The sequence below is a fragment of the Myotis yumanensis genome, unplaced genomic scaffold, assembly GCF_028538775.1.
Source record: "Myotis yumanensis isolate MYYU_CA2020_CCGP unplaced genomic scaffold, mMyoYum1.0.hap1 SCAF_5, whole genome shotgun sequence".
Classification (NCBI taxonomy): Eukaryota; Metazoa; Chordata; class Mammalia; order Chiroptera; family Vespertilionidae; genus Myotis; species Myotis yumanensis.
Genome location: NW_027223756.1, coordinates 17,725,983 through 17,847,878, shown reverse-complemented (window position 1 = coordinate 17,847,878; position 121,896 = coordinate 17,725,983). Strand labels below are relative to the sequence as shown.

General features: G+C 42.9%; 3 protein-coding genes across 11 annotated transcripts; 2 read left to right on the top strand and 1 right to left on the bottom strand.

Annotated features, from left to right (window-relative positions):
• Positions 1-1,790: 1,790 nt before the first annotated feature.
• On the top strand, positions 1,791-26,834 carry CNOT8 (CCR4-NOT transcription complex subunit 8). 3 transcript variants are annotated; one of them, XM_070414535.1, is made up of 7 exons: positions 1,791-1,898; positions 13,766-13,949; positions 14,804-14,997; positions 21,177-21,338; positions 22,134-22,278; positions 23,523-23,633; positions 25,396-26,834. In XM_070414535.1, the coding sequence occupies exons 2-7, from the start codon at positions 13,833-13,835 to the stop codon at positions 25,543-25,545; spliced, it is 879 nt and encodes a 292-aa protein (XP_070270636.1). In that variant the 5' UTR covers positions 1,791-1,898; positions 13,766-13,832; the 3' UTR covers positions 25,546-26,834. The 3 variants fall into 3 exon arrangements, with proteins under 3 accessions (XP_070270636.1, XP_070270638.1, XP_070270637.1); XM_070414537.1 differs by lacking the exon at positions 13,766-13,949 and having other exon boundaries at positions 1,805-1,898; XM_070414536.1 differs by lacking the exons at positions 1,791-1,898; positions 13,766-13,949; positions 14,804-14,997; positions 21,177-21,338 and adding an exon at positions 21,345-21,435.
• A 965-nt stretch (positions 26,835-27,799) lies between these two features.
• GEMIN5 (gem nuclear organelle associated protein 5) lies at positions 27,800-66,756 on the bottom strand. 5 transcript variants are annotated; one of them, XM_070414529.1, is made up of 28 exons: positions 66,529-66,756; positions 65,322-65,482; positions 64,463-64,644; positions 61,509-61,660; positions 61,186-61,305; positions 59,109-59,238; positions 57,773-57,938; positions 56,723-56,935; positions 55,730-55,815; positions 53,415-53,497; positions 52,050-52,186; positions 50,027-50,100; positions 49,194-49,375; positions 48,387-48,526; positions 47,028-47,199; positions 45,931-46,161; positions 44,418-44,531; positions 43,741-43,866; positions 41,989-42,087; positions 41,454-41,591; positions 40,108-40,255; positions 36,122-36,241; positions 35,430-35,640; positions 33,403-33,657; positions 31,613-31,775; positions 30,289-30,793; positions 28,921-29,017; positions 27,800-28,322 (listed from the first exon to the last, which is right to left on the bottom strand). In XM_070414529.1, exons 1-28 carry the CDS (start codon positions 66,692-66,694, stop codon positions 28,155-28,157), a joined length of 4,539 nt encoding a protein of 1,512 aa, XP_070270630.1. In that variant the 5' UTR covers positions 66,695-66,756; the 3' UTR covers positions 27,800-28,154. The 5 variants fall into 5 exon arrangements, with proteins under 5 accessions (XP_070270630.1, XP_070270631.1, XP_070270632.1 ...); XM_070414530.1 differs by having other exon boundaries at positions 41,989-42,084; XM_070414531.1 differs by having other exon boundaries at positions 61,186-61,302.
• Positions 66,757-68,396: 1,640 nt separating this feature from the next.
• MRPL22 (mitochondrial ribosomal protein L22) lies at positions 68,397-93,017 on the top strand. Of its 3 annotated transcripts, XM_070414526.1 has the most exons (7): positions 68,397-68,447; positions 68,527-68,569; positions 78,843-78,978; positions 82,853-82,918; positions 86,420-86,497; positions 87,811-87,880; positions 92,723-93,017. In XM_070414526.1, exons 1-7 carry the CDS (start codon positions 68,420-68,422, stop codon positions 92,932-92,934), a joined length of 633 nt encoding a protein of 210 aa, XP_070270627.1. In that variant the 5' UTR covers positions 68,397-68,419; the 3' UTR covers positions 92,935-93,017. The 3 variants fall into 3 exon arrangements, with proteins under 3 accessions (XP_070270627.1, XP_070270628.1, XP_070270629.1); XM_070414527.1 differs by lacking the exon at positions 86,420-86,497; XM_070414528.1 differs by lacking the exons at positions 68,397-68,447; positions 68,527-68,569 and adding an exon at positions 78,464-78,517.
• Positions 93,018-121,896: the final 28,879 nt, after the last annotated feature.

The window sequence follows — 121,896 nt, the reverse complement described above, 5'->3', positions numbered from 1 at the left end:
AAAAAAAAAATCCATTGTTCACAACAAACACTCCGGCACCTCCTGCAATACAAGCCATCTGTGTTTTTTGTTTTACATTTATCTTCAATAAATAACCTGAGAAATAAACACTATGTTCTAGAATCTAGGTGAAGGTGTGCGGGGGGTGGAGATGTTTCCTGTCTGATTGTTTCAGTGCACAACAGGTCTGAGCTGCAGGAAAAAACAAAATTCCAGGGAAGGACTGAGAAGCCTGCTCCTCTGCTCTCCTCTCCTGAGCCTCGTAAGCGGGCCAAAGGGCACCGGGAACCCCGGGGACCAGGGGAGGGAGCGTCCCCCGGCTGCTCCATCACGGCTGCAGCACCGCTAACCACCCCGGCCCGTCCCGGGGTGAACAGAGACCACCAGGAACGGTCATTGAACACACACATTTCCCATTTATTAATACAATCACCTTGTGAGATAGCTACTCATCTCTGTTACAGACCAGGAGGCGACACTCACTCGCGGTGAAGGGTTCCGGAAGTGCCTGTGATACTCTACCCTGGGGGCTGGGGGGCCGGGGGCTCACCCCGGAGCTCAGAGGGGAAACCCAGCTGGAAACGGCGGCTGAAGGCCCGCTCTGCGCCCGGCCTTGGAAATGGACGGAGGGTTCGGAGACTTCCCTTCGAGGGAAATGTTTACACGTGGGGAGGCCCAGTGACTCGGTGGGTGTGAAGGCCTCCGGGACCAGCACGGGGCTTTGGCGTCCTCGTCTCCTCTCAGGAACCGGGAATGGTGGCCGCGGGCGGGATGTCAGCGCTTGGTCGTCCTGCCCCCGCTGGAGGCCACCGGCAGCGAGGCTTCACCCCGGCCCCGCTAACCGCTCCCGGGGCCGGGCGTTAGCAAAGAGCTGTTCCCAACGGGATTTATAGGGAATTCAGGGACCTTCTAGGCCAGGCCTCGGCCCCTGGCTCTCGCCATGGAAACCTGCGGAGTCTCCCTCGCGTCCGCTGGCGACGCCGGGCCCTCCCCGGCTTCCCCCAGGGGAGTCCGCGTGGTCTTTGTAACTCGAGTAGGTCCTGGCGGGCCCGTTGCTATGGTAACGTTGCTCGCCCGGCTCCCATAGGCTGGGAGGAGGGAGGCGGGCCTCGGCGGACGTCGCCCACGCTCGGTTTGGGGGTGCTGCCCCACCCCTAATAACTGTTTGCCCGAAAGGAGACCGTAAGGTAGATCCTTTGTGAGGGGTTCAGGGAAGCCCATCAGTACAGAGTGAAACGTCAGGATCACGCCCCACCAACCTTCCCCCCCAAATCCGCTCCTACCAAAGATGTGAAGATCCTTCAAACTAGGGAGAAGTAAACGTTGTAATTTGGGATGTGGTCTTGCGGGCCACCTCCTTTGGTCCATCCAAGCCCCGCCCACCAACGAGGGGCTAATTCGAGACCACGCCCCTTCCCTGCTGCAGGGAAGGAGAACCAAAATGGAGGAGTTGGGATCAAGATAAAATTGAGTCAGCGCGACTAATCTCGCGAAGACCCAGGGCGGCTGTGTTCCGCACGCGTCCTCCCAGGCCCCACCGCTCCGCCATTTTCTTAGCTTTGCGCCTGCGCGCTTGCTCCCGCGAGCTCAGCGGTTGGGCTGTAGCTGGAGCGCGCCGGAGGGGAGGAGAAGGCATTGCCAGGCGCGCGCGCGTCGGGAGTGACGCGAAGGGAGCAGGCGAGTTGGGAGGACCGGGTGGGTAGAGTGGCACAGCCAGGGTGTTTGGTGGGCGGTACGTAAGGCCGCTCTGCGTACGAGGGCGCCCATCTCGCTGGTCAGCTGGATCCTAGGAACAGATCCGGGGCAGAGGGAAGAGAGCGCCGGGTCAGGGGCCGCAACCGCCGCTCCCGCGGAGTCCGCCCGCCAGCCCGCCAGCTCTCGCGGGCCTGCCTGTCAGGGTAAGCGGGCCCGCGCCGACCGGAGAGGAACGGGCGGCCAGAGGGTGTGGGGGGGCCCTCTGGGCCTGTGGGAGGAAGGAGAAGGGGCGTGATGAGAGGCAGGGTGAGCGAGACCTGAAGAGGCCCACGGGACAGTAGTAATGTAAACAGCCTCTTCCGCAGGGCAATAATACTCCAGGGACGTGTGCCAGGACTTTACAAAGCACCTGAAATAGGCTCCTCCGCTGCAGTCTGCCGAGCTGTATGCTGTTGTTAAAGCCATTTTACGGGGTAGGCAGACTGAGGCGTGCCGGAGGCTAAGTGATTCATGCAGAGCCCCGTGGCTAGTCGGTGGTGTGGCTTCGAACTTAGGTCTGTCTGCTCCTATGCTACGGCCTGCAATTTGAATTCCTTTGCACGAAAAGCGGGGAGGACTGAGGAGGAGGAGGGGAGGGAGGAGTGTGAAGTGGGTGGGTCGTCCAGAACCGGAGGCGAATAGTGACGGCCGTTGTGTAGAAGAAAGGACCGAGTTTGGAACCTTGCAGGCTGCCCCCCGCCCCCCCCCCCCCCCCCCCTTGGTTCCTGTGGCCCTGCCACCTTCCCGGCCGTGCTATGGCTTTATGAGCCGGAGCTGTGGCTCCGGAGGAGCCGACGCTCAGGCCTGGCCCCCGCGGGTGGTGTTACCGAGGTTCAGTTCAGGGTAGTGTCTTCCGACACTTCGGGGGGAAGGCCGAGGAGGGCGGCGGCGGCGGCGGCGGCGGCGACCACCGACCGTGGGCGTTTATGGAGAGGACCCTCTTCCAAGTGGCTGCCATCTCTCCTAACGTGCCTCTGCTTCCTTTTCCATCGCGGGCAAAGGCCGCCAAGCCTTTGTTCAGCCTCTAGCAGGGGGGATATGATGTTTATTGGTGGTTTTGTTTTTTGCACACTTCGTCTTAAAACCAGAAAAACCAAACGTTCTTTTCCCAAGCTGGCGCTGGATTGCTTGCGGAGAAAGCTTTCAGGTGGCTGTATCATTAGTTGCTCTTCAGAGCTTTCCTGGGTAAACAAGCTTTGTTTTGGAGTTGTCTTACTCTATAGGTCGTCAGGAACGACCTGAACAGATTGTACTACAGATCAGCACAGGGCAGGGACCTCAGTAATGCTGTGTGTGTGTGTGTGTGTGTGTGTGTGTAAGAGAGAAAGAGAGGGACCTTTTGTTCTTGTACAGTCTAGTGCTGGGAAACAACAGGTATCAATTGGTGCTTGTCCTTGCTTTCTTAGGGAGTGGAGTAGCTCATGTGGAGTCATTTTAAAGTCAGCCTATTGCATGCGATCAAATTCATCCTTAAAAATTGCTTAGGAAGTTGCATTTATGGAGATGGCAGGCCCATTTCTCAGTAAATCCAGCAGACTCAGTTTTTCCTTCAGCTTTGAAACTCGTTACTCTTTCTTCGGTCCTAAACCAGATAAAGTACTTAGGTTACCTTTAGGGACTGTGTTGCACAAATAGATACTTGAAGAACCTAGTCATTGTGCACTAGGAAGCGTACTCTGTGAGAGGCACGTACTGAGAGGCTTAAAAGGAGGAAGACTAACCGAGGGGAATATTGTGTCTGTGGTTCCCATCTTAGGCTCATTCAGGAGCAAGTCCTCACTGAATGGAAAGTGGCAAGCAGAATTGCTGGCACTATTTATTATTATTATTATTATTATTTCTCTTTTTGGCTAGCATACCCAGTTATTTATACTAAGGTGAATGTGCGTAATATGAATCCTCTTCATTTTTTTAAAAAATATATTTTTATTGATGTCAGAGAGGAAGGGAGAGGGAGAGAGAGATAGAAACATCAATGATGAGAATCATTGATCAGCTGCCTCCTGCATGCCCCACATTGGGGATCGATCCCACAACCCGGGCATGTGCCCTTGGCTGAATTCGAACCTGGGACCCTTCAGTCCACAGGCTGATGCTCTAACCACTGAGCAAAATCGGCTAGGGCTGATTCCTCTTCAATTTTTGAGTGGCACTACATTTAGGGGCTTACAAGCTATTTCCCAGGTTTTTCTAGATGAAGGTTTGGTGCAAGAATGTCTTAACATATTTTTTTGTCAATAGTCTGCTTTTGTGTTCCCCGTTTGTCAGGTATGTATAACAATGTGGTTAGCTTATTTTATTTATTTAAAAATATATTTTATTGATTTTTTTACAGAGAGGAAGGGAGAGGGATAGAGAGTTAGAAACATCGATAAGAGAGAAACATCGATCAGCTGCCTCCTGTGCACCTCCTACTGGAGATGTACCTGCAACGAAGGTACATGCCCTTGACTGGAATCGAGCCTGGGACCTTTCAGTCCTTAGGCCGACACTCTATCCGCTGAGCCAAACCGATTAGGGCTGGTTAGCTTTTTAAAAAAAATTCTCTTGCAAATGAAGTCATGCTGCTGCCTTTTTTTTTTTTAAATCCTCACCCGAGGATGTGCTTTCATTAATTTTTAGAGAGAGTGGAAGGGAGAGAGAAAGAAAGAAACATCGATGTGAGAGAAACATTGAATGGTTGCCTTCAACTGGGGAACCAGCCCACAACCTAGTTATGTGCCCTAACTGGGAATCGAACCTGCAACCTTTAGGTGTATGGAACAACTCTCCAATCAACTGAGCCACTCAACCAGGGCATGATACTGCCTTTTTAAATTAATGTCTCTGAATTTCAGTTTCTTATTTATAAAATGCATAGGAAGACAGCATTATATAAAGTTGTGAGGAGTTTTCTCCATTGTTATTTTGAGACAGAACCCCACATTTAGTATCAATCATCTATACTTTGCATTATCTTCAAAAGATAAAGACTCATTTAAAAATCATAACCACAATTTAATGTAACCAAAAAAGGGGGGGTTGGGGGAACCCTCACAAGAACCTAAAACAGAAAAGTAAAACCAGCCAGTCATTGTTAAAACTTCTTAAGGTCTCAAAAATGTGAGACCCCCCCCGCAAAACGACAGTCATGTGCAGCATGATATTTTGGTCAACGATAGATTGATGTACTATGGTGGCCCTATCTATAATAATAAAAGCATAATATGCTAATTAGACCGCACATCCTTCCGGGCGACCTTCTGGACGAAGCCAGGGCTATGAGGGAAGCCCGGGTCCCGGTGCCTGCTGGCGGCTGGAGGGAAGCCTGGGTGCCGGGTGCCAGAGGAAAGCTGGTGCCAGCAGCTGGTGGAAGGAAGGCCTACTCTTCCATGAATTTTGTGCATTGGGCCTCTAGTAAGATTATAAGTGAGCTGAAAAATTTCTACTGCCTAGTGATATCATGGCTATCCTTACATTTAAGTGAAACACATTATTAATGTCTTTGAAGTGATACTGGTGTAAATCTACTGCACTGTCAATCATATAAAAGTGTAGCATATAGCCCTGCCCATGGGGGCTCAGTTGGTTGGTGCATTGTCCTGCACACCAACTGGTTGCAGGTTTGATTCCTGGTCAGGGCACATACCTAGGTTTTGGGTTCTAGGGGCGCATATGGGAGGCAACTAATTGATGTTTCTCTCTCACATTGATGTGTCTGTCTGTCTGTCTCATATAATAAAAACATATCTTTGGGTGAAGATTAAAAACGTATGGCATACAATTATATACAGTACATAATACTTTACAATTATAATAAGTGACCATGTTACTGGTTTATGTACTTACTTTTTGTGTTATTTTAGAGCAGTGATGGCGAACCTTTTGAGCTCAGCGTATCAGCATTTTGAAAAACCCTAACTTAACTCTGGTGCCGTGTTACATATAGAAATTTGTTGATATTGCAACCATAGTAAAACAATGATTTATATTTTTGTTATTTATTTTATATATTTAAATGCCATTTAACAAAGAAAAATCAACCAAAAAAATGGGTTCGTCATCACTGTTTTAGAGGGTATTCTTTCTACTTACAAAAAAAGTTTGCTGTACAGTAATATATCATGTTACACCTGCAACAGTCTCATAATCTGGTGCTTACTGAATCTCTTAATTGCATTCTTTTCTCTTGTGCTTGATTTATCTTGTGTTGTTTTGTACAATAACATTGCACAGGTTTGTAGCCTGGGAGCAATAGGCTATATATTATGTAGCGAAGTGTGAAGTGGGCCATGTGCCATCTAGGTTTGTGTTCGTGCACTCTACGATGTTTTTTTTTTTTCTTTTCTTGATTTTTTAAAGAGAGGAAGGAAGAGGGACAGAGAGCCAGAAACATCGATGAGAGAGAAACATTGATCAGCTGCCTCCTGCACACTCCCTACTGGGTATGTGCCTGCAACCAAGGTACATGCCCTTGACTGGAATCGAACCCGGGACCCTTGAGTCCGCAGGCTGACACTCTATCCACCGAGCCAAACTGGTCAGGGCTACAATGTTTTTTTTTAAGTGTGTGTGTGTGTTTTACTCCTCACCTGAGGATATTTTTCCATTGATTTTTAGGGAGAGTGGAAGAGAGAGGGAAAAACAGAGAGAAACATTGATGTGAAAGAAGTACATTGTTGGTTGCTCCTATATGTGCCCCAACCAGGACCAGGACCGGGGAGGAGCCTGCAACCAAAGTACGTGCCCCTTACCAGAATCGAACCCTGGACCCTTGGTCCGCAGGCCGTCGCTCTATCCACTGAGCCAAACCAGCTAGGGCTGAATATATATTTTTACTGACTTCAGAGAGGAAGGGAGAGGGAGAGAGAGATAGAAACATCAATAATGAGAGAGAATCATTGATTGGCTGCCTCCTGCACGCCCCCCACTGGGGATCGAGCCCGCAACCCAGGCATGTGCCCTGACCAGGAATGGAACCGTGATCTCCTGGTTCATAAGTCAACACTCAGCCAACTGAGCAATACAGCTGGGCTGTGATGTTTGCACAAGAATGAAATTATGTAATGATGCATTTATTAGACGTAGTCTCTCCTTAAATGGTGTGTGACTATTTCATAGCAGTGATGTGTTTTGTCAAGAGGCACATGATACCTTGTTGTTGCTTTTTGTGATAACAGCCATTGTGATTATTTTAACAAGTTTCAAAGCTGAAGTATAATTTACATGTTATAAAATTTGCCCATTGTAATGTATAGTTTAATAATTTTTGGAAAATTTACTGAGTTCTGCAATCATTGTAATTGAGTTGGGAGCATTTCCATCACCTCAGGAAGATACCTCACGCCCATTTTTTGTTAAACTCCTATCCCCATCCCACTACTGTAGCCTACTTTTCTGCCTTTATTGATTTGCCTTTTGTGCTTATTCCATGTAAATGCCATTATGATTATTCATTAGGAGTCACACAATAATGATGTTCTTTCATTTCATATTCCCTTGTTAGCTGGATAACTTTTCTTTTCTTTTTTTTAAATATATATTTTATTGATTTTTTACAGAGAGGAAGGGAGAGGGATAGAGAGTTAGAAACATCGATGAGAGAGAAACATCGATCAGCTGCCTCCTGCACACTCCCTATTGGGGATGTGCCCGCAACCCAGGGACATGCCCTTTACCGGAATCGAACCTGGGACCCTTGGGTCCACAGGCTGACGCTCTATCCACTGAGCCAAACTGGTCAGGGCTGGATAACTTTTCTGAATAGAAACCCTCAGCTATGTGATTGCTTCGAGGTACAGTTTATATCAGAAAGACAAGGTACAATTTTAAAAATAAGTTGATTCATTACCATTCTCCACTGATGACCAATTAAGTTTATTTTCTTAGTTCATTATAAACTAATGGATATAAACCTCTCTGAGAAGTTTTAATGCACTGTAGTAATTATTCATAATGATGTTCATACTGTCCTTGACTAGAGGGAGCCTCTTCAGATTGTTTCTTGAGTTATTTTGATATAATTATAAGAGTTTCTTAGCTGGGGAGCCTGGTTCTAAGGTTTTAGTGTAAATACCTAATTGTCCTCTTTTTAAGCTTGCTTTTTACTGCTTGGAGGCCAAAGGCATTTTTTCCCTTGGGTCTCTTGGTTGCTTTTGCTTTTATGGAAGTGATACTTCCTCTACAGTGATTTACGGTTGTGTTTCAAATGGCACCAAAAAGGAAGTGAATTGTTTCAGTTAGGAAAATGAGGAAGCTAAGTGGTATTGGTTTTACATTAATGGGCGTAGAAATGGTTTAAAGCCCTTTTGCTGGGGAAAACCATAAGCATAGTTTAGAACAGTGATGGCGAACCTATGACACGCATGTCAGAGGTGACACGCGAACTCATTTTTTTGGTTGATTTTTCTTTGTTAAATGGCATTTAAATATATAAAATAAATATCAAAAATATAAATCTTTGTTTTACTATGGTTGCAAATATCAACAAATTTCTATATGTTACACGGCACCAGAGTTAAGTTAGGTTTTTTCAAAATGCTGACACGCCAAGCTCAAAAGGTTCGCCATCACTGGTTTAGAACCTAAAATTCTGAGTCCTGACATTTTCTTAATTATGTTTAGACTAGTGGCCCAGTGCACGAATTCGTGCACATTGAAAGGAAATTAATTAGAAGAAATATTTTAATATCGCTATTTTCCCTTTCTCATAATAGAAGTGTCAACCAAATTCACGATCAACAATGACAGATTGAGACACGTGTGCAACTGGCATCAGCGAGTGCTTTATGTGTATTGCATATGTGCAAGTCAACTTAGCCTTTTATATATATAGAATAAACTTGCTTAATTAGACCTGCTTTCTGATGCAACTAAACTTTTTCCAGCCCATTGAGGCACCCCAACTTCTCTTTCAGGTAATTGTCAACAACACAGCAGTAAATATCAACACAAAGCAGATTATTATTGTAGGTCACGCAGGGAGAAAAAAGGGTAAAATATTTAACTGCAGCAGTGTTTAACTATATTCTGCACAGTGAGAAAACTTGAAGTCATTTTCATGGTCTACCATTTCTTACTTCTTTCAGTTGGGTTATGTTTCTAAACATTCTAAATCTCTGTTTTCTGGCTAATGAAAATAGGATTCCACTGAGTGTCCTGTCTACCTACTTCAGGACTTCTGTGAGGATCAAATGAGATGAGGCATGGGAAAATGCTTCACAGACATTTGGTTAAAGTGTGAAATGTTTCCACCTGGCTAGAAAGCAATTTGTGTTCCTGGGCTGAAGAAACTCCAAGGAGGCTAGTCGCTAGGGCAGTGATGGTGAACCTATGACACGCGTGTCAGAGGTGACATGCGAACTCATTTTTTTGGTTGATTTTTCTTTGTTAAATGGCATTTAAATATATAAAATAAATATCAAAAATATAAGTGTTTTACTATAGTTGCAAATATCAACAAATTTCTATATGTGACACGGTACCAGAGATAAGTTAGGGTTTTCCAAAATGCTGACAAGCCGAGCTCAAAAGGTTCGCCATCACTGTGCTAGGGAGAGGAAGCCAGGTGCTCACAGCAACCGTTTCCAGACTGGGCTGGGCTGTGGGCTGCGATTTGGTGGGGTGTCGCTCCGGGATGGTGGCAGGGCCTGTGTCCCACTTGGGGGAAGCCAAGTGTTGCTTTGTCAGCACGGTGTCGCTCCGGGATGGTGGCAGGGCCTGTGTCCCACTTGGGGGAAGCCAAGTGTTGCTTTGTCAGCACAAGGTCTGCAGTGCCATTTCTTTTTTTTTTTTTTTTAATTGTTTTATTGCTTAAAGTATTACAAAGAGTATTATACGTCTCCTTTTTTTTCTCCCCTTGACCCTCCCCTAGCCTCCCATGCCCCCCAGTGTCTTGTGTCCATTGGTTATGCTCATATGCATGCATGCAAGTCCTTTGGTTGATCTCTTACCCCCGCTCCCACCCCCCAGCCCTCTCCAGCTTCCCGCTGTAGTTTGACAGTCTGTTCGATGTTGCTCTGCCTCTGTATCTATTTTTGCTCATCAGTTTATAATGGTCTTAATTATCCATTATTGAGTGAGATCATGTGGTATTTTTTTAAATTGTTTTATTGCTTAAAGTATTACAAAGAATATTACATATGTCTCCTTTTTTCCCCGCCCTTGACAATCCCCTGGCCTCCCCTACCCCCCAGTGTCTTATGTCCATTGGTTATGCTTATATGCATGCATACAAGTCCTTCGGTTGATCTCTTACCCTCCCCTCCTGCCCCCCAACCCTACCCGGCCTTCCTGCTGTAGTTTGACAGTCTGTTCGAGGCTGCTCTGCCTCTGTATCTATTTTTGCTCATCAGTTTATAATGGTCTTTATTATCCATAAGTGAATGAGATCATGTGGTATTTTTCTTTCATTGACTGGCTTATTTCACTTAGCATAATGTTCTCTAGTGCCATTTCTTTGTAAATGGCCAGTGTGCATCATGGCAGCTCCTGCATTGAGCATCTGCCCCCGGTGGTCAGTGCGCATCATAGTGACCAGTCGGACGGTTGGAGGGACACTTAGCATATTAATCTTTTATATATATGTATATCTCCTATCTAATAAAAGAGAAACATGGTAATTAGCCGTACCTCCGCTACCCTTCCCATTGGCTAATCAGGGTGATATGCAAATTAACTGCCAGCCAAGATGGCGGCCGGCAGCCAGGCAGCTTGAAGCTAACAGGAGGCTTGCTTGCTTCAGTGACAGAGGAAGCCAAGGTTCCCCGCCTGCCTTGCTGGCCTCTGAGCTTGCAGTTTGAAACATTGTTACAAATATAGAAGCTAAACAAAACCCCAGAAACCTGCTTTCAGCCAGCCAGGATCTCAGAGCTGGAGCTGAAACAGTGTATCGATTATAGAACCCAAACAAACCAGATACCTGCTTTCAGCAGCCGAGGCCTAAGAGTTGGAGCCAAGCCTCAGAGCTAAAGCTGGCCCAGAATAAAAAAATAAAAAAGAAAAAAAGGAGCGGTTGGGAGCTTCAGTCACCCGCCAGCCTGAAAACGGCCCTCAGCCCCTCACCCAGACTGGCCAGGCACCCCAGTGGGAATCTCCACCCTGAAGGGGGTGTGACCAGCTGCAAACAGCCGTCATCCCCTCATCCAGGCTGGCCAGGCACCCCAGTGGGGAACCCCACCCTGATCCAGGACACCCTTCAGGGCAAACCAGCCAGCCCCCACCCATGCACCAGGCCTCTATTCTATATAGTAAAAGGGTAATATGCCTCCCGGCACCGGGATCAGCGTGACAGGGGTCAGCGCCCAAACCCCGTGATCGCCCTGTGGCTCTGTGTGTGACAGGGTGCGGTGTCCCAACTGCCCCCCACGGGCCCTGCTCTGTGTGTGACGGGGTAGAGCCATAACCTCCCCATCTGCCCTGCCCTGAGTGTGACAGTGGCGGCGCCCCAACCCCCTGATTGGCCCTGCTCTGTGGGTGATAGAGGGCGGCGCCCCAACCGCCCCCCACGGGCCCTGCTCTGTGTGTGACGGGGTAGAGCCATAACCTCCCCATCGGCCCTGCCCTGAGTGTGACAGGGTGCGGCGCCCCAACCCCCTGATCCGCCCTGCTCTGTGCGTGACAGGGGGGAGTTCCCCAACCCCCTGATCGACCCTGCTCTATGTGTGACAGGGTACGGAACCCCAACCCTCCTGATTGGCCCTGCTCTGTGCGTGACGGGGTGGCGCCGCAACCTCCCCATCGACCCTGCCTTGAGTGTGACGGGGCGGTGCCCCAACCCCCCAATCGGCCCTACCCTGAGCATGACTGAGGGTGGCATCGCAACCTCCCAATCCGCCCTGCTCTGTGCGTGACAGGGGGCGGCGCCCCAACTCCCCAATCAGCTCTGCTCTGAGCCCGACCAGAGGCTGCACCTAGGGATTGGGCCTGCCCTCTGCCACCTGGGAGCGGGCCTAAGCCAGCAGCTTGTTATCTCCTGAGGGGTCCCAGACTGCGAGAGGGCACAGGCCGGGCTGAGGGACCCCGCCTCCCCCCCCCCCCCCCCCCCCCCCCCCGCCCAGTGCACAAATTTTTGTGCACCGGGCCTCTAGTGTATATATATATATATATATATATATATATAGAGAGAGAGAGAGAGAGAGAGAGAGAGAGAGATTTTCAGTCTGAACTTCTGCCCTTTTCTGATGTTCTTTATTTGTTCATTTGCAAACCTTTCATTCATGCCCATTGTGTACAGAATGAAAATGAGAAGAATGGATTCTGCCTTTAAGGAGTGTCCACCTATATTTGTTATGTAGATACCACAGTCTACTTAAATTTCAGAATATTTATGGAAAATCTGCTATGATTTTAGAGAAACACCTCAAAGTGTAGTGTGCCTTAAAAATATGGAATCTTTGAGGGTTACTGACAAACCAACAGATTAATTTCTTAAAAGTTTCTTGTAGAAATGATGACACTTGAGAATGTCAGTTTTGTTTTCCAGATTCTTACTGTAATTTGAAAGTAGAAAGCAGAGATTTTCCTTGCTCTGTCCTTTGGAAGACAGTCATGTGCATTTTACTGTTTCTAGGAATTTCATTGTATATTCAGGGAGAAATTCCTAGAAACTAAAATGCACGTGACCGTCTTATATTGAGGATCCATGTGGTGGGGTTGCCTTTTAAGTAAATGCTTATATGATAACTTCCTTAGTCTTTTTATAACTAAGCATCTTATGTTGCATCGTTTGCTAAAATTAACAGCATACTCTGAGGCTGAACCATATGGAGTTTTATCTTGCAGAATACTGTCCCCTCCCCAGTTTCCTCCCAGAATATACTCCATTCTGGTTTTGGTAGAATTCATACCTGCTATCTTCTCTATCTTGATTGTTGAATTGCTGCTTGGCTTCTTTTTTTAAATATATATTTTATTGTTTTTTTTACAGAGAGGAAGGGAGAGGGATAGAGAGAAACATTGATGAGAGAGAAACATTGATCAGCTGCCTCCTGCACACTCCCTACTGAGGATGTGCCCGCAACCAAGGTACATGCTCTTGACCAGAATTGAACCTGGGACCCTTCAGTCTGCAGGCCGACTCTTTATCCACTGAGCCAAACCGGTCAGGGCACTGCTTCGCTTCTTTAAAATATTATGTGTTTAAAAGTAGACATTAATAACTCAAATTCACATTTTTCTTGTGATTGTTAAGGTTGAAATTAGCAAGTATTTTACAACTTAAATCACCATTTGCACAAATCTGAAGAGGCACTATAGCCTAGGTGTGGCTCAGTGGTTGAGCATCCGCTATGAACCAAGAGGTCACTGTTGGATTCCTGGTGAGGGCACATGCCCAGGTTGTGGGCTCAATTCCCAGTAGGGGGTGTGCAGGAGACAGCCGATCAACGATTCTCTCTCATCGATGTTTCCCTTTCCCTTCTCTGAAATCAATAAAAAAAAATAAAGAGGCACTATATTAAGTTAGTTAATTGCTTCTACTTCTATTTGACTTTCAAATTGTAGGGGAAAAGAATTTCCCTGTTTTTGGGGGAAGGGAGAGAGCCCCAGACCCATATTCATCATATAAGTGTAAAGACTTTAAATGTGAGAATTTAGGTCCACATTCTTTCAGGCTTTCAAAGCATCCAGGTACATTTAAACTGGCTAAAGTGATTTCTTTAGAAAAGTTCCCATTATGTGATCTCTGAGCAAAGTGCTGTGAAAGTTACAGATAAGGGCATTTTTATGGTCACGGGACTATTTCAGTCTGTAGGTGTTGTAGAGAGAGCTGAAAGCTGGTGTAGGGTAGTGATTTTTATTCCCCTTTTATTTAAAGGAAGCGTGGGCAAAAGTTTCTTCAGGTTTCTTAATTTTAGTTTCTTTAGGTTAAAGAAATACGTGTGTGTGTGTGTGTGTGTGTGTGTGTGTGTGTAGTAAAAATAATATGACAGTCTCAATGTTTTAGCTTAAACTGGTAAGTGATGATAAATTTTTGTTTTGATGCCTTTGTTTTTTTGACATCTTAAGCCATTGTGTAAATTTATGTGATTGCGCAATGTGTTTTTGAATTTAGGTCAGATCAACCATTGGCTTGCCCTCTGTCATAGTCAGCTGAAAGTGACTTCTCAAGTTTCTTCAGGATGCCCGCAGCACTTGTGGAGAATAGCCAGGTTATCTGTGAAGTCTGGGCCAGCAATCTAGAAGAAGAGATGAGGAAGATTCGAGAAATTGTGCTCAGTTACAGTTATATTGCCATGGTAAAGAGCTCTACTCTACTTTTTTTGACTCAACTCTGGTATGGATTTAGGGAGTATTTAATTAGAGATTTTGAAATAATTGATCACACTGAAGTGGTGGCATATTAAACATGATAGAAGTTTATATTGCTTTTATGAAACAGCAAGGGTAGCCAATGTGTCTGAGAAGGATGTAACCGCTAATGTCTTGATGTTTTATAATGTTACTTTGTGTTTGAAAGTCTTTAAAGCCATAGGGCATATCTGTCTCACAGATAGGGTACATTTGAATAGTATTTAAAACAATTTTAAAAAATTGTCAGCATTTAAAAATCAAGAGACCTACTTAAATTCCAGATTTTTTCCATCTCTAGAAAAATTGGAAAGATCTGGCAGTATAGGGGCCACATTCCTGCCTGACGTTGAGTGGCTGACTAGGGACATGTGTGTATCATGGTGATATCCAGGGCATCTTTTAGAGGAGGCATGGAAGCTCCCGCAACTCCTAACCATTTTCATACCCAGTTTTGCTTTACTCCTTTTTTTCTGATTGGCATTTTCACTTCTCTATTTCTATATTTTTATTTCTATATTGTTCTGAACTTAGAATGTTCTTAATTGCCTATATATCTACCTATAGTTTATCACCTACTTCTATTAATGTCCTGCTAGGATCTCCAAGTTGTTGTGTAAAGCTTTGTGATTTTTGTGCTTCTGTAGATGTCAACAAGATCAGTATTTTAAGATAGATTTTTTTTTTGCTCAATCTTGGGGCTTGTCACATAACTTTTATAAATTGAGGTAAAAATATTGTTTATGAATGATCAATTCAGCATCCACTATTTTGTGAAACCTAATGTGTGTTTTTTTTCCAGGACACAGAATTTCCAGGTGTTGTGGTGCGACCAATTGGTGAATTTCGTAGTTCCATAGATTACCAGTATCAGCTTTTGCGGTGCAATGTTGACCTTTTAAAAATTATCCAGCTGGGCCTTACATTCACAAATGAGAAGGGAGAATACCCTTCTGGAATCAACACTTGGCAGTTCAACTTCAAATTCAACCTTACGTAAGTGTCTGAGATACTTCTTAGGTCTGCAGCATTTGTGCAGATTGTAATTTCTAATTGAATTTATTTTTTATTAAAAAATATATTTTTTTATTGATTACAGAGAGGAAGGGAGAGGGAGAGAACAATAGAAACATCAGTGATGAGAGAGAATCATTGATCGGCTGCCTCCTGCAAGCCCCCTACTGGGGATCAAGCCCACAACCTAGGCATGTGCCCTTGACTGGGAATCAAACCAGGGACCTTTCAGTCTGCAGGCCGATGCTCTATCCACTGAGCCAAACCAGCTAGGGCTCTAATTGAATTTATTAATTTTAAGTTTTATTTCCACCAAACCCAGGTAAGGGTTGGACAGAGCAGTCAAGCAGAGGATGAAATAAATAATCTCAAAGTAAAGTCCCCCTTAAAACTCTCACAAGTCAACAATAAAAAGACAAATAGTCCAATTAGAAATGGGCAAAATATCTGAATAGACATTTCTCCAATGAAGATATACAAACCTATCTATCTTCTATATATATAAAAGGCTAATATGTAAAGTGTCCCTTTGGGAGTTTGACCGGGAGTTCGATCGCTTGCTGTGACATGTGCTGACCACCAAGGGGCGGCGGGGAATGAAGAAAGGCCCTGGCCAACAGCTGGAAGGCTCTGATTGGCCCTGATCGCTGGCCAGGCCTAGAGACCCTACCCATGCACAAATTTTGTGCACCGGGCCTCTGGTGGTTAATAAGCCCATGACAAGTTGCTCATAATCGTGTCATTAGAGAAATGCAAATCAAAACCACAGTGAGATACCACTTTATACCCCTAGATGGCTATAATAAAAAGACATAAATGTTGGGGAGGATGTGGAGAAATTAGAATATTCATACATTGTTAGGGGAAATGTAAAATGGCATAGCCTCTTTGGAAAACAGTCCAAAAGGTTAAACAGAGTGTTACTATATGACCCAGCAATTCTACTCATAGGCATATGTCCAGGAGATTAGAAAACATATCCATGCAAAACCTTGTAGTGAATGTTTATAGCAGCATTATTCATGAGGGCCCAAAAGTTGAAGCAATCCAAATATCTGTGAACTGACAAATGGATAAATTAAACAGTATATCCATGGAATTGAATGTTATGGAGCAGTAAAAAGGAATAAAGTACAGATATATACTATACATGGATGAACTTTGAAAGCATGCTTAGAGGAAGGAGCCAGGCACAAAAGCCCACATATATGATTCTCTTTGTTTGAGATGTCCAAGATAGGCACATCTAGAATAAATTAGTGGTTCTAGAGCAGGGAATGGGGAGATTATGGGATAATGGGGAGTGATTGCTTAATGAGACAGGGTTTCTTTTTGAGGTGATGAAATGGTTTATAATTGGTGGTGATGATTGCAAATCTGTGCTTTGCGAAAAACTATTGAATTGTGTCCTTTAAATGAGTGAATTGTGTAGTATGGGAATTATCCTATATAATAAAAGGTTAATATGCAAATTGACTGAACAGTGGAATACTAGGCGCTATGACACTCACTGACCACCAGGGGGCAGATGCTCAATGCAGGAGCTGCCCCCTGGTAGTCAGTGCGCTCCCACAGGGGGAGCTCCAATCAGCCAGAAGCCTGGCTCATGGCTGGCGAGCATAGCAGCAGAGGCAGGAGCCTCTCACGCCTCTGCAGCAGTCGGACATCCCCCGAGGGCTCTGGGACTGCGAGAGGGTCTAGGCCAGTGATGGCAAACCTATGACACGCGTGTCAGAGGTGACACGCGAACTCATTTTTTTGGTTGATTTTTCTTTGTTAAATGGCATTTAAATATATAAAATAAATATCAAAAATATAAATCTTTGTTTTACTATGGTTGCAAATATCAACAAATTTCTATATGTGACACGGCACCAGAGTTAAGTTAGGGTTTTTCAAAATGCTGACACGCCGAGCTCAAAAGGTTCGCCATCACTGGTCTAGGCCAATGGTCCGCAAACCGCAGCTCGCGAGCCACATGCGGCTCTTTGGCCCCTTGAGTGTGGCTCTTCCACAAAATACCACATGAGGGCGCGCACGTACAGTGCGATTGAAACTTCGTGGCCCATGCGCAGAAGTCAGTTTTCGGCCTGGGCCAGTCATTGTCATGATTTAATTTTATGGATATTGTAAGGAATTTAATTTTATCAATAAATAATATCGTTATTAAGTATGATATCAAGTTTTATTCAATGTACCTATAGTTTAACTAAGACTTAAAACTTTAAGTAAAGTTTATTAAGTTAATTTTAGGGAACGTTGTGGAGTGAAAGAAGATGTAGTGTCAAGGATTGAGAAAGGTATGTTGAGATGGTTTGGACATATAGAGAGGATGAACGAAAGGAGATAGACGAAACAATTATACAAGACGAGTGTGGATGGGAGAGTTGGAAGGGGTTGACCTCAGCGAATGTACCTCAATCAGATTGAGGATGTTTTTAGCAAAGGCCAGCTTAGGAGTACCCTAATTAAGTTAATAACAATGTACCTACCTATATAGTTTAAGTTTAAAAAATTTGGCTCTCAAAAGAAATTTCAGTCATTGCACTGTTGATATTTGGCTCTGTTGACTAATGAGTTTGCCGACCACTGGTCTAGGCTGAGCTGAGGGATGCCTGAGCTGAATTTCATGCACCGGGCCTCTAGTATCTCAATAAAGCTATTTAAAGTCAAGTCAGTTTCCCAGTTAAGAGATCAGTATTTGAATTTCTGCCATTTCTTTACTGGTTGACGTTGGGTCAGTTATTTTCCCTTTTGTAATTCAGTTTCCTTATCTGTAAAAGAGGGTTATTAGTATTTTTCATAATAAAAATAAGACATAGAGTGGGTTCTAATCAAAGGTAGTTGAAACAAGGCTATTTGGTAATGGGAAAATTTTGATGTAACTTAAAAAATGTGGTAAAAAATAAAATTTACTGTCTTTGCACTGTTGTGAAACAGACCTCCAGAACTTTCATTTTGCAAGCCTGAAACTGTATACCTATTAAATAACCATTCCTTTTTTCCGTTCCCCTAGCTCTTGTTAACCACTATTCTACTTTCTGTTTAAGTGGGATCCTATAGTATCTATCCTATCTTATAAAGAGGTAATAATGCAAATTGACCATCACGCCAACACACAAGATAGCCACCCCCATGTGGACACCAGATGGCCAGCAGGGGAGGGCAGTTGGAAGGGACTAGGCCTGCAAGGGAGGGCAGTTGGCGACCAGGCCTGCAGGAGAGGGCAGTTGGGGGTGACCAGGCCAGCAGGGGAGGACAGTTAGGGGCAATTGGGTTGGCAGGGGAGCAGTTAAGTGTCAATCAGACTGGCAGGGGAGTGGTTAGGAGGTGGTCAGGCTGCCAGGCAGAAGCGGTTATGGGCAATCAGGCATGCATGCATGCATGCGAGCGGTTGGGAGCCAGCAGTCCTGGATTGTGAGAGGGATGTCCACCTGGATTGTGAGAGGGATGTCCACCGGGATCAGGCCTAAACGGGCTGTCGGACATTTCTCAAGGGGTCCCAGATCGGAGAGGGTGCAGGCTGGGCTGAGGGACACGCCCCCCCCCCCCCCTCACGTGTACGAATTTCGTGCACCGGGCCTCTAGTTGTTTTATGAGTGGCTTATTTCACTTAGTATAGAGTCATCAAGGTTCATCCATGTTGTAGCATGTGGCAGGATTTCTTTCCTAAAACTGAATAATATTGCATTGTATGTACTAGTATACGCCACATTTTGTTTAGCCATTCATCTGTTGATGGACATTTGGGTTGTTTTCACCTCTTGACAATTGTAAATAGTACTTGCTGTAAAGATAGATGTGCAAATGTCTCCTCAAGACCCTGTTTGCAATTCTTTTTGATATATGCCCAGAAATGGGATTGCTGGATTATATGGTAATTGTCTTTTTCAGTTTTTGAGGGTGATGTAAATTTTAAGGGGCATATTGAGGGGACACTATCGTTTTGCTGATTGTTTGAGGTAGTGTTTCTGTATTTCTTATTAGGTCCCAGTAATTTTAATTTTTAAAATGTTTTTATTGATTTTTAGAGAGAGAGGAAGGGAGAGAGGGGTAGAGAGATGGAAACATCAATGAGAAGGGAACAACATCAGTTGGCTGCCTCCTACACCCGCCTCCTGGGGATTGAGCCTGCAACCTGGGCATGTGCCCTGAACTGGGAATTGAACAGGCCACCTCTTGGTTCCTAGGTCAATGCTCAATTACTGAGCAACATGGGCTGGGCAGCCCAGCTCTTTTTTTTAATCCTCACCCGAGGATATATTTTCCATTGATTTTAGAGAGAGGAAGGGGGAAGAAGAGAAAGAGAAACATCTATGTGAGAGAAACATCGATTGGCTGCCTCCCATACACAATCCCTGGGATTGCACCTGCACCAGTAATTGATTCCATCACCTTTCAGTGTATGGGATGATGCTCCAACCAGCTGAGCCACACTGGCCACAGCTAGGCTCCAACACTGCTTTGTTTAACTAGGCACCAAGAACATTTGATGGCTCAGGAATCATTTTTTGATTGTTATCCATGTGTTTTGACTTTCAAAGAATTATTTTAGGAGATAATCTGGATTGTTCCTTTAACTGCATTTTTCTAGTCCATTGCCAAAGCCTGTTATTTGTAACATAATGATAATATAATATGCAAAATAATATAATAACTTTATTGCAGGATTTGTATTTAAAATGTTTACATAAGGTAGAGCAAAAGATTGTAATTCAACACCAGTTTTAATTTAGTGAAAAAAATTAAAATTATGGTTTTCTTGCCAGTTATATCACCTAAATTTATGTGAAAAACAAAAGAAAGGAAAACAGTGAACTCTGATGGAAAATGAGTTATTTCCCTCCTTTTGTGTTATTCTAAATATTTTTGTGTTTAAGGGATATATCTTTTTTTTTTTTTTTTTTTTTTTTTTTTTTTTTTTTTTTTTTTTTATTTTTTTATTTTTTATTTTATTTTATTTTTTTTTTATTTTCCTCTTAAAGTATTACAAAGGGTATTACATAAGTATCCTTTTTCCCCCCCCCGCCCTTGTAAGGGATATATCTTTACAGTGAAATATTATGCCAGCATTACAAAGACTGTGATATGTCTGAGTATTGATCTAGAAAGATGAACTGTGTTATAAAGGTGAAGGGATGGAGGCGTGTATTGTAGGCAGAGAAAATAGTCTGCAAGGTTATATAAACCGAGTTGTTAATAGTTATTATTTCCATGGGGGAACATTATAAGAGTACTAGGGGCCCAGTGCACGAATTTGTGCACCTTGAAAGGAATTGTGGGCCACGAGGCTGAGTTGGGCACAGGGGCAGGTCTCGGCCCATCCTCTGTGCCCCCGCCTGGCCCCTCCCACCATGGCCCCTGGTCCCCTGTCTGCCGGCAGCCCTGCTCCCGCCACCGTTCCCATGTGCTGACAGCACTGGCCCCGCTCGCACCTCCTGGCAGCGTGGAGCGATTGGGGCCGGCGCCAGCAGCAGGTGCAAGCAGGGCCAGCACCGTGAGTGTGTGAGAGCATCATCTGCTGCCCCGATCGTCCCTCAGGAGCAGGGGGAGGTAGAGAAGCCCTCAGGCGCGATCAGGGCCGGCGCTGGGTGCTGGCAGCGGGTGTGAGCGCCTAGCGGGACTGCGGCACACAGGAGCAAAGTATTTTTGGTAACCACCAGAGGCTCATCCGGTGGCAGTGACTGGCACCCTGGTCTAGTGTCCCTGCTCACCTGCTCCACCATCCTGCCGCAGCCAATGCCCGCCGTGTTCTGCACTCTGTTGCCTGCTGCTGACGCCCGCCATGTTCCACGCGCACCCCCTGATGATCAGCGCACGTCGTAGCGACCAGTTCCGTTGTTCCGCCGTTCAGTCTGTTTGCATCTTAGGGTCTATATGTATATATATAAATTTTTTCCATTTTCTTCTATTTGAGATTTTTCTTTTAAAAATTGGAAAATGTGGATATTTTATAATTAGGACATTTTATGGGAAAAATCACATTTTGTATCTGTTAGAGATAAGATCATCTTTTTATGCTTGCTGGAATACTGGAAAGAAGGAATTGTATTCTTAAATAATGAAAGATTTAAAGAAAACTTGTTGTATGATATGCTGTTACCCACTAGTACTTTTGTTACATTATCCATCAACTAAGACGTGAACACCTTCTTTTTTAGAGAGGACATGTACTCTCAGGATTCCATAGATCTCCTTGCAAACTCAGGACTACAGTTTCAGAAGCACGAAGAGGAAGGGATTGACACACTGCACTTTGCGGAGCTGCTTATGACATCAGGGGTGGTTCTCTGTGACAATGTCAAATGGCTTTCATTTCACAGGTCAGCCCCAGAGAATGTGTAGCTCTCAGTTTGGGAGCAGGGAATTGAATTCTTACGCTCTCTTCTGTTGGTCACTAGCAGTTATGAAGTTGAAATGGTAACTATTACTCATGTTTGTTTTTCAAAAAACAATTTGGAGCTCATATTGGTTTGTGTTACACAGTAATGGGCTCTATCATATAGCTGCCAGTGGGTGTATTCCAGGTGGAAAGTAGTGGGTGGAGAGGATCAAAGCACTTGGTTGTTTATTCTTACTATTTTTAAAATACATTTTTATTGATTTCAGAGAGGAAGGGAGAGGGGAGACCGAAACATCAATGGTGAGAGAGAATTATTGATTGGTTGTCTCCAGCATGCCCCCTACTGGGTTGATCCTCCAGCCCAAGCATGTGCCCTAACCAGGAATTGAACCAGCAACCTTTTGGTGCACGGGATGATGCCTAGGCAACTGAACCATACTGGCCAGGTCTATCGGTTGATTCTTGTATGTGCCCTGAATTGGGGATGGAACTAGCAATCTTGATGAATTGGGATGATGATCTAACCAACTTAGCTACCCAGCCACGGCCAGTACTTCTGAATTTTTAATGAATAAAACACACATTTATAAACCTTTGAGTTTTCTTCCATATTAGTTTGTGTTGTTTTTTAATGGAATGTTCAGATCAGAGTAGGGTAAACTACTTTGGAATACTGAAAGGTGGTAGCATCATGAATTTTGAGAAGTAAAGTTGTTGAATGCAGGGGCCTAATAACTGCTGCTTTTTCACTTAGTGCCTCCTCCTCTCCTTGCAGTGGCTATGACTTTGGCTACATGGTAAAGTTACTTACTGACTCTCGTTTGCCAGAAGAGGAACATGAATTCTTTCATATTCTGAACCTTTTCTTCCCATCCATTTATGATGTGAAATACCTGATGAAGAGTTGCAAAAATCTTAAGGTACAATATTTTTCTTAAAACTAGTAACAACAGCAAAAAAAAGCAGACTTATCACCTTGCTTTGTTATTTGTTCAGCAGGCATTCTTGAGTACCTCCTAGATGCCAACATTGTACTAGACAGGTTGTATATATAGCTAATTGCCACAGGAATTTGTGTGGCATGAAGGGAGTCCTCTACTTCTCTCATAAGGCAGGCTTTCTTCACTTAAGGTCTATACCGGTTGGTAACAGGAGGTGTATGTGTGGTTTGTCAGGAATGGGGTCTATAGCATACCAGACTCCGATCAGAGGAGTTCTTAACCCAACACCAGCAGTTTTCAGCTGGTGTGCCGCAAAACCTGTAATACCTGACTATTTAGTTAAAGGCATTGACATTTTTTCCCTTAGACTATCAAATAAAAAAATGACAACAGCCAACACATAGCTGTCCGATGTGAATGCCCTGTCTTGAACCATAAATATATAGGTCATATAATAAGCGTTGAGTTTTATTGGTCACATCACATAATAAGGTTGTATCTGATTAACTCTTGGTACTTGATATCCTTACATACAATTATAAACACTTGATTTTTGAAAAAGTCACTTTGGAACAAAAAGGGTCAGATCGACAAAAAAATAGTATGCCCATAATTTTGGCGGTTAATTTGTGTGCCATGAAATGGAAAAGGTGGAAAGTTGCTTCCTTAGATAGTTTAAGAACTCACTACCCTAAATATATTACTGATATAAGAGGTTTGCTGTTTTGTATTAGATTGGCATTTACTACTTCTTTTTTTCTTTTAAAATAATTTTTATTTATTGACCTTAGAGAGAAAGAAGGAAGAGAGAGCAAGAGAAAGAGAGAGAGACATCGATTTATTGTTCAACCCACCTAGGCATTTACTGGTTGCTTCCTATATGTGCCCTGACCGAGGATTAAACCTGAAACCCTGGTTTATTGGAACGATGCTCCAACCAACTGAGCTACCCAGCCAGGGCTGGCATTTACTATTTCTTAAACCTTGTTTTATAGCAGTTAATATTTTATGGAGCAAAGATCTGACAAAATTAATGATAAAGAGAAAAAAGGAGTGAAAAATGGAACATAACACAATGTATCATTTGGAGGGCTAGGGTAAGGCCTGTTAAGTAAATGGCCTGTTCCATCACCAAAAGAAGTAAACTCAAGAATGGGCTTCATTGACTTTAGTAGGGGAGTGTTGGGTCTGTAATATTATCTTTGTTTTCCTTACATCTCCAGGGAGGTCTTCAGGAAGTTGCTGATCAGTTAGATTTGCAGAGAATTGGAAGGCAGCATCAGGCAGGCTCAGACTCACTGCTGACAGGAATGGCATTCTTCAGGATGAAAGAGGTAAGGCAAGGAGATGGATGACCTTTGTGCGCTGAGGTTTGTTGAAATTTATAGTGTCTATTGGAAGTTGATAACTACATTGAAAGCAGTTTTTTGTTTTTTGTTATGATGTTCAATATATTAAATATAGTTTGGAAAGCAAAGAAGCATTCTGAAATGGAGGCCACTCAGCATGCCCAAATCTAAAAGTATATTTGGTGTTCCTAGCAGCTCTAATTGTTGTAATTATTTGTTTTTCTTCTAATTTCTATTATGTGAACACGTTTGGTAGATCACCCACTTATCCTACAGCTGACATCAAAATCAACAGCTCTAAGGTTAGGAACAAGACAAGGATGCCCACTCTTACTACTTTTATTCAACATGGTATTGGTAGTTCTAGCTAGGACAGTTAGGCAAGAAAAATAAAAGGCATGTAGATCAAAAAAGAGGAAGTAAAACTCTATTTACAGACGACATGATATTATCTATTGGAAAACTTAAAGATTTCACCAAAAAACTGTTAGAACTAATAAATTCAGTAAAGTTGCAGGATACTAGCCCTGGCAGGATAGCTCAGTTCATTAGAGCATCGTCCTGATACTTCAAGGTTGCAAGTTCAATCTCCGGATAGGGCACATACAAAAAGCAACCAATAAATGCATAAGCAAGTGGAATAACAAATCAATGTCCCTCCCTCCCTTCCTTCCTCTCTCTTTCAAAATCAATTTTAAAAAAAGTTACAGGATGCAAAAATCAATATACAGAATTCTATTGTGTTTCTTTACACTAATAATGAAATATAAAGAAATTAAAGAAAAAAATCCCATTTATAATTGCATCACAAAGAATAAAATACCTTGTAATAAACTTAACCAAAGACCTGTACACTGAACACTGTAAGACATTGAGAGAGAGCGCCGAATCCTAACCACTAGACCACCAGGGAACCTAAGACATTGATGAAAGAAATTGAAGATGACACAGATGAGTGGAAAAATAATCCGTGCTCATGGATTGGAAGAGTTAATATTGGTAAACTGTCCATACTACCCAAAGCAAAAATTCCAATAGCATTTTCCACAGAAATCGAGCAGACGATTCTAAAATTTACATGGAACCACAAGAAGATTCCAAATAGAGCAATCTTGAGAAAGAACAAAGCTGACAGCATCATTCTTCCTAATTTTGTCCCCTAAAGTACTTTTTGCAGTGTCTGGAGATATTTTGGTTGTCACAACCTGGGGGTTAGGCTTGAGGGGGCAGTGTGCTACTGGCCAGGGATGCTGCTACACATCCTACACTGGACAAGCCCCCCTGTACCCGAACAAAGTCATTCTGCCCAGTTGTGCCAGGGTTGAAATAATGTCCTGTTATAAGTGGTTAATGTCCATTATCTCACTCATGACAACCTGTTACAATATTACTGTTTTATAGATAGGGAACAGGGGCTTACGGAGAATTTAAGTGACTTTCCTAAGGTCACATAGGAAGTCAGTCTGTAGAGACCAAGCTCCTAACCACTGCACTGCCTGCTAAAGAGAAGGGATGAAATGGGACGTTTGTACTTAAACAGCAGCAGCACAGGGATCCTAGTAGTAAAAGAACTCATGGAAAATAGGTCCATTCACAAAGGAGCATGGAAAGGTTTGGAACCTTTCTGTATGGAATTAATTTCTAGTTGGTTACATTTTGAGGGCTCTAAGAGAGCCGGGAAGTGCTGATGTGGTAGTATTGAGACTTGGCATGATTCTTACCACGGGTTCTCTGTCCCATTCTGCAGTTGTTTTTTGAGGACAGTATTGATGATGCCAAGTATTGTGGGCGGCTCTATGGCCTGGGCACGGGAGTGGCCCAGAAGCAGAATGAGGATGTGGACTCTGCCCAGGAGAAGATGAGCATCCTGGCGATCATCAACAACATGCAGCAGTGATGGTGGCGAGGCTCTGCGGAGCGGGCCGGCCCCAGAATGGTGCTCACTGTGCTGACTGTATACTTACCTTCCTCCCCAAGAGAAACCGCTACTTTTGAGCAAGCTGTACTTACCATCTCCACTGCGCAGAAAGACGTTTGTTTTACTAAAGACAAAGAAGTCTTTTAGATCCAGAAGAGGGCAGTTTTCTCTGAATTTGTAAACAAGTCTTATGTATTCCTCATCCCTAGGCCTCTTTTCCAGTTGCCTCCTGCCACCAGCATCCATGGCTCATTTGACACCTTTTTAAATACCCAGGACGAGTGAGAAACAAACTAGTAAAATGTATATAACTCTTACCTGTTGTCATTCTTTTTCTTTTAAATTTGTTGCTAATCTCTGAGGATGAAGACTTCTGATTCTCAGCTGAGCTGAGGGCTTCCAGGAAAAGTAGAACAAAATGGTATTCTTAAGTGTGGGTGATAGGTGTTGAGTCTTTTCCTTTTTTTTGACCCTTCTCCAGGACATTTGCTTTCCTCATGGAAATGAATTACATGCTCAGTGCTGAAATTTGAAGACCAGATAATAACTTACCTTAAAAAAAAAAAATTCTACTGAACCTGTCTACTCTTTATTCATAAGGAACACCAGAGTGGGCATTAAGTTAACCACTTAAGTGTCTTTATATCCTATTGTGCCACTGAGATTTGCTGTCACATGTGCATCATTTGAAATCACTTTATGTTTTCATATAACAAAATCACAGATTTGAGAAATTAGTTAAGATCAGATTTTTGAATCCTAAGTCTGTTGTGATTTCAGATGGGCATTTGTATTCCCCCACCTCTCTTCTCTGTTTTCCACTTTTCCTTTTAGCAAACCTGAGACGTTAGGGAGATGGATTAATGTGAGTACCAGAAATGTGAATCTTCAAAAAGTTTTAGTAGTTCATATAAACAGGGCAGTAAGGAATTTGTTTTATAGAGTTCTCGTGGAGTAATATCCCACAACTGGGGTAGAAAGCTCAGGACTGTGATTTTCCCCCCAAAACTAGTCATTTAAAAAGTACACTGTATTTTTTTTTTTTTAAATGACAGTATGGACAATTTTGAAAACCCATTTGCAATGGTGGAAATGAAACTGGTAACTCACTGAAGTGGATGAATAGTCTTGCATTTTAAAAGCTTATAGAAAACTCAATTTGAAATGATTCAAAAATGTCAAGTATTATAAGCTGGTATTTAAGATGCTTGTAAATATATTTATGTTTTTAATTTTGTATAATAAAGATTTCTTTTTAACTACTGGCATGCAGGTTTGATCTTTTATAGCTATGAATTCCTGGCTCTAGAAATGGACATTTTAACGGTTGGTAACAGAGCATCTGGTCTGTCCCCAAAGTCTTGCCTCCGTTTTCCACAAGTTGGCTCGCATACAGAAAGCTTCGCTTTGAAGGAAGCTTTTAATGAGCAGCCGTGTAAGTGGAACACTTCACACTCGTCGCTGATTATTTGGCCTTATTAGGAAATCAGTTTTAACTCTATTTCCTGGGACCACTCATTATATATGTGGTGAATTAGCTTGTCAGTGAAATTCTTGCAGAAAAGTCATGAATCAGTTCAGTTGTTGGGAAAGAGTGCGCCTCGTCAACCCCACCCAACTGTCTAATTTTTATGTTCTAGCAACTGGGATATTATGGAAACATCTGTTCCTGACATTGTTCAACTATTTAACCAAAGAAAAGAACAGGCCTCAAAAGAATTCTCATTAGTTTAAAAATAAATAAATACAAGAACAAGGGTTTGTAATTAATTAGTTTGTAGGGTCCATTATGCATGATCCAAAAGTCAGAGTCCAATAATCCAAAACTTACATATACAAAATTAGGAAGGAATATGCATTTTTCTTGGAAGATCATCTGTGGCTTCAATCTAATTCTCCTGTAATCCAAAAAAGATTAAGAACAACTGAAACTAATTTCTTTCTGAGCTATTTTGATCACCATCAAAACTGAAGGGATAAGACTCATTTGAGTTATTTGTTCTTCTAACACTTTAGTAAATAATTTTAAACAAGCAATTACATGAAACAAAACCAAGTTTTTGACCTAGAATAGACTCAAGATGATGAGTGAGGTGTGTTTCACATTCAGTAAAAGTATAGTTAGTAGTAGTAGAGTAGAAGGAGAGAAGAGCCCAAGTTAACAAAAAAAATTTTAAAATGATACCAATCGTCACGAACTACAGCAATTCTATCTCAAACAAGAACGACACTGTTTATGATCAGGGGAAGCATTTATAAAGGTAGCTTGTGTATAAGAACATAACACTTGGACAATTAAAAGTTTCTCCTCTTTGGATGAAATCTACATAAGGCTTTAGAGATGACCAACAGTTACTCTTGCAGGTGTTCTAACAACTGCTGGCTTTTGATGATCCTTTAGTAGGAAACCACAACTGAATCCAAGTCAGATTGTTTTTAAGAGTAGACTTGATTCAAACTTGACCCTCGTTTTGTATTATTTGGATCACTGCAAAAACATCTAAGGATCAGAGCAAATGCCTGGCAGAGGTGAAAGGTGTCAAGATGTTTTGAATTTGATGCAATTTATTTTAAAGGTCCTTGAAAGTTCACGTGCAGAAGGTCTGGCAGTGTCTTTGGTAAACTTTAGTGCTGCCGTATTTCTGAAGCAGCTCTTGGGCCTGTTGCTGCATTTCCTGGGTCACGCTGCCAGGACACTGGGACCCGATGTGAAGCAGGACCAGGCAGCACTCCAGCACATCTGGGAAGGGCCAGGTCTGAAAGATGAGAGTGAAACAAGGAAGCATTTGCGAAAGAGCCACAAACACCTGCATAGAAGGCACCAGTAACTCAAAGTCTCAACTGACACTTCTCAGGCACAGCTGAGCCATTTCTCTCACGATGTTTTGTGAGAGAAGACAGGCAATGCCTTGTTCTTCATCAGTTACTCTAAGGAGAGATGATACTCAAAACTGGAATGTTTACTGGGACGTCCTTCTCCAACGAATACAATCTTCCAGAACTCTACTCCAATTATTTAAAAAGGGATGTTTCTATTACTACCAGGGCCACATCCACATACACTTATCCATCTGTAAGCTATCAAATATATGACACTAATTTTACTTTACCTCCCAGTTACAAAATTTGTTAGGTTTCTCTGAAGACTGAGGTATAAAATTGCTTGTGTTGTCAACAATTCTACTCTCACAAAACATTTTAGCTAACCAAAGGCAACTAGATCCTAACTTTTAAGCACATTCAAATGTGTAGAGATTTCAGAAACTGAAAAGTAGATGATCTTAAAGAATTTGGTATAGTCAATTGATATTACAAAAAGTAATGTTTTACCAAATGAACTGCTATAAATCTTACCTTAACACTCTCAGGAAACTTAGCTATTCTCTCATTTGCCTCCGTAAGCCTTTTGGTTAATTCAGGTAGAGAAAGTGGCTCATTTTTCTCTTCTTTACTGGTAAATAATAATAAAAAGTATAAGTCATATTTGTCTTGCCCTGGGTAACTTTTATTTCAATTGCCTATAAATAAAATTCCCTTATCACCTGGGTCTTTATCTCCCATCTTTAAGAAAAGTTTAAGAGAAGGCAATTTAATATGTGACATAAAGTTTTCAAAATGCAATATTATTCCTTATCATATTCCAAATCCCCACTCCTTAGACACACAGCTCCAATGAAATACAGGACTCTTGGGGGATTCAATCTGCAGCCAAGAGCAGAGGGCCTAGCTTCATTTGGGGAATAGGCAGAGCCAGGCTCTTACTCATGGGGTGTATGGACGCACATTTTTCCTGGAAGAGTGTGTTAGTTAAGCTTCTCAAAGGGGGCCCTGTGATCTACAGGTTAAGAGCTACTGGGTTAGAGAACTTTTCAGTGTTTTTCTTGTTATTAAAACCAAACCTAAAGCTGCTTAGAGTGTTGTAGTTTATTGGAGAAGTAATTCAGAATTCTGAATCAAGATTTCAGTGGGAGTATTTTTAGAGCAATTAACATAGGGACGTCAAAGCTTCTTAATTTTAATTTGTAAAGTTAGTAACAGCTTTAAGTTGGTCAGTATTGTAATTGCTATGTTTTTAGACCCTGTGCTGGGGGGCATAAGGTAAAAGGCACTCATCAGAATAACGAATCAATAACTTGATCACTGCAAACACCCATAGCAAAGTGCCTTATAATAATGCAAGCTCTACAGTGCCTGGTGATGGGCTCCTGTCATCCATCTGGTCCCCCTTTTCAACTGAAGTGATTAGGATGCTACAGCATCCGATCATTTGATTTCTCAGTTTGTGAGCAGTTCTGTGCACTACCCTCTTTGTGTATTTTTTTGTGATAGTACAGAACTAAACAATGGTTTTCATTAGTGATGCAATACATCTCATTTTACTGATTAATTTTTTGGGGGAACCTACTTAATGCACAAAAGTAGTATTTTACTGTACTATTGTTATTAATAATTTTGTGATTTCATTTAATTCTTAAGAAGGTAGGAGTTGGTACTCCCATTTATAGACAAGGGACCTAAAGCGCAGAGACATTGAGACTCTTGCCTGAGGTCACAGCAGGGCCAGGACTAGAACCCACGTTTGGCTCCAAAGCCTGTGTGCTCACCACTAAATCATGTTGCTTCCACGTGTCCTGACCTATCTCGTCATGTATTGAGTGTGCTGTGACTGTGAGAACCCAGGAGGGTATTTTTAATTCCATCGTGCATTGACTCAGTACTTACCCCAGGCTCTGAGGACTAGAGAGGGGCTGTTCGGCTTCCTGTTCAGGGTCATTTTTATCAGGACCATTCGCTGTGGGTTTGCAGAATTGACTCTTCTGGTGTCGGCGGATCATTTCTGCCAAGGTCTCCTGAACTTCAGCAACAGTTCTCTGTGAGTTTTGGAAACTGGCGTGCTTTTCTGAAAAAAGCTCCTTACAAGTGTTCAGCATTCGCTTACTTTCCTCTGTGAGTCTCATGTCTAGTTCTGGAGGCTTGCTTGGCTCTGGCTGAGGAGCTTGGGTGTCAGTTTCTTCAGAGCCGGCATCATCCAACTGCTGGCTTTGTTCAACAGAGGTTGTCCTTCTATGAGCAGCCCTTACCCAGACACTAGATTCAGGGCAGGGCCTGGAGAGAGACCACCAGAATTCATACAGATGCCCATAGATAAAAAAGGCCTCCAAACTTTTGAAAGCTGGTGTGGCAGAGGACTGAGGGTCACCCAGCTTGTCTCTTAGGTGATCACAGCCTAGGAAAAGAAGGAAAGGACTTGGGGTTGTGCATTTCTCTGTCTGCCAGAAATCTGGCCTCCTACCTGCATGTTTCCTATCGCTAAGAGACTCCAAGAAAAGACAGCAGTGATCTATGGGACCATATACCTCCCACAAAAAGCCAACCAAAGCTAAACATTTGGGGGAACCTACTTAATGCACAAAAGTAGTATTTTAGGACAATGTTCTTGTTGCTACAGGCTAGTCGGTCATGATATAAAATGTATTCAACCTGTCTGACTGATGGCTCTGGGGATCCTATTGTGTCTGTGAAAAAAATCACAGTGATATAGTTTAGTGACTATGCAATTCAAGTATGTCTATCTGTTGTTTTTTTTAATCCTCACCCAAGGATGTGTTACTGATTTTAGAGAGGGGGCGGGGCAGGAGAGAGAAACATCCATGTGAGAGAGAAACATTCATCAGTTGCCTCCCGTACATGCCCTGACTGGGGATCGAACCCACACCTAGGTATGTGCCCTGACTAGGAATGGAAGCTGCAACCTTTTTGGTGTGTGAGACGACACTCCAACAGAGCCACCCAGCCAGAGCAAGAAGTGCCTATCTTTTGTGCTTCTCCAGTCTTACTAATTTATGAGTACAAGGCTACTTCTCTTGCTCTTAAACTGTGTAGAAAATAAGTACGAGGCATGAGGTAGGCCCAGGTAAAGGGCTCAGACATTCTGGCTATTCTCTTAGGAGCCTAGGTAAGAGAGCTCAAACTTTCTACTAAATGACATCACTAGCCAATAACCATCCCAGAGCCGTCTGTCAGTGGTGTGCGTGGGGTCGTTTACCCTCAGGAAGAAAGGCCGAGTGCACTTCCTGCATGACGGTGAAGTTCCCCGAGTCGTAGCTCCGAACCACAGCCCGAAGCAGAGCTTCCACAGCCTTGTCCCAGGAGGCCACCTGCTGGCTCAGCACTGCCAAAGTCAGGTCATGGCAAATGTGAAGCAGGAGCTGAAGGGAGAGGCCAGAGTCTGTTAAACATCCTCCCACAGAAAGCACTAGGGACACCACACTGTTCCTATTAACGGCACTTGGACACAAGTACACACAGTCTACATTTAAGAAAGGTCCTCCTGCCACCATTCATTTCTGCTTCCCTACCTGAAGCTTTCATATCTAGTTACACAACAACGTATGCTGTCTGAGTTAAATCTGCTCATGTTAAGAAAATGCCTTCACATTTGTGTTTAATTAAAACAAAAAGTGAATTTCTGGAACTAAAATCTAATTAAAAACAACTACAAGCAAATCTGAACTATAAGAAAATCATCAATTTTAAGTGAACAATTTGATGAGTTTGGATAAATATATACATATCTATATAGATATACGTGCTGTAACTACACAGAAATCAAAACAGGATGTTTTCATCATTGGAAAATATTTCCATGTGCCCTTTGCAGCCAGTTCGCTCTCCCCAGCCCCTGGCAACCATTGATCTGGTTTTTGCCACTAGTTTTGCCTTTTCTAGAATTCATGTAAATGGAACTGTGGAGAATGTAGTCTTTTGTGTCTTGGTTCTTTCACATAATGCTTTTGCGCTTCACTGATATTGTCTGTGTATCAGCAGCCTGTTCCTTTTTACTGCTGCATAGTACAGTACTCCTCTGTATGGAGGTGCACAGCTGGCACATCCATTCACCAGCTGACGGGCATTTGGGCGGTTTTCGTTTTTGGCTGTTGTGACTAAGCTGTAGTCATTTGTGCACAAGGCTGTGTGGACACCGGTTTTGTTTTTTTTAATGAAGTATCTAGGCAGTGGATTGCAGGGTCACTGGGCACGTGAATGTTTATAAGAAACTGCCACACCGTTTTCCAAAGTGTTATATCATTTGAGGAAGTCTTGTTCATCAGTAATATAATAATGTCCCCTCATTTTCAAAAGAGAAATAGGTACATTGAGATATATATTCATAGGACGGGTAGAATAGTTATAATGAATCAATTTGATCTCTGGATAGATTTTACAAACAATGGTCATTGCAACAAGCAACGAATAAAATGATGCATATGGTCTGACATAGGGGCTGTGTTCGGTGCCCAGGAATGGGACTGAGGAATAGAACACAAGGGATTTCAACTGGATTGTATTTCCTTTACCAAAAAACAAGAAAATACAAAACAACCCCCAAAATACTATGAAACAAAAATGACAAATGTGAACATTTGTTAACTCTGGTTGAACATTTTCTCTGCTTTCCTATATATTTAGACTTCTTTTTTCCTTTTAAAAGGGAATGCCAATAAATGGTGACAGAAGATTTGACTTTGGGTGGTGGGCACACAGTGCAATATACAGATATTGTAACATAGAAACCTACACCTGAAACCTCTATGTTCATGTTGACCAATGTCACCCCCATAAATTTAAAAAAAAAGGGAATGCCGATATAAATCTAACTTCAAAGCTAAAGGGCTTTAGTTAGTCTGGAGGGATCTTTCCAGGTTGCCTGGGCCTGCCTTGGTCTTTTCTGAAACGCAAACTGGCATCGACTCGTTTCCTTACTATACTAGGCATCGATGAAGGAGAATCCCTACAACTGAGTGATGAATATGAGAAGCTCATGCAGACAGGTACCTGTTTGAAGGGAGTGTTATTTGTAGCAGATGGGTACTTGATTGTCTGCAGCTGCTGCAGCGCTGCCTGGAACTGCTCGGGGGTGTCCAGGCTGAAGGTGCTCTTCCATACTGCGGTCACCCTCTCCGGGAGGGGCCCTGCGATGCCAGTGGACCAAGTGTTGTAAGATGAGGAAGCGCTTTCGCCCTCTGACAGCTGCCTTTCCTCCCGGTGCTTAGAGAGCAGCTCATGAAGGCAAAACACCAGTCTCTGACCCTGGAACCCAACAAAGGAGAGGAACTGTTATGCAGGCAAAGTGCTTGACTAGACAGCCTCCCTGTTCTCAGTGTCCCCTTCATGGCTGCCTGCCCAATGTGAGTTGTACCCGAGGGGAGAGTGATCTAGCAGACAGCTTTTCCAGATATCCTTCGGAGGAATTCCTTCCATAGCTCTTGGAGCCCAAACAACCATTTTTATAACATGAAACCCCAACTCCAGCCCTGCCCACTGCAATTTAAGACACACAGATCAGCCAATATTTGTGCCCCTGTCTGAGAAAAGATGGTCTGGGCTCACCCAGTTCTTTCCCTTGCCCAGACCTGAGACAAGGGGAGTACAGAGAAAAGCCTAATGGGCAGAAGGTGCGGGAGCAGACAAACTGTAGATCTGAGCTGGAGCAGTGGGGTAGGGGCCATGTCCAAACAGGTTTAACAGAGTCGCTGGAAGAGAACAGAAAGCCAGAGAAGGGCCTGGGAAACCTTGATGTTTGCTGGTTTTTAGTTGCCGTGAGATTCCTTGTATGCCCCATAAACACTACTTCCTCAGTGACGCGTGGGAAGGTCTCTGTGCCGCTGTCAGAATACCATATCAGAACAACAAGCAGCATAAACTCACAGGTGCTGTTGAGGAGGACAAAGATGATGCTAAATGACCATTCTGAAAACGTTTTGTTGTGAATAAATTAAAATTTCTCTAGATTTGGTCATTTTGTGAATACTATACCAAGGGACACTATCTTTGAGGATGTATGTACTACTTTTGCCTCCTTTTTATTTTGCAATTCTTGGAAAGCTATGTCCTTACCTAGCATTTGTCTTGGGCTTTGGATATCCAGCTAGGAGTTATTTTAAGGCTTGGTTACTCTTAGGAATTATTTTAAGGCTTGGTTACTCTACAAGGGAAAGAGGAACTGAAAAAGTTCATGTTAGTATCTGACAAAGCAAAGTCATCTAACACGGACCAAATGTTTATATATTTTGGAAACTAGGTGAGAGTGCTGCCTTTAAAGTCATCTCCGTTTTTTGTTTTTTTAAAAAATATATTTTACTGATTTTTTACAGAGAGGAAGGGAGAGAGATAGAGTTAGAAACATCGATCAGCTGCCTCCTGCACACCTCCCACTGGGGATGTGCCCGCAACCCAGGTACATGCCCTTGACCGGAATCGAACCTGGGACCTTTCAGTCTGCAGGCCGATGCTCTATCCACTGAGCCAAACCGGTTTCTGCTCATCCCAGTTTTGATGTGTCAAAAAAAGGCAGAGGGAAAACACACACACACACACACACACACACACGGCAGTGGAAGTCAGTCATCTTTAACCACATGGGCACAAAACATTTACCCAAAGGTTTCAGTCTCACAGTTTCTTATGGCATATAGCTGAAGAGGGTGCCACAGGCAGAGCACCATCATTTCTGTTGGAGCCAATCCCTCTTCCTCTTCCGAGACCCCCCTCTTCACTGATGTGCTGATGATGTCAACAAACAACCACTAGGGCTGCCAGCCAGGCAGGGGCTCAGCTGACTAGTCTATTTGTGGATGTTGTACACAAACTGATACGCAATGGGAATTACTGTGAATGACCACGTTATCTCCTACTTTGCATATGGCAACTGACAGGCCAGGGTGTGTCAGTGGGATGGTATGTCCAGGACACCTGCCAAATTAGTACAGCTTGTGTAACTGGGTTGTTCACCCGGAGTTTGATGAGAAAAGGATTTGGGGCCCTTTCTCCTTAAGTATCAGAAGATGCAATAACAGACTGACCTTCAGACTTTCATGGAGCTGCAGGGCTTCCTGGGCTCCCACCCAGTTCCTGGCCAGAAGCAGCTCTTGGGCACATCTGAGAGCCAGGGAAGCAGACAACTCATCCTCTCCCACGATGGAAGCCAACTCCGCGGCCGTTTTAAGCGATGCTGCGTCCCCCTTTTTGGCCAAAACTTTGGCTGCATCATAAGCGGAAGCGGCCCCTAAATAGCTATAACACAAAACAAAACGCAAAGTGTCATAAACAGATCTCCTATTCCTCTCAGAGGGTCAAATCATTTCTGTGGGCTTTTCCTTGCCCCTGTGCCTTCCTGTGGTCCTAGGGAGCCACTGTCGCTGGCTCTCAGCCGAGTCCAGCCAGCACAGGAGATACAGCATTATATGGGTCAAGGACATAAAAGAATCTCAATACTTGCTGAATTGAACCCAAGCAAAGGAGTCATTCTCTCCCATTTTTCTTATTTGATGGTGCAAGATGTCCCTAAAAGAGATTTCTTACTGCTACTGGGGTTTCTTGAATAGTTATGGTGATATACATACCTACCAAGGAGGTAGATCTTGACGCGTCTTACCAAGCTGGGTTAATACACATATGCTTTTTTGTTTTCTAGACACTTGACCCCCACCTCTAAGCTGATCACTCTCAGTCTGCTCTTCTAGGTCTGGTGCACTCCTGTCTCCCCCAGACTTACCATTTAGCAGCTACAGCATAATGACCGTCTTTTTCAAGGATGGCTCCCCAGCTGAGGTACAGGTCCTTCAGGATCGGGTCCTCAGGGCGCAGTCGGGCCTTGGCAACTGCAATAGCCTCCCTAGAGGCAAGAACAGATAATTAGCCAATCTGAAAAGAAAAGGCTTCTCGGTGAGGGGCCCCTAGGAGGGGCTGCAAGATAGGACAAACCATCCTCTTTGTGGAGTTCCTACTTCTTATAAAAAACGAAGTTCCTGCATACACAGGAAGCTAAAACCACATGCTGCGCTCAGTTCTTCTCCCAGGTCAGCAGATTCCTGGGGTCCCCAAGGCCCTTTCGGGTGGATGGTCTGCCTGTGGAGTGGCCTTACTCTCTGTCTCACTGCTTGCTTCACTAACAAACTCACTTTTATTCTAAACTCTAAAAAACAAACAAAACTCCACCTGTTTTAATAATGATGCTTAGAGGTTATTTGCCTTTTCTCGCTGTGTTGACATTTGCACTGATTGTGCAAGAGCAATGGAGAATAACTGCTGGCATCTGAGCAAGAATCAAGGTAGTAACCCTTGTGGTTTAAAAAGAGAAAGGTCCATGTTCTTGATGAAGCAGGAAAATGAGTTAGAAGAGATGAAACAACTGGAACTTAAGGGGAAGGAAGAAGCTGTCCAGAGAAAGAGCTCCAGAACTTCCCTTAGGGATCCTATTGAGTCTTTGGCTAAACCCAAAGCCATGCATGTGTGGGAACCTCAAGGCAGGACAAAGAACAGTCAGGGAATAAATCCCTGAGCTTACTCAGGGCTTGGGGACTTTTGAGTTTTGACCAGCCAGACATGAAAGTTCTGATTTATTGAACATATGAGGCATTCAGTAAAGACACCAGAAGGTAGGAGGACAAACTAATTCCAGAGTATGGATTTCTTTAACCTGTCCTAAGAAAAGCTTCAAAACAAGCCATGAAAAGATTAAGCTGATCCGCAAGCAACTTTACTGCTTGCCAAAACAGAGTTCAACACTCTAAAGCAGTGATGGCGAACCTTTTGAGCTCGGCGTGTCAGCATTTTGAAAAGCCCTAACTTAACTCTGATGCCGTGTCACATATAGAAATTTTTTGATATCTGCAACCATAGTAAAACAAAGACTTATATTTTTGATGTTTATTTTATATATTTAAATGCCATTTAACAAAGAAAAATCAACCAAAAAAATGAGTTCGCATGTCACCTCTGACACACGTGTCATAGGTTCGCCATCACTGCTCTAAAGGAAGAAAAACAAAGAGGATAAACAGACGTCTCACCAAAGCCATCATATCAAATGGCTAAAAGTCAGTGATGGAGAAAGTATTGAAAATAGAGAAAAAATACATAGTTCCTATATAACAAAGATAAGGGGAGGATGAAGAGGGCAAAATGGGTCAAATATATGGTAATGCAAGAAACTTGAGTACATAATGGATGTGGTATTTGAAGTTGTATAGTTGAAATTTATATAATGTTTTTTATCAGTTACCTCAGTAAATAAAAAAAAAGAATAAATGCAGAAGAGTCATGTCAAAAACAATGCAAGCCAAGAGAAAGACAACTTTTGAAGTACTGAAAGACAGAAGCAGTGGATGGAATCTGTCACCAGCAGAACCACACGACAGAAAAAAGGTGAAGTTCTTTAGGTGAAGAAGGAATTGACAGCAACTGGAAACTCAGATCTACATAAAAGGATGAAAAGTGCTGGAAATAAGTATGTGGGTAAATGTAAACAAATGTTTAAAAATGATTAAAAAACATTTCAACAGCAGAAAGAGTAGGAGGAAGGAAAGAAATATGGTACTTGTAAGAAGTGGTATATTATTTAAAGGTAAACTATCATAAATCAAAAATGCTCATCCTAAACCCTTGGGTAATCATTAAAAAACAACAAAGGAATCCTATTAATAAAAGCCTATGTGGCAGTGACGCCCTCACGCCATAATAAGCGATCACCAGGCAGCTGCGTGCTCAGTGGGTGTGTGCGGGTGGGCGGGGGCTTGATGCTGTGTGCACTGTGTGGAGGCAGGTCCTATGGCTCCGCGTGGCGAGGCCAGGTGTCCCGCGGCTCCAGCCTACCTCTTTGGGGCAATCCATCGAGGAGCCCCAGGTGGGTGGGCGGGGCCTACCTCTTTGGGGCGATTGATCATGAGGCTCCCACATTGTGAGAGGGTGCAGGCCAGGCTGGGGGACCCACCCCTCCCGATAGTGCACAAATTTCGTGCACCGGGGCTCTAGAATAACTAATAAGCCAGTATCCTATATAATAAAAGCCTAATATGCTAAGTGTCTGGTCATCCATTCAACCAATGAAAGTGTAATGTGCTAATGATATACTAAGGCTGCTCAACTGTTCGCTATGACATGCACTGACCACCAGGGGGCAGATGCTCTGACTGGTAGGTTAGCCTGCTGCTGGGGTCCAGCTGAGCAGGACTTAGTGAGACAGGCCGGACATGCCCTGGGGCCCTCCCACGGTCCCTACCCAGCTGGCCAACCTCCCGCGTCCCTCCACAGCCATGATCATGCACTGGTAGGGTCCCTTGGCCTGGCCTGTGCCCTCTCACAATCTGCGACCCCTCAGGGGATGTTGAAGAGCCGGTTTCGGCCCGATCCCACAGGCCAGGCCGAGGGACCCCCCCACCCCACTGGTGCACGAATTCATGCACCGGGCCCCTAGTTAGGGATAAAAACAAACAATATTCAGTTGATTAAAAAAAAAAAAAAAAAAAAGCAGGAGAAAATGAAGAAATAACAGACAGCACAAATAGCAAGATGGTAGATTTAAATCAATCATACCAATACTTATATTAAATGTAAATGGCTAAACATTCCAATTTAAGGAAGAGACTATCTGACTTGATAAAAAAACAAGATCCAACTATATGCTGTCTATAAGAAAGATTTTGCTCTTTTTGTTCGCTGGCACTTATATATGTAGTCTTGTGCCCCATTATGATGTTTTAGTCAATGATGGACTGGATATATGATGGTGGTCCCATAAGGACTATAATTGCCTAGTGACACTATAGCCATTATAGTCACAGTGCAATGCATTACTCACGATTGTGGTGATGCTGGTGTAAACAAACCTGCACTGCCAGTTGTTTAAAGTATAGCACATACAATCACGTGCAGTACCTAATACTTGATAATGATAACAAATGGCTGTTACTGGTTTATGTATTTACTGTACTTCTTATTACTTTAGTGTACTCTTTCTACTTATAAAAAAGTGCTTACCTTGTCTCTTGATTACACTATTTTCTGTGCTTGTGCTTGATTTAATCTCATGTTTTGTATAGTAATGTGCTATACAGGTTTGTAGCCTAGGCTATACCATATAGCCTAGTAGATGTGTAGTAGGCTATACCATCTAGGTTTGTGTACATGAACTTGATGTTCACAAAAATGATGAAATTGCCTAATGAGCATGAATGTCTCCCCTGTTGTTAAGCAGCATGACCTGGACAGGAAAGATTTATACCAATCTCAGGAAACTGGTTACTTGTAGAGAAGGGATGAGGACAGAATTGGGGAAGAGCATTCAACTAAATCTTAAATATTATACTTAAAAAACAACAACAACAACTGGGGCATATGGAGAGCTTTTGGGGTGTCTGGGAGATTCCGTCTCTTCATCTATGGAGCTAAAGAAGGGAGTTCCTCTTTTAATAATCCATTAAGCTGTTCATTTGTCTTACGCTGTCTTCCCTATTTGTGTTAAAGTAACAAAGTAAAGAATCTTACAAAAGTAAAGTTTAAAAAGATCAGTGGTGTATATTGGTAAAAGTTAACATTTGTTAAGTATAGGTGGTAGGTGCACTGATGTTTGTTAAGCTAGTATACATATATTTCTGTATGTTTCCCATGTTTAATTACTGTAAAGGTTTTATGCTAGAGCTGTTAAGTAGATTAATTTCACGGTATGTCCAACTATTCGTTCAACTGTAGGATTATACAGACCTGTAGAAATGGTGTGACTTGAGCAGCTCCACAGCTTCATACACTTTGTGAATAGAAAGTAGGTGAGAGGCAGCCTTGACATACTGTTCCTGAAAACACAACTGTTTGGCAAAAGCTTCTACAGCCCACAGCCACACATGGTAGCCAGCTTAAAAAAAAAAAAAAAAAAGTGGTTAAATAAGAAGCAAGTTTAAGGAAAAGCATGTACATAAGGGTTGAAAATGCCTTTTATTACTGTATTAAGTAGAAAATTTAGATAATTCAATCACCACTATAGATCATTTGCTTCACCTACTCCTCCCCACACCCACGTAAACTGTTTCTTTGATTATGTAATAACACAAAACTAAAAAGGTACCAAAAGTATGGAAGTCAGGGTAGTGGTTACTCTTGTTGGGGTGTGTGGATACTGATGGAAATAGAGCATGAGAGAAGGGTACAAGTAATGTTATGTTTCTTGATATGGGTGCTGGTTACAAGGGTGTATTTAGTTTGTGAAATCCATGATACACTTATGTACACTCTGTGTGTGTGGTGTCGCATCTCTATATATAAAAGCCTAAGTGACCGGCCAACCGGCTGGTAGCTATGATGCGCACTGACCACAAGGGGGCAGACACTCAATGTAAATGTAGGAGCTGCCCAGTGTCAACAACTTTGCAGAGTGCCCTCTCGCACTCCGGGACACCTCAGGGGATGTCAGACTGCTGGTTTCGGCCCAATCCCTGCAGGCCAGGCCAAGGAACCCCACCAGTGCATGAATCCGTGCACTGGGCCTCTAGTATTGAATAAAAAGCTAAAAAGCTGGGCATGGCATAAAAGGTTTCCTTGTTATCCTAGCATCTTCCCATCTATATCGTCCAATCCTTTCCTCAGAGATAACCATTATTACTAGTTTCTTTTGAAACCTTTGGAAATATAGTCTATGAATACAAAACCACACATGTATAAATATAAATGACAGAGTATTAAATATTCTTTTGCGCATCTACACCTTGCTTTTCACTTACTATACTCTGGAGTTCTGTTCCATATTAGAATGCACAGAGCTGCCTCATTCTTTTGGTATCTGTAGGAGTTTCTATTGTACAGATGTAACCAGTCTCTCTGATGGACACAGAGGTTGTTGCGATCTTTTGCTATTACAAATAATGCTGCAACAATAGTCCATGAATATTTATCATGTTGTACGTGTGCGTACAGTTCAATTCCTATAATTAGAACGGCTGAGTCAAGGGGGATATGCATTTTAAATTTATTAGAAATAGCCAAATTATCCTTCAAGACACTATCCATCTTTAGTGGGCATCCTAGAGAGGACAGAGCATTAGTTGTAAAGAACATACCCACGGGCGCCATAGCCACGAGATTGTCCGTCAGCTCCCCTCTGTCCGCTGCCGTCTGGAGAACACCTTTTAGGTCTCCTTTCCAAAGCATAAGCTGGTGATATAACTCAGGGTGGCCATTTTCCAAGTGACCCTTTCCTATATGGAAGAGAAATAATGTTTGGAAGCTGTTTCAGAAACATCTGTCTACATTAACTTCTACAAAAAGAAAGGCAGGATAAAGGAGCAACAAACTTCTAGAATACGCAGTCACTCGCTGATGGGGAAGTCACCTCCCGGAGTGTTCACTCAGTCACTTGTCCACCCATTCACTTTTACTCAGTCACTCAGAGTGAGCACTGTATGTTATGTTTAGGGTCTTAGGACAGAAGCAAGGGATCTGTAAGTATGCAAACTGGGGAGCTCAAAACCTAGTTAGTTGGCATGTAAAACTAACCATAACAAGGCCCCAGGATGGTATCCATAAAAGAGGTGTGTGCAAAGCATTAGGGAATCATAAAGCTGGAGGGGACTGTGTTGACTGAATGTGCCTCACCTTCAACCTCCATCATTCTGTACAGGGTAGCCCTGTCTGTGAACAGCCCCAGGTGAAATCTTTCCTCAAGATCGGCAGACACGTCCTCATTTAGCTCTGCTAATTCAAAAAGACCAAAAAAAATCAGATGAAGTGATTACTCAGGTTACTGTTTTCTGCCTAAATACTTCCGAATGTTATGTCCAGACCCCGAGAAAGAGTCCTATGCCCTTGTTTACCCTAACAGAGACAAAGGTAGCAAAATAGGAAAATATATACAGTGTGTGAAACTCAGCTTTGGCCAATCCAATGAGACAATTTAGTTTATAGATTGCTCAAAGAAAGATTTGGGGGGGGGGGGGGAGTAATGTAAAAAGCCAACCCCAAATTTCATATGTATTTAAATGCAGTAAAAACAAAAAAAACTATCAAGTGAAGAAATGCCCTTAATGATCACCAGGATCTACCACAAAGGAATTCAGTATTCATTCTCTGTTTTTAAAGAAGTCAATTGAGTAATTTCCCAATAAGGGAAATAATGTAAAACTATATGGTTAAGCCCTAGCTGGTTTGGCTTAGTGGACAGAGCATTTGTCCCGGGTTTGATTCCAGTCAAGGGTACATGCCCAGGTTGCGAGCTCGATCCCCAGGAGGGGACGTGCAGGAGGCAGCCGATCAATGATTCTCTCTCATCATTGATGTTTCAATCTCTCTCTCCCGCTCCCTTCCTCTCTGAAATCAATACAAATATATTTAAAACAATCAAAATAAAACAAACTATATGGTTAATTGTGTAAGTTATAAGAAATCATCATAAAGTTCCAAAATGGGGGCTATGTATATAATAAGAGCATAAAATATCTCTACAGGGAGACAAAATGATAGTAATGTGGGCTTGGGGAGAAATGGAGAAGTGGGTGTTAGAGGTGGGAGACAGATTTACTTTCTATTTATACTGTGCATTCCTTTTTAACGTGTAAAATTAAAAACATACAACTGTTGCAATATCAAAATAAAAGGCATTAGATGAGGCTTTGGAAAATTAAAGCCAAAAAATACTCTGAAAAAAACTTCCATTAATTTTTCTTAAAGGAACTGCCATGTTGTGATATTTCCAATAAGCAAACAATTTTGTTTCTACATGAAGATGCTGTTCGTTCATGCTGAGATATTTAAGCCATCATACCAATTCTAGCACAGAGATGGCTGGTAACAATCCTATATAATAAAAGGCTAATATGCAAATCGACCGAACGGCGGAATGACCGTCACTACGACGCACACTGACCACCAGGGGGAGTGCCGCTCAGCCAGAAGCCAGGCTCACAGTTGGTGAGCGCAGCGGCGGTGGCGGGAGCCTCTCCCACCTCCACGGCAGCGCTAAGGATGTCTGACTGTGGACAGGAAGCAGGCCTAAGCTGTCAGTTGGACATCCCCCGAGGGCTCCTGAACTGCGAGAGGGCGTAGGCCAAGCTGAGGGATCCCCCCCTTCCCCCCCAGTGCATGAATTTCATGCACTGGGCCTCTAGTTTGACTTATAATAATAAAAGCAGAGCACTGGGGAGTGTTGACAGTGGTTAGGATTAGGGTTAGGGTTAGGGCCAGGAAAGGGAGCTTGGAAATGGGGTGTGGGGGAGGGAAGAATGGAAAAGAATGTAGAAATACACACAATTTTGGATATTTGTTTACACATTCATTCAACAAATAAATATGTGCCTCTCTGTGCCAGTTCCCAGAAGACCACGGATGGGCCAAGGAAGTGTATTTTTGTACCTTTGAAGTGTTTTGCAGTTGCTAGTACCAAACAGTCCTGATGAAGCTCCTCTTTGGACCTGTGGTCCAGGCTTGTGCTCAGTGGAAGCATGGAACGGGCTTTTCGCTTCTTGATTACTAAGGCTTCTGAAAGGTAACAGAAGTACAGGCTGTCTGAAGAACAGCAGATCAGAAACACCAACTGAATGCCCAGTTGTGTGAATGTAACCTACTGGAGGATACCGCTGGGCAAAGAAAGTCCCTACTATTATAAAGAAGCTTTCAAATTACATTAGCTGGAGGCAATATTCACAGCACACAAACATGACCCCGTGAACATGTGTGAAGCAGTATCAACTGCAAAACGACACTTCATCAAGTACTGAAAATGTTTTAGAAAGTATGATCCTTCCTGGCTGGTGTGGCTCAATTAGTTGGAGCGTCATCCCGTGCACCAAAAGGTGGTTGGGTTCAATTCCCAGTCACTGCATGCGGAAGGGAGGCATGATCGATGTTTCTCTCTCTCTCTCAAATCAATAATCAATCAATAAGCATGACTCAAGATTGAGATATAATCAAAACACAAGTGTTTAAAACTTAAAAGCAACAACTAAAACCCCACACTTCTGAGTTTTCAGTTGCATGGGACATTTGATTGAGGATGCTTTAACAAAGTATTTTAATTAGTAAATACCAACCTGGCTTGTCTTTAGGTGGTTCCTTTTTCAGTAAAGTGACTTTATTATTAACGATGACTTTTGGCTTTTCCAAGCCTAAGGAAAGTGGAGGGCATATAACTGGTTCTCTAGAAACTACATCAAGAAAAAAAGTTTGGATGAGAACAATGCAGAATCCAGTTCTTTTTGAAAATTAAGAACTATACCAGACTTAACAGTGCATTTTATCTATTACCCAAAATGTGAGACCAAATACTTTGCAAAGGCAGCATGGGTGGTTTCGCTTTCTCAGCTCACACACTGTGTTCCGGAATTTTCTAAGTTTATTGCTTCTAACTTTGACTAATTAATCTAAGGAAAAGTTATAAGCTTCTAGCTTCCACAACTTTACACCATAGGCTCAAAAGTTCCCAAACTTTGCTCAGGTGACAAAGGATATTACATATTTAGATAACAAAGTACTAATTGCATATTTAATTACACAAATAAGAAACAACTTTACTAATAGAAAAGATTCAGGTATGTGATATGGAGTCACAATCCTGAGCCTACCACAACCATGAACTTAAAACAAAACAAGCTGCTGATCTACAGGGGTAAAGGATGTTTCTTGTGTAGTCATTTTGTAATAAAAAGGTATTTTGATGAACCTAAAAAATAAATCCATTACGCTTTTAGTTCTTTATTTACCCAAACCACAGGTCCAACAGCCAAGCCTTGGGATGAAGAGGGTCAGGGATGACCCTCTTTGTACCATATATTTTAGCCACTTTAATGCTTTCACATCAAAATACTGCTTTAGAGTTAAACACGATTCACAGCTTCTATTTATATTGTTTGCTATTTAGTCATTCATTTCAACAGGTAACAGGCTCCAGAACTTGAAGGTAAATATATAAAAGAATTAAAGGGTTAAAATTATATCCCTTGACCTTTCTTCCCGTCAATATCTGTGGAAGACTGCTTTATTAGAAAGTAGTGATGGAACCCTGAAAAGCAGTTTTGTAAGAAATCTGAGAGCTGTCACTACAGTTTAACAGACTGAAAGAACATCGTCATCATTCATAAATTTTTTTAGGAAAACACCTCCAGGTGGAAACAAGTAGGAAGAGCGAAAGCTTGCAAGTTCCCAGAGCGGTGGTAGCTTCTAGGTCAGACATTTGTGTCCGACAGTGGTTTCTTTCAATACATGTGGATGCCGATGTCAGTTGTCAGAACTGTTCCCATGTAAGTTTCTATGTAAATACTCCCTGGCTCTGCTTTGTCCCACAGGCTTACCTGCCCAAGCTGGGGAGAAGTTTCTCTACAGAACTTTGCTATTTCCACCCCAATCATCCACTAAATCCCCTCTAACACTTTAAAGGTGTTTAGAGGCTTAAAGATGCCCTTTGACAAACCTAATGTAATTTCCAAAAGCACCAAAAATACCACCCAGGTTAAGGAGTTGGGAAACCAGGTAGGTCAGAGGCAGAGAAGTTTCTGGTCACGACTCTTTGGTCCTAGAGAGTGGGTGACATGAGACTCGGGCACACACCTACGGAGGTGACACCACAGGGTAACTCTGGCTCCCGGGCTTCCTCTTCTCCCTCCTGATCGGACACGCTGCCATTCTCAACAGGCCCCGCACTCTCCCTGACGCTCTCTTCTTCATTCCCATCGTACAGCTCCTGCTTGACAGACACTCGCGAGGTGAGCTTTTTCTTCTTCTTGGGCTTTGGCTTAGGTTGAGAGAGCCTTTTTTTCTCTAATTCAATACTTTTCTTGCCTAGAGGAATAGCAAAAAAAGAAAAAATATATATATATTTATTGCTGGTTAAAAGCACCCTAGGAGATCATCTCCAGACCCTCATTACCCTTTTTGGATAGCATTCTTACCCTCTCCCTTCCTCCACAATGAATGTTTAGTTACATTATCCAAATGTTAACCAAACCCTTCTGGGATGTCATTAAATCAGAAATACTATGGTCAGTTAACCCTGAACACGTCAGTGTGTGTATCCCCCAACCGTGGACATTCTCCTCCATCATCACAGCACAACCATTCAAATCAGGAAATTAACACTGACACGCTCCTACCGTCTACTCCACACATTTCAGTCAGGTTTCACTAGTTTTACCAAGCATGGCTCTTACAGCAAAAGGCATCCACACTGTACTTGCTTGTTATGGCTCTAGTTTCCTTCAGCTTGGAACAGGCTCGGATTTCTTCTGACTTCAAACGTTTTTTTAAAGGGCTTTTTATTTTTTTAAATATATTTTTATTGATTTCAGAGAGGAAGAGAGAGGGAGAGATAGAAACATCAATAATGAGAGAGAATCATTGATCAGCTACCTCCGTAACACCCCCTACTGGGGATTGAGCCCAGAACCTGGGCACGTGCCCTGACTGAATTGAAACATGACCTCCAGTGTTTAGAAATCAAGACCTGGGTGCCAGGAATACTTGTACTACTTGGGTGCTGTCCTCAGGCTCCCCAGGGCTGCCTTCCTTGCATAGGCTCCAATGCCCTGCCACACGGTTGCAGCTGCCCTGTGTGAATGTCTTCCTCGCTTGCCCCTGATCAACTCAGTTACTGAGAAAGGGAGACAGGGAAGAAGGCAAGCATTTCTGGGCTCCAAGCTCTGACTGACCTTGGGGAGGCCGGGAATGTTCTTGCATGGAAGCGAGCCATTTGTACACACAGAAGTCATCTGCCCCTGAGTAGATGCAGTCTGGATCCAAGGGGGACCACGCCACGCAAAGCAGCCGACCTCGATGTCCTCGGAAATTGCATAGAGGCTCTTCCTGGAGGGCATCCCACACCTAAAGCCAAAAATCACATAACAGAATAGGCAATTTCTGGTTATTCTATTATTCTGGGGGATAAGAAAAATAATATATTAAAGATCTGTGCACACTTATTTCCTCTTGTGATTTGTAATTTCCTCTTAAGAGTTCAATTTCAGAGAGTGCTATTTCCGGTGGGGGTGATTTTGAGTGAGCTTCTAACGGTGGCCTATGGATTTCACCATCCTGGAGTAGTACTGTATAGCTATCTATATAAAACCCTAATATGCAAATCGACCGAATGGCAGAATGACCAGTTGCTATGACATGCACTGACCACCAGGGGGCAGACGCTCAGTGCAGAAGCTGCCCCCAGCCCACAGGCCCTGACTGTGCCGCAAGCGGCAGTGCCAGGCCAGCCAAGGCGGGTGCGAGCGGGGGCCCCGATTACCCTGTCAGCCACCGCACAGATCAGCCCTGGGTCTAGGGACCCTACCCATGCACGAATTTCATGCACCAGGCCTCTAGTTATTTATAAAGAGAATTCTAACTCAGTCTACCCTGCACATGTGTGCATACTTGCGGTTCTAACTTCTCACAGGTGATTCTTTTGTCCCCAAGTACCTGGGCAACTGATTAGTGTCCTACCAGCTTTCTTTCTTTAAAAATTTATTTCAGAGAGGAAGGGAGAGGGAGAGAGAAACAGAAACATCAGTGACGAGAGAGAATCATTGACTGGCTGCCTTCTGCACACCCCCTACTGTCTCATGAGATAGACATCCACCACAGATACTGCCCTCCAGTTCCCAAGGTCTGTTTTGGTTCTGATACCTGAAACTCCTACCTCATAGTTCAGGCTTGGCAGCTCATCTTTACTTTTTAGAACTTGGAGATTTCTGACTTACCATTTTATTATTAAAAATTATTTTTCACATCAATTTATAAGTCCATCATACTGACAGTGATAAGTTAGAATGAAATCTTAAAATCAGAGTTTAGCTAGTTTCTATTAATACTTTCCTTTTCATCTAAGCAAAAAACAACAACCCAATCATAGCCCGACAAGGGCCTGGAATAAAACTAAGATGCCTCCTAGAACTCAGAAAATCCCTCTCTGTAGAAGGTAACAGTGAGGGAAGGGAAACGCACACAACTGGGGAAAAGAGGAAAGAGTTTACGTTAGAGTACGCAGTGAGGAGCCCACTCCCAGAGACGCACAGTACCTGAGCTGTGCCATCATAGGAAGCAGATACCAGCCTTCCATCGTGGTGTGGGCTCCACGCCAGACTGGTGATCTTGGCTGTGTGCCCTGACAGGGTCCGGTAGGGCTCTGTAACGGTCACTGGAGATTCAGGATTGCTCTCTACAAGGCGAGGGGAAAATGAGGGTAAAAAAGCTGCCTCACAGGGTTGTGAGTAGGATGCAGTGAAACGTGAATGGGATGTGCGTTGTGTGTAAAGTACTCAAACACTACAGGAAGGTGGTATAAACTGGAACGGTCTTTTTGGAGAGCCTCTTGGCAATAACCATTCTTTAAAAAATCTGGAGAAGCCCTGGCCACTACGGTTCAGTGGTTAGAGTGTCAGCCTGCGACTGACGGGTGGCGGGTTCAATCCTTGGCCCCAGTAGGAAGGCAACCAATCAATGTGTCTCTCACATCGATGTTTCTCTCTTGCGCGCTCTCTCTCTCTCCTCTACCTCCTTCCCTTCCACTCTCTCTACAAATTAATGGGAAAAATATCCTCCGGTGAGGATTAACAAAACAAAACAAAAAAACTGGAGAAAACACTCAGCAAACTGATAGCATGGATTATTATTGAGGAATGATATTACGGGAGGAACTTTATTTTCTTAGTTACCATATATGTCATATTTGAAATTTTTCTTATTTTAAATAAGATGAGTATATTACTTTTGCAAACATAAAAAAATAAGAATAACATTTATTTTAATAGTAAAAAGGTATAGAGACTGGAATGGAAAGTAGCTGAACAGAGGATCGCACCCCCAGTATAGAAGAAACCGGTTACCTATGACAGCCTTCAGGTTGTGCACATAAATGACGGCATTGTTGGACCCGGAGGCCATCAGATAGCTCAGCTCTGGCTGGCTGCTATGCTCATGATGCCAGCTGATGGTATTCACGAGCTTGTGATGCTGCTGGATGGTGCAGATCAGTTTCAAGTTGGGAACCTGAAATATTTCTATTGATCTGAAATAAGAAACACATCAAGACATGGAAGATGAATAATAAGTTTACAGTTAATGCAAACAGGCATCTCCTTCACTCCCTCAGTCAAGGAAAGGTGAAGTGGAATAGGATAACCCTATCTATCACTCTCTTAGAACCAGGGACAAAAGGTTGTCTCTCAAACAAGTATTTCAGCTTAAAAAAAAATCCCCAAACTCTCTGAAAAGTGTTTATCAGGCTCTTGTAATAGACCGTGCTAGAGAGAAGCTAAAAGAAGAAGGAATGAACCAATGGCTGCATTAGGACTATGTTACTCTGAACAACATGGAAAGGGCACGGTGAGACCTAAAGAGGACTTACGCCTGGGCTTCATTTTAAAAAATGAAGGGGAATTTAGGCAGTTCAGTGCAGGAGATGAGCATTTTGTAAAGCATCAAACAGTCAAACACTGAGTAGGCAAACACTCCTTTGAATAAAAATATCCAACTTATTTTGCAATTTTCAAAGATGCAGAGAGCTCCTGGATCATTCACAGACATTAAGGATAAATCAGAATATGAAATACAACTGGGCTTCCCCAGCTAACATTACAGATGGCATCAGCCAGCTTGCAATCAAATATATGTGCAGTTACAAAGTGGTGTTTTTTTTTTTAAAGAAACAAACACATACCCATCTTCATTGCCAAGAGCCATGATTTTGCCATCTGCTTTCCAGCTGATCTCTGTGTGTACAGGCAGTTTGTACTAGAAAGCAAAATAAACCAATCTTGACTAAAAACATTGTTCCTCTCTGCATATAGCTTATAAACCACTGATGACAGCACTAGAGAAAAAATCCCTAGTTTAAAAATCTTCTAATTATACAATAGCCATTCTTATAAATAATCTATGTAATAACCAAAGAATTACTAAGACCAAATGTTCTGATTATAATTTCTTTTTTTAAAAATATATTTTTATTGATTTCAGAGAGGAAGGGAGAGGGAGAAAGAGAAACATCAATGATGAGAGAGAATCATTGATTGGCTACCTCCTGCACGCGCCCCCACTGGGGATCAAGCCCACAACCCGGGCATGTGCCCTTGACTGGAATGGAACCAGGGACCCTTCAGTCTGCAGGCCGACTCTCTATCCACTGAGCCAAACCAGCTAGGGTTAATTATAATTTCTTAGTTGGGACAAAAAGAGGCCAGTAAATACTAAATGGCTACAATGTCTAACCTTGTGAAATGAGCTTCATTAAAAACAATTTTATCCCACAATGAAGAATGAAACCTATCTGCTGGCTTGGACGACATAGGGGTCATGGTCTCCTTAACAAAAACCATACACCCTGCCCTTGCTTTCTTCTCTCCCTTTAGTTTCTTTTCATGTTGGTCGCCAAGGCTGCTGGGTCCTCTTCTTGTCTCTTTAGACCAACTCATACATGCCCACAGCTGCTTTTTTTTTCTTTTTAAGTATGTTTTTATGAATTTTTAAAAAATATATTTTATTGATTTTTTACAGAGGAAGGGAGAGGGATAGAGAGTTAGAAACATCAATGAGAAACATTGATCAGCTGCCTCCTGCACACCTCCTACTGGGGATGTGCCCGTAACCAAGGTACATGCCCTTGACCGGAATCGAATCCGGGACCCTTCAGTCCGCAGGGCGACACCCTATCCACTGAGCCAAACCGGTCAGGGCTTTTGAATTTTTTAGAAGGGAGAGGGATAGAGAGATAGAAACATTGATGAAAAAGGAACATTATCAATCCGCTGCCTCCCACACGCCCCCTACTTGGGATCAAGCCCACAACCCGGGCATGTGCCCTGACTGCGAAGTGAACCAATGACCTCAACCACTGAGCCACACGGGCCAGGCACCCACAGCTTTTTTAGCTACCATAAAGGGATTCTAAATTTCCATTTGCAGCTCAAACTCCTTGTATGAGTTTCTGATCCATATATTCAGCTGCTACAAAACCCAAAGCTCACTGGGAACAGGGATCTGGTCTCTATAATCATTGTTGAATGTTAATGTGCAGATAATATACAGAAGACAATGGAGGAATGTAGTCAATAAAAATAATTCAGTTTATGATTAAATGTTATTTTTATGCTAGCCATACAAGAATAATGAGCAACAATAAAAAATGCTCATTTGAAAGAATAAGGAAATCTCAGCATTTGTGATTTCACTTCAAAAGATAGTTCTGGCACAGACATACTGATAAGATAGAAAGCAAATGTGATTAAATGCAGGAATCTGGGTCAAAGATAACAGGGGATTACTTTCGCAGCTTTTTAATAAATCTATAATTACTTCATTAAAAAATTAAAAACAAATGACAATTCTATCTTGAGCAAAATACCCCACAGCCACACGTGGATGCCATCTTACCAAGTTATTTTACCAAGGCCTCACTCTGGAGGAACTGGCTGGCTGGACAAGAATGCTCTATATTCAAGATCTGAAAGTTTACAATAAATCACCAATGCAACTGAGATAAAACATTTTGCTGTTAAATTCCTTGCTTTACTCAAGGATAAAGAATTCTAAGATATGTGTGATAACTTATTAATTCACTGAGTTTTTAAAGAACATCTAAGAAGTCTGAGCATAACAGATATCTCTAATAATGGCATTTATTATGTAAGATGGAAAATAAAGATACAGAGATCAAGAGAAGACTTTAAACCACAAGAACTTACTTTGATTGAATTGGTGTCCCTGATGAGTTTGTTGATGTCAAAAGCCTCTCCATTAAGCTTCCAGGGGTTATGCTGTAAGACAAGCCCCTCCCCTCCACAGCTGTATAAAGTAAGGGAAGGTCTGTCTCCTTCTCCTCCTATATGAGACAAGAAAGCTTAGCAGTTTTGCATTCCACCAGCCAAAGCACCACCATATCATACTATCAATTGTTTTAATACACTGTAATAAAGCCACAGTTCTTTGCATCTGAACCTAGTTGGTGGGAGTAAAAGTAACAACGGTATACTAATAATTCTACATTAATATCTATAATGTAACATATTTGTTTTAAGCATTCTTCTGTCATTCAAAATAGTATGGGGTGCCAAAGCTGGAATCAGGAAATATGTTCTCAAAGTTTTTGAATTTTTATATTTTCTTTCAGAAATAAGTACTCTACTCTTTGGGCATTTAAATATATGGAGCTGCAGGAATGTCTATGACTAACTATAAGGAGCAAACTTCCTTAGTGTTACAGCAATCCTCTTGTTGATTTTTTTTTTTTTTAATATATTTTATTGATTTTCTACAGAGAGGAAGGGAGAGAGAGAGAGAGAGAGTTAGAAACATCGATGAGAGAGAAACATCTATCAGTTGCCTCCTGCACATCTCCCACTGGGGATGTGCCCGCAACCCAGGTACATGCCCTTGACCGGAATCGAACCTGGGACCTTTCAGTCCGCAGGCCGACGCTCTACCCACTGAGCCAAACCGGTTTCGGCCCTCTTGTTGATTTTTAAGAAGCAAACAGTAGTTGTGATGGCTTTCTGTAAGGGCAAGTTTTACTCTCACCACTGTTAGAACTCTGCCTGACACAAATCAAGGATCCAGTAAACATTTGTTAAGTGAATGAATGAAAGATGATTGCAATGCTGTTTGAGTTCTGATGATTTACACCATCCTCTCTATGTAATGCAGTTACTATGGAAATTTACAGATGTTTCATTATAGAAGAGTAAGAGAACCAAAGATTTTTGCTGAACACACTCATTTTGAAAGATATTCTGAAGGAACTATCACTTTAGGAATAAGAAAGAGAAAGACAAGGCTGAGGAAAAGCCTAGAAGAGGAAACGCGTCAGAATACAATGAAAGGCAAAAAGAAGTCACTTGAGAATCTCAGTTTGCTTTTGAGTTTAGGGAGGCTTATTCTGGGTGAATGGTTTCTGACCTTTCACCCAGCACATCTGCCCTCACAGACCCCTGGCTACATAGCAGCCAGCATAAGCAGTCACTGCACTGGAATATTTAGGACTCTTGAATATCCTAGGGTTAAACTGTAAGAGAATACTCTTGCATTTGTAAGAAAATGGCTCCGACACTTACCAAGTGACAGGGAAGGTATTGGTGGCCCCCAGGCTAAACTATACACAGTCTTCTTATGGTATGTGCTGGAAATCTGTGGAGGTCTAAGAGAAGGGGGATTACAAACAGAAAGATTTAAACAAAACGGCACAGTGGAAATAAACTCCTTTTCCTTGTAAAAGGTTCCTATTATAAACTTATTTGCTGATATTAGAGAAAAACAATTTAACAGTACCCTTCTCCAAATAGCTGATTTGTAAAGAAGCAAATACTTAAATGACATACCATGTAATGATATCTACTAAGAAAATCAGTAAGTCTCAAATACACTTTAAACACAGAAAAAATGTTACCTCCCTCTCCCCACCCAACCCGCTCATCTGGTCAGTTTATAAACATTTTCCCCATCTCTCCCCCTGAGTTGCCTACTTTACTTAAATGTCAAATATGTTAACATTACTGTAGTTATACAGCAGTGTAAAGGCCATCCCAGTGAGAGGCAGATAGGACTAGATAGAAAATGCAAACTGCTCAGCACAGAACTAAAGCTACTGCTAAGCATACACTATCACCATGCAAATGTCTCCACCTCACAGTCCAGTAAAAGACTAAATGTACTTTTAGGTTTACCCTGTCTTTAATACCACATTCTTAAACTGAGAGAAGATTTTAGATAGACTTTAAATAGGGGTTTTTATTGTTTCTTTTTTAAAGAAACCTTGGTCTCAAAAGTGTTTCTTACGGTTGCTGTGGTGGTTAATAATATGTGAGGTGTCAGTCAAAGGCAGGGTGGTTATTACCTTCAGTGCATACTATATTCTTTGTATGACTTTAGAATTCCAAGATTCCGGAACCTGTGGCTGAACTAGCTGTTGACTTATTTACTTCCATGTGTCTGACACATTGTTATTATTCTAGACAATAAACGAAAATTTCTTTGGCTAAAGGAAACAGAATAGCAGCTCTGGCTGAATGCCTAAGAATAATTTGTCCACAGCAACATCCTTCCCCCTAATCATACCTTTTCTAGTGTTATACAGTTTTATTTTCTTAGATGTTTCTTTGAAATAGTTTTTTGAGAATTAAAAATGGGGGGGAGGGGGAATTGGAGCCCTGGCTGGCGTCGCCCAGTGGTTAGAGCAATGGCCTGTACACCAGAGGGGGTCACAGGTTGGATTCCGCAGGTCTGAGCCCCACCCCCAGTCAGGGTAAGTGCCAGAGGCAGCCAATCGACGTGTCTCTCTCACATCCATGTTTCTCTCTTCTCTCTCTCTCCTCCGCTCCCCACTATACTGCCCCCTCCCCTCCCACTCTCTCTAAAAATCAATGGAAAAAATATCCTCGCTCTTTGGGTGAGGAAAAAAAAAGGAGAAAAATAGTTAACTACATGTAGATTACACATAAGTACTTAAATAATCGCAAAAAGGTTAGCACCGCGGTATAATAATTCTCACTTGAAGCAAATAATGTACAACAGAGGTAGCAAATTTATCTTGCAAAGGGCCAGATAGGGAACATTTTAGGCTTTTTGAGCCATGCTGTCTCCGTCACAAGTAGTCCACTCTGCCGTGGTACTATGAAAGCAGCCCCAGACAAGATATAAACAAATGAGGATGGCTGGGTTCCAATAAAACGTAATTTAATTTAATTTGCATATGGCTGGACATTAGGTCATACTATAGAACTATTTAAAAAATCGAGGGAAAAGGAAATACTTTATATTCCCACAAATCAGAACCACCATAACCTGAAAATTATTTATTTACTTATTTTTAAAAGCGAGAGAGGAAGGGAAAGGGAGAAAAAGGAGAAACATCGATGTGAGAGAGAAACATCAACTGGTTGCCTCTAGTATACACCCCGACAGGGGACCGAACCAGCAACTTGGGCATGTGCCCTGAGTGGGAATCACACAGGTGACCTTTTTGTGCACAGGACGATGCTCAACCCACTGAACCACACTGGCCAGAGCTGAAAAATACATTTTTAAAATTAAACCTCGAGTTCTAAGCCTCAGTTTCAGAGCCACACACTCACGCACGCGCGCGCGCACACACTCTCTCTCTCTCTCTCTCTCTCTCTCTCTCTCTCTCTCTTAATATAAAATAGTATATAGTAAAGATTGTTCTTATTATAATGGCAAATTCTGAAAACTGTAACAAATAATAGTCATTGAACAGTCAAACGGTCATATTCCTAATCAGGAAGAAGTTCAGAACCAGACTCCTAAAGATGCTTCCAGGACAATTTTGATGCATGTCCGGGTTTCTGAACTCAAACTCCATCACTGACATTTTGGTCAATGGCCTAAACAAAGAATCATCTCTTTCTCTTACTTGTTGGAGTAGGTGTCATACAATCCCACTTTTCCGTCATCAGTTCCAAAAGCTAAGCAGCCTTCCTTGGTTGGGTGCCAGCACAGCTACAAAAAAAAAACATGAGGAAAGAGACAGACTGTAACGGGAATTCTCAGATTATCCTTCAGGCGTTTAAATGGAAAACGTTCTTGCTCTTGGTGTCTTGTAATTTTACAAATTCTCGTTATTTAAAAGAGAAACAAAGAAGGATTAAAAACAAAGTGAGAGTTACCGGTAATGTCACCCCCAAAACACCCCATTGCCAGTACTGAACTTGTTGGTGAATAATCTTACAATATATGCAATTGAAAAAAACAAAAATAGATTCAAACATATAAATGATGTACATGATACACTGTTGAGTGGGGATAAAAAATGCCAGAACAATTTAGAAAATATGATCCTAATATTAAAATTTTGAAAGACACACCACAAATTGTGAACAGTAGTTCAATGGATTATGGAAATGGGTGAATGGAGTGGAGAAACATTTATTGCTTTTAGACTAAATGGCCACAACAGAGGTCTCGCTTTAGGAGGAAAAAAAAAAAATTTATACATGTGGTTTTATAATGTGCTTTCTGTGTTTTGTCATTTGCATTCTTCGTGAGTCATTACCATCTTTTCACATAAAATAAAGATCTGCATTGTCATTTCTAATAGTTTGATACCATTCCATGTGGTTATAATTAATAATTATCTTCCATGAATGCACATCCAGGTTATTTCTAATTTCTTACTATTAGAAAACATGGTAACTTGAACAAAGCTTTAACTTTAAATCCTAAATTTGGAGATAATGGGTTTGTTTAGAGAGAATCCTTCACTTTCCCCAGTTGCAAACTCTATTGAAAATACCCTTGAACAACCTGTGATTCTCAACAGAGTTCATTTAAATGAAAAGGTATTCTCTTAAAGAGAATTACTGACTTGAAAATAAGTTCATAGTAAGCTCAAAGAGAGCATCCGTACCGCTGTAACCTTGGACTTGACACCCTGCCAAAAATTTTTCACATCATAGTTGTTCTTTATGGAGATTGTATTCCATACACGGATCATGCCATCTCCAACGCCTATGGCCAAACAGCCTGTGTCCACAGGAGAGAAAGCCAGGCTGTAGGCAAAGCCACCGAGGGAAGGCAGGGTCCAGCAGCACTCCAGGCTGGCCATGTCCCAGCATTTTACCTGAAAAGATGAAGAGTTAAGACCTAAATATAAAAAAGATCAGAGAAACAGGAAAAGGAATCAATATTTCAAATAGGATGGGTTTAGAGAGTAAACAAAGATAGTGTAATTTAACTATTCTAATAGGAATTGGAAAAAGCATGCCTTAGAAAAAACACACCCAAAAAACCAATAATAAATTGTAGAGCTCAGAGGGATCTTAGCATACATTTATTCCCAGAGATGTCACGTGAATTCTGAGCCATACAATTAATAAACCAGAACCAGGCCTGCCACTTACAAGGTCAGTGGCCTTTCTACTCTATTGTATTAGCACATCAGTGATTTCCTCATTTGGCAAACTCTAAGCAATAAAGATGGTCTCAAGATACTGGAAAAAATCAGTGTTATCTCACAAAGCAAAATATCAGTATCATACCGATGGGAAGAGCAGTGCTGTTTTTAATTGTAACTTGTGTAACAGAGGGACTTGGGAGAAAAAGTTTATCAAATGAGCCTAGCTTAACGGCAAAAGCCAATTCTCCCTTAGAGAGATTTCACCAGACAAGGATATAATAAGCCAAAGCAAGATGATCTCACATATCCTTCCCTGGACACACCTACTCTTCTTTATCACATCTGCTTCAACAAAAAGGCATCTTGGTGGTTCCTCCCCTGCCCCCTACCTCTCTGCTGTTACTGTATTTAGTGCCAAGCGGTAACAGTAACTGAAATAGGAACTGGAGGTAAGGTGGGGTATGAATGGAACTGACGGCTGGTTTGAAAAAGCCCTCTAATCCCATGTAAGCCATAAATCACCGCTTTTCCGTGCTGAACACAGGAATAAGCTGTCCTTACATCTCTGTCCATTGATGTGGAAAGCAGCAGCTGTTTGTCATCCTCAGTTTGCAACGGACATAAATTAAACACAATTCTTGAATGATTCTGCCCTTCTGCTGAGGCACTAAAGAGGGTATATTTCCGTCTCCAAGACTGAGTGAGATCCCACAGCAGCAATTCACCTCTGCGAAGGAAGGACAGGCATTAGTTCTCTTTCACAAGCCCTCTGGAAAGAAGAGATTCTGGGCCAGAGCGTGGGCCCAGTTGCAAAATAATTTCTGTTCATTGTTCCTGTAAGTAGAGAACAACTCTGAAGTGTGCACAGGATATCTCTGGAAGCACACACAAAAACAAGGAGTCAGTCCTATGGGGAGAGGAACCACATAGCTGGAGGAATCAGAGGCAGAACGGTACTTTATCATAGCTTTCCTTCTTTCTGCTCCATAGGACTATACTGGACTACCTTTTTTTTTTTTTTTTAATAAATTTATTTATTTATTTTTATTTACTTTTTTAAAAAATATATTTTATTGATTTTTTACAGAGAGGAAAGGAGAGAGATAGAGAGAGTTAGAAACATCGATGAGAGAAACATCGATCCGCCGCCTCCTGCACATCTCCCACCGGGGATGTGCCCGCAGCCCAGGTACATGCCCTTGACCGGAATCGAACCCAGGACCCTTCAGTCCGCAGGCTGACGCTCTATCCACTGAGCCAAATCGGTTTCGGCTGGACTACCTTTTGAACAGATTTTCCTAACAGCTTTAATTAGGAAATGCCACAATTGCATAGCCCCAAAGGCTTTAAGATATAATATCTCTTTTTTGGGTCAGTGAGGGTGGCAGGGGGTAGGGCCATGACTAATGTTTTGGTGAGATTTCTATATGCTTTACCTGTATTATTTCATTTAAAAGCAGGGCCTTTTCTGTTAAATTCACTTTATTATCTCAAGCAACTAAAAGCTGATACTCAAATTTTGTTTACTGAATGGCTCTAATCATCCTAAGAGATAGGAGATACTATAACCTCCTCTTTTTATATGTGAAGTAACTGAAGCTCAGAAAGTGAAGGGTCTTACTCATGAATACACAGCAGGCAAGTCATGGACTGAGTCTGAAATTCAATTCTGCCTGACTTCAGAGTCCATTCTTACCCACCAGGCTATACTTATTTGATCTTTTCACAACTCTCTTATTACACAACACAGATATCGATCCCATGATTTTTCTAATACAAATGGCCTATCATAATATAAGCCTCAGCCACTGCTTTTTCCATCTGCAAGTCTAGGAATTCCTGAGGCTAGAGAAGAAAACAAAACATGTCAAAGGGCATGACCAGGAAAAAGACTTACCCAAAACAGCTAGATACCAGCTGTGTTGGCTGATCCGTGGGCCAATGGAGTGTCAACCAAAGGCGCTCCTTAACAGTTGGGTCTACCCCTCCTCTTCTCTTCAGAAAGGGCAATTTCAAAGTCATCACACCTGCAGATTAGCATAAAGTCATTAGCAGCTCACAATGCAGTAACCCCCTCTATCTGCGGCTTCAGTAACCTGTGGGCAGCCATGGTCCAAAAACATTAAACGGAAAATTCCAGAAATAACAATTCCTGTTTTAAATCGCACACTGTTCTGAGCAGTGTGATGAAATCTTGTGCTGTCCTGCCCTGAACACGAATCATCCCTTTGTCCAATGTATCCATGTTGTATGTGCTTCCCACCCGTTAGTCACTTAGTAGGTGGTCCGACAGACGACCGTGGTCTCACAGTGCTGGTGTTCAGGTAATCCATTTTACTTAATAATGGCCTCAAAGTCATTCGCATGCTTATTACAGTATGTCATTATAATTGTTCTATTTAATTATTATTGTTTTAAATCTCTTATTGTGCCTAATTTATAAATTAAACTTTATTACAGGTATGTATGAATAGGAAAAACCTAAGTCTATATAGGGTTCGGTGCTATCTGAGGTTTCAGGCGTCCTGTGGAGCTCTTGGGACGTACTCCTCTCAGACAAGACGGAAGTACTGAATAGTTTGTGGTTTAGAAGTTTGTCAGTTTGGTTACTTAGGATTCAGACCTCATTTTCTCCTGGTAACACTATTATGCTTAGTGGTTAATACTAGTCTAGCTAATTTAAGTCAAAGCTTTTACAGGGCACCCAGGTGGTAACCCAATCTGATTCTCCAAAGTTGGCAGGACAGAGGGTGGGGTTCCTTATTCTAGCTGTGAAGAAATCCAACGAAGGCGACAAAGCTGGCATTGACATGTGACAGGGAAGTCCCTCCACCCCTGGATGCTACTAACCGGTGGTTCTTAGTTTCTACGGAGTATCAGAACCACTGGTGGAATTTCTAAAATTCATAAGCCGGGGCCCAACCCCAAGAGATTCTGATTCAGAAAAATTGAAGACAGTTGTCCATAAGTGTATTATTTATTTTTTTATTCCTCAGCATCATTAAAGTTTAGAAGTTACCCTTCTGGATGGAGTCTTAGCCTGATATTATCCCTACTTGGGAGAATCAGCCAAAGTATGTCCAAAAGCCATCCACAAATCCTAAAACATTCTGTTTCCCCAAATTATGCTAATAGCTACCACTGACTAAGCCCTAACTATGCTACTTGCTTTACATTTGGACAGATGATAAAACTTCTATGGTTTAAGTAGAGAAAATAGACTGCTATAAAGTGAAAGGTTTGATTTTTACTATACAGGTAACATCCACTCTGCCTGGATCTTCTCTCAATCTTACGGTAAAAGTTCTGCTCAAAGAAATGCTTAGGAGAGCTGAATGACCGAGCTTCTACATTTAAATATGCACGTCTCCAGTGGGTGTATATTATTTATTCTGCATCTGTGCATTGAAAGTTCTTACTCTAGCCCTAGCTGATTTGGCTCAGTGGATAGAGCATCAGCCTACGGACTGAAGGGTCCCAGGTTCGATTCCTGTCAAGGGCACATGCCCAGGTTGTGGGCTCGATCCCCAGTATGGGGCGTGTAGGAGGCAGTCAATCAATGATTCTTTCTCATCATTGGTATTTCTATCTTTCCCTCTCCCTTCCTCTCTGAAATAAATAAAAATACGTATTATTTTAAAAAGTTCTAACTCTAGTGATCTTTTCCATTCCTCTGATCAAGGCCTTGTCAAGTTCCAATATCCCCAGCCTCAACAAACATCTTATCCCCCATGCCACAGAGCGACCCTTCTATGAATGTAACAGAAACCCTCACCTCCAACACCAAAGCCAGATGTTAGGAGCACAGAGTTCTAGTCTAGGCTAGGTTGGGAAACAACTTTATGCATAGAAAAGTAAAGGAACCGCTTTTGACAGATGACATACTCTCAGTACAAGGCAGAATAAACAACTTACGCCTCTCCTGGACCAATCTAGGTTATATCGCAAAAGAAATGATCAAACATCGATCTTACCTCGGCCTCGAGAGCAGCTCCAGATTCGAATGGTCTGATCTTTGCTTCCAGTGGCTAAGTAGCAGCCTTTTGTTACTGGAGTTTGTGCTATAACTTTCCCATTAGGAAGTTCAGGTTCTTCTAGGATAGAGATGGTAATTTTGTTACACGAAACAGGCACTTAAAGAAAAAATAGTTTGCAAGGGTTCCAGGATCTTAGCTATCAGCTTTCATATATCTGATCTGCAAAAGTCACATTTTAAATATAATTCAAACAATACAATTCTACACATTGTGTTCCTTAGCTCTAAAGAATACAGAACCCTTCCTTAAATGATGGCTACCTGAATTTTCCTCTTGATTTATGGGTAAACAGTCTTCACCAGGCAGAGGACACCAGGCTATGGAGTGGATCTCATCATCATGGCCCCGAAGCCTGTGAATAACTTCTCCTTTCTTGCTGATGTCAATTATAACCACTATGCCATCCTTGTAGCTGAAAAACAAGTTGGAAAACATTTTGTTTTCCAGTAAAATTTTGCCTTAGAAGTGATTGTGCTTTTTTAAAAGTTAAGTGCATTGGGAGTTGGGGAGAAGAAGACAAGAAACGATTAACTTTGTTCTTTTTCTAAAGTGTTCATTTTATGTTTCCTGATTTTTCAAATCCTCCTCCATGATCACTCTTATAATAGTAATAGTGCACGTTACCTGGCACAAAGCTCAAACGGGAGTGTGCTTACGTTCTAAGTTCTTTTAGGGGTCCAGCAGTTCCTCTAATTACACTAAAAAAACTCCTTCTTTATACCAGCAATCCTGCTTTTCCAACTAGAAATTTAACTAAAGCTGCAGAACTCTTAATTCTAGATCTGGGTATTCCAAGGCTATATCATTCAGTGAGTTCAAGAGAGGCTGAGAAATTCTAACAGCTTTTTTTAAAGTGATAAAGTATTTCAGACACAAAGTATCTACCACTCAGACTAAGAAAAAACAATTATCAATACAGTTGAAGTCCTCACCCAAACTCTGTCCCTTTCTTCCCTAGAGGGAAATTGCTATTTGTGAATTTTGTGTTACGTCATTCCTAGCCTTTCTTTGTTTACATTCCTAAATAAAATACAGAATTATTTCATATACTAGAGGCACGGTGCACGAATTTGTGCATGGGTGGGGTCCCTCGGCCTGGCTGGCAATCGCCCAGTCCCAATCAGGCCCGGCAGGCCGTGGGGGGGGGGGGGGGAGAGGCGGGCAGGACCGGCTGTAGGAGCATACTGACCACCAGGAGGCAGCTCCTGCGTTGAGCATCTGCCCCCTGGTGGACAGTGCACGTCATAGCAACTGGTCGTTTAGGCTTTTATATATACAGATTTTAAAACTTCATATAAAAATGATATCATGTGGTCTCTTTCTGCAGCTTGTTTTCTTAACTCATTCTATTAGTGAGTCAGCCATGTTGGCACATGTAACTGTTCCTGGCCAGCCATTTATACTGTTGTGTAGTCCTCCATCATCTGAATATACCTCAACTTTTTTATTCCTTTTCATTTTGAAGGGCTTACATTTTTAGCTATTACAAACAAAAAATGCTGCCATTTATGTTCTTATACACACCTAAGACAATTTCTGGTTTGATGCCTAGTAATGAAACTGTCAGGATGTAAGATATGCACCTCTTTGCTTTACTAAGAAATGCAAAGCTGCTCTCCAAAGTGTGTGCACCTATTTGCATTTCCTACCTAACAGATACTTCTACAGGGAAAAATACCAGTGACAGCTTTATTTACTTAGTTTTCTTTTATAAAATTTTCCCTCATTACAGCTTTATTAAAAAAATGAAATCATAGAATATGTTAATCTTCAAAGAATATGGACTTTGAAAACCACCAAGTTCTGTAACCTAATAGTCAGGCGATCAAGCTCTCAAGAAATAATCACCATTTTGAAGGTCCTTGGAAAACAATCATTCTCATTCAATCCTGTGTCTGACTGTACCTGACTCTTCTCTTCTTGTGAATTCCAGCTCATCTTTCAAGGTCAGTGTGGTTTAACCTTCTCTGACCCCTGCCTACCACCCTTTCTGCTCCCTCTCTAGTGCCCCCCACTGCACAGAGACTGCCGATCCACAGACCCCTTCCATTTTCACTACTATTCACTCCTTTAAAAACCCTTATCTTCTTGTCCCTCTCTCTCAGAGGTATTTACTCCACAAAACCTCAAACCTGGCTGAATTCAACCATCTTCTTTCTTAACTAGTATGAATAGTTTAAAGTCATGACCATGATCCTTAGCTTGGCACTCAACAGGGACTACAATTTCCCTCGGTAAGTTCATTTTCCTATTCTCTGAGATGACTTTTCATACCTTCTTCCTGCATCCAGTCCCATCCCCACCGTGAACTTGACTCCATCTCCTTTCTGATTTATGCCTCATGGAGAAAATCAGAAGCCATCAGAATGAAGCACCCGCCCCTTCCAACAGATCTACAAACCTACCCACACTATTTCCATAGTCTCAGCTGCTCTTTCTACTTGTGACCAATACAGACATAACAGTACTTACCAATGGCTAAGTCTTATCATGGTTCACCCCTGCAACAAGCTCTCCCTCTTCTGCCTCATTTTCATCAGCATAAAAGCACGCCCTTGCTATCTTCTGTCTAATATTCCCTCAACCCCCGGATACCTCTTGGGTTCATGTCTATGCACATTTTTGGGAAACAAACTGTGGAAACATTGTCTCCATGTATACTTTACTACCTTATACGCCCCTCCCCCGCCTCTAGAATCCTCTCCAGTCAGACTTTCTAGTGCTTATCCAGTCTTCAAATCAGAGTGAATGCACATCTTTGGGAGAGAAGTAAATAGAGTGGTGAGGGAAGGGGAAGCTCACTCAGGCAGCTCGTGTGAAACCACCTTGGTGACCAGTAAGGAGACAGATCCCAATGCCAGGTCACTTTCCCAACCTAGAGGGAGAGCTGAGAACCAGAGAGACAGAGCTGAGCCATTTGATTCTCTGGGAGTAAATTTTATATTCAAGGGCAAGTAAAGACAGAGAAAAAGGTGAAGATGTGAAGAATGAGGAAAGTAAGCTATCCTAGAAACCTAGGAATTAACAACAGAGAGTGGAAGAGATTGTAGGACCTGGAGGTCACAGGACTAAAGGACACCAAGGGGTCAGGGGAAGTGGTTAACACCTATAAATGGTTTCCTTTGAGGAATAAAGGGACAGGAGAGGGGAAAGCAAATGCAATATATGAGCATAAGCACAAATAAATAATCAATACAGATAGAACACTACTTACCCAATGGCTACTAAGTCTTCATGATGAGGTGAGCAAGTAAGGCAGAAAATGGTCCTGGGTTCTATAAAGAGGTGCTGGCTGTCATTTCTGTTAAGCCAGTAACAGAAAACCACTCCTTTTTCATCTCCAGATACTATTAGGTCCTTTACCCGAGGAGACCAATGCAATGCTGATATTGTATGCTTTAAAACACAACATAAATATATTTACTTCTCACTTGTCAATGCTGAATTTTCACTCAGTTTTTAACCAGTATGAGGCACATTATAGGTACCTAATAAATACTATTAGTACCACTTGTGTAGCAAGACTATACTAACCAAATGATAGAAGAATTTAGGCCATTGAGGATCAAAGAACCATTTAAAATAATTTCTTTAACAGCTTACTGCAGAGTTCTTACTAAGAGTAAGTTAACTGTGTTCCTTTCCAATATTCTCTCAAAAGACAGGTAAGTCAAGTTTCATTTACTGATTTATAGTTTATATCAGCAGCCTAACCAGACAGTAAATACTTTAGATTTTGTGGGCCACATTTTCTCTGACGCAACTATTCCACTCTGCGAATGTAGCATGCAAGCAGCCAATACTGAAGTTGTGAACAATCCTTAAAGGAATGACTGGCTGTATTACAGTAAAACAATTTGCAAATACAGGCAGCAGTGTAGTTTGCTGACCTTTGGTTTATAAGTCTTGCCTCCCAAAAATGTCTCTTACAACATAGAGCTCCTTATTTAATTTATGAACACAATTGTAAAAGTTAACTTGCACAAACGAGCTAGCAAAACCTACACTTGAAACAAAAGAACGCGCGGCACAGATACGTAACAACAGTCAGAGAAACCAGTAAGCCCTGGTACCTGATGGAGTGCATGTTCTGCCACAACTGCTTTCGTCTCCACGTCCCAGATTTTCACAGTCCCGTCATCAGAGCTGGTGGCACAAAGGTTGTATTGACCCGGATGATGAGAAAACGTGAAGCCGGAGACTCTCTCGGTGTGTCCCACCAGCTCCCCTATGACTTCAAGCAAAACCAGACTCCGGGTTAAAGTGCTACCTGAGATTTCTGGCTGAATCAGGCTGTTGTTAGATGCTGAGTGGGATCTCACTTGTTCCATGACATAACAAAAATATCCGGGGACTCAGTCAAAAACTCCCAAGTGCAGGTACTGGCTCTGCCACGTGACTTTAGACAAGTCATTTTATTTCCTGGCGCCTCAGTCCTCTCAACTGTAAAACGCAGCTGATATTCCCTGATGTGCCTAGTTCACAGGCTGAGGAGCAGCCCAAATGAAGAATGGGAGCTCTAGCTGGTTTGGCTCAGTGGATAGAGCGTTGGCCTGTGGATTTGATTCTGGTCAAGGGCACGCACCTTGGTTGCAGGCTCCTGGCCTTGGTCAGGGGCATGTGGGAGGCAACCAATCGATGTATCTCTCTCACATCGGTGTTTCTCTCTGTCTCTCTCTCTCTCTCCCTTCCACTCTCCCTAAAAATCAATGGAAAAAATGTCCTTGGGTGAGGATTTAAAAATAAAATAATAAAAAATGGGATTCTTACTTAGATCTGGCCAGAGATCGTTTGGAGTAGAATAGCTGGCATGCCATATCCCACGGTATAATCAAGACCTAGTTTGGAGCCTAACGGCACCTGGCTCCATTCGTTCATTTCACAGAAATGAGTATCATATCTGTAGGATCTTGCTTAGGGCCTGGAGCTGAAGGCAACCCCAACCCCAAGAAGGCTCCTAAGGGATCCACGTGCAATGGGTCGGGGATGGGGGAGGCCATAGATGTTAAAAAATTCCTGGGTCTGGACAGAGAGAACTTCCTGGGGAAGCGAGCAGTCCCTCGTGAGGGCGCCGGGAGGCGGGACCGCTCATCCACAGCGCAGTGTCGCTCAGTCTTGGAGATCGGGACGCGACTCCGTTTAGGGGCTGAGAGCAGACTCTTCTCCCTGCCGGGGCCTCAGTTTCTCCTTCTGTAGAAGGGGGTGGCTGAAGACGCCTACTCGGTGCCTCCAGGGAACGCTAGACGTGCAGGAAAGGTGGGGGCAGGGGCAGGGAGTTACCTCGAAATGGGGGCGTCCCAGGGATCGCGCCTGCGCCCGGGCCCACGCGGACAAGGAAGACGGAGGTCCGCGCCGCGAACCCGAAGAGGCCCCCGGGGACCGCATCGCTGCAGCGGGCGCAGTACCAGTTGGGGGAGGGCGGCAGCGTGCGCGGCTCCTGGCCCATGATCACGAGCCACCGGGGAGGAGGTAAGAAGCCACTGGGACAAACCGTTTGCAGCCCCACGCCGTGGCCGGGAAGGGGGCGGGGCCAGCTCGGAGCCCCGCCTCCCGGGCCCGCTGCTGCTACGGCGCGCGCCGAGGCCCAGGCCGCACCGCGCTCTTGCTGCCGCCGCCGCCGCGGGGTCTGTCGCTGCCTGAGCCCAGCCCCCGGGTTAGGCTTTCTCGCTTCCTACAGTCGAAGTACATAATTAACGGGTTAGACGGGTGGAGTCATCTTCCCGCTCGGCCGGCTTAACGCCGCCCCAAGGAATTTTGAACTTTTCCTGCGAGGGCACTTCGCTAGCTCTGGAGATGCTTTTTAGAGCAGAGATTTTCCACTGGTGTGCCGAGACAGCAAGAATTTTTAAAACACGCAATACCTGACTATTTAGTCAGGGGCATTGACCTCTTTTCCTTTAGATTGTCAAATAAAAAAATAAGGACAGCCAACACAGTAGCAGCGGCTCGATATGAATGAATCAAAATTATGCCCCCCCCTTTTTTTGCTCAGATTGGCAAAAAAAATACATTTTTTGGTGTGCCCAGGATTTTAGTAATTAGTTTATGTGTACCATGAGATGAAAAGGTTGAAAGATAGCTACAAGGATATATCCAAAGATATCTAACAAATAGATAAAAGTTCCAATCAGAACTCAAAAAAAAAAAAAGTTTGTGCTCTTGGGTGGAAATTCTGGCTCCGGGTTCTTGGTAACTCAGGGAGAAGAAGAATAGAGTGACTCCATTTGATTGAGTGCCAGCTCCGTGAAACTGTATGTGCTAAGTGCTGCGGAGGAAAAGAATGGAGGTTTCCTTCCAACGCAGACAGGCAGGTGCTCACACTGCTGCACTACACTCTCCTGCTCCGGCATTGCTTGCTTGCATTGGGTAGCTGGCACTCCGGTGTATGTAGCAAACGAAACCCGAGATATCTATCTTAACACAGAGAGGTAAAGCGCATATATTTGGATATGGGTAGGGGTACTAACTTTGGAGGCATAAAGCCTTAGATTGACTACTGGTTTTTGCCAGTTGTTATCTAAGAGACTCTAGCTTATCCTAAATCTCTTTAATAATTTGAGGAAGGAAAATGATAATCTATGCCTTGTTGCATTGCTCTGAGCAATACTGAGATTTAGTGAAATGCTCGCTGGACATAGACAGTAGCAAATGCCCGATGGTAACTTTTATCTCTTGTAGGTCAACCTGGAGATTAATAGGGATTAGGACATCATACTTTATATTTGAACTGTTTGTTTTATAAAAGATCTTTCCACGTGATCTCCAGTGGAGCTCTTAAAACAAAACTGCTGTAAGGATAATTATTTGATTTCACTGGCTAGAACACTGACGCCCACCCAGGTTAGGTGGCTTGTTCGAGATCTCTGCTTCCCTAATCCTTTCAGACCATTTGTGAGGTGACGTTTCGTAATTTTTCTGGATCCCGATGAATTTCCGGAAACTGACTACTTTTCGGCCTTTGTTAAGTCATTCATTCCTTAGCAAGGTTGGGCTGACCACGCCTTAAGCGCTGGCAGCGCTGGCAGCGTCTTGGTGGTCTCCATGACAACACCGCAGGTGTAGGTACTGACGTGTTTTCCCCGGGGGCGGGGGAAGGAAAGCGGATAATTGCGCATGCGTCCTGTCCAGATGCTGACTGAGCTCGGAGGCTTCCGTAGAAGGGAGGAGCAAGATGGCGGCGGCAGTACTAGACCGTCTGGGTGAGGATTTTGGTGGTTAAGGGGCGTAGAAGGGAGAGGAGGTGGGAATCTGAGTTGACGGCTTGTGTTGCTGTTGCAGGTGCGTTATGGATGCAGAGTCTGAGGCGGAAGCTGGCCCTGGGGTAAGTGGCCTCGGAGTTGCAGAAGGGCCACGGCCTTACTAGCCCTTCAGTTACTAGGAGCCTCTGTGCGGGCTCTGTTTTAGGCTCTGGGGCCACCATTCCGCCGCCTTATTACGTAGCCCTCGGGATCAGGATTACCTGCAATGTCTTTTCTTTCTTTTCTTAAAAATTGATTTCAGAGAGGAAGGGAGAGAAAGAGAGAGAGAGAGAAACATTAATGATGAGAGAGAATCATTGATCGGCTGACTCCAGCACGTCCCCTACTGGGTGGGGATCAAGCCCGCAACCCAGGCATATGCTCTTGGCGGGAATCGAACCTGGGACCCTTCAGTCAACGCTCTACCCACTGAACCAAACCATCTAGGGCTGCAGTTTCTTTTCTGATCTTTCTGAACACGGTCAGACTCTCCCAACCTCGCCGCAGCGGCCCGCCTTCCTGGTTCCCGCCCCAGTGCCCTGCTTATACCTGCAGGGCCCCCGCCCCGCCTTCCTGTTTCCCGCCCCAGTGCCCTGCTTATACCTGCAGGACCCCCGTCCCACCTTCCTGTTTCCCGCCCCAGTGCCCTGCTTACACCTGCAGGGCCCCCGTCCCACCTTCCTGTTTCCCGCCCCAGTGCCCTGCTTATACCTGCAGGACCCCCGTCCCACCTTCCTGTTTCCCGCCCCAGTGCCCTGCTTATACCTGCAGGACCCCCGTCCCACCTTCCTGTTTCCCGCCCCAGTGCCCTGCTTATACCTGCAGGACCCCCGTCCCACCTTCCTGTTTCCCGCCCCAGTGCCCTGCTTATACCTGCAGGACCCCCGTCCCACCTTCCTGTTTCCCGCCCCAGTGCCCTGCTTACACCTGCAGGGCCCCCGCCCCGCCTTCCTGGTTCCCGCCCCAGTGCCCTGCTTATACCTGCAGGACCCCCGTCCCACCTTCCTGTTTCCCGCCCCAGTGCCCTGCTTACACCTGCAGGGCCCCCGCCCCGCCTTCCTGGTTCCCGCCCCAGTGCCCTGCTTATACCTGCAGGACCCCCGTCCCACCTTCCTGTTTCCCGCCCCAGTGCCCTGCTTACACCTGCAGGGCCCCCGCCCCGCCTTCCTGGTTCCCGCCCCAGTGCCCTGCTTACACCTGCAGGGCCCGAGTTGCAGACAGCACGGCTGACCTCGCCTGGGGTTGTGTTGCTCGCTTTTTATGCGTTCTTCTCGTTCTCGTACCATCCCCTGTAGTGCACGTCCCCATTTTCAGACAAGGAACTTGGACCCCTCCAAGTAAAAACTTGCCTAAGGTCCCTCAGACATAGGACGTCTTGAAGCTTTATACTATACTCTCCAGAGCGGCCTTTGACCCCAGGACCAAAGCATTCCTTAAAGTTAGGGGATGCAGTTGGGTCAGGACTGGCAAGAAGCCTTCCCCCTCTCCTTTCTAATTGCCCCCCCCTTTTTTTTTCAGTACAACGATTGATATTTGGAGATTGATAATCTGATTGTAAATTTTCTGATCAGCCTTTATTTTGGTTTATATTCACTTTGGAGACAGAAAAGTTGAGTGCAAATCTACTTTTTAAGTGTATGATTTGGGGGAAGTTACTTATTTTTCTAAGTTTCAGTTCCTCATGAGAGGAATAGTAGTACCTACCTTAGATTATTTTATGAGGATTGAGATGATGTATATGAAATGTTTAGGACAGTGCATGTTATATAATAATCCACCCTAAATTTTAACTGCCATTGCTGCTTTTATCATTGTAAATGACTAGAGGCCCGGTGCACAAAATTTGTGCACTCTAGGGGGTCCCTTAGCCTGGCCTGCACCCTCTCACAGTCCAGGAGCCCTCCCAGGCTGTCAGTTGGACATCCTTAGCGCTGCAGCAAGGAGGAGAGGCTCCTTCCACCGCCACTGTGCTCGCCAGCTGTGAGCCCAGCTTCTGGCTGAGCGGTGCTCCCCTGTGGGAGCGCACTGACCACCAGGGGAGCAGCTTTTGCGTTGAGCATATGCCCCCTGGTTGTCAGTGTGTGTCATAGCAACAGGTTGTTCTGCCATTCGGTCCATTTGCATATTAGCTTTTCATTATATAGGATTACTGAGTTCCCTTTTTTTTGTTGTTTGTTTTGTTTTGTTTTTTTTTTCTCCATCCTAGGCTCTTGGTTCAAGAGGATGAAGAGGTGGGTTAACAAAGAAAATAGGGGGCACAGCCCTTAGGGTTTGCCTACACTTTGCTTTCTTAGGTTACCTTCTCTCTATTGCAGCCATGCTGATTAACTTACTGTCTTCTGAATATGTTGTGCATACACTTGCCTCTTGGCTTTTTTATGCTGTGCCCTCACTTCCTGTCTACAGCAGTAGTCCTACTTGTTTGTTATTTAACCCCCTGTTCACATGTTTCACCATCAGAAGGTTTTCTCGGGTCTCACTAAAAATGAAAGGCATTAATTTCTCCTTCCCTTTAGCATGTGTGCCTTGAGTAGTCACTGCATGTGCATGTGTCTGGGCCCTTTACTAGCTGTGAACCCTGGATAGGGTCAGTTCTTGTTTCTCTTGTAGCTCCAGCATTGGGTCCTGAACAAAGTAAAGATTTTGTTAATGTTTGTTGATTTAAATTGTCCTGCAGGGATTTATATTGGGAAGATCTGAGCCAAATAACTTAGTTTGGCTTTAGTCTTTTCATCAGTGTCATACAAGATGGTTGGAATTTACTAGATAATCTCGTAAGACTCTTGCTAGCTCTGAAATTATGTAATTCTATGAATCCCTATTCTGGACTTTCTAATGGGGAAATGATCAGATGAAAACTAAGTGGAAAAGGTAGAAATACTGCCCGTGATAACTGTAAAATCTTAGGGATCATCTAATTCAGTGTTTGGGAACTAATTGCAATAGGTGCTAGAAATAAATTAATTAGGAGAAGTGGTTTTTGTAAAATGAGAGAGTGTGTTAGGGCATGTATCAATTTAGAGTGCATTCCTCATCTAAAGGCTTTGAATTGGGCTAAGACCAGATGAAACCTTTCCATAGGCTGTATTTGGTAGCAAACGGACATTTTCCAACCTTTGAATTCCGAGTCTCCCATTTCACTGCTGGATGCATTTGAGAAATTTTGTGACCTACTGAAGGTTATACAGTTAATACATGGCAAGTCTAGGATCTAAACAGAAAATCCTCTGGCTTTAAATAGTGTCCTGTTACACTATGGAGGGACAGAGTGATGGGCACAGAAGAGGTTTGTCGGGGAAGTTTTTTGGGAAGAGGTGACTTAAGTTTTAAAGTGAAGAGTACATTTTGGTGGTTTAGAAAATATCTCTGGTTTTTATTCATCTCTGCTTTCAAGTGCTCTGATTGCATGACCAGCAAGATTTGACAACTACATTGATTTTGTGCTCTCTCAATTAAATCTTACCTTGTGATTCGAGGGCTTGTGGTTTCTTGCTTTTTAAGACAATGGTTCTTACATTTGAGTCACAGACCCCTTTGAGAGTATGAGGAAAGCCACAAAGCATCTTCCCAGAAAAATACATATTATAGTCATAGTTGTTTGTAATTTAATAGTCCTCAAGCTAGGAATCTGCACTGGAACATCACACCTAAACACAAGCATCTGTTTGTGATGTGTGAGGTGCTGTAATGCTCACTATGCAATGAGGACACAATCATGACTATTGCAGTACACACTAGAGCTTTGCGGCAGTAGTTAGAGGACTTGGTTAGGGGAGGGTTGGTTTTAAGTTGGGAGATTATTTGAGTTTATTTGTTTGCTGATGGGAGTGATCCAATAGAGAGGAAAACATTGCTGATAGAAAGAGGGAAGAAAGAAGTGCCTGAGCAATGTACTTGAATAAGTGGGAAGGAATGGGATGTAGGGAGAAGGGATGAGAGTGGTACTAGCTAGGGCGCAGATGTTTCATGCATAATAACGAGAGAAGGTAGTAAGTATATATGGACATGGATGTGGGTAGGTATATGGATTAGGTGGTGGGAGCTTGTGGAAATTATCTTCCAGTTTTTTGCTTTTTCTTAGCTAAATAAGCATTGTTAACAGTTGAGGTTGAGAGTGAGAGAGGAGATATGGGAGGCTTGACTAGCAAGAAAAGGTATGATATTTGTTTGTAGGGGCTAGGAGATGAAATGGACAAGGGAAATATAATAGGAATGCCAGGCAGCCTTCAGGGTCCATTTTGGGTTTATGAATAAAAATGTAAAATCGATGTTTCTATCTCCCTCTCCCTTCGTCTCTGAAATCAATAAAAATACATATTTTTTAAAAATATAAAATTTAGCCCTAACCAGTTTGGCTCGGTGGATAGAGCGTTGGCCTGCGGACTGAAGGGTCCCACGTTCGATTCCGGTCAAGGGCACGTACCTTGGTTGCGGGCACATCCCCAGTAGGAGGTGTACAGGAGGCAGCTGATCGATGTTTCTCTCTCATCGATGTTTCTAGCTCTCTATCCCTCTCCCTTCCTTTCTGTAAAAAATCAATAAAATATATTTTTAAAAAATATATATAAAATTTAGCCTGGCCAGTGTGGCTCAGTTGGTTGGAGGGTCGTCTCGTACACTGAAAGACCAAGGTTCAGTAACAGGTGAGGGCACATATCCAGGTTGCAGGTTCAAGTCCCGGTCGGGGCTGATGGATATTTATCTCTCACATCAATGTTTCTCTCCCTCCTTCCCTCTCCCTTTCTTTCTCCCTCTCTCTAAAATAAATTAAAAAACCTAAAAGACATATCCTTGGTTGAAGAATGTAAAATTTAGGCATTTAGCTAACCGTGGCTTACATAGAAAATCTGTCTTACTAACCACCCACATATGTATGACATAGTAACAGGAACCTTTTGGAACAGAAAGCTCATGCTCCCTGTTCTGCAAGAATTAACTGTTTGTTTTTGACTGTCACTTTAACTAATAGTGTCTTTCTACTGCAGGCAGTTTGCCACCCAGGGGACATTTGGCAATTTCTGGAGACATTTTTGTTTCTGACAGCTGAGGCAGGGTTGTTACTGGCATCTGGTGGGTAGAGGTGAGGGATGCTACTGTACATCCTATAAGGCACAGGACAGCCTTCCACAACAAAGGCCCAAAATGTCAGTAGTGCAGAGGTTGGAAGACTTGGAAAGTTGCTGGAATTTTACTTTTTTCATTTGCTAAGCTGTTTCCTTGTTTGATTGTCCTTGACTTTGACAAAGTAAGATTATATTGAGTTATGAGAATATGCATATCACTTCAGCCCTTTATTTTAGATTTTAAATGAGGCAAGAGGGAGGCAGTTCTTTTATTCAGTCTCAAGTGCAGGATTAACTTAATGTTATCAGAAGTAAATTTGGAACAAAGAATTTTTTCCTTGATGCATATAGAATGATATTATCAAGATTGAGCCTGAGGCCAGTATTACCTTCGCTTGGGACTTGGGTATATCTTGTTCTGAATTTCAAAATGAACTTTGAATAATAAATAGGAAGTATTAGTTCTTTCTTTCATTTGTGACTTTAGAAAGTTTCAGAGTCTCTCTTATCAGAATTAACTCTTAATTCTAAAGTTTGGCTTTTATCTACTACTCCCTAATGCCTAAAGACTGTGGATAGAATTTAAAAAGTGATCCTTGAGTATCAGTAGACAGGAAACACCAGAATCATGAGAGTAAGGAAATGCTTCATGTGCTAGTTTTAGTCTGCCACCTGCTTTCTGCGTGCCTCTGGCAGTCTCACCCTACTGCGGGCCACCTGTGTGCATGTTGTGTGTACAAACACTCTGGAGAGTTGGTTCATCTACTTACCTTCACCTACTTACAGTGAAGTTAACAGGATTTCGGATTCCTAGTAAATGAAAAGCTATTGTTAGTGATGATACTTGAATTTCAAAATGATAAAAGTTAATTCTAGATGTCCTTTACTGGTTTTTTTTTTTAAAAAAAGGTTTAACAGTCCTAGCTGGTGTGGCTCAGTTGGTTGAGCACAGTCCCATGCACTGAGAGGTCACAGGTTCAATTCCCAGTCAGGGCCTGGGTTTGGGGCTCAATCCCCAGTGGGGGGCATGCAGGAGGCATCTGATCTATGTTACTCTCCACATCCATGTTTCTCTCCCTCTTCCTCTCTCTCTAAAATCAATAGTAAAAACATATTTTAAAAAAAAAAGGTTTAGCTTGCTTTGATTCTTTAGAATGCTAACAGTAAACTGGACCTCCAGGCAAACTTAAAATTTAGTGTTTGCCCTGGCCGTATAGCTCGGTTGGAGCGTCATCCTGTACCCTGAAAAGTTGTTGGTTTGATTTCCACTCAGGGCATATATCCAGCTTCAGTCCCTGGTCTGGCTGTGTACAGAAGGCAATTGATTGATGTTTCTCTATCACATCGATGTTTCTCTCTCTCTCTCTCAAATCAATTTTAAAAAATGAATGTTGGTTGGAAAACAATAGCAATAACCCATACCATTGTTTTTAATTCCAGCAACTTCCTTTTCTTGAGTTTGTTTTCTCAAGTGACCCTTCATAGGCTTTCTCACATAAAAAGGTGTTATAAAAGCCTCAATTTTGAATTAGTTTTATTTTCAATTCTACCTTATGATTACCTCATTTTATTTTATTATTTAAAAAAAATATATTTTATTGATTTTTTACAGAGAGGAAGGGAGAGGGATAGACAGCTAGAAACTTCTATCAGCCGCCTCCCGCACCCCCCCTCACTGGGGACGTGCCCGCAACCAAGGTACATGCCCTTGACTGGAATCGAACCCGGGACCCACCCTTCAGTCTGCAGATGGGTGCTCTATCCACTGAGCCAAACCAGCTAGGGCTTATTTTTTTGATTTAGTGTTATTCTAACAGCTGGCCAGGAGAGGGCACATAAGAACTTTGGATTTAATACACTTCTGAATTAGTACCCAATTTGGAATAATGATTTAATTTGATTACAGTAGTTTTGTTTTTACTTGATAATTCATCTTATGAACCATTTGAGCCCTGAAAGTATTGTAGGTATTCAGAAAACTTTGTCATTATTAATTTATAATGTGTTTAATTTATTTATCTAAATGACCAAATGTATATTTACTATGTATATTTGGACTGGAAGCAGAGAGACCCTAGAGATGACATAGTCCAATTGCTCTTTTCATAGATAAAGAAAATGAAGCCCAAAGAGGTGACAAACTTCGTGTCCCCAAAGTTAATTACAACTTTGTAGAAACATTAATGATATGACTTAAACGTGAGAAGATTTGAAAGGGTGTAATATAAAGTTTATAGTTCACAGGATTAATTTTTTCAGAGAACAGGAAAGAATTAACTGCTCAGAGGGCCTAATTTAAAATTAATACTAGCTATCAGTGTTTATCATCTCCTTGACACTGTAAGATACAGCACATTAATTATTAATCTACCAACAACCAAGTGAGGTAGGTATTCTTCTCACTCTAAAAATAATACCTACAATTTATTGAGCCCTATGAAGTGCTAAGTTAAGTATTTAATTTACAGTATCTCATTTGAGCTCCTGAAGAAGCCTATGAAGTAATTACTATTATTACTCCTTTTACTGTTGAGAAACCAGAGATCTAGAAAGTTATGTGGCTTCCCCAAGGCCATTCTCTTAGTAAATTAGAGTTAGAATTTAGAACCAGGTCTGCATGACTCCATACTCTCTGTCCTCATCACCTAGCTTATAGTTTCATTAGGAAATCCTGCCCTCTAACATCATGTATCCTACTTTTGTACGTTTCATGTAAAACGTTGGAACCTAAATGTATTGTGTGAGAATCTGCCAATATACAACAACTTTGAATATGGAAGTCTGGGTTAAATATTTACTCATTATCCCTAGGCCAGGCATTGTCCTTGGTGCTGGAACACAAAGGATGTCAGACTTGCCCTCGATGCTCAAATCTATTCCTTACTACAGGAACTCATTGTACCACAGGTACAGTAGTCCAGCTCCTTGCTGTGTGGCTGGCAAGAGCAAAGTATGGAGATCATTGGGGAACGGTTGTCTGGGAGATGGACTAAGTAACTTTTGAGGTGGAACTTTAAACAGGATAAGCATTTCTCAGGAGATGAGGTAGGAGAAAACAATATTAACAAAAGTGTAGAGATATGAAAGTGTGTGCCTTATTCAGGGAACAAAACATGTCTGTGTGGCTAGGTCATAAAGTGAATAAGCTGAAAGGCCTGGTTGGAGTTAGGTTATGAAAGGCCTTAGGTTATAAAAGGCCTTATAATATGGGACTCTATATTACAGGCAGTAGGGAAACACCTAAGTTTGTTGTGCTACTTGGATATATCCAGATATACACAAAAGTAAACAATATAATGAACCCATCACCCAACTTCAACAGTTATTAACACATGGCTAATCTTGTTTTATGTATAGACTCTACTCTCACCCATCATATTTTGAAACAGATCTTAGCCACTATATTATTTCATGCATAAATATTTCACTACATATCTCTTTAAGAAGCAAATGTCCATTTAATGTTTAAATTTCCAATGGTTAAGTAGCTGTCATATTTTTGAAATAATAATAGTCCACGCATTGAAATTAATTGTTTCTATTACATCTTTAATATGTAGGTTCTTAATTCAACTCTCTTTTTCTCCTTAGAGTTTATCTATTGAAGAAAATGGGTTGTTTGTCTTGTAGAGTTTTGTACAGCTTGGATTTTGCTGAGTGCATTCTCTTGATGTTGTTTGATATGATCTCCTCTCTATGTATTTCCTGTATTGAATCTAGAGGCTTTATCAATTTAGGTTAATTTTTTGTGGAAAGGCTACTTCATGGATGGCGGGTAGCATGTTCTTTTATCAGGAGACACATCATGCCAACTTTATCCATTAATTTCTTAGTGTTTATAAAATAACTAGAGGCCTGGTGCACAAAAATTTGTGCACTCGAGGGGGGTGGTCCCTCAGCCTGGCCTGTACCCTCTCACAGTCTGGGACCCCTCAGGGGATGACCACCTGCTGGCTTAGGCCTGCTCCCTGGGGGGATTGGGCCTAAGATGGCAATCAGACATCCCTCTGGCAGCCCAGCAGCCCTTGGGGGATGTCCACTTGCCAGCGGGGAGCAGGCCTAAACTGCAGTCAGACATCCTTAGCGCTGCTGAGGAGGCAGGAGAGGCTCCCACCACCACCGCTGTACTGGCAGACATCAGCCTGGCTTGTGGCTCAGCAGAACTCCTCCCATGTGAGAGCACCCTGACCACCAGAGGGCAGCTCCTGCATTGAGCGTCTGCCCCCTGGTGGTCAGTATGTGTCATAGTGACCAGTCATTCTCAGTCCTTCTGCTGTTAGGGTCAGTTTGCATATTACCCTTTTACTATATAGGATAGAGGCCTGGTGCACGGGTTGGGGCTGGCTGGTTTACCCTGAATGGTGTCCTGGATCAGGGTGGGGGTCCTGCTTGGGTGCCTGACCAGCCTGGATGAGGGGCTGATGGCTGTTTGCAGCTGGTCACACCCCCTTCAGGGTGGGGGTCCCCACTGGGGTGCCTGGCCAGTCTGGTTGAGGGGCTGAGGGTCGTTTTCAGGCTGGCGGGCGACTGAAGCTCCCAACCTCTCCTTTTTTTCTTTTTTTCTTTTTATTCTGGGATTTATTTAACTTCTATGGCTGTCACTGAAACTGAGAGCCAGCTTTAGCTCTGAGGCTCGGCTCCAGCTCTGAAACCTCGGCTGCTGAAAGCAGGTATCTGGGTTTGTTTGGCTTCTATAATTGAAACATTGTTTCTTAGAGTGCAGCTCAGAGGCCGGCAGCGGCAGGTGGGGAACCTTGGCTTCCTCCTTCACTGGAGCAAGCAAGCCTCCTGTTCGCTTCAGCTGCGTGGCTGCCGGCCGCCATCTTTGTTGGCAGTTAATTTGCATATCGCCCTGATTAGCCAATGGGAAGCGTGTCGGAGGTATGGTTAATTACCCTTTTTGTCTTTTATTAGATAGGATGTTATTTGTCTTCTTACCCAACAAAGTTGAGGAAATCTACACATCAGGTCAGCAATGCATTCTATCTTTAAATCTTCTTTAGGACTGGGCTGCCTTATAATACAGAGTCAATATTTATTGGTCAGTGAGAGCAAGAGATCTTGGGTGAATATTTATTATTTGACTTTATTCAAGTTATTAACTTTTCTTTCTTCCTAGCCTTTGATAAACTAGCTCTTTGAGCTTTTTTATGTAAAAGCAGTCTCTATTAATGAATATGTCTAGAATGTTTCCATTTGTGATCTTTAAATAGTTTCTGTCAAAATGGAACCAATATGGTTCAGTAGACATATAGGCTCTGCAAAAAAATGTTAAGTGTCTGTTGTTTTACAGGCTTCTTCCATCTCAGAGTGTTTTACCCCAATCACACATCCACACAAGTGCTTCTCTTGACATTTCTCGAAGATGGGAGAAGAAGAATAAAATTGTTTATCCTCCACAACTGCCTGGAGAACCTCGGAGACCAGCAGTAAGTTTGTGATAGAACCAATTTCTAAATTTTGATAAAGCTCTGGCACTCTTCTGTGGCCCACAGTGATTTATTATTCCATGTTAAGAAAAGAAAAAAATATACAGCAGTTGGCATAATCCTTTAATTGATAAAGAAAATGTACTGGGTTTATCTCTTTGGAAGTTTTAAAAGATGGTATTTGTTGTTCCTTTTTGTTTGCGTTACATTATTAACCTCCCAGATAGGGGCCTTAACTCTAAGCTAGTAGTTTGAGATTTACTGATTTTTTTATTTTACGGGGTTTGCTAATGAATTCTTGATAATGGAGCATGAGGAGTGGGCAAGAATGACTTAAACTATTGACCAATATTTAAATCATATGTGATTTTCCAATGTTTTATATTTGAATATGGGCACACTTGGTTGTTTTATAATTCACAAATCTTTGAACATAAGGTTTGAATTTAATCAAGTTTTATCTTAATCTTTAGCTGCTCAGAATTCTTTTACCCTCTTCACATTGCTTGTGATTACTCATCTGAGATATGACTGATATCAGCTTAATGTGAATTTACTGTGGAATATATTTACATCTGTTTAAAAGGTTATGCCTGGCCGGTGTCTTGATTTTATATAGGCACTTTGAGAAACCTAATTTAATTTTCTGTGTTGTACAGATTTTGTTTGAGTGAGTAATCCTTTTGGGACTTTGGTGTATCACTAATACCTATTATGACTCAAATATTAATGCCCTTCATAAATACCTACCTTATTAATAGGGGATAATTTGCTCATCTAGTCACATAGTTTATGCACTGTGACATTATGTGCAGTGTCCCTTAGGCTTACCAATCTGCTGGCTGCAAACATTGTAAAAATTAGTTTTATTTCTAATTTAACAGAGGGAGAGAGAATATTTCCCATTTTACATCATTCTGATCTTCAGCATTGGAATATGTAGTTACACAAATCATAGTGGATGGGGTATTGGGTACATCCTATAGCAGTAAGTTAAAAAGAATGTCACCAAGTTAGGCATGTTTTAGGTCACTCCTGTTATTTATTTTTTAAAAAAATATATTTCTTTATTGATTTCAGAGAGGAAGGGAGAAGGAGAGATAGAAACATCAATGATGAGAGAGAATCATTGATTGGATGCCTCCTGCACGCCCCCCCCACTGGGGATCAAGCCCGCAACCCAGGCATGTGCTCTTGGCCAGAATCGAACCTGGGACCCTTCAATCGCAGGCTGACGTTCCATCCACCGAGCCAGACTACCCGCCTAATTTAATTAGCACAAATTTACAAACAATATAGTTTCCTTTGTAGACTTTATCTTACATGTGGGTTCATCGTGGTAAAGAATATGAGCCAGAAAGAAATTAATACAGTTTCCTTGTAATAGTCATACTTTGTTAATTTGGGCTTAAGTTTACTTTTGTAGTATCTTTGATAAAAGCTATTTTAAGTAAATTAAAAGTATAGTGAGACTACAAGATGGGGCAAAGTAGGTTTACAGTTGTATTTGAAACAGCTTATTCTTGTTTTATTTATTAATTATTGTGTTATTTGCCCCACCCTGTAGATCAAAACTGTTTAAAAAACCATTTCTATAGGAGCCATATCTTATTGATAAAAAGTCATGCTTATATATTATTAATGTGGGTTCACATAGGATCTTGTAAGGACTTTTATTAGGTGACACTTTTTCATCATCTTTAAAAGTTTCTGGTTTTGATGTTTCATAATTTAGACTTACTTTTACTTCATTGGATAACTATTTTGTGCATTATATCCTAACTTTACCTCATTTACCATATGGTTAATTAATATCAGTGATGTTTAACCAGATTTATAGTAACACTTGGTTTATTTTAAGAAAGTATCCTTAGGCATGGCACCTGCCTAAAGTAAATGTAGAGCTTTTTAGTTTTAGAAGAGGAGGATTGAATAACTTTCCCCTTTTTTGTAAACTCTTGATTCTTCTTTTCCCATGCTCTTGCCAGGATTACAATATCTTTTTTACAAAATTTGAAGATAATTATCTACAATTCAGGTTTAAAGATAGCCCACCATAGGCTACGAAGAATTGAAATGTTTTTATATAAAATATTTTTTGAGTGTATTAATTTTTGCAAATTAATATTATCAGTCACGACAGTTCTTCTTTCCTCTCCTGTGCTCCCCAGAACACTTTATTGCTGAAAATGTAATTAGGGTATTGCTACAGTTTTCAGCCTGTCAGCTTCTATTGCAACTGAAATGAAATGTGCTACAGATTAAAAGATGGCCACTTGAGAAAACTGCTGTTTCTAAGGCATTTGAAAATTTTCTGCAGGAGTCAGAATGTTAGAAAATTCTCAGGTGTCCTTGTTATCGCTTGCCTTGACAAATGTTTCCTACATTTTTTAAAGTGGCAGTATGTAGCTGCTGGCTTACCTGTTTCATAATTTAGACGTCCTTTTGCTTCATTCAAATAACTCTTTTGCACATTATATCCTGTATAGGTGAGTTAATAGCATATAGTGGTGGAAACAATGCGGGTTTTAGAGTCAGAAGGGGCACTTCGAAGGTATATCTACCAGACATTGTATTTCTCTGGTTGTCACTTTGTAAAAGGATTATAAAATGTTTCCTCTCCCAACCCATAGAGTTAGATCAAATAAGATTTGATGATTGCTTTGTGAATTATAAATTGCTTAATGGATTATTGATTTAAAAAAGTAAACGGGGGGCCCTGACCAGTTTGGCTCAGTGGATAAAGCGTCGGCCTGCGGACTGAAGGGTCCCAGGTTCGATTCTGGTCAAGGGCATGTACCTTGGTTGCAGGCATATCCCCAGTGGGAGGTGTGCAGGAGGCAGCTGATTGATGTTTCTCTCTCATCAATGTTTCTAGCTCTCTATCCCTCTCCATTTCTCTCTGTAAAAAATCAATAAAATATATATTTAAAAAAAAAAAAAAGTAAACGGGGGAAATGGGAGAAATCTGTAATACTATAAACAATAAAAAATATGTTTAAGAAAATTAAATAGGATGTACCTAACACTGTAAATAGAAGGTAACAAAGCTAACATTTACTAAGATCTTACCATGTGCTAGGCAATGTAAAGTGCTTTTTTTAACATGTTATTTTATTTCATTCTTATAGTTTTATGATGTAGGTAATATTATCTTCATTTTAAAGAAGTAGGAATTTAGGCCGAGAGAGGTTAAGTAGCTTGGGTTCTATAGTTAGTAAATGGTAGAGCTAGGATTACAACCCAGGCGGTTTGATTTTAGAACCTTTGCTCTTGACCAAACACCTAGAATACTGGTGAAAACAGTTATTTTGTCCATTTCAAAGTTGTTCTCTTCACTAGCAGGAAACTTTTTTTCTTGTTATTCTTTTTCTTTTGTCCTTTAGCCAACTAAATGTTTTAAAAATACTTTCATTTAATTTCATTAAATCTTTTACTATTCCTCTGGATAAAAATATAGCAAATATTGGCACAAACTGGTCATTTTGTAATTTCTATTTTTCCCTTAGTAATTTTTTTTTTAATATAGTGAGACTTTGGAAAATATATAATTTTGTGTAGGGAAAAAGAATCTGCAAATACTAATAATGTTTTTATTTCTTATGACAGAATTTTCATTAGGCATAGAAAGTCAAAACTTTATTAACACTATGTTACTGTCATTTAAATTTTTTTTATTGATTTCAGAGAGGAAGGGAGCGGGAGAGAGAGAGAGAGAATATCCTTTATTGGGTTTTGAGGCTGCAACCCAGGCATGTGTCCTGACCTGAAATCAGGAATCGAACTGTGACCTCCTGGTTCAACCACTGAGCAAAACCATTATTGTCATTTTGGTATAAACTTGTTAAAGTTTTTTTTTTTTTCTATTTGTAAGGAAATCTACCATTGTCGAAGACAAATAAAGTACAGCAGAGACAAGATGTGGTATTTGGCAAAATTGGTAAGCTAAAATAACTATTACTGTGTAATATTTAGTTAAAGAAGCTAGGCTATGACTTCCCCTCAGGATTTGAAAAATCAAAAAAATTTGCCTCGAAAAAGTGAGGATTATAATTGCATTTTCAGAGAGTTGATAGGTAATTCAAAAATGATTGCTCAGAGATGAGTGATTTTGCTTAATTTTTACCTTCTGAGAAACCGTGTCACATTGGATACATAGATATTTAGAAAAAGGCATCAGGAATCTGGCTATAACCAGAGAATCCAGAAAGCAAGTTTATTCACCTGTAAGAGTTGATTCAACCTGTTTCAAAACTGTTGCTTTCTATGTTTTTTTCTCTGGAAAATGAAATGTAGGTATGAGAGGCAACAAAAGCAGCAAATATACATGTAATGCATTTGTCCTGTAGGAGAAAGAGAGGCCTTTATTGCCTAGTGTGGTCCTAGCCCACCCGTGATCTCTCTGTCATGTGTGCTCTCTCTTAATATTATTGAAACTATTAACAATCTAGGTTTTATGGTTAACATGTTTAAGCTTGATTTTGACAGTGGCATTCCTTCTCAAACTTTTCTTTTGCCTGCATTTAGTTAGCTCTCTATACATATCTATATATATAAAAGGCTAAGTGACTGACTGTCCATCGTCTGACCGACCGACCAACCGGCCGGCCAAGTTGGTACATATGACGCGCGCTGGCAATTTAAAAATAAACATTGACTCCAGCATGCGTGGTATTTGTCTCTGTCTGACACTGGCCTCCCACTTAAATTAACTCAAAGACAGTTTCCTGTGATGCCAGCATTTGCGATGACTATTAATAAATCACAAGGACAAATTCTAGACAGAGTAGGAATATTCCTATCTGAATCCGTTTTCGGACATGGTTTATATGTTGCTTTCTCTTCAGTTCCAAGAGCTTGTGACATTAAAGTTGTAAATACTTCATCGCAAGGGAAATTAGTCAAGCACTCTGAAAGTGTTCTTACTCTTAATGTGGTATACAGGGAGATATTAGAATAAGTTTAATCAATTTATCAGTCATTGTTTTTATCAATGTTTTTGTTGCTTTTAGGTCATGTTTTTGTTGTTTTTATATCGTGTTTGTTGCTTTTATATCATGTCTTTGTTGTTATATCATGTTATTGTTTATTTATTAATCAATATATTTCATATACATTTTACTAATTTTCTTTCATCTCTGACACTTCTATTATAGAGAAAGGGCGAATAGTGATATGAAAATATTTCTTCTAATTTCCTTTCAATGTGCACAAATCAATGCATTGGGCCACTAGTTTTTTATTTATTTATTTATTTATTTATTTTTTAAAATTAAATCTTTATTGTTCTGATTACATTTGTTCCTCTTTTTTTCCCATAACTCCCCTTCTCCCAGTTCCCGCCCCACCCTCCGCCGTCACTCCCCACCCACTGTCCTCATCCATAGGTGCACGATTTTTGTCCATTCTCTTCCCGCATCTCCCATTCCCCTTCCCCCCCGCCCCCCAAGAATAGTCAGTCCATTCCCCTTCTATGTCCCTGATTCATTGTAATCACCAGTTCATTCTGTACATCAGATTATTTATTCACTTGATTCTTAGATTCACTTGTTGATAGATGCATATTTGTTGTTCATAATTTGTATCTTTACCTTTTTCTTCTTCCTCTTCTTAAAGGAAACCTTTCAGCATTTCGTATAATACTGGTTTAGTGGTGATGAACTCCTTTAGCTTTTCCTTGTCTGTGAAGCTCTTTATCTGACCTTCAATTCTGAATGATAGCTTTGCTGGATAAAGTAATCTTGGTTGTAGGTTCTTGGTATTCAGTACTTTGAATATTTCTTGCCATTCCCTTCTAGCCTGCAAAGTTTCTGTTGAGAAATCAGCTGACAGTCGTATGGGTATTCCCTTGTAGGTAATTGAGTCTCTTTCTCTTGCTGCTTTTAAGATTCTCTCTTTGTCTTTTGCTCTTGGCATTTTAATGATGATGTGTCTTGGTGTGGTCCTCTTTGGATTCCTTTTGTTTGGGGTTCTCTTCGCTTCTTGGACCTGTAAGTCCATTTCTTTCACCAGGTGGGGGAAGTTTTCTGCCATTATTTCTTCAAATAGGTTTTCAATATCTTGCTGTCTCTCATCTTCTGGCACCCCTATTATTCTGATATTAGTGCGCTTGAAGCTGTCCCAGAGGCTCCTTACACTATCTTCACACTTTCGGATTCTTTTTTCATTTTGCTTTTCCAGTTGGGTGTTTTTTGTCGAATCTTTGGTTTGATTCTTGTGCTCCTCTGGTCTGCTATTGGGTATAATATTCTTTATTTCAGTCCGTGTATGCTTACTTTCTAATTTCTTTATCGTAGCATCGAGGGTCTCATTAGTTTTCGTGAGGCTCTGCTCAAGTTTATAGCAAGCCCTCAAAATTGCGATTCTTAGCTCCATATCCTCCATTTCTGTCATGTTTTTTTGTCTCCGCATCTTTTATGCTTTCTTGGTGCACCCCCTTGTGGTCTTTGTGCGCAGTCTTGTTCTAGCCAAGCCTTAATTGTTGTAGTTAACACTAGACGGATTTGACCACCAGGCCGACTGGCTGTAGGAATCAGCTGTGTGGAAAACGTCTGCCTTCTGGGAAGGCGCTAATCCAGCCTTTGCCTGAGGCGATCGGCAAATGGCTGTGCGCAGGGTTTGGGCGGGGTGGGCTCAACAGGGCGGGCGGAGGGAGCAGTTATGGCCGCTCTCAGTCCCGTTCCCAGAGGCTCTGCTTCTCAGAACCCCGGCAGCTGCTGCAAACCTCGGAGAGAAAGCTGCCCTCAGGTTCCAACTGATGCCGGATAATCCCGCTTCTCCCGTTTGAGTCTGGGTCCCTAGAGACTCGCCCGGATCTGGAGCCCAGAGTCTGAGACTCACTCCCCACCGAAAACGACAACCGCGCCCTCAGCTACCAGTCCGCTTTGCGCGCGCACCTCGGTACCTTTGTATTTTCCACACTGCGCCGCCTCTGATCCTCGGTTTGCTGTTCTCTTTCCTTCTAGTTGTAGAGTCTCTCTTCAGCCAGCCTTCCTGTGGTTCTGGGTGATGTCCGTTCCGTCTTTTAGTTGTATTTTTGAAATGGTTGTTTGCGGCAGCGGTCTCCGGTGTTTACCTACGCCGCCATCTTGGTCTCCCCCTCTGGGCCACTAGTTTTATTTAAAAAATTTTCCCCAGTTTTATTGAGATATAATCAGCGTATAACTACTTAGCTGTTTTTATAAGTTATTTAGATTATGTAAGACTTGAAGGACTTGTATGCATGCATATAAGCATAACCAATGGACACAGACAGTAGGGGGATGAGGACCTGTGCTGGGGAGCGGGAGCGTGTGGGGAGAGGTCAATGGGGGAAAAAGGAGACATATGTAATACTTTCAACAATAAAGAATTTAAGAAAAAAGACTTTTGGCTTTTCATTGAAAAGAGAACATTGGTTTTGTAAGTTAATTTTCTCTTGTCTCTCACCCCTTAATTCTAGATTCGGGGAATGTCCATTGACCAGGCTTTGGCTCAATTGGAATTCAGTGACAAAAAAGGAGCCCAAATAATTAAAGAGGTAAACTAAGATTTGAGGTGAGGGGTGCATAGCTATCTTGCAAGTGTTAGTAAGCTCAGCCTAAATTCTGAATTCCCTGGTGTTAATGCCTAGTGTATATAATACAGATTTAGGATGCTCAGTTTCATTAATGCCCTTATACCTTCGGAATGTCATGTGCTTTAAGCATTTTTTCTTGTGATACTTTTATTGCACCAGACATTTATATTCGAAGTGATAGTGATAGATGTTATTTTTAATGATTTGGGGATTGATATATTTTTAGAATATTTGTTTTTGTCAATTCCACAACTGAGAGTTTATGATTTTCTAACTGGTTGAGTGGAAAGAACATTGGACTGGGATTCCGGAGACTTGGAGTCTAGTCCTTTTTCTCGTATTTCTATTGTGATAATCTGGTCCCATTTTTCTTGTTTGTAAAATAGGTGGGATTGGATTAGATGATCTTTAAAGACCTGGCTCTAAGTGTAGCTGATTTACTATGTATAAATGGACTGATGGTAAATTCACTGACTCGCGTTTCAAAAAGCTGGTTTGAGGATATCCAGGGATATCAGCATTATTTTCTATACTTCAGTTAAGTCTCTCACCTAAAGTCAGATCTTATCTTTTCAGTTTAGTAGGTGAATAGTTAACGATTGATGGACTCAGACTTCTCAGAGGTTCCATATAACCCAATGCCTACATTTAATCCAATTCAGAATGCAATTACTGAATGGCTGTTGTGTACCAGCTTTGTACTATATTCTTTATCTAAAGGAGTGAAAGATCTGATTTCTGTTATTTCTGACAATTTTCCTGTTTCTAAAAATGTGGTCTGGAGGAAGTTAATTCAAAATATGTATGGAGTTTAAATGTAGTAATTCTTAAAGGAAAATTTCAAGTATGTTTTTTTCTACTTGTCTGATATTGTTAATGGTTACTGTGGATATGCAGTTTAAGTATTTTCAATAAGATTTAGTTCTTGAGCTTCTTGAACTTTTTGGCAAGTCTCAGACTCAAAGACATGCTATTCTTTACGAAGGGAACTGCTGCAAGGGCTGCTATCTGCTCCTTCACAGCTCACACATTCCAGTTAAAACCTGGCCTGATGGACTGTATTCCTTGCATTTGCAATTCTTGTCTGAGAAAGGAAAGCTCACTCACTGTACCCCTTCTCCTTGGTACTGTTATCAGTTGATATTCTCTATTTAAAAATTGACTGTAAACTGGAGGCATGTGACTAGCAGTAATAGAGAGAACAACAAGAAATGACAAATTTAATTTCATTTTAGTTCAGGGTCATATGACTGCCTTTCTTTTCCTTGTTTAAGATTCTTTTAGAAGCACAAGAAATGGCAGTGCGAGACCACAATGTGGAATTCAGATCCAATTTATACATAGGTAAGATCTTTAACATTTTTAGTGTTGGAAATCTCTTCTGATAGTGATGTCAGGTTCTTTATCTAAGAATAGTCTTCGATATCTAATTACTTAGGGCTGGGTTTGCCAGTGAAAATTGCTGGTAATAGCTCTTCAGTCTTCAGTGTGCTTATGTTAACCTGTTGTAAATGGTAATAACCTTACTGCTCTATTGTTACCTGTTCTGTAATGAGACTGAGATTATGAAACCTAATGCCAATAATTATTGAGTAATGGATATCAAGGTAGTACATAGAGTGGTCCTTTAATCATAATAAAACTAAGAAAGAACAACTGATTTTGTTTCAAATGAATCATTTGTCAACCCAAAGGATCATAGGTGGACTTAAAAAAAGGTCTTTATTCATAATGTGCCAAGCCAGGTGCCTAACCCATGAAGGTGTCCTGAGATTAACCTTCCAATGACCAGAGTGGAAGGTCTGTTGAGTTGTAGAAGCCAAGGGCCTTGGAAGACTCGGATGACCCAGGAGTGTTAGTTTCCCTTTGGTGTTACATCCTGAAGCATCATCTTTGGTTTTGCACACATTTTCCACATCAAATTAAACTCATGTAAGTTAAATGCTTTGGGAAGCATTTTACAAAGTGTGAGGGATATTTTTGTAGTGTACCTTCACACAGCTCTTTTTCCAGAAAGAGATCAATGATTATTACAAAGTTCTCTTTCCTCCTTCCAACACCACAGTAAAGTGGAGCAGTAGCTGGAGTTAATGTTTTTCTCTCACTTCAGCAGCAGTTACTCCTAACTTCAGCAGTTTTGTAATCAAACAAAGATGCTGAGGTCTAAGCAAAATTTTCTCCATCTGCTAAACCTACATATAGGGAGGATTCTTTTATCTAAAGACTAGAGACCCGATGCACGAAATTCGTGCAACAGTAGGCCTTCCCACGGCTGCGGGCACCGGCTTCCCTCTGGCACCTGGGACCCGGGCTTCCCTCGCAGCCCTGGCTTTGTCTGGAAGGTTGTCCAGAAGGATGTCCAGTCTAATTAGCATATTACGCTTTTATTATTATAGATATTTTAATTTCACGATATGGGCTAACTGCTACTCTTCAAATAGAGGGAAAAGGGCTGAATTATTATGGGGGAAATTTGTTGTACCTTAGAATTTTTCAACAATTAGAGTAGAAAAAAATCATCTGAATTCCTCTTTGTCACATAACCTTTGTCCTAGTGGAGATACTTATTCTGGTTCAGTTGAAATCTCACTTCAGCTCATCTGGAATTGATGCTGCAACCACACCTACTTCTAAAATTCAAATGAGTTAAGATTCTCAATGGAAATATCTTATTTTAAAGCTGAAATTTTAAAATATATTCTGATAACATGCATGGATGCAGAAGGAAATCAATCTGGTAACTCAGAAGATACAGGGCTGCAGTAGTTAATCATAAGCATTTTCTTCTGGGAGCAGCATGAATAAATAATACTGGGAGGGCCCAGAATTATTGGAAGAGGTGAAATGAATGAAGAGTAAGACCATTTGCTTAAAACCTCTTGGTGACCTTTCCTGTGCTATGCTGAATATAAAATCAGATTTAATTAACGTTATTCAATTTCATAGGAATGTGTGGGCTTCTTAGCTGATAGACAACACTTCGTAATGGAATTCAGATACAAATGAAATAGAATTTGTCTTTAAATCCATTTTAATAATTGTAGTAGGGATAGGGTGAGGAGCTTAATCCTGTCCCCCCAAATGAATGAGCAAAGTCCATTGTTGCCATTGAGCAAAAATAAACATAATCCGTCTTACATGAATGGGCCTTTAATTCATTGGTCTCATTATGCACATTTCTGTTGAAAAACCTCTGCTGTACCTGCACCCTCTTTTCATCTAATTCTGTGTAAAAAACTTTTAATTAGGGCTGGTAGTTTGGATTTGTTTTATAATTTTCTTTTCTTATTTTTTTGTTAATCTTTACCCGAGGATATTTTTCCCATTGATTTTTAGAGAGAGTGGAAGGGAGGAAGGGAAGGAGAGAGAGAGAGAGAGAGAGAGAGAGAGAGAGAGAGAGAGAGGAAGTAACATAAATCGATATGAGAGAGACACATTGATTGGTTGGCTCCTGCACGTGTTGTGTGTGACCAGGGCCAGGGATTGAACCTGCAACCCAGCTATGTGCCCTTGATTGGGAATCGAACTCAAGACTCTTCAGTGCACAGGCCAGTGCTCTAACCACTCAGGAACATTGGCCAGGGCAGGATTTGTCTTACGATTTTAAAAACTCATTTGTTAAGTATTTTATTGCCTAATCCCATTAGGAATGAAAAAGAGATGAGTGGAAAATGAACTATCTTACCATGACATATCAGGCACTTTATCCTTGTATTTGCCAAATTTTCCCGATAAGAATCATCCGAGGTTCTTAGTAGAAATACAGATTTTTAGGCCTCACCACAGACTCACTGGATCTAAACCGTAGTGGAGAGGCCTGGGTAAGTACCTCAGTGATTCTTACTGATAAAATGTGGGAAACTCATTTATTTTATTGTATTTTTTGAAAAGGCTTAGACATTTTATTCCATAGACTTCTTTTAAGATTTGAAAGACTAACTACTTGTTGGCTACCATTTCATGTCAGCAGTCACCTAGAATAGGTAAGGATAGGTATTTAAAAGAAGTGCTTCTGGGTAGCATATGTTCTCATTATACAGTAATTCCCTCAGATGCCTGACATCCGTCTAAAGCTAATACCCGGTGTTGCATGACCACAGACTTTGAAAGTTCATTTCCCCTTCAAACTTATAATGATGACTAATGACACTGTGAATAGCCTTAACAAGTGGACATGGACTAATAAAATGTCACTGCTTAATGATTCATGGCATCTAAAGTGATTCACTAGAGAAAGTGATCGACTGACTTTGTAAGTCAGTCTTCTGGGCTAAGAGTGATGAAGTGGGGAAGGGAGAGTTTCTAATGTTAAAATGTCAAGGTTCTCAATTACCTAAGTGCTAGTGATTGGAAATATTGACATTATTTTAACTACATGGTACCTATTGGACATTACCTTTAGAAGGTTGTCCCTATTTTTGAGATGTCTTAATGTTTTCTCTTTCATTCAAAAAGTATCCGAGTACCTTCCATGTGCACTCTACACACACCGGTGATGGGATGTCTTAGGAGCAGTTTCAAACCTTTAGCGCCTGTCCTTTTGTTCTTATGCAGTAGTAGCCCTTTGGAAGGATGCATGGGTTGTTCTGAACTGGAACAAAACTGTGTACACTGTTAGTATTATATGTTCTTGGAAAACTTTGAATCTTATTTTATAATTTGAGCAAACTTATCAGAGATGTCTGTATTGGAAATATTATATTAGTTAGCAGAGGATGTATTATAAAATCATTTCTATTTCTTGTGCAGCATGAATTTCTGGGGCATTACAAAAGGAGTAGAAGTTTGGTTGAAGAAGTGACTTTACAGGGGAAACGTGAACACTTACACAAGATAGCATATGGTTTGGGACCAAAAGGAGTAATACAGATAAATGTATTGGAGTAGAGAAGAGGAGGTCAGTATGGGTTAGAATAGTCATGGAGATTTTCTAGAAAAATTAGATTTTGAAGATAGGCTTTTGAAAGAGTGTTCATGAGAAAAGATTGTCAAGCTGAGGTAATCGCATAAGCAAAGGCACCTAGGTTGTCAAGTGCATACTTTGATATAGTCCCTGTATCGAAAAAGTTATGTCACAGTAAGAATATGCAAATGGAAAGTACTGAAGTAGGTGAATTTTATATGTTGTCTATAGATTTTGCATTCTTAAAAGGCTTATTAAATTAACTAAAAAAAGTAAGTAAATTCAGAAAATAGTAGGAGGTGGTTACTATTTTGATTTACTATGGGTGAACAGATTTCTTTTTATGGACTATTTAAAAGATTTCTTCAAATTTTACAAGGTCAAACTTTGCCATGCAGAGTAGGGAATGGGAGTTGAGGGGCAGCTGCAATGCAGGAGTTCTTAAAACTGTCTGGAAATCAGAATGGGGCCTCTGGGAGTGGTGGTGTTTGCTCAGGATGTGATTTCCAAGCCCACCTCAAATGTACTAAATTAGAATCTCCAGGGGTGGGGTCTTAGCATTTAAAATATAGTCCTTAGGTTAGTTTGATCTAGCTAGCCCAAGAACCAGCATTTGGGAACTGCTGGTTCCAGGGGCTTTCATCACAATTAGAATAAAATAAAAACTCCTTACCTCAATCTACAGGGCTGTATGTAATGTTGCCTTCATCTCTGATCTCTTTCCCTTGTTTGTACCACTTGTCACCTTAACTTACTGTGCTCCAACAGGCTGGTCTTTCTGTTCCTAAAACAGGCCAGACGCAGTGCCGTGATTGGACCTTTGCACTTGCTGTTCCCTCTGTCTGGAACACTTCACCCATAGACATTTGCCTGGATGATTCATTCTGATCTTAGATCAAATGTCTCTTCCTCAAGGGTGCCCCTTGACACCCCCTTATCTAAAGTTGCCCCCCAACACCCCATCAGTTTTATTTTGCTCATAGCACCTGTCACTAACGGAAGTGAGCATGTTTGCTTTCTGTCTCCTCTGTAGTGTACACTGCATGGAGGCAGGGTCCTTGCTAGTCTCATCCACTCTGTTTCTCCAACACCTAGAAGAGAGCCTGGTCCTTAGTGAGTACTCAGGAGATACTTGCTTTGAGACAAGCCTGCTTTAACCAGCCAGAAAGCTCATGTAGTCTTAGAATCCAGTCAAGGAAAGGACAGCAATTGCTCAGCTGATCAAGCTCGAGTCTCGTGAGCACAGTCATTTCCTGTAATTCTCTTTTTTCTTCCCTGTCTAGCTGAGTCCACCTCAGGCCGAGGCCAATACCTGAAACGCATTCGATACCATGGCAGAGGTCGCTTTGGGATCATGGAGAAGGTTTATTGCCATTATTTTGTGAAGCTGGTAGAAGGCCCTCCACCTTTACCTGAACCACCAAAGACAGCAGTCACCCATGCCAAAGAATACATTCAGCAGCTTCGAAACCGGACCATCATTCACACTCTATGATGGCGGAATTCAGACTCCACAGTGTATATAGTTTGTCATTTATTTCCTAAAAACAAACAGTAATTAAAGACAGATGCTTTTTATGACTTGTCATTGAATTATTGAAATACGAAGTACAACTGCTTTTTGTCTATGTATGAGATTGCCCGTCTCTCTGAGCCTCTGGATATATTTTATGCATTTGCAACTTGGAAGGGGAAATCTGCCTTAGACATAGTAACAGACTGGAATTCACTAGGCTTTTTGAAGGGAATATTAACTTTCCAACTAGTGTCCTACACGTGGAAGTTTGATACTGAACATGAGTAGATTACAGGATAAGAAAGCTTGTCCTTATTTCTCTCATTTTCCCTTGGGAATGGAGGGAGTGTGGAGCTGAACATACCTGCATGTTGTTTTATTGCAGTATTTTAGGGCATTATGTGGTTCTGTTTTTCCTTTCACTGTTGGTATAGGGCAGTGGTCGGCAAACTCATTAGTCAACAGAGCCAAATCTCAACAGTACAACGATTGAAATTTCTTTTGAGAGCCAAATTTTTTAAACTTAAACTATATAGGTAGGTACATTGTTATTAACTTAATTAGGGTACTCCTAAGGCTTAGGAAGAGCCACACTCAAGGGGCCAAAGAGCCGCATGTGGCTTGAGAGCCGCAGTTTGCCGACCATGGGTATAGGCCAATGGATGAGGGATTATATTTTCCTTTACTGTTTTAGTAGTAACTTGAAATTACAGGAGTTTATTACATATATTTAATATAAAACTTCAAAAAACCTTAACTCAGAAAGTTTTCTCCTAGGTATTAATACTGTTTTCATGTTCCATTCTAACAATGCTTTCTAGAGGTTGGATATCTTATTTAGGATTGATTCATTTTTTCAGAGTAAATTCAATTACTAAGAGGAATTGAAGCAATCTCAGCATTGCATTCTAAGCGGGGCAGTAGGTGGTGCTCACTTACCTTTTGTTAGCAGAACATTGTTAGTATTAAATTAGTGCTCCGCACTTCCTGGCTGTCAGTGATATACCTGTTTCATTGACAGGAAGCTGCTCTGTGCACAGCCCTAGTTCAGTGTTTCTCAGACTTTCGTATGCAGTGGAAGTCTGGGTGCTTGCTCGTTAATGTAGAGTCTCAGTTTTGTTCCAGTGATTCTGATTCACATGCTCTTGTTAACTTTTTTAAATTAAAAACAATTTTTTTATTGTCAGTGTCCTCCAGCCGGAGACCACCATGAACACAACTGCAGCTGAACAGGTTCCGTTTGTTGTGTCGAGGGAGAACACACACCGTGGGGAGCCATGCTGTCTCAACAAGAAGGTGTTAGAACTGCTGGGTTGGATGATTTGTGGAGAGTCCAGCGAAACAAGGGGCTTCTCTAGGTTGGGTGCTGCTGGAAAGTGTGTGTGGCAGTGAGAATTCTGTGGTGATCTCAATAAATTTTATATATTAGAGGGCAAGCTAGGGTGAGAAAAAAGGCATAATTGGTAATTAATAGTCACTTGTTTTAACCAAAAGGGGGATGTTTGGTATTTGTGGGTGGCACAGTGACCCTATTTTTGTCCGTGCTTAGACAAAGTTATGGATGGTATGGACTCGCTTTACCTCATTTACTCACGGCCTCAGAGTGGCCTTGTCCGAGTTGGCGTTCTGTGAGACGTGTGTGTCCAGCACGGAGGACTGCGTGGCCTAGTTGCGAGTGCTTTTTTTCTTTCTCACACTAAAAGGGGGTTGGAGTATCTGATGAGTAAGAGAATTTATTGTACCTGCCTCAGGTATCACCATACTTAACGGGAAAGCTCTGTTGTTTCCCACCAAAGCCAGGTAAGGTCCGGTGTGCCCACTACCCATGGCCATTTAATATTTCCTGAAAGTTTAGTCAACACAGCAAGTCAAAATGAAATAAGAGAAAAATCTTTGGCAAGGAGGAGACAAAGTATTACTTGTATATACTTGTCTACCGAGGAACTCAAGAAAATAAACTGAAAAATTCTTAGAAGTAAGGAGAGTTCAATAAAGCAGTTGGGTACAAAATCACTATATAAAAATCAATGCTTATCCTTAAGACAACAAATATCAGCAAATAAAAATTTTTAAAAAGGCATTAAAGAAAATATAAAAAAAATCTAGGAATAAACTTGACATAAGAAATGTATATAGGACCCATATAAATAAAACTGTAAAACTTTACTGGGGAAATTGAAGATTTAAATAAGTGGTAGCGCATACCACATTATTGGATGGCACAACTCAATAATTCAGCTGGTTCAATTCTAATAAAAATGTCGAAAGTATTTTTTTTTTAACTAGACAATATAATTCTAAGGTCACCTGGGAAGCTTAATAAAAGGCTGAAGAATTTTTGGGAGATTGAGGGGTGATTTACACTGCTAGAAAGAGAGATTTATCACAGCAGCATGATTCCTGTGGAAGAATAAAAACAGCTTCATACAGGTTCAGGTGTACATTTGCTATGGGATAAAGGTGGAATTTAAATGCTCATATGCTTCTTAGGATATGGAAAGCTGCTCGGCACATCCTTCCGGCCCTAACATGAGAAAATGATAAACTGCAAAATCATTACTTGTGTTCAGCCCAGGAGAAAGGTGAGTTTGTGAGGCAACCAAAGAGAGACAGGCCCCTCGGAGAAGAGGTGAGCTACACAGACTGTCTCCTCTGGCACCGAGCACAGGAGCAGAGGCACCACCGCTGTCCACAGGGATGAGAAGAGATGGCTACACTGTAACAGACTGAAAACCCACACAGTGAGGTCTGGAATAGCTGAGATAGTGAAGGAGATCGCACTCAGCTGCAAACTCCTCCCCAGACTCCCCCCCAGGTGCCCACAAGAACTCTCGGGGTCGGGCAGGAGACTGGTTCTCCAGCTCTCTTCTGGGGCACAGGCCAGGGGGGACAGTCAATGGTTCTGAGCACAAATGCCATGGAATTCTCTGGATTCTTAGAAAATCAGTGGATGAAAATATCAGTGGAGAGCAGCTATGTAGAATGACACTCAGTGGTGGTAGTGTGAGTGACATCAGGATGTCTAAACGAGATAAGGTTCATGACATGGGCCAGCCTTGGTGAGCAGGTTCTAATCTGAGCAAAACTTCTCTGACCCGGCCCTGCTCATCACAGAAGCTATGGGTCCAAAGAGCTCAGCACAAGGCAGGGCACAGATGGAGAGCGCAGTGGGAAGCTTTGGTTTAGTCACAAGAGCATGGGAAGCCCTGGTACCCGCTTCCCAGTGATGAGAGTGGAGGTGAGAGAGCGGCCCCTCTGGAGTTTGTGCTGAAGCCGAGCTTGACTTGAGTATGCAGCTAGTTACTTATATCCAGTTCCCTGAGAAGGTGTTGGTGCAATGGGAGTGTTAATGTGGCATTTCCTTTAATGATTGGTTTTCCCTTAAGCCAGTGGTGTTAATTATTTGTGTTAATGGAGAGGAGAAAGCCCATTACTGAGTGAAATATACAGACATGTATGGGCCTAAAACCATATAGCTCCGTGTTTACTCCTCTCCCATCTCTGCCACCTTCTCTAATATTTTCTCCCACGGTTTACAACCCTCCAGTGACCTTCCACAGGCTTCAGGACAAAGTTCTAGCTAGGGGCCCCAGAGAATTTGACCGGCTTATTTCACTCTGCTTACTGTCTCCAAGGTTCAGCCATGCTGTAGCAGGTGTCAGAACTCCCTTTCTAAGGCGGAATAATATTTCATTGTAGGCATGTACCACATTTTATCTCCTCCTTCGTCCATCGATGGACATGGCGGTTGCTTCCTTCTAGAGGCTGTTGTGAATAATAGTTATGAACTTGGGAGTACAAATACCTGTTCCAGTCCCTGCTCTCACTTCTTTTGGGTATAGATGCAGAAGTGGAATTGCTGGATCACATGGTAATGCTACGTGAAGTCTCTTGAAGGACCACCAAACTGTTTCCCCCAGGGGCTGCACCATTTTATGTTCCCATCCACAGTGTGTACAAGTGTCCCAATTTTTCCACACCCTCACCAACACTTCTTGTTTATTTGTTTTATAATCGCCAGCCTAATGGGTGTGAAGTGGTATCTCGTGGCAAAACTGGTTTTTAGGTGAGAGATATTCACATGGCACTGCCAAGTAAATGCTCGGCTACATCAGGCAGGGTTTCCAAAGAGGTCTTTCTAGCCCACAGGCCAGGGTCAATCCCACAGCGGGTCCTAGTGAATGCCTGGCCTGTGGACCTCCTGTGCTCGTTAAGGTGTCCAGCGACCCCCCTTTCCCCCCGCAGGCCTACTATTTGAGGATGTGAGCGGCTGGGCTTTTGAGTTCACTTTTGGTGAACAAATACCATCTTGTACCTGGTTCTCTCTAATCCGTATTGCAGCTCTAGTCGAAATTAACCAAGAATAACTAAATCTGAGCCTCAGATAGAAGTGGTGGAAAACCTCCAAAAGGGAATTTATTGTCAGGGGTTTGGAAGGTTATCCAGCTGAAATCCAATAGATTCGATGATCTTTTAGAGTGAACGGGAGGCATTTTTGTTTGTTTTCCCTTTTAACAAAGAAAACGCAGCTTTAAGGTGTTTTTCAATTTCTTTCTCAGCTCCCGTTCATTCTCTGATTTCTTTACTCTTAATGGGATAACATAAACCAGTTTTCTGTCATCTCTTATTCATCAAAGCTGTCGATTTAGTCCGAACAGAAAGAAGGCAAGGATGTTATTAAAACAACTTCCAATTGAGCTGCTAATGCTGAAATGCATTCACATTTCTCCTATTGATTATCTCCCACCGACAAAGGCAGACACAAGCTTGCATCTCACGCTGCCCGTGGAAATGAAAGATTTAATTAGATGAAAACCAAAGGAGCTGGAAGATGAACTGCACTCGGCCATCCGATGATTGTTATTCATAATTGGCTGTTTGCTACGCCCTGCTTCTTGAGCCTTTTTTACTTAAAAAAGTTCCCTGCAGTGCACGAAGATGAGCACAGTCATTAGTAAGCCCCTCACCCACCCCCATTCCCTGTGCATTTCACAAGCTCAAGGTTCTGGGCTAGACTGAGCCCTATCGGGCCATAAATCAGGTGTAATAGAACGTCTGAAATTGAGAATTAGCAAGAACAGGAAGGCAGCAAATGCTGAAGGTGGGAAAAGAGGTGCTTGCTGATGGGGAGGACGGAAGAAGAGGTCCATAAGCTCGGAGTGGAATTGTTTAGAACTCACCAGCTCTGAAGTGTGTGCATGTAAAGTTTAATGTCTGGTAATAAATACACTGATGCTTAGTGGTGGGAGTGTATTAAAAAGTTGGTATTGCCCAGCCAGTGATGCTAAAGACCTCTTTAGCATGTGCCCTGGTCGAGCATTGACTTATGAACCAGGAGGTCACAGTTCGATGCCTAGTCAGGGCACATGCCCGGGGTTTGGGCTCAATCCCCAGGAGGCAACCAATCAATGATTCTCTCTCATCATTGATGTTTTTCTCCCTCCCCCTCTCCCTTTCTCTCTCTGAAATCAATAAAAACATTTTTTAATATGTTGATATTTACTTTTTTAAAGTTGGTATTCACTTGGCCAGGAATGTTGCAAGCACCTGTCAGGTGACCTTCTTTTTAAGACACGGTGGACAAAGGGAAGATGGACAGAAACCACTGCCTTCGGCAGCACGTGGCAGTTAGCCTACCCTAGAAGGTATTTCTTTTTGGAAGCCTGAGCAGGTATTACCATTTGAAGATTTTATTTTCTCATTTGCACAGTGGGATATTAATTGTACCCATTTCATTGATTTGTTAGGTGGATTAAATGAGATAATGTAGATGAAGCTTTTAGCACAGTGACTGGGCACACAGTCTGCCCTAAATGAATATGAGCTGTTAGCAATAATAATTCATCTTCCACATCTGCAAGGCACTGAAGGGAAGACATCGTGTCTTCTATTGTATTTCCTAGTATCTAGCTCAGTGCCTAGCACCCTGCTCTCAAAAAAATTTTAGTCTGAATTAGAAGAAGTGTCAATATCTCAGTCGTGAGGTTCTGACAGATTTAGAGGGGAGTTGACAGTCATTCAATCCATGTGTATTTAACATCTTAAATTGCTTTAAAAATAATATTTTGTTTTTCCGATTACAAAAGAAGTAACACCTACTCCTTGGCTAAGGCGGCGACGAGAGTGGCTCAGAGGGCAGGTGCTGGAGCCACACTGCCTGGGTGCACGGTCCTGCTCCCCCAGCCCCGGCATGATCCTACTCTGTGAGGATTAGATGAGTGAAGACACCTACAACACTTGCAACAGGGCCTCGCACATAATATGTGCTCAATAATACTGCTTAGTCCTAATAAAATACAGGAAGAAACAACTAGAAGGCCACTCATTCTATCACCCCAGGATAACCACTAAGAAATACTTTTTGAAAGTGTGCTTAGTGATTCACACAGCGGCAGGCATTGTGGGCATCCTATATAATAAAGAGGTGATATGCAAATTAACCCTCATGCTCTCACAAGATGGCTGCCTATGACCAGGCCATCAGTGGTGTTAGTGAGGGATGACCAGACGACAAAAGCAGGCTGCGTGGGGCGACCAGGCTGGCAGGGGGGCCATGAGGGGTGACCAGGCCAGCAGGGGGGACAGTTGGGGGCAATTAGGTTGGCAGGGGGGGAAGTGAGGAGCAACTAGGCCAGTGCGGGGGGGGCATTTGGGTGCGACAAGGCCGGCAGGGGGAGCAGTTAGGGGTGACCAGGCCAGCAGAGGGGGGCAATTGGGGGTGACTAGGCTGGCAGGGGGGGGGGTAGTAAGGGGTGACCAGGCCAGCGGGGGGGGGGAGGGCAGTTAGGAGTGACCAGGCTGGCAGGGAGAGGGCAGTTGGGGGTGACCTGGCTGACAGTGGGGGGCAGTTAGGGGCGACCAGGCAGGCAGGCAGGTGAGCAATTAGGAGCCAGTAGTCCAGGATTGTAAGAGGGATGTCCAACTGCCGGTTTAGGCCCGATCCCCTGAGGGGTCCTGGATTGGAGAGGATGCAGGCTAGGCTTAGGGGACCCCCACCGCCGTGCACAAATTTCATGCACCAGGCCTCTAGTCTATAATAATAGCCCATTTATGGAACCCTTGTTGCCATCAGGCACTGCACCTAGCGCTTGGCGCATACTGTCTCATTTAATTCACACGACAATATTATGAGGTGGGCGATATTATTATCCCCTTTTTGAGATGAGAAAACAAGGCCAGTGATGTTAGCTAACTTCCCAAGGTCATACAAGTGGTCAGGGATGAGCTAAGTTTCCAACACAGGTCTCTGGTTCCAAGTTAACCTTTATGCTGCCCTACCTCAGGAAGCCCGATATTGAATCGACACCCGGCAGCCCATAGGAAAGAGGCAGGCAGGATCTAAGTGAGGCGGGTGAGCGGGTGGAGGACAAGAATAGGGGAACTACAATTTGCTCTGTGCTGTGACTGGGACTCTTCTAACCAAGCCTCCGACTCTTTCTCAACCCAGTGGGTTGGACATTAGCACCAAGCTGGCACATGAGACAAAACCCTTCTGCACCCCTAGCACAATGCTGCCATTAAACAGGGACTCGGGCCCCCCATGTGTGTTTCCAAGGCTTTATTGTGCTCCGACTTGCTGGGGCCTGATTCTTTTTTTTTTTTCCATATATTTTATTGATTTTTTACAGAGAGGAAGGGAGAGGGATAGAGAGTTAGAAACATCGATGAGAGAGAAACATCGATCAGCTGCCTCCTTCACACCCCCCACTGGGGATGTGCCTGCAACCAAGGTACATGCCCTTGACCGGAATCAAACCTAGGACCTTTTAGTCCATAAGCCGATGCTCTATCCACTGAGCCAAACTGGTTAGGGCGGGGCCTGATTCTTGATGTCATATTGCACTGAGTTTATGCTGCACCAGAATCTCAGGCTAGACACTTCCTCTACCATCTGGCCCTCTGTGGTCACCGCTTCTGTTTAAAAATACTGTGGTGTGTTCCTGTTTCTCAGGTGTCATTTGGAGTCAATTCGAATAGATAAACAAACACTGTCAATAGAAATATCTTGTAGACACTGCTAGGACTTATCTGTGTAGAAACGAAGAGATAAAGGACACATCAATGTTTAATTTTTCTTTGCATGTCAATCTAACCACTGAACACCCTTGGTCCCCAAGCAAATTAATTGTCACAAAAGGAGTAAATGACACGTATCTGTACTGAGCTGTTCGTTGGAGCAGCCGGCCCTCGGCGTGTTAACTGTGGAAGAGGCGGGTCTCTGCAGGCACAGCTGAGCTGGATCGAGCGATTAGAAGACTCCTCAGGAAACTCCGGGCGCTGGTCTAGCCTGAGGTTGGTTCTTGGCGTGTTTGGAGCGAAGGCTCCCTGTCCCTTGCGGAGGAGGAGGAGGTCCGGAGCTGGTCTCAGAAGTCCCCACGTGGAGGCGAGCTTCTCCAGTGAGTCACAGCCACTCTGAGCGTTATTTGGTTCATATGCAAAGTAGAGCTGTGGCTAGGATATACGTAAAAATTAGCCACACATTTTCTGTGGATAGAATTTTATTTTTTAATTGTGCCTGCTGCGTAGTGGATGCAAGAGTGGAGGGAGGGAATTAGGTAGCTAGGCAGGGGGTTGGACTTGGAGAGGGCCCTGGAATGGAGGGAGGGAGACTGGTTGGGATTCAGAGTGTAAATGAAGTAGGTCTGACTATCACCCTCACCTACAGGTGAGCGAGGCTTGTGGAGGCAGGACTGCAAGTTTGGCCTGCATGACCCTGGTGCTCTGCTCAAGGGTGAGGGGCAGGTGGGCGAGGGGCAGGTGGGCCAGGGGCAGATGGGCCAGGGGCAGATGGGCCAGGGGCAGGTGGGCGAGGGGCAGGTCTTGACCTTTGAGACTGCAGAGGGTCAGCCCCTGATTCTGACTCTGCAGCGGGGGCAGGAGGGAGGAGAGCCCAGGATGAAGAGGCCTCTTTCTCCCCTCCCTCCTGCATTCTTCCCCAGCACTGATTCTGCCCGGGACTCCGCACTTTAGATAAGCTTACTTGTTCTTGGTTTTATTTGAGTAAAATCTTGTCTCCTCCACACAAAAAATATTAAAAAAAAGAGTACGTGCTCTTGTAAGTTGGCAGCTGTGACACCAATAGCGACATAAACTCTAGAAAGAGGGGGTGACCTTTATTCGGTGTGATCCTTGGGCCCTGGGTTGTGAGGAAAGAGGCTTTGGAGTCAGCCACACCTGGCCCTGAACCTCATTCACAGCTGAGCCTTGTTTTGTTAGCAGAAGTCGCCCCAAATACTTGCTGAGAGCTTTACAAAGCCGAGGGCATTGCAAGGGAAAATGTGCCTGAGGCTAGTAGCGTCCAATAAATGTGATTCCTTTTAGGGTTTGTGGATCATTTAGGCTCCAGCCGGCTCTTAGCGCTGCCCTTTCACCAGTTAGGGTCACCTACTGACCCTGGTCTTCCCGACATCCCCCCCTGCCCCGTGTCCAGAGCCCACATCTGGGCCTGGAGGGGAAACTCAGGGAGGAGGGGATCGGGAAGGCCCTTCCATCCATGAGCCTGTTCTCTGGAACTGGACGATGAAATAGTCGTTTACGTCCAGTGAAAGACACTGCAAACTGGATGCTGGCTTAGTTCCAGAAGCACCTGCTGATAAGAAACAGATTAGAAATGCAAGTGTTTCCCCAAGTGCTGTAAGATGCATGTCGGTGGTGGAGTTGGTCTTTCCCGGGGGTCAGTTAGGCTCTCCCTGAAGCATAAATGCAGATAAGAATGGTCGCTGCTTCTGAGGAGGCCCTCGGAGCTCTGTATCAGAAATTTGGGAAAGGTATTTGAAGTCCTACTTATTGGAATCTTTCATAAACACCCTCTGTTAGATGTCTGGTTGCTCTTGGGGAGGACTGAGGGAGGGAGCAGGTTTTTCTGGGTGGATTTCAAATGTAGGAAGGACTGATAAGGCCATGAATTCACAGCAGAAGAGCCCTTGGAAACCTAGGGGAACTGTTGTTTTAAATTTTTTTTTAATCCTCACCCAAGGATATGTTTTTAAAAAAATTGATTTTAGAGAGAGAGAGGGGGAGGGAGGGAGGAGAGAGAGAGAGAGACAGAGAGAGAGAGATGTGAGAGAGAAACGTAGATTGGTTGTCTCCTGTACACCCTCATCAGGGATTGAATCTGAAACCCAGGTATGTGCCCTGACCAGGAATCAAATCTGCAACCTTTTGGTGTACAGGATGATGCTCTAACCCACTGAGCCACCCGGCCAGGGCAGGAACTGTTGTTGTTGTTTTTTTAAAAATATATTTTATTGATTTTTTACAGAGATGAAGGGAGAGAGATAGAGAGTTAGGAACATCGATGAGAGAGAAACATCGATCAGCCGCCTCCTGCACATCTCCCACTGGGGATGTGCCCGCAACCCAGGTACACGCCCTTGACCGGAATCGAACCCGGGACCTTTCAGTCCGCAGGCCGACGCTCTATCCACTGAGCCAAACCAGTTTCGGCGGAACTGTTGTTTTTAGAGATAAGGATACTGAAGCCCAGAGAGGGGTGCTTACTCGCCCAAAGTCACACAGCTTAGCTCAAAGGTAAAGTATAAAGAACTTGGGTGGGCTTTGGGGTCAGAGAGCGTTTGGTTCAAATCTTGGATCTATATTGGGTAAGTTACTTAATTTTCTAAAGCTTCAATTTCCTCACTTGTAATATGAGGGTAATAATAGTTCCTACTTCATAGAGTGGATATGAGGATTAACAAGAAAATTCACATAAAATAGCTAGCACAGACCTGGGCACTTCGTAAGTGCTCAGTAAATATTGGTATTTTGTGGTGTTGATGATAATAAATATTTTTTCAGGAAAATCTTCCTGTTGTGAACATGCCACAGGCTTCTGGTCGGGTCCTCATTAGAGGGTGTGGTGGGCTGAACTGTGTTCTCCCCAAAGGTATGGTCCAGTATTCACTCCCAGCGCCTGTGCGTGTGACCTTCCTTGGAAATGGGGTCTGTGCAGATGTAATCAGTGGAAGCGAGGACCTGCTGGAGGACGGTGGGCTCTGATCCAGTGATTGGTGTTCTTATAGGAGGAGGGCAGTGTGTTCAGACACACAGGGAGGACCACTGAATACAGAGGCAGAGGCCGGAGTGGTTCCACCACAAATCAAGAGCTATCAAGGTAACCACTCAAAGCTGGAAGAGGCAAAGGGTTCTTTCCCAGCCTTCGGCGGGAGCGTGGCCTTGCCAATGCCGTGGTTTGGGGATTTTAGCCTCCAATGCTGTTGTAAGCCTCCCAGTTTGTGGTAACTTGTCAGGACAGCCCCGGGATACTAACTCAGAGGATGTTAGTGGAGGGGAGCGCTCTGGGCGTCCAGGTGCGTATCTAAGGGGAGGGTTGGTAGCTAGACAACATACATTTCCTGATTTAGGAACGTCACCACTGAATAATAACCTCCCAAAGAGATCCTGGGTCTTCGCCTACTGACTCTGTGATGCTGGCGGTGTGTGTGTGTGTGTGTGTGTGTATTGGGGTGGGCACCACGGGAACCACGACTGAGGAGAGCCGGGATTCCTCTCGATCACGTGTGGTTGTAGAAGACAACAGAATGCCAAGAGCACACTTGGGAGAGACAGGAGGGATCGAGGTTGGACAGAGGGCAGAGGCTGTGTCTCATTGGTCCTGTCCGTCGTCCTACTTCTTCCCTGTCATGTGAATGTAGGTAGTTTTCTTGTTGGACTGAGATGGAGAGATTGGAACAGACTTAAGAAACGGGTTTCTAAGTCCTTGGTGAGTATCTCTTTCTTCAAGTCAGGGGAGGGCCCAGGGAATAAGGCAAGGGATGTGCCGTGTGTCCATATCGTTTTCCAAAGGCAGCAGGTGGTCTCCGTCTTCATTCGTGTTTCTGCAGGATGGTCCTGAGACATGAGAAGTCCTTTTCCAGTCCCGAAGCCCTGCATCTCCAGTTAACCTCTTTGGTCCTGCCTCCCCATCAGTCCTTCCTCCTCCGCCTCTCCCGCCCTGCACCCTGGCAGCGTCATTTGGGGTAGCTCTGAGGTTCTCCGCCATCTCCAACCAGAAGGGAAAACATTCACAAGCAGAAGTGATAACTCAGTCTCGCTGCTCACGACCATAGGGGTTACGGGAGGTACTAGAATTTGTTTGCAGAGGAGAGAGCATACATTATAAGGATGTACGCTGTTTTCAGGACTCCGAAGCCAAGGTGAAGGCTAATGGGGGTGGGAGCGGAGGCAACAGTTCAATCATGTGATTGATAGCAGATCCCTGTGCCCAGGCTACAAGCCGCTGTTTGGACTGCCGGGCCCTGATCTAAATCAGTGCCACTGTGGTCTTGGCCCTCTGGAGCCAAGACAGAAGGGGTCGAATCATTGGATTGCCTAGGTCACCTGCTCAGGAGGAGACACAGTTCCTAGCTCATTGGTTGGGAAGGTGTTTTTGTTGTTGTTTTTGTTTGTTTTGTTTGTTTTGTTTTTAGAGTGAATGTGAAAGGGAAAGTAGGGGCGGGGGGGGGGGGGGGGACTGGCCAGCCAAGAGGCAGCACAATGGCAACGTGGGAAGTCAGGGGAGGATGTAGAAGAACTCTCCCTACTCTGCTCTGAGAATGCCTTTATCTACAAAATGCATGAGTTGTGAGAGTTGCTGTCACCTGGAGAGATCTCCTAGAGGTGACCCCATCTAAATAAAATGTTCAGAACAGGTAAATCCTAGAGACTCAAAGCAGATTAGCGATTGCCAGGAGCTGGGGAGGGGTGGAGAGTGGGGAGTGACTGCTTAATGGGGTTTCCTTTCGGAGTGATAGAAATGTTCTGGAACTAGACCAGTGATGGTGAACCTTTTGAGCTCGGCGTGTCAGCATTTTGAAAAACCCTAACTTAACTCTGGTGCCGTGTCACATATAGAAATTTTTTGATATTTGCAACCATAGTAAAACAAAGACTTATATTTTTGATATTTATTTTATATATTTAAATGCCATTTAACAAAGAAAAATCAACCAAAAAAATGAGTTCGCATGTCACCTCTGACATGCATGTCATGGGTTCGCCATCACTGAACTAGACAAAGGTGGAGGATGCACAACATTGTGACTGTTCCAAATGCCACTGAACTATACGTTGTAGAGCGTTGCATTTTACCTCAGAAAACAGAAGCCATGTACCCACTCCCCCATGGCTGCTCTTCCTCCTGCCCCCTCACCCCATCCCTTTCAACCACATTGATGCTCTTGAGGTGCCGTCTGGAAAGATAATGATTGGCTGGGCTCTGAGCCTGGCGGAATCACCCGAGTGGAAGCGTGGGGCTCCTCACTCCCTCTGGCCCGCCCGCTCCTGGCCTCTCAGAGGAACAGGGCTCCTTCCTGAGCCCACCGTCAGGGCAGGGACTCCATCTCCGGGGGAGAGAAGCCAGTGGAACTCCTCCCAAATGGAAGAAAAGTCAGAGGGGGACAGAGGTGGCTTAACATTGGTAGCTACAGGCCCCATGAGAGTTGTCTCCGTGGTGCCCTGGCCAGTGGCTCAGTTGTTTAGAGCCTTGTCCCGATATGCCAAGGTTTTGGGTTTAATCTCCGGTCAGGGCACATGCAAGAATTAACCAATGAATGTATAAATAAGTAGAACAACAAATCCGTATCTGTCTTTTCGCACCTCCCCCCCTCCCCCATTCCTCTCTTCCTCTAAAATCAATAAACAACAAATTTTAAAAAGGGTTGTCTCCATGGCAAAGCAGGCTTCCCATGGCCAGAGGCATTCTCACCTCCTCCCCACATGGTCTGACATGGTGATGGGCACTCGCTGGTGTCTTCTCCTTTGCATTCAGCAAGGAGTCCTTTGTTACAAAAGAAATATAACAGCAAAACAACCAAGCAAACAAAGGAAAAACCCCTGGATGCAGCCTCATTTCATCTAACTGGTAAATTATAGAATATCCATTCAATGGAATGTTAAGCCATTTTAAAAGGCTGTTTACAAAGGATTTGAAATGATGTGGGAATTAATTATATGGTAATGTCAGGTGGAAAACATGATACAAAATTGCACATATAATATGAACTCAGCTATATTAAAACCTCCCAAAGATTATGCATAGAAAAATGAAAAATTTAAGAGGAAATTTCCAAAACATTAACAATGGTGGTCTTTCTGTTTAGTTTTTTTCTTAAAGTTTACAAATTTTCCATAATGAGTATGTATTTCTTTTGTAATGGGAAAACTCACCTTTATTAAAAAATAAAACTATTTTACTATGGTGAAGGTTACACATTATCAATCAAACCAACAATTTTAGAACCTTATAGATTCATATGATTACAGAATGCTAATGCTGCAAGGGACTTCAGAGATTTTTCTAGTTTAAGGATTTTAAATCTTTTTTTTTTTTTTTGGGTCACAGATCCATTTGAAGATTTCCCAGAAACTATGGCTTCTCTCCTGAGAACATTTCACAAATAAACATACTATCACTTAAGCTGCTCTTTGTTTTAAGTTATAGAAAGCCCCATTCAGAGCATCTTCAACAGTGGAGGAAATTTACTGGTTCATGTACCAAAAATCTTCACGGTAGTCAGGTAGTGTTTGATGCAGCACTTTAACAATTTCATCAAGACTCATTTCTTTGTATGTATGTATGTATGTATGTATGTATGTATGTATTTATTTAAATCCTCACCCGAGGATCTTTTTCCATTGAATTTTTTTAGAGATAGTGGAAGAGAGAGGGAAAGACAGAGAGAAATATCGATGTGAGAGAAACACATCGATTGGTTGCCTCCTGCACACGCCTGGACCAGGGCCTGGGCCGGGGAGGAGCCTGCAACCAAGGTACGTGCCCTTGACCTGAACTGAACCTGGTCCACAGGCTGATGCTCTATCCACTGAGCCAAACTGGCTAGGGTTCTCATTTCTTAAAAATAAAAAATAATGTTTTTATTGATTTTTAGAGAGAGAGGAAGGGAGAAGGATAGAGAGATAGAAACATCAAAGAGAGAGAAACATCACTGATAGGGACTCCTCATGGGGATCGAGCCCTTAGCCCCGGCATATGCCCTGACCAAGACTCGAACCATGACCTCCTGGTTCATAGATGGACGCTCAACCACTGAGCCATGGCAACCAGGCAAGGCTCTCATTTCTTGATGTCTCTCTGCTCTTCCTCCTATAATGTCAACTTCAGCCCACAGCTGTCTCCCCTGTGGCCTTTGAGGCAGCTGGTGGAAGGTCCTGGCACTTCGCTCTTACTTGCTTCTGTCTAGCAGGAAAGAGTGGCTCTGTTTCAGCATCCCCAGCAAAGGTTATCAGATGTGACCTGAATGTGAGGTGAAGGCACATGATCATCTCTGAACCAATACCTTGGCCGGGAAACCGAGAGCACTGGTTGTCTTCGTTGAGCCACCTTCTCTGCCATGGAGTTGACATGGAGTGAGTGTCTCTGGGACCACATTATTCTCTCAATAGAAACTGGGGATACGAGTGTCCCTCACATGACTTACTGCATGTGATCTAGGCATTGCTGAAACTCCCCAAGGCTTGCCATGTGCCCCAAGTTAATAATTCCTGGTTTAGTCCAAACCCCTTACTTTAGAGATGGGGTTTCAGAGGCCAGGAGGTCACAGATGCTCAAAGCCACTCAGTTGCCTGTCAGTCTCCTGCACAGCAGCCCGCCAGACTCCCTCCCACGTCTTGTGCAGCAGTAAGCAAGTCAGAGATGAGTAATAAATAGGACCCTTAGAAAACCCCTACGCTCCTCTAGGACCCAGGACAGATGTGTTTTGATGACAAGACGGAGACAGGGAGGAAGGACCTTCTCTTGAGGGGACAAAGGTGGCTGCGCTGAGTCACTCCTGGCTAGAAGCCCCCCTCTGAGAGCGCATGAAAGGGGGCCGGGGAGAGGAGGGATGGTTATATTATTCACGTCTGTATCTTGAAGATAATCGTTGTAATTTCCCCTCTAAAAGCCCCGCTTGCTTGGAGGAAACGACTGTATTCTAATAAGCACTTGTTTCTGAAACTCGCGGTAATCGGATCGGAATGTGAATTATTAAACTGTATGTGGGGCGGCATTTCGAGCCAGGTGTTTAATGATTACGCTCCAACGTGTGGGGCTGGCCTGTCGACTGGGAAGATAATACTCCCAGGAAGAAAACAGTTTAACTCTGAGTCAGGGTGTCCTCACAGACCTTTAAAAGAGCTGGGCTGCCGAGGCCCTTGCAAATCACATCGTTCGGTTGCCTCATTTCACAGATGGGGAAACGGAGACTCAGCACGTGATGGCACTTGCTGAAGGCTGGGCGGGGGTTGCACTGACAACCAATTCTTCCTTTATCATATTCGTCATAGTCATTCAGCCCTTGGGGGCTTGCTCAACTGCCATTTCCTCTTCCTTCTACTCGAGAGATTGGCAGGCTAACCCATCTTCCTTGCAGTTCGGATTTCAGATACAAGAAAGTTCTACCAGTTAGCTGCCCTTGCATGAGCTCCCTCTGCAGTGGGGCTGTGGGAGACAAGGTGGCAGCGATGTGTTAGGAGGCAGCGTGGTGACAGGACTCAGCATTCCAATGGCGGCCACCAGCCTCCAGGGTTTAAGGGACAGTGGTGGCGGGAGCTTCCTGACCTTGGGATTGCATCTATGGTGGCATGTCCTTGAGCTCCACAGTCTAAGGGGAGACCACCCCCCCCCCCCCCCCACCGACTCCTGGGCCTCCTAGCCTTCAGTGCTATTTTTTTTTTTTGAGTAATTCCCTGTATTAAACCTCTTTCTGCTTGACATACCTAGAGTGGCCTCTGTTTCCTGCACTGAACTCACACATCCCTCTATGTCAGCACACATCACACGATAGGTAATAATTTTTCTCCCCTGGATCCCGATCTTGTTTCCTGTGTCCTATAGAATATAGCTCCATTCATGTCATCCTAAAATATTAAGCTCAAAAAACCCAAAACTAACCTCATTTTCCCTCCAAAACATGCTTTTCCTATAGATTTCCCTTTGTCCATTTTCGTGCCTACTTCCTCCCAATAGCTCAGGTTCAGGGGTAGCTCTGGTTTTCCTCTTACTGCTGTCACATACTTTTAAAATCTTACTGATTCTGTTTTCTTTGTTTGTTAGGGCTATTGGTTTTAAGTGATCCAATTATATTGATTAATAAATAGAATTTAATCTGCATAACTAGAAAGTGTAGCATCAGGCATGGTTGGATCCAGGAGTTTGGAGAATGCCATCAGTACTTGTTCTCTCCTTCTTCAGGCTCTGCCTTCTGCAAGTCCCTTTCTAATGGTGGGCTGGGGGGCCCTGACAGTTTTCGGTTTCTATACTTTTTTACATCAAACCATGTGGGTATAAGGTTTATCTTTTCCATTATTTCCAGAAAATGTTCTAAAAGAGTCTTTTTGGGCAAAATTAAATCAACTGTGTACTCTAAAAGGATATGTTGAAGTCCTCACCTCTGTACCTCAGAATGTGGAGTTATTTGGAAATAGTGTTGTTGTTGCTATAATTAGTTATGATGAGGACATCCTGGCATAGGATGGGCCATTAACCCAGTGTGATCCTTATAAGAGGCGGAAGCGATGAGACACAGAGGCACGGAGAAGGTGGCCCCGAGGCAGAAATTGGGGTGATGCTGCCCACACTGGGGGTACAGACTCCAACATTAATTTGGTGCGGGAGGCACAGCTCAGGCCATAGCAGCACTTAGAACTTCCTATTCTGTTGTGTTGATACCTGTGTGCTTATTTAACTCTCTTAGAAGACGGTAAGCTGCTTGAAGGTAGGAAGTATATCTTGTTTACATCCTTTTATCTACCATAGTGTTTAAATACTATGTAGACTTAGTAAGTGCTCAGAACTTTCGTTGAATGAATCAATGGTACAGGACGTAATTCTTGATCCACGAGACCGTCTCATTTCCCAAACTCTTGGTGTTAAGAAAGCTATGTGGACTTGATGTCAAAGGCCCAGCTTCTTTTCCCAACTCTCACTTTCTAGCTGCGTGACCTTGAGCAAGTCCCTTACTCACTCTGGGTCTCACCTGTAAAAGGGGAATAATCATGCCTTCCTGTTGGTTTCACAAGGCTGTTTATGAGGATTAAGGAAGTAGTTCAGTCATTCAGAAAATACTGCGGGACACCTGCTGCTCCCGGCACGGGTATGGAATGGTGAACAAGTTAGGCAAGGGTCCTGTCCTCACGGTTCTTCCTGGGACAGTGAACGAGACCACGAACACAGAACACAGTTTCGGGAAGCGCTATGTAGCCCGTAAATTGTCCACGTGGACATTAAAGCAACAGATGTCAGAGTGGTGGGTGGTTAGGGAAGGCCTCTCTGAGGAGGTGACGTCTGAGCTGGGATGTGAATCACCAGAAAGAAGTGGCTATTCCTGGGGGAAGAGCAGCTCCGGCCGGCCGCGGGAGGAGCGAGACCCTGACAGGGAGACAGTGAGCGCGAATGCTCACCGAGCTAGCAGAGTCGTGACATTTAGAACGTGAGGCTCTTGTATCGTGGAAATGTACAGTTCAATCCTACATTAACCAGTCACTTCAATAAAGTTAATAAAAAATAAAATGCGAGGCTCAGTCACTGTGCAAGGTTTCTCGGGCATTTAGGAAGGTTCCGGAAGTCGGGGGTTCGCCTCTGGCTCAGACACAGTGTACAGTTGGGACATCGCTTGGCATGTGTGCAGCCCTGGGCGCAGCACCGCCTCCGGTGCCAGCGCTGGGAGAGGGGCGCCTGGAGCCACGCGGGTGTAGGCACCTGGAAAATGCGAGGTGCAGTACCGTTCCCAGGTGGCATCGTCATTTGAAAACATGTTTCCCGTGATTAAGGGATTTGGACATTGAGTTTAGCAACTAGCTTGCTGATCAAATTTTCGAGCTTCAGTCATCCCTGTTTAGGGCTCAAAAATGCTTGTGTCAGGCTTTTCGAAGCAAATTGATAAGAATTAAGTAGGCACTGCAGCCGTGATCTGCAAGCTGTGTTTGTAGGGGTCGAATTCCAATTTTCTTTCCTACCGAGGCCTGTAATAAGGCCTGGGATGGCCAGTCACCTTGCTGGGCTTTGGGTGCCTATGAAACTACCGTGGGGTCTGGTCGCTCACTGTGTGTGGTGTGTGTGTGTGTGTGTGTTTGCACACACACACACATTGTTTTACATTGCAATAGAATATTCCAGAAAAGAGTCTTCTACTCAGCTCGTCAGCACTCCCCTCCTGCCAGAGTGGTGTGATTGAACACTGCACGCATATTTCTTGAGAGTGAAATTGCACCCAAGACACCTATAAACGCCACAGTAACAGAGCATTCTTTTAAGAAGAGCTGATTACTTCGAATTTCTTGGTAGTCAAGTCGATTTCCTTTGAACTAGTTCCCAGGCACCCCCTCCCCCCCGCCCCCGAGAACCACCTCCCTCTGCCTCCTCCCCCCCATTCTCGTCAACCTTCATGACTTCAGCATCCACAAGGGCACAACGACTCCCCTTTGGCTCACCCTGAAGGGTGCGGGGTGCCGAGGCCTTTAGGGTAATGGGTAAGCGCGATGGGATGGGAAGGTCACGGATGCTGGGCGGTGGAACCGTCAGGTGCAGCGTGCGGCCGGCTTCCTATTTTTACCTGTGGTGAAGGAAGTAGGAAGTGCCTGGGGATTTGACCAAGTCTGAGTTTAGAAAACAAGCAGGACTGTGTGAAAACTGTCCAGGCTGCAGCGTTGGCTGTTAGAGGTTTGAAGAACTCATCCTCTCTCTGTGTGTCAACATCCTCCCTCTCTGTGCTTGTTGGTGGGACTCTTGGTCTCTGTCTCCATTTCTCTGTCTTTATTTCTCTTGCTCTCCCCCCCCCCCCCGCCCCCCCCCCCCACCTCCCCATCCCTTAATGATTCACCTCATTGGAATAGAGTTCTGTTCAACCAGTGGGGTTTCCATAATTGCAGCTCTGGGGCATTGCAAATGGGACAGCTAATGGTGACTTTCTTTTTTCAAGGCAGGTTATCAATTAAGAACAGCCCCGCAATCAGAGATCAAAAGAGGCCTGTTTCCCCAAATGAATTAGTGGGTTTTAGAATGAAATGAAATGGAGTTTTTTCTTTCTTTTCTTTTTTTTTTTTTTTTAGAAGGCTGAGGGATTTGGAGCTAGAGGTATGAAGCTCAGACTCCTGGAGGCTGCTTGCTCTGGTTCCAGAGTCTGGGCAGCCTGTGTGCAAGGGTATGTCCTGGAGGGGGAGGGTGCTGGAGTGACCAGGAGCCGGGAGCCGAGGCGCGGGAAGGTCAGCAGGCCAGCGGCTGTGAGAATGGGCCTTGCAGTCTAAAGGGCTGACAGGAACCTGGCATTAGGGCCGGGACTGGTTCTTTCTAGGCCTCATCTCCATGCTACCCCAGCGGCCCTGGACTTGCGATTTCCAGAAGAGAGTGATGCTGGGAAGGTTTTCCAGACACACCCCAGGAGGAAGCATTATTCTAATGGTGTTATCGTTGTTGCCTCCCTGGCTTTACTGGTCCAGGGATTTGGGCGGCTGTTGTGATTATTCTCTGTCTCTGTCTCTGTGTCTCTCTCCTTGTATTTGCCCACTCTGTCTGTCTCTCTCCTCCTCCCTTCTCTCTCTCTCTCTCTCTCTCTTACACACACACACACACACACACACACACACACACACACACTGCACAGTGGCTTCATTTCCCAGCATGGCTAGAAGGCCATGTATTCTTAGCTATAGAGACAGAAAACCCGTGGCGGCACATGGGGCTAATTAATAAGGGAAAGCAATTGCTTCCCGTACATTCCATAACTTTTATGACTTTACTAGAGGTGAATTTTTAAAAAGTCACTAAATAATACATATTCACCATAGAAAATTTAGAAAATACAGATAGAAAGGAAAATGAAATTTACTCAGTGTATAAGGAAGTTCTTTTTCATTAAATGCTAGTTTTTTTTTGTTTTTTTTTAAAAAATATATTTTATTGATTTTTTACAGAGAGGAAGGGAGAGAGATAGAGAGTTAGAAACATCGATGAGAGAGAAACATCGATCAGCCGCCTCCTGCACATCTCCTACTGGGGATGTGCTCGCAACCCATGTACATGCCCTTGACCGGAATCGAACCTGGGACCCTTCAGACCGCAGGTCGACGCTCTATCCCCTGAGCCAAACCGGTTTCGGCTAAATGCTAGTTTTTTAAAAAGGAATCTGTAACACTAAAAAATGTTCAAAGGTTTCAGAAGGGCATGAATTAGAGTAAGATTCCCTTCTCACTGGGTCCCCAGAAAGACAGGAAACTCCAGAAGTTTACTACGGCTGCACAGATGTGTATCTCTATGCATGTGAACTAGACGGAAACGGGACCATAATGTACCTGTCATCCTGCACCTTATTTCTTTGCCTAATATATTTTGGCCATCTTTCCATGACTGTCCATACAGATGAATTGTTTAATATGGCAAACATTCCTTAGTCACCGTCTGCGATTATGAATACCATGCTCGTTTGTACAGATCCTGAATAACATTGGAAAAAGAGAAGCAAAAAAATGGACACTCAGCACTACTGGGATGGGAAATGATGCTTCGATATTCAAGACTCTATCACATTTATGCTATCTCGGTGGAAGGATTAGACAAATTAATTAACTTGTCTTTTCTCCGACGAATCACTCCCACTCCACAAACGCTCCGCGCACTCTGCATCACTGTCCGTCTCTGATATCAGCAGAGGTACGGCCCACAGACCTCATGGCATTCAGACTCAACATCTTCTTTTCAAGGACTCAGGGCAAGAGCCGAGCAGCCCCACTTCCCTGGGCCCGAGTGGAGTTGGTATGAGAGCAGGTGGTTAGGGAATAGGCCATGCGTGCTAGTGTTGCACACGGGCCAACAAAGGTGCCTATATTTAATAAACATAATTAATCATATTTTTGTGACATGTGAGGCCTTCCAAAATGTAGGGGCCAGAGTAAGGATCCCTCCTGCCTAGGTTAGGGGCTCGATCCCCAGTGTGGGGCATGCAGAAGGCAGCCGATCCATGATTCTCTCTCATCCTCTCTGAAATCAATAAAAATATATTTTTTAAAAAAATCTGACTTACATACAGGGAAAGCCTACCTGAGAATGACTCCTGCACAGAGGGACTGGGCAAAGCCAACAGGTCAGCAGAGGTGACTCCTGCTGAGGTCACAGAGCACCCAGGCCATCAGCTGCATGAGAATGGAGACCTCTGCCTGCTTCACCCACCGCTGTGCCCCGGTGCCTGGAACCCGCCCGCCAGGCTGGGCGTGGCCTTTTCCCTGCGGAACCACACTTGTTCCAGCTGGAGTTCCCTCATAAAGTCCCAGTACTACATCACTGCACATTCTCCAACTGCAGATGCACAGCCCCAGCTCTGTGCAGAGGAAGAAAAACAAAGCACCCAGTACATCTTTCTGGAGAATCAAGTTTATTACAAAACTTGAGAGAACAAAATACTTCAATAAGAAGCCCTGCAAACATAGGAGCAAAGGAGCAGGGGCAGGAGAAGGGCCCCTAAGAAAAACAGTCCAGTCTCTGAAGTCTTATGCAGGTGGGGCCGAACGGTGGACCCACAGCGAGGGCAGCCTCTCCCCTAGACCTGCAGGCGGCTCCAGGCAGGCTTCCAAGCTCAGCAGGCATTTGGAATAAGAGGCTTCTGAAGGTCATGGTGCTGCTGGAGACCCTCCTGATGTGAATCCCGTGCAGAGAACCCCTCCGCAGTTCACACACCTCCATCACCTGCTGGACTAAGTCCTCTCACCTTGCGCACACAGCGTGTGCTTCTGGCACCGCTCTCACCCACGGCTGTTTGTGTCCAGCCTCCGGCTCACCTCCTGTACCACATGGTTGGCCTCCCTGGAGCTCAGCACCTTCCAGTTTGAGTGCAAGGAGTGTGGCTTGATCGCCCCAGCAACTTTGACTGTGGCCCTGCTTTGGCCATTCACAATTTTAAATTGATCTTTAATTTTAAATTTATCCTTATTACAGATGTCCTCCTTTTTCCCCTCATTGACCCCTTCCACCATACCCTCTCCCCAGGCCTTCCCTGCACTATTGTCTGTCCATAGGCTATGCATGTATTCATATAAATTCATTGGTTAATTTCTTCCCCCTTCTCCCACTTCCCTCTGAAATATGTCAATCTGTGGCATGCTTCAATGTCTCTGAATCTTTTTTGTTCATCAGTTTATTTTGCTCATTAGATTCCACATATGAGTGAGATCATGTGATACTTGTCTTTCTCTGACTGGCTTATTTCACTTAGCATGTTACTCTCCATGTCCCTCCAGACTGTTTCAAAGGGTAAGAGATCCTTCTTTTTTTTACAGCTGCATAGTATTCCATTGTGTAAATGTACCACAGCTTTTTATTTTTTATTTTATTATTATTTTTAAAAATATATTTTATTGATTTTTTACAGACAGGAAAGGAGAGGGATAGAGAGTTAGAAACATCGATGAGAGAGAAAGATCGATCAGCTGCCTCCTGCACACCTCCTACTGGGAATGTGCCCGCAACCAAGGTACATGCCCAGGAATTGAACCTGGGACCTTTCAGTCCGCAGGCTGACTCTCTATCCATTGAGCCAAACCGGTTAGGGAATATCACAGCTTTTAAAAATTTTTAATTTATTTTATTTATTTATTTATTTTTAAAATATATTTTATTGATTTTTTACAGAGAGGAAGGGAGAGGGATAGAGAGCCAGAAACATCGATGAGAGAGAAGCATTGATCAGCTGCCTCCTGAACACCTCCTACTGGGGATGTGCCCGCAACTAAGATACATGCCCAGGAATTGAACCTGGGACCCTTCAGTCCTCAGGCCAACGCTCTATCCACTGAGCCAAACCAGTTAAGGCCCACAAGCTTTAAAAAAAAAATCCATTCATCTACTGATGGGCATTTGAGCTGTTTCCAAATCTCTGGAGGAAAGAATTTCTGCAGAGGTACAAGGGCGAGGTAATAATATCAACAAAATAGAACATGTTCTGCTCTCTTTCAGCAAGGTAAATACAGACTCAAAGATAAGGCAAAAATCGAGCTCTGGACAACTCTAATTTGAGGTCTTCTATGTGCTGGAATGTTCAATCATGTGAATGAGGTGCAAGTTCGAGGGCTCTTTAAAATGAAAAACATAAATCAATACCTTTTAACCTTGCAACTCAGGGATTAGTTAACAACATCCGGTATGGTCCACCCCAGCAAGGCTGGAGGGAGTCCTTGTGGATATGTTTTTTTGATGGACAGTGTATCCAGGTTGTAGCCATGATGCTCAGTGTCTTTGTCTCCTAGAAGTGAGTTATGGAAAGATTGCCCCATGAACTTGTGTTAATTTCAAGAGCCTTTGTAAGTTCTTAGCAATGAGTTAAAAACTCTCCTTAATAAGGCAAGTTTGCACATTCCCTCATCTAACCTCACAGGATAGGCCTTCCGGTAACAATTTCAGAAGGGGGCAGTCGATGTATACAAATAGGAATTGATCTTAAGTTAAGCAATACCAAGGGAAAGACTTTAGCCAAGGCAGATGAAAAGATTCAACATGTCTTACCATTTGAATTTCACCTATCTATTCAGTTTGTTCTATGAAACCAGAGAACCGGGGGTGATACATGCAAAGGAAATGCTACAGTATCGGCCAAGATTGGCACTCCTGGTGTCGAATTTGTCTAGTAAAATGGGTTCCCCGGTCCCTATGGGACTCTGAGGATTTTCCAAGCAGCAAAAATCCTCTCTGGAAGTATTTTAGTAACTGCTGTGGCTGTAGCCCTACCCAATGAGAATACATATGGATCATCATTATCACATTTTTATCCTTGGAGGGGGCCGCAATTGGATTGAAAGTCACTTTCCAAACATCAAATAGGCCTGATTAGTTTTATTTTTCCCTTTTGTAAAGAGAGATTCCCTCATTTTAGTTATGCTTTTACTCATTCACATAAAAAACTTCACAAGGAATTATAGAAAGTTAAATGGTTAATAGGAAAACCCAGCTCTTTAGATATTAAGGTTGGTTTACCTAAGCACTCACAAACCTGATGATGCAGAGTGCATGTTTACTCTCTTTTATAATTTCCTATTAAGAGCATACCAAGACTATAGAAAAAGAAACCTTTTGTCCTTTCAACAGAGAGAGAAATCTAAATCCCAGTTCTGGATCAGCGTACTTTAACTTAAATGAATCCATTCCAAACTTAGTTTGACCATACATAAGATTTCTTTTTCAAGACTCCTTTTCCATGAACCTTCTGCATCATACACAAGCTTTCTGTAACTTTCATAAGCATTTCATCTTTTGTTCTACCTTTTTCCTTTTTTATTGTAGAGCATCATGTACTTTAGGACAAGATTACTTTCTTTTTCTTCAATAAAAATGTGTTCCGTTACTTGTAAGTTCTTTTACCAAGCACACATCTTATTCTCTATACGCAATCATTTCCAATCACCCTAACATCCTAATCAGGCTTTATCACAAATGCCTGGGTCTTCATCTGAGGCATCCTGTGCCCTTCTAGCCTTGTAAAATGCTAGACTCCAAATTTATTACCCTCACTTTCCATCTGGTCGGTTAGGTCCAAAGCTACAGAGTAGTGGTCAACTGTGTGTCCTTAATTAAACCAACATCCTCAAGCTAGTCCTTACTTACTACAGATTGATCCTAGATCATGTGCACTTTAAAAGAAGTTATGTTAGCTTACATTATTTCTCCAATTTGTATGAGCGCTCATTTGTTTTAAACCAACTGAATAGAGCCCTTTTACAGTCTAAATTAGAATTTACCAATCAATTTTTGGCAGTACCATCTAGTACTGGTAATATACTATGTATAGCTATAACAAACATACATAGATAGCACAATACAAAACACAAAATAAAAAAATAAAAATTATGGATCCAAATATGTTTTCTGGCAGCTGGACTAGGCTACAGTTCTGATCAGATCGTCAAAGTTTTTGCATGCTGTCAGAATTCCTTTAAAGCTGTTTTTTTTTAAAAAAAAATTTAAATAAATAAACAAATAAATAAAAGAATGTACTTCTGGTCAAGAAGGTGGAGTACGAAAATGTGGTACTCGAATCCTCCCACAATCACAACAAAACTACAACTAAACTACAGAACAACCATCATGCAAGACCACCTGAAATCTAGCTGAATGGAAATCCCACAGCAGGAATTTAAAGAAGCCTAGCCAGCGTGGCTCAGTGGTTGAGTGTCAACCTGTGAACCAGAAGTTCATGGTTTGATTCCTGGTTGGGGCACAGGCCTGGGTTGCAGGCTTGATCCCCAGTAGGAGGCGTGCATGAGACAGCCGATCAATGATTCTCATTATTGATGTTTCTATCTCTCTTTTCCTCTCCTTTCCCTCTCCTTTCCTCTCTGAAATCAATATATATATATTTTTAAAAAAACAGACGACACCACATCAAGACTGGTGGTGGTGGGGGTGGTGGTGGGGGCGGGGTGGTAAAGACCCAGAATGGATTGGTCCCATACCCAAGTGGGCTGAAGAAAAATTGGGAGAGATATCTTGGCTACCTGAGGAGCAAGGGGTCCCAGCCCTATACCAGGCCCCTCAGCCCAGGGTATCAGTGCCAGGAAAAGAAGTCCAATTAACTCTGACTGTAAAAACCAGCAGGGTTTGTGGCTGAGTGAGACAGAGAGCTGCTGGAGTCCCAGGCAGTTCCTCTTAGAGGGTCCATCCACAGACTTACTTGGACTCACTCCCTGAGTCCAGCGCTGGCTCAGCATCTTGAAAGGACTCAGGGACATACAGGGAGTAATTGAATTGTCTGGTGTCAGGGTGAGAGCTTGGGGATCGGGGCAGGCTTCTGCCAGACAAAAGTGATGGTACCTTTTGTGAGAGGCCCCCCACCCCAGAGGTGGGTACTATATTTGAGTCTCCATCAACCTGGTTCACACTTTTTACTCTGCCCTGGGGATTCCCTGAGACCCTGCCTTACCCAATTTGTGGGCTCACCCAAATCCTTTCCGGTGACTTCCATACACATGGCCTCTCTTGCCTCATGTTTTAGACTTTCCTAAAAATCTCTTAAATAGACAGCATCTGGCCTCAGTGTGCCCTGTACCTCTTGTATGTGGCCCCAGGCCTGGCACTGGCCACAACCGGCCTTGGTTTGCAGCCCAGCACAATCTGCAGATTGCTCTGTAGCTCTGCCAGGTGGCCCCAGGCAGGACACAGGTGGTGGCTGACTTTGCACATCCCGGGAGGCCCCAGTGCCATTGTCGCCAGTGAACAGCTTCAGACCATGCCAGATTACAATCCTACCACCTCCACCAGCGACACACTCAAGGGATGGACTTAGTGAACACCAAAGCCCCACTAAAGCAAGTCCTGCTCCATAGGTTGACTCCCACACAGGAACTCCTTCCGATCAGCCTGGTTGGGGGGGAAAGGGGGGCGGTCAATCCCTCCCAGTGACGCCAGCAGCAATCAAGATTCAACTATTAGAAGACAGTGAACACAGCCCACACAGGAGTGTGCGTGGAGCACCCAGCTCAGGTGACTGGGGAGGCTGTGCCACTGGGCCCTACAGGACACGTACTACACAAGGCCACACTACCACACCTGAGAGATGTAGCAGCACAACCTAATACATAGAAACAAACACAGAGAAGCAGATAAAATTCAGAGACAAATAGGTTCCAAATGAAATAATGGTAGGAATCTCCAGAAAAAGAACTACCAGATATAGAGTTCAAAACAAATCGTTGTAAGGGTGCTCAAGGAACTTAGTGAGAACTTGAATAGCATGCAAAATGACATAAAAACCATAAAAAAGAACCAGTCAGAAATTAAAGATACACTAACTGAAATGAATAATATATAGGGAATTCATAGTAGAGTAGAGCCCAGCCGGTGTTGCTCAGTGGTTGAGCATTGACCCACGAACCAAGAGGTCACCAGTTCGATTCCCAGCCAGGGCACATGCCCGGGGTTTCGGGCTCGATCCCCCATGGGGGGTGTGCAGGAGGCAACTGATCAATGATTCTCTCTCATCGATGTTTCTGTCTCTCTGTCCCTCTCCCTTCTCCTCTCTCTATAAATCAATAAAAGTACATCTTTTAAAAAAATAGGGAAAAAACAACAGCAGAGTAGATAAAGCCGAGAATCAAATCAGCAATTTGGAATATAGGAAAGCAGGAAGCACCCAATTAAAACAGCAAAAAGAGACAGCCAGTTGGCCTGGAGGTCAAGTAGTAATTACCTACAACAATTAAGGCTTGACTACAACAAGACTGCTCAAAGAGACCACAAGGGGGTGCACCAAGAGTGTCTACCTCAGGTAATTGGGACACTTAACACGGAAAGCCACTCTATCGACACAGCGAAGCATAAAAAAATGCCAAGACAAAGAAACAGACCACAAAAGACAGAACCGGAGGAAAGCAGGCTACTGGATATAGAATTCAAAACCACACTTTTGAGGTCTCTCAAGAGGCTTCTAGAGTCTGTAGATAAACTTGATGAGATGTACAGGAAATCTAATGAGAGCCTCGATGGTGTGATAAAGGACCAACTAGAAAGTAAGCATACACTGACTGAAATAAAGAATATTATACAGACTCCCAACAGCAGACCAGAGGAGCGCAAGAATCAAGTCAAAGATTTGAAATGAGAGGAAGCAAAAAACACCCAACCGGAAAAGCAATATGAAAAAAGAATCCGAAAGTGTGAAGATAGTCTAAGGAGCCTCTGGGACAACTACAAGCGTACCAACATCAGAATTATAGGGGTGCCAGAAGATGAGAGAGAGCAAGATATTGAAAACCCATTTGAAGAAATAATGGCAGAAAACTTCCCCTACTTGGTGAAAGAAACAGACTTACAAGTCCAGGAAGCGCAGAGAACCCCAAACAAAAGGAATCCAAAGAGGACCACACCAAGACACATCATAATTAAAATGCCAAGAGCAAAAGACAAAGAGAGAATCTTAAAAGCAGCAAGAGAAAGAAACTCAGTTACCTACAAGGGAATACCCATATGAC

Excerpts from the sequence above, each read along its gene's own strand:
- GEMIN5 (XM_070414529.1), bottom strand. The coding sequence starts at position 66,694 with ATGGGCCAGGAGCCGCGCACGCTGCCGCCCTCCCCCAACTGGTACTGC. Across the intron at positions 57,939-59,108 it reads CTGGTATCTAGCTGTTTTGG|AGGTGAATTGCTGCTGTGGG; the intron begins GTAAGTCTTTTT and ends CTTCCTTCGCAG. Across the intron at positions 35,641-36,121 it reads TATGCTGTAGCTGCTAAATG|CTATTTAGGGGCCGCTTCCG; the intron begins GTAAGTCTGGGG and ends TTTGTGTTATAG.
- CNOT8 (XM_070414535.1), top strand. The coding sequence starts at position 13,833 with ATGCCCGCAGCACTTGTGGAGAATAGCCAGGTTATCTGTGAAGTCTGG. Across the intron at positions 13,950-14,803 it reads GTTACAGTTATATTGCCATG|GACACAGAATTTCCAGGTGT; the intron begins GTAAAGAGCTCT and ends TTTTTTTTCCAG. Across the intron at positions 14,998-21,176 it reads AACTTCAAATTCAACCTTAC|AGAGGACATGTACTCTCAGG; the intron begins GTAAGTGTCTGA and ends CTTCTTTTTTAG.
- MRPL22 (XM_070414526.1), top strand. The coding sequence starts at position 68,420 with ATGGCGGCGGCAGTACTAGACCGTCTGG. Across the intron at positions 68,570-78,842 it reads AGGCGGAAGCTGGCCCTGGG|GCTTCTTCCATCTCAGAGTG; the intron begins GTAAGTGGCCTC and ends GTTGTTTTACAG. Across the intron at positions 78,979-82,852 it reads GAGAACCTCGGAGACCAGCA|GAAATCTACCATTGTCGAAG; the intron begins GTAAGTTTGTGA and ends TCTATTTGTAAG.